We start from the raw sequence: 144,179 nt of genomic DNA, 5'->3' as shown, positions 1-144,179 counted from the left end.
ACACTTCTTTTTTCACCCCTCTAATTAGTTGCTTGGAAGCTCCAAAATGCATGCAATCAGCAACTCCTCCTCCGCTGTCTCAGCTGCCAGAGTTGTCCTAAACAGCCTGCCAATCTGGAGGCTGCTCAGTTGCAGGGAAGAGGTTTCTCAGTCAGCAGCACAGCATCTGGGTACTTGTGCTTCTCAAAGGTGTGGTGTAAGAGTTAAGTCTCTGGATTTGTTTGGAGGCTGAGGCAGACTGCAATGAGCATTGCCTGCTTATGTTATTAAGTGAGATGGTAATATCAGTGGCCCATAACTTCTAGTGCATTTGCACTGACTTTAATGAGCATGTAATATGTATGTGAGGCTGTCAGTGCATTTCTTGCCTGTTTGTTTGGTTGACGATTCCTCTGCAGACAGTGAAATCACTATCCACAACCCTCTTTGCCCCCCCCACCCCAGGCAGTGATACCACTATGGCCCTCTATCTGACACCCCAGACAGTGACTTCACTAATCCATCCCCTGTTTTTCATCCCCCAGGTGGTCTTTGCGGGACCTGTACCTGACCTCGGGAGCAGGCCAGCCTGTCCCGCATGGGGGAGCAAAAGCCCTGTTCAAGCTGGAGTGCACTCAAACCCACAGCTCAACGTCTTGCTTGCACATCCTCCAGAGCATGGTCAAGGTACCGCCACCAGGCAGTCCGTACGCCCATCCTGTCTGTCTGTCTGTCTGTCTATACGTACGCCCACCTGTTTATCTGGCATCACTGGTGCACTGCTGACGCAAACACAGCAGAACTGAGTCTAATATGTAGCTAATTGCTTTATACTTCACTGAGCTTGTCTGGTCTATCTCCTTGTTTTTATTTTGTATTCATTTTTATTTTTGTATACTGGTTGGTTGTTTGGAATGACATAATTCCCACAATCAGTGTCGTCCCACTCGAGGGAGGCACAGGGGACAGAACTGGATACTTTTAGTTTTTGCACCATTCTCTGCAAGCGCTAGAGACTGTTGTACATGAAAATCCCAGGAGATCAGCTGTTTCTGAGATACTCAAACCACCCTGCCTGCACCAACAATCATTGCAGGGTCAAAAATATTTCTTCCCCATTCAACAACAGCTGAACCTCTTGACCATGTCCGTATGTGTTAATGCCTGCAGTTGCTGCCACATGATTGGCTGATATTTGCATTAACAAGCTGGTGTACAGGTCTACCTAATAAATTGCTCACTGAGTGTTGTGGCACCCCAGTTCCTCTGGCAGAGTGGGATAGGCATCAGAGCCACCTTCAGCAGCACGGTCAGAGATGCTTCCCCAACGCAGGCTACTGGGGAAGCAAGTATTTCCATAATTACCTGCTCACAGCCTGAGCAAGCAGCAACAGGTGAACTGCATTCTGTTAATTGAGAATGCCCAAGGTTGAGTGCTCTTAAACAGAGGAAACTGGAGAAGAAAAAAGAGACACAGGAGGAAAAGCAGCTCTCCACTGCCTCTGGATGAAACCGTGTGCTAAAACTGAGGTTGTGAGTAATCCCCTGAAGATTGTGTGTGAAGTAATGATTGCAGTGAAGATTACGTGAATTCACCAGATATCCCCCCCCCCCCCCTCACTTGGACAAATAAATCTGACTTTCTTTGAACTTAACGCCTGACTGTGGCTCTCCTTATTTCAATTATTGGTCCAAACTCCCCTCCACCTAAGCCAGGGGCCCCACAGTGTATATTCCTAAAAGAAGGAGGCACAGGGGAAAGGCCCCAAAGTGTTTGTCTTATTTGTTGGTTGGTTGCTTGGAATTATATATTCCCACAATCAGTGTCATGCCTCTCGAGGGAGGCATAGGGGAAAGGCCTTTCACTGCACCACGCCCTGCTCTCGACACTCCACAGCGCACCATCACACCTTACGGACACACCAAGCTTACCTTGCAGTAACTTAGTGGCCTATAGTGAGTGAAAACTGGTCACCAATAGAAACCACAGCACACCAACTTCCAGCAACCACAGTCCACACGTCCAGCTCGTTTTAGCGACCGAACGAGCTGGACGACAACATGCAGCACACGGGAACACCCCAGCTTTGCACACCTCTCCAGGACAACACAGCACCCTGCCGCTTCTACAAGGACAGCAGCTCAGCATTCCTGGATCCAACATTCCGGGCATAGCCATTGTTTAACTTAGTTTTAACTGAAATTGTGAATCTGTGCTTTTATATTTGTCTTTGTCTTACCATTTGAATGCATTCTGTTAGCCGTATAAGTATGTGAATAGATTTGCAAGTAGTCTCTCATCACAGCTAACACTCCCACCCAGAACTCTAGCTAACTATCCAAGCTAGCTACTTTTACCTTTCCTTTGTTCATGCACACACACCTACCTTATCCTACTACCTTCCCATTAGTTCAACCCCATATCTGTTCTGTATTTGTACATTTGTTTAATAAATATATTTTTATTAAACCTGGTGTCTATTTTGATATCATTACATTACATTACATTACATTACATTATTGGCATTTGGCAGACGTTCTTATCCAGAGCGACGTACAACAAAGTGCATACCCATAACCAGGGATAAGTTCGCTGAAACACCCTAGAGGGAAGTACAATTTCAACATACACATGAGAGCCGAGTCAAATCAGTCTTTCAAAGAACTTCTAACCTTCAGGTTATCGGTATGTTTAATCATTTATATTATAATTATTCATTAAAATACAAAATGTGTGGTTAGATATAACAGTCATTTTATGAGACTGATTACTTTTTGCAGTTACACTGCTACATAACATTAATTGGCACCATACATGAGGATTATTATCACAAAATGTCGTAAGTATCAATTCTTGCAATCCTCACAAAGTGTAGGGGTGTGTAGGGACTACAACTTCCACATTCCCACAGGAAAATTCTGCGACGTCCACCACGAATGACGTCTAACTTGGTTCAGCCAATCCCGTAATGGCGGGAGCAATAAACGGTCCCGTATAAGAGCAAGACACGTTCTTGGGATATCTCTTCTGAATCTTCTTCTGCTTCTTCTCTTCCACGCACCCTTTTTGGCCATTCGCTTTAGCTCATCTGCTCCGAGACTCGGACAGAGGCTGAATGCTGCACAGCGCACTACCAGGCCTACGGACACACCCAGTTACCTCGCGGTAACTTCGTCGCCTATAGCGAGTGGAAACTGGTGTACGCGGAACGCTACATCAGTTTACTCCTGCAAAGCTCACCATCGAACAACAGCAACGAACTTTTCCACCCGGAAAAAGGACAAGCGAACATCCTTCCAGCAACCGAGTGGACCAGACGACAACGCGCGGCTAAGACGCCCCAGCCTGCGCACCTCTCCAGGACACGCATTCACAGCACCATCGCGGCTCCTATAAGGACAGCACGTCTTTTGGATCCAATGCGTATGAACTCAGTAAGAGAACAAACATTCAGGCATAGGCAGTGTTTAGTTTAGTCTTAACTGTTTTTGTGAATCTGTGTTTCAATATTTACCATCCTACCATTGTAATGTGTTTGGTTAGCTACATATATATGTACGTGAATTGATTCGCCGTCTTTTGCGCATATATAGAGTAAAACTACGCAAGTAGTCCCTTCTCACAGCTAACTCTAACTCATTACCACACCCAGAACTCTAGCTTACTCAAGCTAGCTACTCCCACTTTTCCTTTGTTCAAGAGACATGCGCGCTTGCGCCCGCCACACACACATACCCAACTAAATTTCCTTACTAACTTCCCGTTAGTTTATCTGTTCTTTGTTTTACGTTTGTTTAATAAATATATTTTATTAAACCCCGGTGTCCGTTTTGGAATCGCATAGACATGAGAGCCGAGTTAAAGCAGTCTTTCGAAGAACTTCAGGTTATCGGTATGTTTAATCATTAATATTGGTTATTTTAATTATTAATTAAAATACTAAATTTGTGGTTAGATATTCCTGATAATAGTAATTTTATGAGACTGATTACTTTTTGCAGTTATACTGCTACACAACGTTTAACTGGCGCCCTGGTTTCGTAGAGAGTAAAATCCCTGCGTTATTTGGCGGCCCGTGCGAGGACCCTACATAATTTGGAGTCCTGTGCGAGGACCCCTACAGGTGTATCCCTCACAATTTGTATGACCCATGTGAGGACCGAGCTGTATACATTTCAAATAGTCATCCTTATTATTATAGGCTCCAGCCCCCCTGCGACCCTGTTCAGGATAAGCGGGTTAAGATAATGGATGGGTGGATGGATGGATCCTTATTATTTCGTAGAGAGTAAAATTCCTAAGTTATTTGGCAGGCCGTGCGAGGACCTTATTGGTGGCTGAGCAATAAACCCCTCCAGAGTCTGAGGGAGATGCCTGAAATTAATTTATCCTGAATTCTTTCTGAAAGCCCGTTCCAAAACAAGTCTGTGATGCCGCGGCCGATGCGTTTTTTTTTTATAAATTATGGACGTGCGTTCATAAAGTGCATATTTTCCCTCCACTAGTATTCACTAGTACTGTGATATGTGATCATCATCATCATCATCATCATCACCCTCGACACCCTACTATTTAACAAAGTCACATAGCGCTTTGCAGTTTTGCGCTTTTTTTTGGGGGGTTTTTTTACGAAACATTTACAGGTCCTGGAGCATCTGTTAAGATAGACATCATCATGAACATCAGTGCATACCATCCATCCATTATCTTAACTCGCTTATGATTATGTGCTTATATAAGTACACATATCATATGATGAAATATGAACTGTTTATAGTTAATACAGTTTCATGCATTTTTCTTCATGAAAGAACTGGTTTAAGCAGGTGGTTTTAATCTTGTGGCTGATCGGTGTATGTCCCCAATACTGCTCCAAGGATTGATTGTGTTTCAATTATTTCTCTTCATCCACCACACTATTTATTTTTTCAGCTTTCCAGCTTTTAAAGAGATGTGGCTATATCTGCATTAATAAAGTTAAGCTCTTAAACACTCTGTACAACACTTTTTGTTACCAGGCAGGCAGCTATTATTGGATATTTGATATTTGAATGCTTCAGTACTACGATGTGGCATTTCTCCTGTAGAGGGCACTGGTTCAGCAGCAACATGGCTTGGAAGGCATGCAGAACCCCAATTCATGATATTTCTGTAAACATAACTTTTCTAGCCTACACAATTCTATTAGGATACATGTATAAAAACAAATTAGACCTGAACATTAAAAAAACGGATTTGTCTGGGTGGTGCAACACTTGCTTATTTCAGCACCTCAAACAAGTCCTCCTTCCATAGCTGAAGTTAATAAAGCTAGAAGGACTCTTTTCTGCTATTTTAATTTATTTTACAGAAGGTTATTTACTAGACATATTGCATTTTGTGTTTACTAGTTATGTACTGTAAGTGACAAAGCACATCTCCAGCACTGTGTTCTATTGATGTCAGAAGGCATGCACTCGTGTCAACTTGCAGACTACATGTACAACACAAATCACCAGGATGGTATACAGTTGGCTACAGAATTATTGGTGCCCTTGATAAACTTGCACAAAAAAAATGCTGTAAACTAAACGATAATTCAGTTATTGACATAAACTTCATTTTCCAATGTGTAAAGTAGTGCGCTTTATTAATGATTGAATGGAATCAACCAAAGTCTTACATTTTTCTCATAAAAAATGAATTTCCACAAAAACAGGTTCCAAAATGGATATTTATTGTGGATTTTGATGTATCCAACGTATTGGAGTCATTGCCCTGTTGGACAATCTACCAACGACCCAAGTCTCAGCTTCCTAGCAGAGACAACCAGATTTTCTGCCAAGATCTTTAGGTAGTTAGTTTAATTATGCCATTGACCTTAAATATTGCCCCTGGACCACTGGCATTGGGAGCCAGTGGCACAATTATTATAAATAAAAAGAAACAAAGTGAAATTTTCGATATAATTTTACTTAATTTAGTTCATCTCAGCCTAAAGGACCTATGTTGTGTCATGCCATCACTTCCTGTTTCACCAGAGTATAAAAATGAGGTAACAAGCATGCATAATCCCTTTGTCAACCATCAGCATGGGAAAAGCCAAAGAACTGTAAATTCAGAAGACACAGACGATAATTGACCATCTGGTAATGGATACAAAAATGGTTGAACATACAACTTAGCACTATATGGCCAATAATAAAAAGGTGTGAAACATATGGAATGGTTGCAAACTTGCCAGGAAGAGGGTGCAAATTGATTGGTTGCATCTTGGGGTCACCAAGTCTCAAAAATTATTTACAATAATTGTTAAGGGTGCCAATAATTTTGGCACCTGTGGTTTTCAGAAAAAAATACCTCCAGGGCTACTATTTGTTCCCAGAGCAATTACCTGGCAGATATCTGCAACCGCCTACAAGGAGAGATGAGCCTCTTCATTCTTTAGCTCATCTCCTTCCTGTAGTTCTCACTACAATAATTTAATTATATAAATTATATTTTATTATATTCCCAGGAGATACTTGATGTGCAGTTAATATTTCCTATTTGTGTACTCTGCATATACATATATATATATATATATATATATATATATATATATATATATATATATATATATATATACACACACACACAGTTGTGCTCATAAGTTTACAGACCCTGGCAGATTTTGTGATTTTTCAGAGAATATGAAGGATAATACAAAAACTTTTCTTTCACTCATGGTTAGTGGTTGGGTGAAGCCATTTATTATCAAACAATTGTGTTTGCTCTTTTTCAATCATAATGACAACAGAAACTATCCAAATGACCCTGATCAAAAGTTTACATACCCTAGTTCTTAATACCATGTATTGCCCCCTTTAACATCAATGACAGCTTCAAGTCTTTTGTGGTAGTTGTGGATGAGGCACTTTATTTTCTCAGATGGTAAAGCTGCCCATTCTGCTTGGCAGAAAGCCTCCAGTTCCTGTAAATTCTTGGGCTGTCTTGCATTAACTGCACAGTTGAGATCTCCCCAAAGTGGCTCAATGATATTGAGGTCTGGAGACTGAGATGGCCACTCCAGAACCTTCACTTTTTTCTGCTGTGACAGGTCAACTTGACCTTGTGTTTTGGATCATTGTCATGTTGGAACGTCCAAGTACAACCCATGCGCAGCTTCCGGGCTGATGAGTGCTAATTTTCCTCCAGTATTTTCTGATAACATGCTGCATTCATCTTACCATCAATTTTGACCAAGTTCCCTGTGCCTCCGTGTTTCACAGTAGGAATGGTGTACCTTTCATCATAGGCCTTGTTGACTCCTCTCCAAATGTAGCGTTTATGGTTGTGGCCAAAAAGTTCAATTTTGGTCTCATCACTCCAAATAACTTTGTTCCAGAAGTTTTGAGGCTTGTCTCTGTACTGTTTGGCGTATTGTAAGTGGACTGCTTTGTGGCATTGGCGTAGTAATGGCTTTCTTCTGGCGACTCGACCATGCAGCCCATTTTTCTTCAAGAGCCTCCTTATTGTGCATCTTGAAACAGCCGCACCACTTTTTTTCAGAGAGTCCTGTATGTCAGTTGAAGTTATTTGTGGGTTTTTCTTTGCATCCCGAACAATTTTCCTGCCAGTTGTGGCTGAAATTTTTGTTGGTCTACCTGACCGTGGCTTGGTTTCAACAGAATCCCTCATTTTCCACTTCTTAATTAGAGTTTTAACACTGCTGAATGGCATTCTGAATTCCTTGGATATCTTTTTATAACCTTTTCCTGTTTTATACAGTTCAACTGCCTTCTCCCGCAGATCCTCTGATAATTCTTTTGCTTTCCCCATGGCTCGGAATCAAGCAATGTCAGTGCAGCACTGGATGAAACATGCAGGGGTCTGTCAGGAGCCCAGAAACTCACTGACTTTTTATACACACACATTGATTACAAGCAAACAGATCACAGGTGAGGTTGGTTACCTTTAATAGCTATTTAAACTTGTGTGTATGTTATCAGGCCAAAACCTCCAGGGTTTGTAAACTTTTGATCAGGGTCATTTGGATAGTTTCTGTTGTCATTATGATTGAAAAAGAGCAAACACAATTGTTTGATAATAAATGGCTTCACCCAACCACTAACCATGAGTGGAAGAAAAGTTTTTGTATTATCCTTCATATTCTCTGAAAAATGGCCAAAAAAATCACAAAATCTGCCAGGGTGTGTAAACTTATGAGCACAACTGTATATATGCAGAGTACACTATATATATATAATTTTGTCTACTCTTTTGTGTAAGAACAGGAACTGGTTTGCTTTACTGCCACCACAATGCCTACACAATACATATATATTGCATAAGATATTCAAATATTCAAAACTGCTTATAACTTCTTTGACTAACTGCTTAAAACTTCTTTGACTAAATCAATTTCTTTCGTTGTTGATTTCCAGCACAGGGTCCTCTTTTCTGACCATTAGAAATGTCTTATTCAGGTGTCCGCTTTCTTGTTACCAGATGTAATTGAAATATGGAAAAGAACAGCTGTCATAACAATCTGTCTTTCATATTGTTGTGTACTTCATCCAAATGTTGTTACCTAGACAGTTCCAAAAGATATTCGGACAGCTTGCTTCCATGTGGCCACACTGCTGTCAGCATGGTACCTGAACACCCAGTTGCCTGGATTTAGCTACACAAGTTACAAAAAAATTCCACCAACAAAATTCCTTCAACATCTCAATTTGTGGGTCAATATTGCACATTATTATTATATTTTGTGTTTGTTTGTTTTGCATATCTTATTTAACATTCCAGATTAGTAATTAGCATTTTTGCTAATTTTCCCATTCATGGTCTCTGCTCTGTGGTGTAATTATCTGAATGGCTTTTTCAGTTGATGTGGTAGGTTTAGACATGCATTGTGTTTTCAGAAGCCGAACATTAATATGTATGTTAACCAAAACAATTGCAAATGGTGGCTTAACATCCAGAAACAAACATACAGTCTACATTTTACACAGTTCTGTACATTACCAGCAATGATGCATTGCACCTCAGTCCCATAACACCTTCCGTTGAATAAAGCCAGTTTCACAATATAATGCTTCAGAGAGTCCATGAGTTAACAAAATGAAGACAAATGGGACTTACTGTGGCTTTTAAACACACATTTCACCAGCATTCCATCAATGATAGAGCAGGACCCTGATGGCACGAAAAACAGACAGATTTCACTGAACATTCCATTGTTTACATTTATGGAGTTAACATTGGTTAACAACTGGCTCTGACTGGCTGATTTTACTCGCTCATATATGGCAGTTGGTGCCTCAGAATGATAGTCAGGTCAATATTTTCACTGGACACTCATTATATCCCGCCTTACAATATAAATGTCCCAGCTGATTGGTGAATAGTTTAAATGGATTTTGATAATAGACATGTCAGGCTCCAATCTTGTGTATTATTTTGAGTGATGCTGCCAAGTTTAGGTAGCAAATAACAATACTGAATCTGATGTAATTTACATAGCAACTGTACATTCAAATCGCACTGCTTCACTCACAGAGCCCAAGAGAAATGATTACATTTTTAAATATTTAAAACTATCCTATAGTGGGACTTTTTTCATTTCTGGATGGTGCAAAGGAAATTTTTGGTGCTGTTGACCATTGGTTGTAATCAATTGCTTTCATCTATATTGTTCGAATGACCAGGTGCCGTTAAAATGCAACATCATACAAACCTCATACGTGGACCAGTAAAGGCCAAGAACACACTAGCATTTAGGAGTGATCATTAGCAGCAGTTGGCCTGAGACAGACTCCAGGGAGGGAGGCTTGCTGAAAGAGCAGGGGCTCTTTTTTAGTTCACAAACAAGTGGACAAACTACGTTTTCTGTGTGAAATGTATTGTTGAGTTCATGTGCACACACTGCAGTCTATGTTCTAAAGCTCCACTTTGCCCTCCCTACTTGTATACTTTCAGTGAGACATATAGGTCTATGTGTGTTGTACTTTAGCATAGTGTTTGAAGTGCATCAGCCAGTTTTCTATTAATAATTTCATATGCAGACAAATTTTAGAAATTATGTAAACAAGTGTGATTAGCATAAGTAACTTTGCTTGTTTTACGTTGAACACAATTTAGTTACATTTTTAATAATATAATTAGAGACACACAGCATTAAACTGCTTCTGATTGCTGATGGCTTTCATGAAATGATGGGATCTTGAGGAATCTGCCACGGTGATGATATGCCCCTGCTCTTTCAGCAAGCCTCCCTCCCTGGAGTCTGTCTCAGGCCAACTGCTACTAATGATGACTCCTCCAACGACCCATTACCCATGTGAGTGGCAATTAGCATACCCTTGCTACTCCTTGGGGTCATAGTTCATGTTTTTTATGGATTACTCTTTAATCGTTATTCTAAGCAAACCACAGAACAAGGATTACTCTTTAGTGCCCACCATGTCAGATCTTTGCACACATGCTAGTGGCTGTGGATTAAAACTGCAGTCCTTGTTAATTCTATTTCAGTCTGTATCATTAACAGTTTTTAGTAACAGGTATCTGATACCATGAAAAATAAATCTGTTATTCAAATATATGACATGCAAATCAAATCATCGATATCTGTCTGGCTGTTTGTGAGTGTACAAACCTGAAAACTAGGTAGCAGCTATGGTGATATCGACGCGGTTTCCATTGGTAAACATTAATCCTGGGAAAAAAAATGTCCTTCTTTCAAGCTATCCTTTCTCTCTATTGAGGTATCGCTTTCCTCCCTTCACTCAATGACCCCAACACAATCCCATCATCGCTTGCATTGATCAGCTTTCACTGCCATGAGAAATATGCCCCCTCCCCATGCCAACACGTTACCGCCTATGGTTTTCTGACCCCCCTGTCAGCACACTGAGCTCTCTTCCAGTGATAGTGGACCCTTCCTTAGGCCCCTCTTGCCAAGATTCCACCCACAGAAGTTTTTGTTATCAGGGATAGGTCTCCACTTTGTTAGCAGCAGACCTTGCCATGGGAGCATGCTCACATGCATTTGTGTGTTGGTGTGAGGGGTGTGCCCTGGAGGCATATCTATGTCTCAGCGAGGTCAGGGATGTGCATCAGGGTGCACCGTGTCCCACTCAGAGGCTTGGGCAGCTTGCACACCTCCCTCCAGCTGTCGCTTTCAGTGTCATACACCAACATGTTGGCTGTGGCCACTTCCTGTGCGTCGCGCCATTTCCGGCCTCCAATCAGCAGCACCTGCGCCTCGTTTGGTGGAGGCATCAGTGCGAGGCCGTAGCAGAAGCGGTCATTCAGCAGGGGCCGGAGGCGGGTCCACTCGTCTTGTAGCGGGTTGTAGCACTCAATGTCGCAGAATGGCTCATACATCCCCAGGAAGGTGTAGATCCTGTCCCCGACTACTGCCATCTGGTGGCCATAGCGGGCGATGGACATGGGGGCCCGTTTCTCCCACTGGCTCCCACAGGGCTCCATGCTGTAGACCTCCCGGCTGCTCTCAGCCTGGTTTCCATGGATACCGCCAGAAATGTAGATGGTGCCCCCGTGTGTGGAGCAGGCCTGGCCATGCATAGACAGCGGGAGGTCCGGGGCCCTCCGCCAGCAATCCACGTCCATGTCATACACCTCCACTATGTCCAGCACCAAGTCCTCTGCTCCCCTAGCTCCGCGTCCCCCAATGACATGCATCACCCCGTCTACCAAGCAGCAGGAGAAGCTTGCCCGCTTCTCACCCATCTGTGCAAGCTCCTCCCAGTGTTGAAACCTGGGGTCATAGCGCCACACCTGGTCAGTAACCACCCTGCCAATCACCTTTTCGCTCTCGTCCACCTCCACCACCTCCCCACCCAGAACGAACAGGAAGTTGCCCAGTGTGCAGATACAGTGGTGCTGGACCCTGCATGGAAGCAGGGTGAGAGGACAGAATTTCTTTGAGTGGAGATCGAAGGTAAGGACCTCCCTCTCTGGCCGGTCGGCCTCTGGTCCTCCCCCCACCAACAGCACCTTGGCTCTTTGAGTCCGCAGGGTGCTGTGGGTGGTCTGCAGCAGCGGTTTGCGTGGCCCCTGTCGGTGGTACTCCAGCGCCTTTAGGACCAGGCTCTTTATGAAGGGTGTCTGCAGTGCAGGGCGGCTGGCGCACAGCTGGCTCAGCTCCTCCAGTGGTACCAGGGCAAAGCGGATGTTGCTAAGCAACAAGTTGCTCCTCAGGCTGCTCAGCTTGTGGTGGTCCAGCCAGTCCAGAAGCAGGGTGAGCAGGGCCTGTTCCTGCACACCGGGTATCTCCTCAGCTCTCAGCACCATTTGCAGGGAGTCCCCGTTCAACTGCAAGAGCCCATCCCAGTCCCCATCCCCGGGCTTCAGGAACTCCCTCATCCTTTGCGCAATGAAGCTGTTGGCAGCAGAGAGGGCATCGGCTATGCCATAGCGGGCTGCAACATTAGCAAAGAAGCAGCAGTTGTCGGGAGAGAGGTTGTCAGCGATGTAGCTGCTGCAGAGCTGGATGGCGCCAGTGACCTGCAAGTAGCAGGCAGCCTCCAGTACTTTCTCCAGGGTGGTGGGGGACAGGAAAAGCCAGGAGGAGTAGATAAAGTCCAAGATGTGGCTCAGGCCCACATCAGACAGCTGGGGCAGGTGAACAGTTGGGGCCTGGAACTCGTGAGTGTGCTCCTGGAAGAGGGACCAGAAGTAGTCACTGGAGGAGGCCAGCAGGCTGCGGTGGGCAGGGAAGCGCGAGCCACCTCCCGCCACCAGCACCACGTCACAGAGACGCCCCTCCAAGCGCAGCCGCTGATACCGTGACAGGACGCTTCCCCCGTGGGTCTTGCTCAGCACCAGGAAATAATTCATCTTGTAGCAGCAGTAAGATCCTGCCACAATGTATTGTGACAGGAAAGTGCCGCTGTTCCTGCGATGATGTCGACCCCACAGTCACCCAAAGGCATCTGGCACATTAGCGCAATGATTGTGGGGGGTTAATCAGAGAGAGAGAGAGAGAGCGCAAGAGAGAGAGAGATGGGTGGGGGTAGACTAGCAGCCTAGCTTGCCTAGCAGCTTCAAAACATCTCCCCTGTGGTATTATGAGCCTGGCAGAGGCAGGGATCCATCCCGTGACCCATGCCTCTGTTTGTTCCAGCAGAGTGAGGTATGTCTACTCTTTCATCGCACAGATCCCTCCCGAGAAGTGTCAGGGGGGGCAGCAAATAAATGCCCTTCCCTCTCCACTAGGCTCAGGAGTATCGGCAACGATTGGACCAGCGCCGGGGGGCTCAGCAGTATTGGTGAATCTGAACTCACCCAGCAAGAAATAGGATGCTTAGTCAGAGGAGAGGACTGCAGGACTCTGTGAGTGACCGGGTTAGTATGAGGAATGGTGTGTGTGTGTGTGTGTGTGTGTGGGGGGGGGGGGGTTGGGCAAGAGTACAGGAAGATTGAACAGGGGGGTCCATGAGTCTATGCATAAGCGAAGCTGCTAGGACAACAGTGTTTTAGGGGTGCAGAAAGGTTTGGGAGATGTGCGTGTGGTGTGTTTGAGTGGCTCCCTGATTTATGGCCTGTAGTTTTCAGACAGAGCTGCTGAACAGGAGACTTGTGAAATATATACAAATCATCCTCCGTGAATAGCAGCTGGCTTGGGGCCCTGCATTTCAGGGGGTTTACAGTCATGGGGGGGATTACAAGGAGACTGTGACACTTGTTGGGCACCAGCACATTGACCACCGACAGGCCCATCTGATCTAGCCCTTCTACAGGGATAAGAGCTGCAGTGTGGATTAACTTCACATGTTCAGTTTAGGTTTGTTTTAAGCCAGGACATTAAGAGCATATTGTATAAGTGGCAATATGAGGAGACAGAGAGAAACCATGCACTGTACTTTGTGGCATTTGTCCTGATCTTGTGCCAAATTCCTGAACTGTGCGTGTGGTGTGCAAGTGTGAGTGTGTGTGTGTGTGTGTGTGAGAAAGTGTGAGAAAGAAAGAAAGAGTGTTGTTTACCATTTGCTGTTTGAGAAAGTGGACAGCGATATATGACTCATATGACACATGCCAAATCTTGTTACTATGCCAGTGTTGGTGTCAGCTTACCACACATATTTACATGGTAGTTCACTCCCTGTTCATACCATCGACTCGCGACAGCAACAAAGCAAGAAGTTGCCGTTCAAAGTCTAAGTCTATGGAGAACAGTGACATGCAGCAACATAAATCAGGGGAAATGGAATCTGTATACACCGACAAATTGCCTGTGCTTGTCTCTCAGTATCTTTCACAGAAATTGCTGCAGCATTGACTAATAGTCAATATTTCAGCACATTTTTTACATTTTCCTAAATAACGTTTATGCAGAGAAGATAACTTTCAGAGATCATTTGCCCTAACCAGCTAACTAATAACATTGGCAACATTGTTTCACATCAGTTTGCATGCAGGCTTTACAACATGACAATGTTTTATTTTAATGTCATGCAGGAAAAAATACTTTGCGTTGCCTTTTAGTTGATATAGTTACTATTTACGATGTGTGCCTCCATGGGTGCTGCCATTGTTGTGAGACGTCAGACAACTGCTTCTTTTGAAGTCGGGGTAGATGTATTTGCCCAGCGTTAGCTATGAATTGTGATCTTGACACGCCGTGATGATCGAAGCTTCACTACACTGAAAAGGTATGTTTAAAAAACGTACATGATAAGACAGTTAATAAAAGTAAGTGTCAATTATGAGGGACTAAGTTAATTAACGTTAAGTTACAAAGACAAAATGAGGCTAACCTAGGGTATCCTGAGCGATACTCTAATTTTACAGCATTTTACTTAGCTAGCTATGTAACTAACGTTAGGTATGCATTGTATTGAACTATGTCAGGTTTAAAAAAATTTGGGACCCTTGTGGATTGTGCAATCACTAAATAGTAATATGAACGTTCCTACTACATTAAGTATATATGTATAAATTAGTTTGATGGGCAATATACAAGGGTGTGTGAGATTATACAGCCTACCTTTTATGGTTGTTAAAACATTTGGTGAAGAAAAATAGAATTAAATAGATTTATGTCCACCCACTAGGTGGATTTGTATGGACCCATTGCAGACAACCCAATTCATAAGATTGTTTTGTGAATATGAGAATTATTACATGTTATTATTTAATGTATGCATAGATTACATGAGTTATATAGATATATGATAGCATATATGATGGGAGTTGGTAACATCATTTGGAGAAAAGTGAGATGAACAAAAGACTACTGCTTAAATGGTGATACAAATAAGTCTTTCAATCCAATCTACTGTCATCAGGCTCCTTGTTTATTATATTTACACATACAGACTGATAAATATTACAGCAGTTTAACCTGTAAAGGTAACATGCATGGAACGCCCCTTCCCAGCTCAGCCCCAAATGAATTTGGCTCAGACCCAAAAGTAATCAAACCTTGGTGACGCCGCTGGAAATGAGCATGAATTTGAGTGTCCCACGACCTCAAATACATTTCTGTCTATCTGTTCTGAGCCATCCTGGAAGGGCAGCTACGTTTGGAGAAGAGACAAACATCAGAGCAAAGGTACCAACATATCTAGTTATTTCAGCTTTTAAAAACAAGATATAGGCTATTGTACTCTGCCAAATTTGTATAAATAAATGTATCAGTTCCAATCAGAACAGTTATATTTCGCTCACTAGTTTGGTAGCCAGCTGAATTTGTTTTTAAATACAAAATGTCCTTGGGCTAATGTTATTGCACCTTGCTTAGCATATAGCCAATATGGTATCTTGTGGTTTCTGGATCAGAATGATCCTATCTGAAAACTGGCACAAAGAGCCGCAGTGGTGCAACAGGCTAAGACGCAGCAGACTCGCGGTTGCAGTTTGCTGCAGTTGCACACCGGGGACCGGGATTCGATTCTCGGTCCTGCCAAAAGCCAAGTTTGGCCGGCTCACGTGGAGCAGCAATAATTGGCTCGCTGCCCTCCAGAGGGAGGGACTTGGCAGGGTTAGTAGATCGCTGCACGAAAACGAGCACCTCGAGCGCCTTGGAATCACGGTTACAACTTGGGAGGCGAGATGGCTTGAAGAAGGTGTGTCGCTCTCCCGTTGGCCGCAGAGGGACGGGGTGTAAGGGCGGTGTATCTAATACTAGCTCTAATTGAATCAGATGGGGTCCAATTGGCTACCAAATTGGAAGAATAAAAATGTATTAAAAAAAAGAAAAACGGGCTCAAAACCTACAATCAATTTTAACTGGGATAGCAAAAAAGGGATATAAAAATCTGAATAATGCTGATCTAGATTAAAAGAGTTGAAATACTTGGAGGTGGTGAAGCAGAATACCATAACTGATAGCTAGTTTTGGCAGTGAAACGTTTACATCAGGTAGCTACTACGAAGTGAGGATGACAGCAAGAAGTCCTAACTACAAAAAGTGAGTCAAATTGCCTTATAAACACAAATGTGGATTTTTCGAAACGACCAAACGTATGAATAATTGTCTTAAAAAAGCAGTTGGCATGGCTAAATGTTTCAAAAATGAAGATTTAAAAATGAATCAAGAATTAACGTCATTGGAGCCAGGGTTCGCTTCTTGGTCAGGCCAAAAGCTGAGTTTGGGCAGCTGACGTGGAGCGGCATAATTGGCTCGCCGCTCCGAGGGCTCAGCAGGGCGAGGCTCAACGCATACATCAACAGCGCCCCGATCGCCTCAGTAGCGGGCGGAGACGATGCGGCTTGGAGAAGACGTGTCGCTCTCTGGATATTTAGATCCATTTGAGTTGCCAAGGGACATGGTCATTTGTATGCGGTGTATCCTAGATAACATGGGCAATTTGTATAGATAGGGTACCATTTGGAAAAAAGGCAAAATCTGAAATAAATTATAAAAAAAGAATTAACATCATGTGAGAATCAGACTCAGGAGAGGCTGAATGGCAATACTAACAAGAGCGCCAGACCTCAGGAACTGAACTTCAGGGAGATTCCTCACAATTTTGTATAACACATGGCTTGTCAGATATCCTTCAAATGAGTAAGTAGATAAGGTTAAAGGTGTCTGTTGGGCCACCATTCATCTGCATTTTTGATATTGACTGCACATTGCCCTGTGTAGCCTTTGAGAGTTTGAAGGGTGTCAAGGCAGTGATGGATGGTTTTATTTTAGCTAATATCATTAGGCTGTTAGCTAACTAATATGGTGCAGTTCTGCAATTTTTGCAATACTTGTAGTATTTACAATACTTTAGCAATACGTATCTAGCTAGGTGGCTAGCAAATTACTATAGTCCAGTGAGTTGAGAAACCTGGGAATGAATAGTAGCAAAGCTGCAGGAACCCTATCGTTTTTGTTGTTTGTTGTGGCTAAACTGCCTTAAATTATGACGCAGATTGAAGACCTGGGCACGGGATAGTTTACAAAAAGTCTGACAAAGTATTGACATTCACAAGCCCAGCCCCTGTGCCCCATTTGCAAGTGTGCAAATTTAATGCACAGGTCTCTCCTCTCATGAAGAACAAAACCTGGTGAGAAACTTGTGTGTATTGATCAATCAACCTGCGCCTAAGGTTTTGCCCCATTGCAACCCAATTTAATGGTTAAAATTAAATTTGAATTAAAATTGAAATGTAATTTGTTTGCTATATGCTTGTGAATGTTCATGGTGTGTGCTTATGCTTGTGTGTGCATGTGTCTGTGAGAGGGAGTCCTCTGGGTCAGTTCAGATGGCACTGTTCACAGGTCATCCTTCTTAAATGGGAAAGTGAGATGCACTCTGCATATTTATACCCTGTCTCTCTATCATTCTGTCCTTCAGTAAAGGTCTGCCTGTCCTACACTGGGCTTAACTGATTTCTGACTGATACTTGCTTGATAACTGTGGTTATCTCACTCCATCCCACTTTCCACCAAGTTTCTCTCTTCTCATCTACCTCTCCCTCGCACCATCTTTCTTTCCATCTGTCTTCTTGTGAAGGGCAGGGGTTCGTACATTATATGGATGGACGACCGGGATTTCAAGCTGTTTTAGCCACCTGATCTCAGCAAGCAGTTGTTTGGGCAGTATGTGCCCAGGCTATTACCTAGACTATTGGAATTTGACCCCTGGAATATATTATGTCACACTGACTTTTCCTCCAAGCTTTGGGGGCAAAGAGAGGGGTGGGGTGGTGTCGGATGGGTCAGGAGCTCTCTGCAGTCTGAGCAAGGAATCTGCTTTCACCCTCTAATAGTTCACTGCAGACCACAGACACCATGAAAGCTGTTTTGCACCGGTGCGACACAACATTTTCCATATTGTCGAGGACCCGGCCCTAGGCCCCCCTGATGAGAGATTGACAGGGGGATGGGTTAGGCAGGAATGCATTGTTAACCCCTCGCACACGCCATTGAGGTGGTAGCAAGAATGCCCGTAAGAGGAAAAATATGGGGTTCAGAGATAATGAGCAGCCCTAATTGTCAGCGGAGGAGTCTGAAGTCGGGGGACTTAGATTTATAGTACTAAGGAGCAAGGTTAAAGTTCTGACTGAGGCCATGCATAGAATGAGTTCAAGCATGACCTTGCAGGAGATTCAACATGCTGAGCGAGCAGTCGGGGAATACCCCAACCCTACAGGGGAGGGGCACAATGCCTGGCTAAAGCAAAAAGATGAGGAAAACAATATAGATGATGGGGAAATGATAATCTGATAATTTATTGGATAGATTCAAAGGACTGACTGTAGAGGAGTTGGGGGATGATTTACACTCGGCTATTAATTGGATGTCCTTTGTAGATCCCTTAAGGCGCCACTAAAAAGGGCACCTGAAGAGTGTATTGAGATGGTGGCAGGCACTAACTTCAGGCTTGCATGAGGTCAAAGTGTGGAGAAAGCCAAGGAGAGACTATGAAATTGAGATAGACACCAGTGATGAATAGGTTCCTTAAAAAAATACAAAAGAGCTGGTGTTTTTCCACTCGTATATTGAGATGGTGGAAACTCCCAACCGGAGGGGCACATGAGATAAAGTATTGGGGAAATTTCCTTTGAGGTATGAGAAAATGACAGTGAGACAAACAAAAGTGATGAATATGGTCATTAAAAAAGTTGCATAAGAGATAAATGTCTTTCCACTCGGTATACTGGGGACATTTCTTATCAAAAAAGGTACACTTTTATACGAGTTAAGGATATATAAGGAATACGTTTTTAGACCTTAAAAAAGCATCTTAGAATTTTGCTTCAGAAGATATCTATGGGCTGTTGAAGAGAGAGCAACGCAGGACAGCTGTAGTCAAGCTGGAGTGGCGCGCTCCCTCTGCGCGCCACTCCAGGATCTGGATATGGAGAGAGGAGTGATGTACGCGGTGCGGACTCAGCCCAAGAGTTGTGGCAACAGGACTGATGTCGAAAGAGCAACGCAGAACAACTATAATCAAGCTTGAGTGGTAATTATAATCTATATTACTTGTAGAAGTAGGAAAAGTAATACATAGAAGTAATACATTATAAGTTTCCTTTTATTTTTATGTCATTAAGATACTATATAAGGTAGAAAAATGTAGAGAAGTTTTTAGAGTTTAGATAAACATAATATTCTAGGAATAGTTTCTTTTAAACGTCCAGAAGGGGGAGCTATAGGATAAGGCTAAGGCCAAAGAGGATGGGTATTTGAGGGGTGTACCTTCAATTTAACATCTAGGTGGAAAGGTAAATTAGAAAGAGTTAAAGGGGTATATGGAACTTGCATGTGATTAGCAAACTGAAAGATGATGTTTAACCTGTCAGCTGTATAACTCTATTCTTTTGATTGATTATAATAAAGTATATCTTACTATACTCATATGTGACAAAGGTTATTTTAGAGGAATACAGTGAATACAGGAAATCGTATACCAGATTTGCATCACACCCTTATAGGAGGGAGGCGAAGTGTGACTCTGACATTTGTGAGGAGCCTGTGAGCTGGGGGTTCTGGAGGAAGCCAAAGTGTGACTCTGCCATTTGTGAGGTGGGGGTTCTGGTGTGTGTCAAAAGGGACAAAGGACAATGCTGTTTGTAGTACCTTTTGACGAGTACCAGACCAGTGACGCCAAGAAGATAAGGGATAGATATATGGTGGGTGGATGAGCGGTTCCCGGGCAATTAGGCCATGAGGGCCATTAAAACTCCCGGGAAAAGAATGTGCCTAATATCTTATGACCCCACACCTGGTCACTTCCAGGGGGAAAGACTCCGGGCAGTACCACAGTGCCCTCCTTTGGGCACTGCTGTCATTACCCCAGGGACTACTCTCTTGGAGGAAAACCAAAAAACTGTTGTTGAGATGGTCAATCGACCCGGTAAAATATTGTAAACATTGCCCATGTGATACTGGTTGTATTGCATTATGCCCATTGTTGTAATAACAGGAATTACATGTAAAATGGATACACAGGAGGGAGGTTTCATGATAACTGCACCATAACAAAACATTAGGATAATCTGTTTGGTATGGATGTGATCCAGTAAAATCAAGGAATCAGATGAGATACATTTCATACCAAATGGATTTTAATAATAACAATAACTCAAGGGAAAACCTACACGTCCTCTCTTGGTAATCATCTAATTTTCCCTACGCAACGACCCCCAACAGTGGGGGTCTAAATTCCAGATTCGACAACCCCACCAGGCTAATTTATGGCACTGCCGCCTGGATCAAACACATGATTTGGCATAAAAGCCAGGGAGACAAGCCTATCGGGGAAGATCGCACTCGACTTCCCACACTGTGCATACTTTGTATATGTGTGTAGCGAAAGCAGGCTGGGTAAGACTATTTCACTCTATTCTTTTTATCTTCAATTTGTCTTTTCGTAATTGACTGTGTGATTCTACGCTAACTGCCTACCCATCTGCAAATAAATTATTTTGTTTGTAACTTGCGTGATCTCCATGACTCTAATTCATCTTGTACCGTTTCAGCCTAAATTACAACTGAATATTGAGGGGGACAATGGGGACCAAAGACTGACCGATCGGCAGTCCCTTGGTACAGGTGATAGTTCTAAGCTGTGAGGCCAGCAAGTTTCTGCCAACGTAAAGGGTCGGCTAGGCAGGGCTCTTGTGGTTTGACGCGAAGGGAACCCCTGGGCGTTATGGCGCTGGTTCCTGTCAAATTATCTCTAAGGAGCCCAGTTAATGCTACGCCGACCTGGGCTCGCAACTATCATGACTGTGTTGCATGTATTGTGTTGACTGGACCCTCAGCCTCTGAGGTCTACACCGAACTGAGAGCTTGGTACCCATGTGATAGTTCTAAGCTGTGAGGCCAGCAAGTTTCTGCCAACTTAAAGGGTCGGTTAGGCACGGCTCTTGTGATTTGACGCGAAGGGAACCCCTGGGCGTTACGGCGCTGGTTCCTGTCAAATTATCTCTAAGGAGCCCAGTTAATGCTACGCCGACCTGGGCTCGCAACTATCATGACAGTGTTGCATGTATTGTGTTGACTGGACCCTCAGCCTCTGAGTTCTACACCGAACTGAGATATTCAGCAATAATGTTAATCGCGAGAACATATATTGAGTAATGGTGGTGCAGGTACGAGTCGAGTGTAATCACTCCCGAGGTTCGCGTAAATTTAAAACCCAAATTTCTAAATTATATATCTTAAATGGAGTCAGATAAACGAGTGGAACGAGAGTAACCACTAAGCTTTCAATACGGCCCCGTTTACGAACGGAGAATATTAGGAATTTTACTGATCTGTTTCAGGCCAGTTGTAAGCGGGATATGGGGCAGGTCAATCCATATCCGACCCGTGGCAACAGACCCAGTATATTCCTAAACATAATTGTGCTCTGTTCGTGTGCGGAGGATGATAATTAAAATCTTTCATTCACTTCCAAACAGCCAGGAAAGAACACGTCGTCCCGTCACCTCCAGCTATTCCCTCATAGGTCTAGCTGTGCAGGTTCTACACCCTTCACTTCGAGACTGGGCTGGAAATTCAGTAGAACTTACCAGGGCTCCAGGACGTTCGGAGTACTTAAAGGAAAAGAGAGTTCATCCCCGAGACACCTCCTGGTGAGGCACTGCTCGTGGGTGAGGTCTGAGCTCGGCAAGGGGTCCGTGGCTCACGACAATTTGTAAACCAGACACATCTTTATTATAAATGATGATATTACTTATCATTACTTAGTGTAGACTATATAAAGCGTTGATCTAAGTGCTATGCTGGAGTGGCTGTTTTGGATTAAGGGTACAATTGGTAATCAAGAGAGGAATTGCAGCAACAAACACCCTCAAACCACGACACTGTTTTTCCTTCCCACAGTCCATGAATATAACGCGTAATCTAAAGCCTTATTATTCAGTTCAGTGTTCTCATGCACTGTTTTGGAAAGCTGACAGTGACAAACGTGACAGAGCCTGTCGTCTTTTGCGTAGTGTTCTAGTAAGAAAATGTTTGCCGAACAGGTGACTTTATGAAATGTTGGCTTTAGTGTGCTACAAACGCAATTTATATTTTCTGTCTTTTTGAAGTTTTCACTTTGGCTAACCAACTATATTATGAGCAAGCAACTTATTTAGCTATGTAACTAGCTGCCTATATAACTAAGATATGACAGTCTACCACAAATGATGCAACTGTAACTTACAGTTTGAGACAAATAAAGGTTTAGCGAAGCACTCATAATTGAACACGTAAAGAGATAAAATTAATGTGTAGCTTCTCAAATTGCACTCCAGCCAAGCGATCACTGAAACTCTGCTTATTACTACTATTGCTTATTATCCAAGTGAAGAATACATATCTAATGATAAAATGATAGCAGTTCGTTATTGGTAGAAACAAGCAAATTAGCTATTAGTTAGCTTGCCAAATTTACAAATATATAGGCACAACACTTGTGCAACTATGCTCTCAATGCTCGCTACTATGTTTGTATTGCCTCAGGTGGATATTTGTAAATTTGTTGAGTTAACTATGGCTAATTTGTTTGTTGCTTATTCTACAAAGATATTCTAAAATGGCCTGGACACATTTGTTGGCACCCCTTGGAAAAGATAATAAATAATTGGATTATAGTGATATTTCAAACGAATTACTTCATTTAATTCGTGTTATAGTTTCACAGTTATTTAGGGTTAATAGTGAACTATTTAGAGACCGTATTGGTCGAGTTAGTCATGTGACTCTTAGCTCATGAAGAAGCCCCAGTGTTGTTCCATTCTGTTGATTGCCAGTAAACTACACAAGAACGTTGCTCCACTCTCCGTCTCTTTTATTAATGGTATACGGTACTGTGTACTGTTCCAAATATTCATTCTCCAAAAGAAGAGACATTTTTGTATTTAATTAAAAAGTTACATATTACTGTAAGCAATTGACTACTTTTTACATAAAAACATCGATCCATTATCTTAACCCGCTTATCCTGAACTGGGTCGCAGGGGGGCTGGAGCCTATCCCAGCATACATTGGGCAGGAATACACCCCGGACTGGTCGCCAGTCCATCATAGGGCACACACACCATTCACTCACACACTCATACCCACGGGCAATTTAGACTCTCCAATCAGTCTTACCTGCATGTCTTTGGACTGTGGGAGGAAACCCACACAGAGAGGCCCAGGCCGACGGGGATTCAAACCCAGGACCTCCTTGCTGTGAGGCGGCAGTGCTACCCACTGCACCATCCGTGCTGCCTACATAAAAACGTGATCAAGGCTATCTGAGATCAGAAGCAAGGAGCCAACCAAAGTCTGCAGAAGAACTGTGGCAAGTTCTCCAACATGCTCGGAACAATCTCCCTGCTGATTGTCTTAGCCAACGCGGTCCTGCAGCTCTATATCTCAGAGAAGTGATGCAGTTTGGTGGTCACGAAAATGTTTGATTTGATGGCCACAAAAGGAAAATTGAGTCCACATTGAACAGAAGGATAGTGTCAATGGTAGAAAATGAACCAAGGATAACTGCCAAAGAGATACAAGCTGAACTCCAAGGTGAAGGTACCTCAGTTTCTGATCATCTGTCGCTTTTTTCAGCGAAAGTGGGTTCCATGGAAGAAGACCCCGGAGGACTTAAGAAAGCCAGAATGGAATTTGATGAAAAAAGAAATATTGACAAACCAAAATCCTTCTGGGAGAATGTCCTTTGGACAGGTGAGTGAAATCTGGAGCTTTTTGGCAAGTGACATCAGCTCTATGTTCAGACAACAAATTAAGCTTTCAAAGAAAAGAACACTATACCAAAAGTGAAACACAGTGTCAGAAAGCTCTCTCTTAGCTGCAGATCATGGGTCCTCCAACAGGATAATGACCTAAAACACACAGCTAAAAGCACCCAAGAATGGATAAGGAGAAAACACTGGACCATTCTGAAGTGGCTATCTATGAGTCCTGATCTGAATCCAACCGAACATCTATGGAAAAAGCGGAAACTTGCAGTCTGGAGAAGGCACCCATCAAACCTGAGACAGCTGGGGCAGTTTTATCAGGAAGAGTGGGCCAAAATACCTGTTAGCAGGAGCAGAAGTCTTATTGAGAGCTACTGAATTATTTTGATTGCAGTGATTGCCTCTGAAGGTTGTGCAACAAAATATAACGTTAAGGGTCCCATCATTTTTGTCCAAGCCATTTTCATTTGTTTTATATACAAACTTATTGAGAAGGATTCCCACATCAGTTGAGAAACGCTGGTCTGAAGAAATAAATTAAATACAGTTATTGGAAAAATACTGTAAAGACTTGACCTCTCTGTCCTCAATGGTACTTACGGCCCTGCTCACACTGTCCTGTTGGCACCAGCCTCCACTCCACATTTCTGTGACAAAGGACAAACATGTCAAATGGTATTACCAGCATGAGCATATCAAACCCAAATGAAGTAGAGGCTCAGGTAGAATAAATTAATTGTGTTCCCAGAAGAACTATTCAGAACACTACTTGAGCTCAGTGAACAAAATCACCCAGCATTACCTAATGTATTGAACTGCTGGATAAGGAGAGTACTCCCGAATTGGTACAGAGATAATTTTACTTCCAGGCAGTAGAGGAAACCCTACTCTTACAGGTACACTATGCATACCATGATGTATGCAACATTAGTCTAGAGTCTCGTGAACTAATTTATATTTTCTCAAGTAGCAGCCTTGCTTTTTGTAGGAGAAGGATAGTCCTGTCAAGCCCCAGGACCATGTCAATCGCCAAGAACCTCGGAAGTTGCACCATGTGGTGTCAATCACCAAGACCCTCAGAAGTTGCATCACGTGGAAACTGTATAAAGTTGTTTTTATTCTGAGCCAGTTCAAGAAACCAGATGCATGACTCCAGCAGCCGACATCTAATATCAAGGTCAGTGATGCAACCTTAATGTTATACGTTAAATTATTAACGTTACTTAAACTAACAACGTTAGCTAGGGTTAGATAGCTAACTTGTATGAGTTAGTTTACTAGTTAGACAGTAAAGAGTTGGCTAGGTAGCTAACTTAGCTAACTTAGCTCTTTTGCTGAGATATTCTCATTAACGTGTTAGCTAGCGTTATGTTGACATTCCATGATTACATTAAATTAAATTATATATTGGTAACATTAAATCTACATCCGCAAATTTGTTTTGTGCTGGTGTTTGTTGGTTTTTTATTGCCATTTATATTTGTAGCGCTAGCTAACATTTATGTTTGTGAGAAGTCATTCATTAATGGCTTCATAATGACTGTGTAGCTAACCATAACGATTATTTTTTGTCTAATGGCGGCAAAAGTAACAATATGGATAAAAGCACAAACAAGCCATTGTAAGCCAGTCAAGGGTAAGGTTAATGTTAGTTTTTTTATTTTTAATTAATTGAATGATGATGTCAGGTTTCATGTTTTTCACTGTTTGATTTTGTCTAAGTGCATCGCGTTTCAGTGTTTTAGTACCCTCTGTGCACACCGTAGTCACCCTGTCGGTTTGTTCATTCATTGTCATTCATTTAATCTGCATTTTCACTTGCTCGTTGTTTCCCCACACCTGATTGCCATTTCCTTTTGTTACCTGTATTATAAAAAACCCTTGTTTTGTATGTCTCTCCAGAGTTTATTCCTGATTGATTCCTGTTACGACCCGTTCTGTTTTCAACTTCCGTATTTAGCGTATCCCCTCTGTATAGTTCTGATCCGTAGTTTATCGACCTGTTTTTGTTTCTGATTACCCCGCTTGTTACCGAAACTTGGCCTGTGACTGTGACTTTGCTTTTGATTATCCCTGCTGTATCTGTTTGCTGGAGTATTAACCCATTGCTTGGACACTCAATCACAAACTGCCTTATCCCTGCTGTATCTGTTTGCTGACCTTTGCCTGTCTGACCTGCTTTATTTACAATAAACACTTTTATACTACAAGCTACGCCTTGGTCTCACATCTGGGTCTGGTGTTCTACAAGCCTGATAGATGAGAGAGCAGTACTAAACCCCATCACTTGAACCCAGATGTAGGAATTTGGTCCTTTGTGAAGTAAAACAAGTAGTCCGATATTCAGGTTAGCAATAATGTATTAAGATGGCAGTCTTTAATTACAGTATGAAGCATACCGGGTAAAAGCAAGGCAGTACAATTACTCATGTTACTAAGGAATGAGCTTTTATACCCCAAACCTCCTGATGTAAAATACAGGTAGTTGTCCCTGATTGGGTGACAGGCCGACGAACACACATTATTTTGTATGCACATGATGTGACCAAAGAAACCAAATGGTCAGTGTCAACAAAGCAGACAGTGAACCCCCTTTGATCATTCAGTATGGGCTTCCTAACCCCCCTTGACCATTCAGTAAGATTGAGGTGTTAGGTGACCATCCAAGAACAATGAAGCAGGCAATGTATTCTTCCCTACACCAGGGCTTTAATGGATGTTCCGAATGTTAATAAGGACCGAAATAAATAACTGCTACTACTACTACTAATGTGACTTGACGGTAATGTTAGTCACATAAATACTAGGTCTTTGATCTCAAGTCGGTCCTGTTGCAGCTAACTATCACAGTTTTCTGTGGGGGAGGGGTGGCCAGTCGATCTTTTTGGCCTGGTCACTGTAAATAGTAGCCCGAGTCAGTTTATGCTTTTATAGCCACAATCAGAAAGAATGAATGAAATTAAGAATAGGATTACAGAAAGACAACGTGCAATTTTATTATTTGGTTATTTCTATGTGGCACATTTTAAGTTAAAGAATTACAAATAGCAATTTTATTGTTCTTACACTGTTGTGATTTGTTTTTGTTACAGATGCATCATTCCATTGTCCATTGTACTTATTTTTCTTTCTGTTTTTGTTCATGTGTGTGAAATAAAAAAATATTTCAGAAAAAACAATCCCCTTGCTTACTTCACTCCTCACCTGTCCACTGTGTAACTGATGTGTTGTGAGTGTTCGTCATATAATGCTGTCAGCTAGCCTTTTCTGTGATGCTCACATTTATCAAAATAAATTTATCAAATAAATTGAGGTAATTGCAGGCTACCTATAGTTGGGTAATTCATGACTTCTCAATACAAAAAAGTGCATTATACAAATAAATTGTGATTCTACATTCCGAATGCGACTCTACCCAGTTTACCCACATGATACCCCATTAGAGGCTGTCTAAAAGTGGGCATAATGTAATCTTGTAATACGATAAACAATTTCAGTGACTCCTTCATCTGGACCGGGACCAATAACCATGTCAACTGGGAATACATTATACAGCATGATGAAGCCACACCTACATACTATCCCGCAGCAAAGCAGCAGAAGCCAAGGGGGAATTCTGCAAACACTACTGGCTGATAGCTTCAATATGCTCTAAGTAGTCTATCAATATAATTTTACCTGGAAAAACAAACACTCTTCAGCAAAAATTAAACCTTGCATAACCAGTCGTGGAATCTGTCCAAGGTTCTGCAATGCTTAAAACATGCCTTCTGACAGAAATAGTAGACTGCTGCACAAACCTTTGTATTAAGTGTTGCAAAGTTTTGTCTATTGGTCTGGACAAACGGGAGTTCAACATTAGGAAAAGTGCTGGCTTGGCTTTGGATGCCACCTCAAAATAACATTTATTAAACAAAAATCTGACTGTTCACACAGAGCCATAGATCACTACTGTTCCTGAGTCTGTTTAATTCCTTATTCTTTTAAATGTATTATTTTTTGTCTGGTTTTCTGTTTACATTCATATTTCATTGCACTCGTCTTCCCCTGTGATGTCTGTGTCTCTATGTAGCTCTAGCTTGAGTCACTACCCTGTCAACGATTTTTGAATATTCCCTGGTACAGAACAACTACTGAGTTTGTAAATGAAGTTTTGAAATTAAGTTTTGATGGATCACTGATGCATACATGGATGCATAAATGATCTAGATAACACAGACTACAGGGAGAGCATTGAGGAATTTTGTCACTTGGTCCAGGAGTAATTGATTGATTTTAGAAGAAATGTCACCTCCCATTCCCATCACCATCCAGGACACAGGTGTGGAGATTGTGCAGTCCTACAAATTTATCAGGCTTCACCTTGACCACAAGTTGGACTGGTCCATCTGAGTCCATCAACTCGGAGGGAGGAAGTTGTGCTATTTCAATGTGTGGGATGCTATCCCTTCTTTTTATTGGGGTGTGACATTGGCTTGGGAGGTAAGATCAGTTGTCTGGCAGTCGGAGTTTGTCAGTGCAATCCCGCCCTAACCCATATTGCTCCTGATGAGCTGGTTGGTGCCTTGCATGGCAGCCAAATGCCGTGTGTGAATGCTTATAAGTTGCATGCACTTTCAAGGGATTCCTGATTGGCCTTTTGATCCTCTTGGTCTCCCTGCAGTGCATATTCCCACCCAAACACACACTCACACACTTCCAAATGCCCGCCCTTGGGGATTACTTAATAGTGTAATCTCATCTCATGTTATAATATTATAATATCAAAATTGGATACACAACAAAAAGAAACTATGATACCAGGTTCACTGACTTTAATTTCACTCCTGACCACATTGAAGTTTGCATACAATTCGCAGTGCAGTATTTTGAGTTTCCGTTCCACCATAGCTGTTCCTTAGCTGAGAGCAGCTGACCATATTTCGACATGATTGTGTAAATACATGTAGCCTAAGTTAGATGGTGATGGTGTTTCAGAAACAATGTTCAATAAGCCCAATATGCCGATCGCAGGTTTTGACATTACAAGCATGACATTATGGCTCTTTGGATCACCACAAAAGTAAACGCATCACAATAATAATTCCATGGCTACAAAGTTATGATTTCCAGCTAATGAGTGCTTCAAGGAAGCAGCCAATTTCAACGTGAAATAGGCGATTTTTAATGTGACATTCCAGTCAAATTCCAGTCTTGCCACTTGGCAGGGTAATGGCGGGGGACTTCTGCAAACAGCTCTGAGAGTCTTGCCGATTGACACGGTCCAGGCGCTTGACAGGGTCTTGGCAGGTGATTTCCACAACCAGACCCAATAGTTTTCTGGTCCAGTGAGTTTTATAAATGTAGGCACTATTCACAGAGACACACTTCAATTCAATACACTGCTGGGTGGGCATGTTTTACAAGCTCTGGGGTAAGATTAAGCATGTATTTCTAGCCATGTAAAAGAGCGATTGCAGGAAGATCTCTGAATGCATGGCTGTCACATTGCAAACATGGAATTTGAGCAAGAATGGCGGAAGTGGGGGTGTGTCTCTAGCACCAGAGATTAGAGAGGGTCTCTGGTCTGCACCCACTGGATCAGAATGCTATGTTACACCGCTATTATTCCAGACTCGCTACGTCATTTTTCTGGTACAAGCACTGCTATCAGCACTAATACTTTCAACCAGTCAGTTCAACATAGAAAAACAATCTGTATAACTGTATCAATGGCAATGCAGAACCATTTAGACTCTACAGTCTATGTGCAGAACAAGGTAACTGACTGCTAGTTGTCCCAATTAGCCTACTTGATGGACAAATTGAAAAGATTAATAAATTCAAATTACCCTAGATGGCGAGAGGCTTTAGAGGGCAGATATAGAGGATAGTGTGATATACACAGATGGATTAATATATACAATACAAGGGAAGCAACAGAAAAGAAACACAGAAACAGAAAGGCTGCAACTCAAAAAGCGTACCCTCTCTTTAAACCGAAGGTATTTCCTTCACAGTGCAAAAAATGGTCTTAAATAAAAACATATCTACAATTTTAACCAACAAATTGAATACAGTAGGCTCCAGAATTATTGCCACCCTTAATAAAAATGGAGAAAAAGGGCTGCATATAACAAACAACATGGATGATGATCGATAGTTTACGCGATCGATTATTGTAGATAAAATAAAACAAAGTGATATTGGCTCAGTCAAAAGAAACTATATTGTACCATTCCATCATTTCCTGTTTGACTAGAATGTAAAAAAATGAGGTAACAAGCATGCAAAAGTGTTTGATGTATGTAGTGTTTCTCTGAAGGTTAGGGGGATAATGGGGATGTAGCTTAGTGGCTAAGATTCATAACTGGAACCCAGGAGGTTGCTGGTTCAAAAGCCCCAGTGTAGCCACTATAAGATCAGCACTGCTGAAACAGGCTTTTATAAATAATCTACCATTTAACAGTAAATCCTCAGATTAAATTGCATTCCATAGCTCTCACACTCCACAATTTGCAGCATGTGATGCATGTTTTCTATTTTAGCCTATATCAATCAAACAATTTGCTGAATAATCAAGACCAATATGTAAAATATAATTATTAAGAAATAATCATAACAAAGAGATAACTACACATTTTTTTAATTGGATCATTAGGCTACCTTTTGCTACCAAATTAAAGGTGTGGCATTGGGAAATGCTCATATAGACCTCTCTTAACTTTAGTTTGAATTAAAGAGATACTTTCATTACAAATGTGTTGGGAAAACCCACATTATTTTAATAGGCATTTCGGTTCACGTTAAGAGGCTCGTTAGAAGCATGCTGAAGCCTTAAGGCTGAGTGTCGGTTTTAGAAAATCTGATCTGCACATCACGACAACCTCACACTGGAGCTGTAAATCAAGGCGCACCCAAAGTAACTTTTTAAAATACATTTAATAACTCTCCAGCCAAATGCTAGAATGCTATATTGTGCATTCAACAAGCAGATCTATGCTCATTTCATTAAAGAACATAATGCAGGTTGACGTACATAAAAACTTTGTTTTCTTTCCATCATGAGACTGGCTACAATTAGACTTTGTTGCCCCATTAACAAGCCTAAATTATGAACTCACCTGTTACCACCTTGAATTTTGCCTTTCTCAAAACACTTACAAGCTAATGCACAGTCCCCAATCGAGTAGGCAAACTACAGTACACAGTATCTATGTCACATGACGAAAAATGCATAGCCAGCTGGTTCAGCAGCCCATTAGGATATGGAAAGCCAATTCCCTTGAAAAACTAACTCACATTTGAAAGGCATCAGCTGTAAAATGGTTGCAGAACAACGGCAGTTGCCAGGGGATACTGTATAGGTAAATCTATAGCTAAAGTTGTTAACAACAGTAGCCTGCTGTATTACACAGAACAGCTGGTATGTTTTCTCTAGAGATCCACATTTGTGGTTTAAGGCATTTAAGGCAAATTTGCTTCGCTGTAGTTACATTACACTACATTACATTACAGTCATGCAGACTTATCCAGCTCTTATTTTCCTACTTAATTATTTTCCTCCTATTTAACTACTAGCTGTCGCTGACATTCAAACTTCACTGCAAAAAATATCTTCATCATTCAGCCTCATCCGAATAAATAGACCGTTGACAACAATGGCATTTCCCAGCTTTGCATATTATCAGAATAGAAAACTATACCCAACTGCTTTCAATGAAAGGAGGCTACCACAGAAAATTTCATTAAAATTGTTTGCAATATCTGCATTCTCTGCACATGTTTGGAGACTATAGTACGTTTAAAAACAATGTGACCAACCCTGAAGCAGATATGTGTCTCAAATGTGTGCTATGTAATAGGCTTAGCCTGCAATTGCTAGTAATGGCTTGGCTACTAAATTCTTAGTTTCCTTTTTATTCTGAAAGTCAGGAAGTAAATGACGATCTATTGTGTGGTTATTTATTAACCCTGTTGGCTGACATGGCAATAGAAAAACATGTAACGCACATCTGGTTGCAGTGCACTTTCTTAAATAATTATCAGAGTACTGGTATGTCATCATATCTCAATAGCTTACAAATCATCTGGAGTGTTGTTTTTTATGGGATGTGAACATTGTAATGTGAAGTTCTTTTGAACCTTTTAAATCTTGGCAGCACACATCAGCCAGTGTCTTGTGTTTTTTAAACCAGTGTATTAAAGATATAACTATGTTAGCTATATAATAAACAGGCAAAGTGCCTGAACTAAATACATAAATATTTAAGCATGTAATAAATAAATTACTTACTGTTCTTGCAACATCTGCGATGGAGATAAATGGCTCCAGGCTGCTGTTAGAATTGCACTCAAACACCCACTGTAAACCAACAGCTGGCTTTCTCCATTTTAAGAAAGGTTCTATGGGCGTAGCATATCTATGGCCCAGGTGCGCAAAGAAGTGTGAGGAAGAGGTGAGAAAAAAGAAAAAAAAAGATTTTATTTTCTGCCCATTAAATTGATGATTTAGCAGACAGAAATGCCAATGTTAGATAATTACAAATATTTTTCTTATTTTTTCCTCCCTGACAGTTTCGCGTTTCCCATCGACAGATCGGGGATGGGGTGGCACCCGATGCGCCCCTATTGAGCATGTAGGAAAAATTCACAGACCTATGTTTTATGACAAATCAATCACAAGTCAAATAAAAAAAAAAGTCAAAATGTAATCAATATGTAATCCAATGAACCTATATCATTAATTATGGATGAGCTTATGGAAACACAAGAAACCACAGTGTCAATTGTAGAATATGTAATCCAATGAACCTATATCATTAATTACAGATGAGCTTATGGGAACGCAAGAAACCACAGTGTCAACTATGGAAGAAAAAGCCAAAGAATGCGTCAAGCTGAAAAACCACACTTACTCACTTAGAAGAAAACATTAATCAAATATTAAAGTATGATTAAGTATGCCTGTATATTTTCAAACTGATAAACAGCTAATTTGTGCTAGAAGTACACAGTGACCCATATGTAACCTGAGTTGAATACAATAATGTGTATGCTTAAAAGGAAAATTGGAAAGTACAGAATAGCACCATGTTTTGCATGAATTCATCTTTTATGATAGGACAGTTTATGGAACAAGATATGATAAGAACATTTATTTTTAAGAACAGCTTACAAAGCAAAAATGTGGGCCTGCGCATTGAGGCCCCACAGAGACCAGCTGGTGTTTTTAGGAATGTTTTGTTGCGTTGAAAGAAGTGTATGAAATGTGTCTGAAACCAACAATCGAGGTTCAGTTCTGCAGAATTGATCCGGCTTTGTGCACTTGTGCTAATAAAGTCAGATTTTCCTGAAGAGCTTGCTGCCGTGGTGTCTTTTCCCTCATGAAGTTGTTTTTCGACAAATTAGAATTCTGTCGTTTCCTAGACACGACAAGCATCCTCCACTGGTTCAGGACATGTTTGTCACGTTTCATGTTTGTCATGTCATGATTTATGTTTAGTTATTGTCTTGGTTACGTTATTGTCATGTCATGTATTATGTTAGTCTAGTCTCACCACGTTTTTATGTTTCATGTCATGTTATGTTTCATGTTTAGTTGTTGTTACGATTTAATTATTAGTCTTGCCATGTCATGTTATATAGTTTATTGTCATTGTTTTGCAAACTTGTTATGTCACAATTTATGTTTCATGTTAGGTTGTACTGTTCATTGATTAGCATACACTTTTTCATGTCTTTCTGCAAATCTTGCATTCCTGCTTTCTCTCTCTCCCTTTCTGACACTCACACCCTAATTGTTTCAATTTCCCTTGTCTACTTACTAATCTACTAATGCTAGATCAGGATTGGGTAATACTAACATTCTAATCATGTGTTCATGTTACCTTACGTTTCTTGTGCATGTCATTTACTAATTTACTAATGCTAGGGCAGGATAGGTTTATTACTAACGATTACTAATTACCTCATTAACTTGTCAATCCTCCACACCTGATTTCCATTCTCTTGCTGCTCTCAAGCTAATTGTCTACGCCTGTCTACACCAGCATATAAAGCTCAGTTTCATGTCTTGTCTTTGCGAAATTGTTTGCCTCCTGGTCGTCGGTGCGGTGCGGTGCGGTGCGGTGCGGTGCGGTGCGGTGCGGTGCGGTGCGGTGCGGTGCGGTGCGGTGCGGTGCGGTGCGGTGCGGTGCGGTGCGGTGCGGTGCGGTGCGGTCCATTGGCTACCTGGTACGATCCGAGCCGGTTAGATTATTGACTTCTGTTTTGTTGCCCATTGCCTGCCTGTACCACTCCTTTGCCTGCTGTCTTTGTGCTTTTGCCCTGCGGAGCAGACTTCGGTCTTGACTCTTGCGCCATCATCGACCCTGAGCCTGCCTACCGTCTGCCTGTACTTCTGCCCCGCTGACAGCTTTCCTGGCTACCGGACCTTTTGCATGGTGTACCGATTACGAGACTGCCTTCTCCCTCGGTACTGCGCTTTGTTTTTTTTTTTTCTTGGCTGGATTTTACATGTACGAACATTGCTTGTTTTTGACTACGCTCTCTGGATATTCCCCGAATAAAGCCCTGACAGGACTTCACTACACCATTGTTTCTGAGTTGTGCATTTTGGGTCCAAACCCCCCACACACCTGTCTCAATGTTAGCTGACTGAAGATTATTGCTGTAGCAATACTAGGTGGCTAGCGAGGTCCTAGTGATAGAGTAGAAGCTACTACTAGCAGATGTTACTATGTGAGCCGTGCCAAACAATGCCCCTTTTCTCTGCCACGACACAATCATTTACAAGCAATAGCTGTAGTTAAGTTCACTGCTAATGATAATTATCACATCAATTGCGCTGTCCTTTATTTTTGTATGCGAGTTTGTTCTTGTGTCAGTCAAGTTTGACTGTTGGACTTTATTTTAAAAAGAAATATATATATTTTGAGCCAAATGGGGCATGTCGGTAGTTTTTTTTTTTTTTTTTTTTTTTTGCCAATTGTTTGAAAACTTGAATGTAAATTAAAACTTTAAATTATTTATCATAAACAGACAGCAGATACATATTCTCACATATATAACAGGCAGTAATATAAATTATTAATATTATATTTGATCAATATGATTTTCTAACATCGTAGATGTTCACGTAAGCAGAAGCGGCTCACATCAACCATCGCTTTAGAAAAAGTAAACAGTTGGGGGATCTGTGTCTATTGGATTCCTTTTCTAACTATGTAGGGTTGGTATGTGTGTGTGCGTGCATGTGAGTGCACTGCCACCATTTTCATACTGCTGTCTGAATGTGAGAATATCCCACAATATGAATACCAGAATATGGTTTGCAGTGCACTTACATGGCACTGTCTGGATTCAATACCAGCACTAGAATGTACATTTATAACCAGAGTTTAATATTCCAAAGCAGTGAACACAATATCACAGTTACTATAGCAACAACAGGGGATCATTGACTAGGAAAACATAATGAAAATAGAAAGTGCAGAATGAAAAATGAACAGAAAATCTAAGACACGGCCTGTTCCAGCTGGGGGTGGGGTGGTCTTCAGAATTCTTGAGAAGGTGGTGCGTCTGTTCTTGTTTTTTTTTTTTCATTCAGTCTCTGACATGAGATGTGAAACCCACATCCATGACCATGTGATCTTCTGAAGAGGACTGTGTCATACTTAATCAGTGGTGATATTAGTGCTTTTGTAGTTCCAAAATGGGTTGGGTATGTGCTTGTATGTATTTGTCATGGTGTGGCAGGCTTGAATCTCTGGGGGGAAAAAAAGCACAAAACACAAGGTCAGCATGCTACTCAAGATACAAATGATGTGTTGTGAGTGTGTGATGTACATGTATGGATGTGGGAGTGTGTGTGTGTTGTGTCTGCATGTGTGGGACAGCAAAATATGGTCCAAGCTCAGTCTGGCTCCACAATAATTTGCACCCTTGACAAATATGCACAAAAAGTGCAGTAAAGGAAAAAAGAAAGAATTATCGACATGAGCTTTATATTCATGCATAAATAGTGTGCTTTATTAATGATTCAATGGAATCAACCAACATCTTATATGTTTCAAATACATTTCCCCAAAAGCAGGTTCCACAAATATTGGCACCCCTGTTTTAATACTTTGCAGAAACACTCTTAGCAAAGGTACCAGCCATGAGTATCTTCCAATAATTTGTAGAGATTACATTTGGAGGGATTTTTTTTTACCATTCCTCTATGCAGAACATTTCAGAATCATTGATGGCTTTGGGATTTAACCCTTTCTACTTTACCCCCCTAAATGCCCCTTCCACCTATTTTGTACTAGTCCTATAAAAGTGTCAATATCTGAAAAATATTTACCTCACACACGGTTGAAGACTTAAATGAAAGAAGAGGCTTGTACCATTCAGAAATTTGAGACTGAATAAATGTATGTCAGAGCATGTACATAAGTGTACACAAAATGTACATTAAAATACAAAAGATATTATGAAACACCTTTTAAAAAAAGTTTTATAGTTTAGCACTGAATTTCAGTCAACCCATTACTAGTTTATCTTTGTGCACAAACTTGATGTCAACTTGTGTACAGAATTTGATAAAGATATCAGCAAGCATTCAAATTCCACATGAGTTTTCATCTGCATATATGGCGTTGCATTTTAGGAGGCAAAGGAACATTACATTACATTACATTATTGGCATTTGGCAGACGCTCTTATCCAGAGCGACATACAACAAAGTGCATACCCATAACCAGGAATAAGTTCGCTGAAAGACCCTAGAGGGAAGTACGATTTCAACTGCTACCTGTACAACAAAGATAAGGACGAGGGCCATATATATATATATATATATATATTTTGAACAAAGAAACAAACAACAGAGCAAAGTGACCAAAGTTCACTATCCAAACACTGCTTACCTAGCTAACTAAAAATACAGATACACAAAGCAAGTCACAGAGACAACAATTAGGGTTCACAGGGAGGTAGGGAGGGATGGGGAGAGGTGCTGCTTGAAGAGGTGTGTCTTCAGCTTGCGCTTGAAGGTGGGGAGAAATTCTTCAGTTCTGACCTCAACGGGGAGTTCGTTCCACCACCGTGGAGCCAGAACAGACAGTAGTCGTGAGCGTGAGGTGGAGGTTCGGAGAGGGGGAGGTGCCAAGCGGCCTGTGGAGGCTGAACGAAGGGGTCTGGCAGGGGTGTAGGGTCTGATGATTGTTTGTAGATAAGCTGGGGAAGACCCCTTAACTGCTTGGAAGCAATTTGATGCGAGCCATGACAGGCAGCCAGTGGAGGGAAGTAAGCGGGGGGGTGACGTGTGAGTATTTGGGAAGGTTGAAGACCAGACGAGCTGCTGCATTCTGGATAAGTTGGAGGGGTCTGATGGCGGACGCTGGGAGGCCAGCCAAGAGGGAATTGCAGTAGTCCAGGCGAGATAGAACCATCGCTTGGACCAGGAGCTGGGTCGAGTAGGGGGTGAGAAAGGGGCGGATTCTCCGTATGTTGTATAGGAAGAACCTGCAAGACCGGGTCACCGCCGGAATGTTATCGGAAAGGGACAGTCTGCTGTCCATCACCACACCGAGGTTTCTTGCACTGGGTGACGGCGTGAGTGTGGTATCCCCAAGGGAAATGGAGAGATCCAGATGAGGAGAGGTATTAGCAGGGATGAGTATCATTTCAGTCTTGCCTGGGTTGAGCTTTAGATGGTGGTTGTCCATCCAGCTCTGGATGTCCCTCAGGCAAGCAGATACGGGCTGAAACCTGCGTATCAGACGGCGGGAACGAGACGAAGAGTTGGGTATCGTCCGCGTAGCAGTGGTAGGATAGCCCATGTGCAGTGATCACAGGGCCAAGGGAGCGAGTGTAAAGAGAAAAAAGAAGCGGGCCTAGGACTGAGCCCTGGCGAACTCCTGTGGCGAGGGGCCGAGGTGTCGATACCGAACCAGCCCAGGCAACCTGGAAGGAGCGACCAGAGAGGCAGGACTCAATCCAGTCCAGGGCTGTGCCACAGATGCCCGTTGCTGACAGGGCAGACAGGAGGATGGAGTGATCCACAGTGTCGAAGGCAGCAGAGAGATCTAGAAGAATGAGGACAGAGGAGAGGGAGGCTGCTCGTGCGGCATGGAGTGACTTACTGACGGAGAGGAGCGCAGTCTCTGTCGAGTGGCCCGATCTGAAGCCAGACTGATGGGGGTCTAGCAGGTTGTTGTTAGAAAAGAAAGAAGAAAGTTGAGTAGAAGCGGCTCATTCTATAGTTTTAGAAAGGAAAGGAAGAAGAGATACCGGGCGGTAGTTCTGGATGATGGAGGGATCCAGAGTAGGCTTTTTTAGTAGGGTAGTGATGTGGGCCCTCTTGGAGGATGCCGGAAAACAGCCGGAAGACAGGGAGGAGTTGACAAGGGACAAGGGAACAAGGGAACATAAAACTACTTACAAATGTACAATATCGGAATATATACAGACCGAACGCAAAATTATGTCTGCTGTACCACCAAACTTCAACCCACAGACGCGCTAGAATAAACTGTCCTCTGATATTGACGTATCCTACAGGCATGTATGCACAACAGGATAAACCCAGGATACACCCAGGATAAGCTAAACATAGTTTTATAGCAATATAGCCCATCCCTGTGGTGAAAGCTTCGTGTATTCTGTACAGAGGTTGCAACGCAAACGCTCATTGAATGTTCACACACGGCTGTATATTCATTCTGCTAATCGAACGCAGCAATATTCCTAAACTGTCCGTCAACTGAATATGACACATTATACCTTGTTGCAAAGGGCAGGAAACCCTGTACAAGAAGCTTACCATGTTTCACATTAGTTCTGAAATGACCTAGCAAATCATTTACCAAACCAGAAATATGTCGGCCTGACTTCAACTTCTGAATTTTATCTTTCTGTTTTCATATTGGAACATGATTTTTTGACATAGAGAAATGGTATCAAGGATTGCTAGAATATGCCTTTTATTGTCTGAGTTTATGGCGAGGTGAGGGTTGTAAACTGTGAGTGTGACGAGGGGGAGGCTGGCATTTTATTGCCCTGTTTTGCAAATAATGGGCTGACAAGCATCTACTGTTCTTGCTAGCGGAGAGTCTTTTTAACAATCTGGCATTGCCATTTTTCAGTTTTATTACGTTGCAGTTTATATTATTACAGAAATATGAACGCAACAATAATTTGGGATGTTGACGACTCAACCACAAGGGGGTTGTTGTTTTTACTTAACCATTCCTGTGCGGATTTTCATGTATGCCTGGAGTCATTGTGCTGCTGTACAATCTACCTATGGCCAAGAGTCAAGCTTCCTAGCAGAGGCAACCAGATTGTCTATCAATATTTCCAAATACTTTGTTGAATTCTCAGCTGCACCCCGCCCAGTAGAACTTTCCCCGTAGACGGAAGACTCCTGGCCCCCACTGTCCCATGGAAAAGGCGCAAGGCCAGGGACTGGAGCACCTGGGGCAACAGCAGCTGCAGCAAGTCGACCCCATATCCCGGGCCGGGAGCGGCAGTCACCTGTGGACTAGGTGTTTGGGCCCCCCACCGGGGCCCGAGCAGCTGCATGAACGCTTAGAGGTTGCCCACGACTTTGCCTGCCAAGCCCAGGCAAGCTCCGCCACCCGGCAGAACAGGGCCTACGGCACCCGCTGTCGGGGGTGGGGCTTCACCCCAGGGAATGTCGCAAAAATGGGGTGTCACCCAAGCTCACCAGCCACTGGGAGGAGTCCGTGCCAGGTCCTGGACGAAGTCTCTGACGTGGTCTACAGGGTGTGGACAAAGAGTTATGGTTGGGCAGTGGCACTACACCAGGACCGGCTGGCCCCCTACAGGCCCTGTGCCCACCTCTCCCGTACGCCCAAGATGGCAGTGGCAGTTGCCACGGTGCCTAGAGGACTGAACTCTAAGGCCATAGGGGATCACAGACCCCTTTGGTGGGGGCAATGTTGAGTCCGGGGGCTGTTCCAGCCAAACTGGGCAGAAGCTACCAGCATGCTTTGCGCACTGGACACTCTACCGGGTACGTGAGAAATTACAACTAATTAAACAAATAGTTAAGCAAGTAATTGTTTGTTAAATAGCCTATCTGCAGCCTGTACAAACGTAACTCAGCTACAAGAATCGTGTATTGTTGTATAAAAAATATTTGTGTTATGTGCCACAGTAGTTGAGATCAGGGGGCAGTTGAGCGGTTTCGGATCTGTTCACCATTGAAATGTGGGGCAACAGAGCCTGACTTCTATGTTGTGAATTCCTCTAATAAAGTTTGACTGAGCTATAGTCTGCGTCAGGCCTTCATCGTGGAACCTCGTCACGTTGACCTGGCTATCAGTCAGAATTTGGAGAGTTCTAACTGCCACCAACTGCCATATATGAGTGTGTAAAGTCAACCAGTACGAGCCATTCAGTCACCAGGCTCGAACTCCATAAGCATAAACAATGTTCAGTGAGATCTGTCTGTTTTTCAGTGCCGTTGGGGGTCCTGCTCTCATCATTGATGGATAGCTGGTAAAATTTGTGTTTAAAAGCCACAAAAAGTCAGTTTAACATATTGAAATTCCACATAAGGACAATTATTGTCCAGAACACGTTAATGTAAGGTTAAACTGATATTTTAATCACAATATTCATGTTTATTTCCAGGAAATAAATGTTTGGTTGTACTCCCAAGTAAAACAGCTGTTCTGGGTTCTTACTCTGTGAACTAATCCACCTAATTCTGTTTTGCGATATCCCCCCTGAGCATGTGGATGTCGGCATAAATGCTCACATTGGGGACATAAATACTGCATTTGTAAAGTGTTACTTGGTGCAGTGGAAAATAACTGTATTTAGACTTATAAAGAATGAGGTGTAATTGTTGTCATTCATAAACAGACATTCTAATCTTGTCTTCTAATCTCACCAGTGTGACCATTTTGGCACTGTAACACGCGTGAGACCCGTGCGTCAAAGGGTTAACGAAATTAAAGTAAAATTGTATTGTCAATATCACTTGGTGGTTTGAGTATCTCAGAAACTGCTGATCTCATAGATTTTCCACACACAGCAGTCTCTATGGTTTGCAGAGAAAGAACAAAAAACATCCTGTGAACAGCAGTTCTGTGGGTAGAAACTCTACCTACTACTCTAATGAGAGAGGTCAGAGGAGAAGGGCCAGACTGGTTGAAGCTGACAGGAAGGTGACAGTAACACACATTACAACAGTGGTATGCAGAAGAGCAAACCTCTAAGTGGATAGGCTACAGTCTAATAAAGTACTCACTGATATATTTTTATATATAGATCTTTATCCATGTTGTTTATTATATGCAGCCTTTTTTCTCCATTATTACTAAGGGTGCCAATAATTCCAGAGCCCACTGTAAACAGGTCAGAGACCTTTATTTGGCCTGCTGTCCTGTGTTCTCTTTGCCACTGTGGGTCATAATATAACATGTCACAGAGTGCCAGTGGCCCCAAATTCAAGCCCAGCAGCAGATGGGTATAAATAGACTCTCCCAGATGCCTACATGGAGCAGGGAGTGTGGGTGGAGGTTTTTCTTGGGCAGTTGGGGAGACCAATACTGCCATCATGTGGCTGGGCAGTGTCATGGCAGCTGACAAGGTGGCAGCCTGGAGCCAAGTGGTTAATGTACATTACATTACATTACATTATTGGCATTTGGCAGACGCTCTTATCCAGAGCGACGTACAGTTGATTAGACTAAGCAGGAGACAATCCTCCCCTGGAGCAATGCAGGGTTAAGGGCCTAGCTCAAGGGCCCAACGGCTGTGCGGATCTTATCGTGGCTACACTCGGATTAGAGCCACTGACCTCGTGTGTCCCAGTCATTTACCTTAACCACTACAGGCCGCCGTACATGACTGGGAAGGTTGATGATTCAAGCCCCGGTGTAGACACGATAAGATCCGCACAGTTGTTGGACCCTTGAACAAGGCCCTTAACCCCACAATCCTGCTTAGTCTAATCAACTGTAAGTTGCTTTGGATAAAAATGGCAGCTAAATAACATGTAATGTAACATGTAACAAGGTTTTACTGATGTGATGCACTTTGAAGCATGACAATCCACACTGACCATCATTGCGTAGCCTTATGCACTTGATGCAGCATAATCACAGCGTAGTTTGTGATTGCAGAATCTGTTCACACTGCGTAAGGCAAGGTTTATCTCTTCATAATGAAAGAGTATCTCCTCTGTGCATACACTCAGTGACCACATTAGACTTACTTATTTTACATATTGGTCTTCTGCTGCTACTACCTAGTTTGAAATGTTGTGTGTTCAGAGATGCTCTTCTGTATACCACTGCTGTATATTTGTGTTACTGCCTTCCTGTCAGCTTGAACCTGTCTGGCCATTCTCCTCTGACAGGGCACAGAACTGCCACTTACTGGAAGTATTTTCTTTTTTGCACCATTCTCTGTCAGCTTTAGAGACTGTTGTGCCTTAAGATCCCTGGAGATCAGCTGTTTCTGACATACTCAAACGAACCCGTCTGGCAACAACAATCAGTCCACGGTCAAAGTCACTTAAAGGTACAAGAGGTAATTTCGGACTTCTAATGGTCAAGAGAGGAATTGCAGCAACAAACACACCAATGTTTAACCTACCCCTTTCTCTGTGAATGCGCTGACGTTGAAACGCCATTGGCTGTGGCAATTTTCAACCAATAAGCTTGAATTGAATAGCTATACAATGTTTTGGTACAGAGTGCTGGCCAGTCAACTGCACATTTTGAAACCCGAATAAACACCATAAACACAGGCAGAGGGCGAGTCATCATGTCAGTGAACCTTTTTCAATGATAGGAAGGGATTTACAATGTTTTAACACAAAAATCTTACCTATTGTACCTTTAAATCCCATTTCTTCCCTGTTCTGATGTTTGATCTGAAGAACAACTGAACCTCTTGACAGCATGCTTTTATGCTTTGAGTTGCTTTTTATTTTTGGCTGATTAGATATTTGCATTAACAAGCTGGTGTACAGGTTTACCTAATAAAGTGGTCACTGAGCAAACATCAAGAGTGTGTGAGAGAAAAATCATTGCAACTTGATATCAGCCAACTTGATGCTTCTAGTCATTCAATCTGTGTGACCCAGGCTATGTGGCCATGTGAGCGTTTAAGTACACATGTTGGGTGTTCATTGTGCATATGATGATGTGTACATGTCTATGTCTGTACCTGTGAGGTTATTCCTTTGTGACCCATTTGAGTTCACTCCTCACATTCTGGATTTCGGACAGGTTGACAGCTGGACCTGGCAGCTTTATGGCACCGGGTAGCTGCTTCTTTTCCTCAGAAGACACAGGCAGGGACTGGGGCAGGGCCTGGAAGATGTGTAGGGGGGGTGAGGGGCAGCAGATTCCTGTACATGCCATCACTCCATGTGTGCTAATTCGGTCATGATCCAGGAGAAACTGAGATTCTGAACCGTCCTTGTCAAGAGGAAATACCCTTGCATGGCATGTTGAGTGAGAAGCCTGCTGTGTGACTGCATAAATTCTGGTGTTAATCACCTGTACTCCTCCTCCTACCTCTGCTCATGTGCCCCAGTCCCCGCTAGCACATAGACACAGAGTGTACGTGTTGATGTCACTGAAGGCTAAAATTATGCATGTATGCCACTCGTGTGCTCTTTGGTTTCCTTCACCATTGTGTCACTAAAGCTGACATGTTTGCACACTGGGGGATATTTTAGGGTACTACAGCTACAATATTTCTATAGGAATTGAAGCAAAGCTCTGTCAATTATGTGCTTGTGTCTGTGTCATTGTGTGAGTGTGTGTGGGAGGTGTTACCTCCTCATGATCCGCTGTTTCCTCTTTCCTTTTGACAGGATGCCCAGCTCCAGGGCGGAGTGCCCCCATTGGGATATTTAGGTTAGCCTAAAGGGAACAATCCAAAGGGACATCCACTGAGGAGACAGACAGCATGCCTCCCCCACCCACCTGCCCCCCAGAGAGGGGCACACCCGTATGAGACTGACCCCACCCATCCAACCACAGAGAGACACATGCTCATTAAACTGACCCCACCCATCCAACCCAGGAGAGACACACCCTAATTAGACTGACCCCACCCATCCACCTAGAGAGAGACACACCTTAATTAGATCTACACAACCAACCTACCTGGGCAGACACACCCTTATTAGACCTACCCCACCGATTGCCCCAGACGGACAAAATCTCGCCAACTCAGGTCTTGATTAGACCAACTATGTCTACCTTCTCATGAGGACAGGCCCTGAGGAGCCCATCTCCAAGGCTAACAAGGCTATTCTGTTTGCCAAACTGCAATTTCCATCATCTCAAAATCACATATCTCCCCTCCTGGCGGCAGCCCACACCACCACTGCTATGTCCTAAGCTAATGACATAGGTCAGAGGCAAATTATTCTGCTTTTAATATTATATATGAATTAATATTATATATTAGTATGTATTATTCTCTCATTGATTCTTTTTGATTGTTTGGAGGAAAGAAGACAAATCGTAGAACAGAACTCGCATTGCTTTTATTTCCCAATAACATTACACATTTTTTTGCAGCAGCAATACTTTTTTTTTAAACAAATTTTTAAACCAATGGATATTTCCAAACATAAATAATTTATAATAAAAAACATAATTTGTTTTACAAAAAAGGTTAAAGGAAATTCAAGAAATAATCTTTACACAGAGCAGAAATACCAGGTAATTGGCAGAGTTGACCCGGCATCCAAGCCAGAAAAAAGGTGGGTTAAAGTAAATCCTAGATCTACATAGGCCGGTAACTGACCACTTTGTACATTTCCTATGGAAACTCTCCCCCTCAGGTTGAGGTTGAGTCTGAAGATAATGGAAATGAATATATTGATGTTAAATAATAAACTCAAAGTCACTTAGATCACATTTTCCCCCATTCTGATGGTTGATGTGAACATTAATTGAAACTCCTGACCTGTATCTACATAATTATATGCATTGCACTGCTACCGCACAATTGGCTGATTAGATAATCGCATGAATAAGTAGGTGTTATTTTTTTCATCAAAATCTTCAGCGTTCCAAACAGATTTTCACAAAGCTTTTGTAGACAGCTACAACTTACACTGTTTTTATTATGAGTATTTGTTTGAGAACACATTCTTCTCCCTTTTTCACACTCTGCTAACTCTCTCGCACATTCTGCAGGTCAGCCAATCCGTGTTGTGCCTGTGGAACCCTGTGATGTCACAATAGCCACTGCCCTCTAGCAGAGTTGAACTAGAGGTCATAACTGACTGCATACATGAAGTGCTTTATATGCCGCCATGAAACCAATTGCCTTGCATTATGCAGTATCATCTCAGCTGATTGACTGGTATAAATGCCAAGCAACCACCTAGCAACTGATTATTAATACCAGAGCAACATATATAGACTCATATAGATGTATATAGGCTGCATAGATTTTCATAAAACATATATGCTCATATGCTTCATATACTTTAAATAAACCAATTCCCTTACATTATGTAAAAACCTATCATGACAGTGATCGGCTGTTATCAATGCCTAGCAATACCCTAGCAACACCTTAGCAACATCCTAGCAACCACCTAACACACCTTAGCAACCACCTAGCAACACCTGAGAGGTAACAGCTGTATGAAGTAATAATATTTACAGTAGCAGCAGTAAATGCATGGATCAGTGATGCAGAGCAATCACTCTCCATACAGCTCTAGTTAGTGTGACTGCGAAACAACACACTATTGTTATCTGAAAGTTGTATTTATTATTATTATTATTCAGACAGTTTTTTGTCTGCTTGCTCCTCCCAGTTTTTGAGTTATCAACACCAAACCAAATTGAAAACATCCGGCATGATCCGAAGTGTGCTTGTTCACAGCTTTTTGATATTCCCATTAATTTCAGATATATTTAAGGTTTTCCAGGGAAAAAAAGTCCCATAGGAATGAATGGAGCAATTTTCAGTTTCTTGTTTTTCACAAGTTTTTACCATGCATGTATTATACATCAAAATGTTCAGCGGTTCATCCTGATTCTCACAATGTTAACAGCTTTTGGGTTTTTGAATTATGAGCATTTGTTTGAGAACAGCTTTCTGTACACTCTAGCCTCACTCAATCCGCTACTGATATGCAAATGAGCTGTGTCTCCAGGAAACCTGTGATGTCACAATAGCGTCTGCCCTCTGGCAGAGTTCATATAAATTCAGTGACCACATTTTTAGGTACACCTGTACACAGGTTTTTAAATGTAAATATTTAATAGTTCATCCAAACTCAGTGACTACTTTATTAGGTACACCTGTACACCAGCTTGTAAATGGAAATATTTAAACACCATAGTATTAGCAGTAGTAGCAATAGTCCACTGATTTGCCCATGTCTAGTTATTAGTGTGATTGTGAAGCAACACATTATTGTTATCCAAAAGTTTTATTTACTATTCCGTTGTTTTTTTTGTCTGCCTACTCCTCCCACAGTTTGGGTTATCAACACCAAACAAACTGGAAAATGTCCACCTAGAAACACCTTAACAACACATTAACAACTATCCCGCAACACCCTAGTTACCACTGATCAACACCTTTGCAAGCAACTAGCAACACCCTAGCAACCACCGAGCAACGCCCTAGCAACACCCAAGCAACCACCTAACACACCTTAGCTACCACCCTAGTAGCGACAAATAGCACCCACCTAGCAACCAACTAACACACCTTAGCAACCACCTAGCAACGCCCTCACAACCACCTAGCAACACCTTACCAACTATAGACGTGCTCATTTTGGAATGGTATAGGGGGGTCAGCTCTCTCCCCTTCAGAACGCGCTTCCAGCGACGTGGCCCTCCATGGCGACGGAACCCCACCAACCTCTGCTACCCCTCGCTGACCCCTTGTGACAACATTACTGGTTATGCCTCCCTCCTGTCCCTACATTTCCTTGCCCTCACTGAGACCTGGATTACACCAGAGAACACTGCCACCCCCGCTGCCCTCTCATCCTCCTTCTCCTTCTCACACACCCCCCGGCCCTCTGGCCGTGGAGGTGGCACTGGCTTGCTGATCTCCCCTTCCTGGAAATTCTCTGCCAAATTCTCTCAACCACTCCATCCTCTTAGCCTCCCTGGCATCTACAGGGATCTGTGGCACAGCCTTAGAGTGGATCAAATCTTATATCTCTGGCCAGTCCTCCCAGGTGCCCTGGGCTGGAGGAGTGTCAACCCCTCGTCCCCTTGTTACAGGAGTCCCCCAGGGCTCAGTCCTCGGACCCCTCCTCTTCTCCATCTACACAAGATCCCTTGGCCCCTTTATCTCTGCTCATGGCATCTCCTATCATTGTTATGCCGATGACACCCAACTCTTTCTCTCCTTCCCCCCATCAGACACACAGGTCTCTACCCGTATCTCCACCTGCCTGAGAGACATCCAGAGCTGGATGGGCAACCACCATCTAAAGCTCAACCCAGGTAAGACGGAGGTCATCTTCATCCCTGCTTTAACCTTTCCCTTCTCTGATTTCTCCATCTCACTAGGGGATACCACAGTGACCTCATCCCCTAGTACAAGAAACCTTGGAGTGGTGATGGACAACAGGCTATCCTTCTCTGAGAACATCGCTACGGTGACCCGGGCGTGCAGGTTCTTCCTGTACAACATCCGGAGAATCCGACCCTTTCTCACCACCTACTCCACTCAAGCAATGGTCCTGTCCCGTCTGGACTATTGCAATTCTCTGCTGGCTGGCCTTCCAGCATCTGCCATCAGACCCCTACAACTGATCCAGAATGCTACAGCCCGTCTGGTATTCAATGTTCCCAGACATTCACATGTCACCCCCCTGCTCCGCAACCTCCACTGGCTGCCTGTTATGGCTCGCATCAAATTTAAAACTTTGGTGCTCGCATACCAGGCAGTTAAACGATCAGCCCCTGTATATATTCAATCCCTTATCAAGACTTATACACCAACAAGACCCCTCCGTTCTGCCACTTCGTGCCGTCTGGCGCCTCCTCCTCGCCACACCTGCACCTCACGCTCATGACTGCTGTCTGTCCTGGTCCCACGGTGGTGGAATGACCTCCCGGTGGATGTCAGAATGGCAGAGTCTCTGACCTCCTTCAAGCACAGACTGAAGACTCATCTCTTCAGGCTACACCTTTCCCTCCCCAACTCACCACCAAGATTAGCCTTAGACTGTAATGGCACTTATGTATAGATTGTATAGATATTGTTACTTGTATAGGTATTGTTATTTTTTATTGGCTGTTGTATTGTTGTATTCTAGCTGCATTTGTGGTATGCTAGTTTGAAAGTTGATTGTACTCTTAAAGGGTTCTGATTTTTCTGTATGTTCACACTAGGACTCGGAACTGTACTGTCCTCTCAGGTCCTCTTTGCACTTGTTCTTGTGTTTGATTTGCACTTTGTTGTACGTCGCTCTGGATAAATGCCATGTAATGTAATGTAATGTAATACCTAAACCACCAAGCAACACCATGACAACCATGTGGCAACACCATAGCAACCACCTATCAATACCCTAGCAACCAGGTAGCAACATCCAAGCAATCCCCAAGCAACCACCTAGCAACACCTTAGCAACCACCCTAGCAACCACATAGCAAGCACCTAGCAACACCCTAGCAACCAAATAACACACCTTAGCAACCACCTAGCAACACCTTAGCACCCGCCTAGCAACACCATAGCACCCGCCGAGCAACACCCTACTAACACCTTAGGTACCACCTCGCAACCACCTATAAACACTGAGCAACACCCTAGTAACCAGATAGCAACATCCAAGCAATCCCCCAGCAACACCCTGGCAACCAACGAGCAACACCTTAGCAACCGCCCTAGTAGCCACATAGCAACCACCTAGCAACACCCTAGCAACCAACAAACACAGCTTAGCAACCACCCAGCAACCACCTTGCAACACCGTAGTTACCACTTATCAACATGCTAGCAACCACCTAGCGACATCCAAGCAACCACCAAGCAACACCCTAGCAACCACCTAGCAATGCCCCTCAACCACCTATCAACACCCTAGCAACCAAATAGCAACATCCAAGCAATGCCCTATCAACACCCTAGACACCACGCAAGCAACACCATAGCAACCACTTAGTCACACCTTAGCAACCACCCTAGCAACCACATCGCAACACCCTAGTAACCAACAAACACATCTTAGCAACTACCGAGCAACCAACTAGCAACATCTTAGCAACCACCCTAGAAACCACATAGCAACCGCCTAGCAACACTCTTGCAACCACCTAGCAACAGCTTAGCAACCACCCTAGAAACCACATAGCCACCACCTAGCAACACCTTAGCAACCACCTAGCAATGCCCTCGCAACCTCCTCACAACACCTTAGCAACAACCTCGCAACAGCCTCGAGACCACGAAGAAACACCCAAGCAACCACCTAGCAACACCCTAGCAACACCCTCGCAACCACCTAGCAACACTAGTTTCATTAATCCATCCATCCATCCATTATCTGAACCCGCTTATCCTGATCAGGGTCGCAGGGGGGCTGGAGCCTATCCCAGCATACATTGGGCGAAAGGCAGGAATACACCCTAGACAGGTCGCCAGTCTATCGCAGGGCACACACACCACACTCATACATACGGGCAATTTAGACTCTCCAATCAGCCTAACGTGCATGTCTTTGGACTGTGGGAGGAAACCGAAGTACCCGGAGGAAACCCACGCAGACACGGGGAGAACATGCAAACTCCTTGCTGTGAGGCGGCAGTGCTACCCACTGCACCATCCGTGCCGCCTAGTTTCATTAATGTTTTCATTTATTTATTATTTATGCACTTATTTATTTACTTGGTCCGTTTTAGAGTGTTTAATATGATTTAACAAGGAGACTTTCCTTTTTAATGCCTTTGAGAAGAAGATTGATTGAAGGATTTCCAAGTAGACTGAGCTGAAGGGGCCAGACAATTAATATGAAACCAAATTCCTGAGAACAGTGCTTAGATGAAGACTGTAATCTCTGTAAAACAGTGGACTATAAAAGCACATACTATGTTGGGATCTACTGGGAAAGTAGCAACTGAAAAGGCTTGACAGAAAAACGAAAAGTATAACAAAGTTTTTAATGTAGCCTTTGCCAAACCTGCTCTCATGTAGTGAGAGGCTGTATGCAGATAGCATTGCAGATTATCATCTAATCTAAACTAGCACTGTTAGGCTGAGGTGGCTGGGGTGTAGGATAGATCCATTGGGGCAGCATGTGGGCTTTTTAAAATTGTTTATCCTGAAATTTAAATTAAGACGAACAAACAGCAATTTGTGTTATCTAGGCCAGGAGTATGCGGTACCTGGATTGAGAAATTTGCCTATACACCTTATCAATCTGTTCATGAAAGGGATTGAAGAGCGAGCTTTATTGATTATGTTAACAAATCACCATGATTTCTATCTGGACCATTGCTTTCCCCAAAGACTGGAAGCTACCACTGTAGGTCATAATTCAAGCAAAGCTGAGGATTTAATATTACCTGGTAAAACTTCTAATTCTCTTGGCCAGACATCAGTAAACCATTCGTTTTTAAAGATACCGCCGATGCCATGGCATAGTTCAGCCCACGAGTAGAGGTGCTGCCTCAACCTCGAAATGGAGACAGCAAAACATTTATTTAAACATAAATGGAGGCACATTGAACATCCTGTTGGGAGAAAACATACTGTTCAACACTAAAACTGTATCAAAACCGCTAGTAATAGTTATTTAGTAGAATCCAGCACAGTGCTTCAGAAAGGGACCAACCAAAAGTAAGCCTTATAGGGAAATAGCATTGGTGGAAAAGCACCTTTTCCTGCTGATATAATACATTGTCTTGGTCTACAGTAGCATAGAAGAGTGAAAAATGTTCTGATTTGTGAATGAGGTTATTAATGCTTTGAACATCATCAATTGAGTGGGGAGCAGACGGATCTATGATGAGGCATTTCTTGCCAGAAAATAACCTTGTGGTGAAGACTATGGGATTTATGCGAAACACATAGAAAGGTAATGTAGTGAAAGGACCAATCATGTAACCTTTATCTACTTCCTTAATTAGCAGCACGTCCACTACCTTGGGTTCTTTGATTGCCAACTTGAAGAAATGTTAAACTTGCTAAGAACCCTGGAACTAAGCCGGACATCACATAAAGCACAACACAGTGGTTAGAATACTATTTCAGGGCTTTGCTGAGCTCCTGAACATTGATGGGCGTAGAAGGCTTATTTATTTCACATATCATGGCCGTCAGGGGCAACCGACAATATGGCGAGTGTCAGGCTTTTTACACCTATCAGGGTACACTTCAGATAGCTAATATCCCTGTATGACCAACAAGCCACATTGAATGGTTAGATTTTTTGTAAGTCTGGGTACTGGGTTTGTAAGTCTGGGTACGAACCGCAATCTATAATGCGTCTGTCATATGTCATGACTGTATGAGAATGTATCAGAATTCTGACCAAATGAATGCCGTTACCTGCCAGAATCTGCACTCTGGATTGAGGAGTGATGGCAGCTGCAGGTGGAAGAAAGTGAGTGATCTCCTGGGCAGGAAGGCCTCATTGACAGGTGGTTGGGGGCTAGAATACCGGAGAATCCTGCAGACAGCTCTGCTTCGTCAGGTAGCCTGGAGAGGGTTGCCGAAGGAAGACGCTGAGACACCGGAGCTTGGATCTTAGCTTGGATCTTAGCATTCATAGCTGAAGTAATCCTTGGACCAAAGTGGATAGGACCAGGTCGCTGGCCATTTGCTGTTGCTGGTAGTCAGAGGCGAGTTTGACCCTAGGCTGTTTGGAGGCTGGTGCTGTAGTACTGGAATCCCAGGCACAGTTTTTTCTTTTGGTGGTCGCTGGGGGAGCTTGAGTGCTGTGGCTGTATACGGTGGAGAGATTTTTTTCTTGGCAGGCCAGTTGCCGATTCAGTTGTCTAGCTGCCAACCAGGAGCTATGTCGAGAGGGAAGAGGACCTACAGCCGTGGCCCTTGAGGAGATAGCTGGATGTCTTCCAGGAAATTGTGTTTAGCAGCAGGCTTTGCTAAGGATCGACGCTTGACATGATGATGACAAGGCAGAGCGTGAGAAACTTTTTAAATATACGATTCTTTGGTAATAGCATACCATATCAGGAGAGACAGCTCAGCAGCAAAAAATAATGGCAGCAGGGGAACTGCTTAAAACAACCTCCTTCATTCAGAGAGCAATGTGATTGGTGTTGGTGAATCAGCTGGGTATCAGCTGATGGCTGAGAAGTGGGCAGCAGAGATGCGGACTCGAGTTGCATTTTAGTCGCATATACAGAGACTCCAGACTCGTCCAAAAATGACTTGAGACTCCACTCGGACTCGTCAATAAGAGTTTGCCAAATGGCATCGTGAAAATGATGAAGTAAATAATCTCACAGCCAATTATTATTTTTCAGTTATTCATATGAAAGATATTCCTTAATTAAAACACACCGAACGCCATTTTACGTGCCACACATTGCACCTTTTAGTAGCAGCCATAGCAACACCCTAAGCTGTATTTCAGAGCTTGCTAAGATTACAGTTAAAGTATAAGTATATTAATAAATCAATACTGCATCATGATTCAAATATCAAGACTTTGTAACTTTGTTTACAAATAAAGTTATAATTAGTCGGAGATGCATATTAAGCCTAGTCCTAGACTAAATTTAATTGGAGATTATCCATACAAAGATGCATTTAGTCCAGGATTAACCGGCCCTTATTTTGTTATTGACCATCATCTTATATTACAGTCCATGGTAATACTTACATTACAGGGTCACATGAGTCACACAGAGTTCTTAAAAAATAGAATGGTTATTTATTTTATATTATTTATTGATATATCGATTACCTACTACACCTGACCTGAGGTTTTGGCAAGCCTTTCTCCAGCTGTTTTGAGAAAGGCTTTGCCAAAACGTTGGCGCAGGCATGGTAGTTCATTGATATATGAATGAATAAATTAAATGAGCACTATATTTTTGTGTGCCCCTGATAATACTGCTTCTTCAGTTGTCACACACTTGTCATATACAAAATATGTTCTACACTTCTGGTTTCTATATCTTCAATTAGCATAGGAATTGTGATGAATTTCTATAGCCAAACTGGTGTTTAGGCTGCACCATTCTGGAGACTTGAGACTTGACTTGGACTCTAGCTCAGAGTCTTGTGAACATCTCTGGTGGGCAGACAACCGTGGCGTGCTTGAACAAACGCTACGCTTAATTTCTGGGAAAACTTGTGTGGAATTTGAATGCCTGTCAAGATCTTTACCATATTTTGTCGACATCAAGTTGACATTAATTTTGTGCAAAAATATAATCACTGGTCACTGGCCTAGATTCAGGCCCTTTGATTTGCCTCTTGCTGAATGTGCTTCATTGTAGTGGACTGCCCTCTTACACAGGTATGAAAAGCTGATGGCTGTGGGTTTTATTAGTTTTTTTAAGTGGATTATGGAATGTTAATTTTATGACTTTGGTTTTACCAGGGTGATAGCCATATGTGAATATTTCATCCTTTGCGGAGGGAACACAGCAGATGGATAATGATTATTGGATTCTAAGCTTTATTGTACAGCACCAAATACCTCTAGAAAACTTTTTATCTGTGTGTTTCACTTTCATGACCTATGTCTCTACGTGGCCATAGAGAAGCTGAGAAACTGGTAAATGATATCTGTGCATGTCTCTAGTAGGCTATATTTAAATTCGTTTTAGCCTTGTAAGTGTGATGCTCATAGTGTCTCTTTGTATCTGTAGTGTTAGTGTTTTCCCTCCTTTTGCGTTACTGCTCTACGGGAGTTGACCCGGCCAGCCACAGTTTTCTATTGATTCTAAGTTTCCTTTTCTGTTTTGTTTGTTGTCAACATTCTTGCTCCTGCCCGACCTACTTTGCATGCTTGTTAGGTTTTATCATTTGCCTTTTTTTATATACAGGAATTTTGGATGTACATTTACTAGAGCCTTGTATGTTGCTTGCTGTTCCTTTATTGGATGCATGTTGCTTTCTTCTGTTTTGTACTCCTATAGCACAGGCTACTCTTTTAACTCTGTACAAGGTCGGGCCTGCACCAAAACACAGCCTCCTTTCCATGGTGGGATTGCACTGCATGACACTGTTTGCAGTGGAGTGTATGCATAATTCCAGCACTGTGATATTTTGTAGTGGGTTTTACATATTCTCAATGTCTTGTGCTTGTGTTTGTGTATTGCATGCTTTTGCTGTTGGGCCTGCTTCCCCCTTCTGTCTCCCACAGGTGGCCTGGTGAGGTGGTGTGCACGCGCAGATCCAACCTTCTTAGCTGAGCAGAGTTGATTTATTCTTTTATCTATATTGTTCCTTTTATCTTTTGTACATATTGCTATTTCTGTCCACATCTCAATTTATGGCGGCACAGATGGTGCAGTGGGTAGCACTGCCGCCTCACAGCAAGGAGGTCCCGGGTTCGAATCCCCGTCAGCTGGGGCCTCTCTGTGCGGAGTTTGCATGTTCTCCCCGTGTCTGCGTGGGTTTCCTCCGGGTACTCCGGTTTCCTCCCACAGTCCAAAGACATGCACGTTAGGCTGATTGGAAAGTCTAAATTGCCCATAGGTATGAGTGTGTGAGTGAATGGTGTGTGTGCCCTGCGATGGACTTGTCCAGGGTGTATTCCTGCCTTTCGCCCAATGTATGCTGGGATAGGCTCCAGCCCCCCTGCGACCCTGTTCAGGATAAGCGGGTTCAGATAATGGATGGATGGATGGATGGATCTCAATTTATGTGAATTATAGATAACTTTTTGTAATAAATTTGATGTCATTTTCATACTCAACCCTGCTGTCCCATTTCGGGGAAAGCATTGGTTGCACTGCACTATAGGTGAAGGCATACTCAGGGTTCCTCCTGCCCCTTATCAGAAGGTGGCATAGTCGGGTATTGGAATTCTGTGTGCACCGGGTACCACAATCTTACATAAATGACCTTGACAGAGACATTGAAAGTACTTTAGTTAAATTTACAGATGATACAAAACTAAGAGGTTTAGCTAATACTTAAATTACTAAAGTAATCCAGGAAGATTTAAACAGAATTCAGAAGAACCTGGCAAATGAAATTCAATATAGCTAAATAAAAGTTCTACTTGTGGGAAATAAAAACATAAGGCAGGTTTACATTATGGGTGGTACAAAATTGGAAGGTGCTCAAGTTGAAAGACTTATTGAAGACTCTCAGGTTCTAGTCAATGGGCCTCATTTATCAATATTTTCAGAAATCCGTGTGAAAGTGTATGTTTGATTGGAAACAAACAAAAACTTGGCGCCAGATTCATGAAAGAGGAGTAGACTCAGCTTTTTTTGTATCCACGTGTGTTTGTTGATAAATACCAATCATGGAAATCATGGAAACCATGGAAATCAATTTCAGGCAATTTAAAGAGATGGCAGAGAAAAAAATTCTGTGTAGCCTACACATGATCTTATTTATTATTATTTTTATTATATGACTGGGTGCTACAGCTACTTAGTAACTTCTGTTTGCAAACATTAAAAAAAAAAATATATATATATATACACAAGCCCAATTCCAAAAAAGTTGGGATGCTTTGTCAAATGTAAATAAAAACAGAATGCAATGATTTGTAAATCTCATGAACCCATATTTCATTCAGAATAGATCATAGAAAACATATCAAATATTTAAATTGAGAAAATGTACCATTTTAAGGAAAAAACAAAGTAATTTTGAATTTGATGGCAGCAACACGTCTCAAAAAAGTTGGGACGGGGGCAATAAAAGTCTGGAAAAATAAGTAGTACTAAAAAGAAAGGAACATTTTGCAATTAGGTTAATTGGCAACAGGCCAGTAACATGATTGGGTATAAAAAGAGCATCTTAGAGAGGCAGAGTCTCTCAGAAGTAAAGATGGGCAGAGGATCACCAATCTGTGATCGTCTGCGTCTACTAATTGTAGAAAATTTTCAAAATAATGTTCCTCAATGTAAAATTGCGAAGACTTTGAAAATCTCATCATCTACAGTACACAATATAATCAAAAGATTAAGAATCTGGAGAAATCTCTGTGCGCAAGGGACAAGGCCGAAAACCAATACTGGATGCCCATGATCTTCGGGCCCTCAGATGGCACTGCATTAAAAACAGGCATGATTCTGTAACAGAAATCACTGCATGGGCTCAGGATCACTTCCAGAAATCATTGTCTGTGAACACAGTTTGTCGTGCCATCCACAAATGTAAGTTAAAGCTCTATCATATGAAGATGAAGCCGTATGTGAACACGATCCAGAAACGCTACACAGTGGTAAACACGGCCCTGTCCAAACTTTTTTGAGACGTGTTGCGACCATCAAATTCAAAATTACCTTATTTTTTCCTTAAAATGGTACAATTTCTCAGTTTAAATATTTGATATGTTTTCTATGTTCTATTCTGAATAAAATATGGGTTTATAAGATTTGCAAATCATTGCATTCTGTTTTTATTTACATTTTACAAAGCGTCCCAACTGTTTTGGAATTGGGCTTGTATATATATATATATATATATAAAACTTATTTAGGACTTTACATCTTGAACTCACTTATTATTTGTTGTTTATTCTGTTCCAAAATGGATGAGGAAATTAAACTGATTGTCCTCGTGGAGAAACATAAAGCAATGTGCCAAACCTGATGAAGATCCCCTGGGATCGTAACGTCTACAATAAAGGTGTGTAAGGAGCATATCAGTGTGCAGGCTTCCTTCTTTTCATCCAAGCTAACATCTAAACATTGGTAATTAGCCCATTTTTGTTTATATAGGCCATATAAACTACGTATGCGCCACATAGGACTGGAATGCTGCATTGGCATATGCATCAGAGATATTGCTGTTTTTGTCATCTCTGTCTTGACCCATTTTTATGTTGAATCCTGTTGCGTTTTTATATGATATGATTAATTATAATATTTAATTGGCTTATTACAATACTTTTGCCACTCAAAATAAAATATAATTTAATGGAATAATAAACGCACAAACACGACCTTTCATTTCCGCACACAATACGAGCAGCTGAGACTACTTGTGATATATATTTGTGCACATCCGAAAACTGTGATGAAGCCCACATTACTTGTGCAAATGCATTTCCAAAGAATTTAGAGGGAATTTTGTTCAGCTCACATTTGATAAATGAGGCCCAATGTGTGGTAGGCCAACAGGATGCTAGGATACAGTATTGATAGGGTATTGACTATAAATCTTAATTTATACTCCCCTTATACAATACCCTTGTTAGACCACACCAAGTACTGTGTGGAGTTCTGGGGACCACACTATAAGAAAGATATAGAGGTGCTGTAAAAGGTTCAGAGAAGGGCAACCAGATTGATTAAAAGTTGTGAGGATAGACTTAAAGGTACAATAGGTAATTTATGACTCCTAACGGTCAAGAGAGGAATTTCAGCAACAAACACCCTCAAACCACAACATGCACTATTTTAGAAAGTAGACAGTGACAAGTGCAACAGAGCCTGCCGTCTTTTCGTAGCGTTCTGGTAAGAAAATGTTTGCCAAACAGGTGACTTTATGAAATGTTGACTTTAGTGTGCTGCACAACACTATTTATATATTTTGCCTTTTTGAAGTTTTCACATTAGCTAGCCAACTATATTATAAGCAAGCAACTTATTTGGCTATGGAACTAGCTGGCTATATAACTAAGATATGATAGAGTACCTCTACTATTTCTTATTATCAAAGCGAAGAATACATATCTGTGAGGGAGCAGGGGCGGGATACCAAGAGTCTGTCTGTCTGTCTGTCTGTGTCTGTCTGTCTGTCTGTCTGTCTGTCTGTCTGTCTGTCTGTCTGTATACCTCAATACCGGCTCTGTGCATGTGTCAAATGAAACACCAAAGCTCAGCGCAGTGCCAGGAAGAGACTTAAATAGCTCTCCAACCAGCTGATGGCAATCGGCCATGATTACACCCGCATTCCACATGTGGGAAACAATTTCCCCTGCTGAGCAAAGCCGGCAAGCCCTCTTGAGGTCTAGAGCGGTAAATACAGGAATTTCCAGAAGTCTAGTGAAAACCATGACAATATCTAGTTATAAAACTATACCAGTTAATTATCAGTAGCAACAAGCAACTGGTTAGCATGCTAAATTTACATATCCAATATCCAACCGAACTGGTATTGTTTTATAACTAGATATGTAGTCTTCGCTTGGATAATATGCAATAGTATACAGAGTTTCAGTGATAGCTTGTCTGGAGTGCAATTTGGGCAGCTACATGCAAACAATCAGAATAAGCCCCCACGCCATTGGCTGTGGCGATTAAACCCATTTTTCAACCAATGAGCTTGAATTATTGTACAGCTGTGCAATGTTTTGGTACAGAGTGATGGCCTGTCTACTGTACATTTTGAAACTTTATTTTTAAACTATATTTTGATTCAAGGATTATAAACACAGGCAGGGAGTGAGTCAACATGTCAGTGAGCCTTTTACAAATAATTTACAATGGTCTTGTAACAATATTTTAACACAGAAATCTTACCTCTTGTCCCTTTAAGATGCTTAATCTCTTTAAACTCAGTAAAAGGAGACTTGAGGGGATTTGATTGTTAATCCCTTTAATTAATTTAAAAACCTCAAAATGAAATACAGGTGATTCTTCAGGGTGAGTTTGGTTAGCAGAACAAGAGGGCATAAATAGAAATTGGTAAATTCTGGTCACTGTGTGGTCACTGAGTGGAACAGCTTGCCAGAACATTTAGAGGAAGCAGAAACAAGGGGGGGGTGGGTTTCAAGACCGAGCTTGATACGGTGCTAGGTAAACTAAGCAGAAGGTACACTTTAGTGGTAGGAAAAGGTGAGCATTGCTGGGCTGAATGGCCTGTTCTCACCATAATGTAATATTATTATCTTTTTATTAAACACCACCAGTCTCCACCTCTCTATCTCTTCCTGCATATGCCTGTCCCTGTATCACACATCAGAAGCAAGGGGATTCATTTCTATTGTCATGGGCTATTTGTGCTTTGGTATTTGTTTTGTAGTGTACATGTGCTCTGTGTATGAAACATATGCAAATAAAGTGTGTGCACATGTTCCCTTTCATAAATGCACCCTCAGAGTTCATCTGAAGAGAGAAAGCCTATCATTTGCAATGTCTGACTGAAGCACGTCTTATTTAACTTTACAGTGTTGCTTTTGTGAAATGTACACTTTCCATACTGGCTTGCACGTCGGAAACTAAAGTACTTTCCTTATGTTGGCAGAAATGAAACTAAAAGGTATCAGAAACAATTAGGCTTAATATTGAACTTGCTCTATTTTTTTATGCATAATATGTATTAGAATATTTGTAAAATGTGTTACAAATTAGATGTGCGAGTTTAAACCACAGGCTGCTGCTATAGAGGGCCTAATACAACACTATTTACTGAATATGTTATGTACATTAACAGACTTTGTATAACATATTTTAACAAGTTTAAACTTGTTAAAAATTATTTTGAGTGTTTTTACATTTGTGGCACAATGTAATAAAAACAGCAATGTACTTTTCTGAATAAACTGTTGATGTTGAAGTCCTTTGAACAAGATGCAAAAGGGTACTTATTTTAGATTTTGTAGTCTAAAAACAAATGATCTCATAACTGCATGCAAAGCAAAAAAAATAATAGAATGACAATTAAGATTAGTTAGAATATCACTGTTATGACAGTTATTACACACACTTACATACTGTACACACATATGCACACATGCATAAACACAAGCACACAGTCCACATACTGTGAACACACTCATTCCTACACATGCACACACAAACATACTCCTGTATGCCGTGCACACACAGAAGCATACAGTCCTACCTGTAGGGCTTTAACATTGGATGAAGGCTGTTTGGACATTTTTGTTCAAGGAAGTCCTACAGAAGGAACACAAGAGGAGAGAGAATAACAACTTTTCAAGTGGTTGAAAAAATGTGTGTGCGTGTGTGTATGTGTTTGTGAGATAGATAGAGAGAGAGAGAGATGGAGAGAGGGAAGAAAAGTTAGGCCATTGTCCTTCTGTGGCTTTCCAGTACACAGGATAGTCTTTCAGTTGCTTAGCGACTTCTACAACGAGATGCAGGTGGGGGTCATTTCAATTAAATCATTCATGAGAGAGAGAGTTTTGGGCTGCATTCAGGTAAGAGGTGTACAGGTGTAGGGAGGGAGCAAATACAGAAATGCTCAAATACTTTTTCATTTAACTGTAGGTGGCAGAAGCGGGGGCCACCTACAGTGTGTGTGTGTAAGCATGTGTGTAAGTTTGCACATGTGTGCGCTTGCATGTGTGTGAGTGTTTGTATGTGAGCGATAATTATACTGCACTACCTAATTTCCTTGCATGTATAATCTGAGTCCAAGTTACAAGCCAGTAACAATAACTGTCCTGTGTGAAGTTATATTGCTGTTGGCCATGCTGTTGAGATCACATCATTTATTTATCTGAAGCAGTAATGTCGCCATGACCTTACATCACAAATAACGCAGCATTTGCTGGGATTAATTTCTGCAGTAGCAAAGTCTAATACTTTTCTCACTCAAATTTACCATCTACAGTTTACATGTCAGTATATCAATGTCCCTCTTGTATTTTGCACCCTTTATTCTAGTAATGTAACAAAGCACCTGATAATAACCTGATAATTAAACTCTGCATCCTAGACCGCTGAGTTGTGGACATCCTATAACACGGATGGGCATATCTGTTTCTGGATTTCAGACCGACTTCTGCTCTTAATTATTTAATTAGCCCAATCATTTACAAGATCTGTAATTTATAGCCACATTCCATGATATAAACAGCAGCTGACAAATGTATTTACACCTTGTTGCCAGATTATAACGTGCCTGCCTATTTCATTCCAGTGGTTTTTTGACTGCACGATCTGTGTTTTGACCCGTTTTCTGTACCCATACTTTCACTTCTTGGATTCTGATTTCATCTGTTTTGATCTGCTGTTACCGAATTCTGACTGGACTATTGCAATTTTTGGATTACCCTTTGTCCCTTATCGGACTGCCTTTCTGTGTTTGAACTCTTGCCTGCGACATCAACTTCATCTCGGATTATCCGAGGTGTTTGTCAGTGACTGTTTGTCAGCAATTGATTGCCTGTTAACCTGAATAAAGACGTCTATTCAATGCATTTCCTGGTTGCGTTTGGTTCGTCTGTTCTGTCTGATACCTGACATGGAGTTGCCCATCAATATCCTATAATATTAATTACATCTAAATTACCAGACACATGACTCCATTTTCCCCTGTTAGACCCCCATGTGTACCCCCAAATGAGCAGACAACACAGCTTCTCTTCGATATTTTGAAGGTTTCTGTAATAATCAATGAAAAAAATCTCTGGAGAGTAATTAGCTCAGTGTGTCCAAAATAGCATCAATTTGGCAGGGTAAAGAATGAACTTCAATGAGGAAATTTGCTTTTTGGAACCAGCTTAATAAATATCAATATCTCTGGTGACCACTAGAGTTTGCAAGCTTTTAGGAGAATGTAAATTCCTGATCCCCTGATCCCATACATACATTTATCGATTTGTTTGATTTTGCTTTGCTTTGTTTTATTTACCCTTAATTTCAATGTATTTGATTTTATTCCTCTGATATGATATCATGATATGATAAATATGACAATATCAGAATTTTAAAAATAGACTTTTGGAGATACAGGCCATCTATCAAATGAATAATGATGATTATGTGTTAAACAAGCTGGGCTTTGTCAGAACAGATGTGACCCAAATAACAGAAACAGTTTTTTGGGTCACATATCTGTTCAGACAAAGCCCAGCTTGATTATGTGAAATGTGTAACACAACAGTGAAGCAACTGAAACTGATGTTATTTGTGTCATATTAAGAGAAATTCATCACCCTGGTGATCAGTAGGGTTATGAGAGAGAGACCAGTACAGCCATGATGGAAGCATCTCATGATTTCTGTCAAATCCCAAAACTGGTAGTCTCTCTCTCTCTCAATTAAATATGCTTTATTGGAATGAAATACACACAGTAAATATTGCATTATATATAACCAGAAGGAAAACAAAAATAAATAAAATAAACTATTTAACCACTTAGAGTATTAAGTGGAATTGGTAACATGTTGTATGGTTTATCCGTACTGTGGTTATATTCTTGTTGGGTAGTTACTCACTGTCCCTCAGGTTTGACAGAATTTTTTCTTTTTCTTATGACAGAATATTTCGTAATATTTTTTTCAGTCTAGGAGGAAGTGCATCCCTGTCTCCACCTCTCCATATTCTTTGAATAGGAATTGGATATCTGGCTAATACAGTCCTGCATGCATTTGAGTATTCCTTCAAAGTTCTTCATGCAGAATGTTTTTTCCATCTAGCTTAGAGAACCAAATATTTCACTTCCATATCGTAGAATTAGCACAACCTTTTTTTCTTTTGGTATTGGGAATTATAGAATTCTTTTTTTTCATTTGACTTTTCTCTTAATTAATTGACCACTAGATCAAAGCTCGCTGATACACAGATTTGTTTTGTCCAAGATAGCTTAGTGTGTTATGGGTAGTGTTTCCTAGAGAAAATCAGTATATTTAGCCTTTTACTAGATGACCACAATTTTAGTCTTTTTAAAATTTACTGTCAAGACCCAGCATTGACCCAGATTGCTCCAGCAACACCCATAACTCTGTTATACAAATATTGAACAGGGTAGGACTCAAACTGCAGCCCTGCCTCACCACACACCCTTGAGTGAAGTATTCTGTTCTTTTTTTTTGTGTCTATTTTTATTGCACATTTATATTCACTCAGGGAGCACTTAATTAGGTATATATTAGACTTATTTTTTTTACTTCTAGTGCGGTAGCCTATCCACTTAGAGTTATGAGGTGTGTGTTCAGAGATGCTCTTCTACATACCACTGTTGTAATGTGTGGTGAATTGTGTTACTGTCACCTTCCTGTCAGCTTTGACCAGTCTGGCCATTCTCCCCTGACCTCTCTCATTAAAAAGGTGTTTCTGTCTGCAGAACTGCTGCTCACTGGATTTTCTTTTGTTTTTTGCACCACTCTAGAGACTAGTATGTGTGAGAGCAGCAGTTCTGAGATACTGAAACCTCTCCGTCTGCCACCAACAATCATTCCACGATCAAAGTCACTTTGATCAAATTTTTTCCCCATTCTGATGGTTGATGTGAACATTAACTGAAGCTCTTTGCCCATATCTACAGTCAGGTCCATAAATATTGGGACATTGACACAATTCTCCTCTTTTTGGCTCTATACACTGCCACAATGGATTTGAAATGAAACAAACAAGATATGCTTTAACTGCAGACTTTCAGCTTTAATTTGAGGGTATTTACATCCAAATCAGGTGAACGGTGTAGGAACAGTTTCTATATGTGCCTCCCACTTTTTAAGGGACCAAAAGTAATGGGACAAACTAACAATCATAAATCAAACTTTCGCTTTTTAATACTTGGTTGCAAATCCTTTGCAGTCAATTACAGCCTGAAGGGGTTTCATCCCTGGTGATGCTCTGCCAGGCCTCTTCTGCAACTGTCTTCAGTTCCTGCTTGTTCTTGGGGCATTTTCCCTTCAGTTTTGTCTTCAGCAAGTGAAATGCATGTTCAATCGGATTCAGGTCAGGTGATTGACTTGGCCATTGCATAACATTCCACTTCTTCCAATATTATCTGCTCATATTCAGCCAAATGCTTCAGAACTCATTGGACGGCGCTACACAGTGCAGATGGACAATGACCTGAAGCATACTGCGAAAGCAACCAAATAGTTTTTTAAGGCAAAGAAGTGGGATGTTATGCAATGGCCAAGTCAATCACCTGACCTGAATCCGATTGAACATGCATTAAATCGGATCAATCTCTCAGTTAGAGGCTTGTATTGTAGATATAAAATCTCACTTTCTACTTCTGAACTCAGAAAATACCAAATTATTGGTCTTAGGCCTGAAAAAACTAAGGGAGAAAATGTGTACCTTTACACTACATTTTGATGGTTGTTTTTGGTTGTTTGTTCAAATATTGTAGTAAAACACCTTGGTGTTACTATTGACCCAGACACATAAAAAACATCCAGAGTAGCTTTCTTTCAGTTAAGATACTTAGCTAAAATGAGACACTTTTTATCAACGGGGGTAGCAGAGACACTGATCCATGCTTTTGTTACATCTAGGTTGGATTGCTGTAATGTCTTGCTATCTGGCTGCTAAATAATCTCCAGGTTGAGCAAAATGCAGCCAGATGCAGCTTGACAGGATAAAAAAGTATGAACATATTACTCCAGTGTAGTAGGCCTTAACGGTGCCATTTGGGTTAGCTACAACCTTAGTCACTGTGAAAAGCGCTGTACAAAAATAAATGGAATTGAATTAAGTTGATTTAGCACCAGCTAAATGGCTGAAATGTAAAATGTAGGATTGTGTCAAATGTTCTCTGGTGACTCATTTAATGAGTTATTGTGTACTGTAAATACTATGGAAACACAAATGAGAACAAATGATACTGTAGGAAAGAAATACCAGACAATTCAGAGAGCGAGAGAGAGACTTTACTTTATAAAATCACTTTGGAATTGTGCATTGTCTATTTTGAGAAAGACTGTGAATGAGTGAATGACAGATCAGATATGAAGGTGATGTAGACTCCCAAGGATGAACTGAGCTCTAGCCCACCTTAGTAACTGTAACCATGGTACTGTTTATACGTCAACACAGGGGGCTAAGAGACACAGGGCCAGCCCTGAGCTGCATTATTTTTACCCCAGCCAGGCAAAGGTCAACACTACCAGCCCTTACTACCACTCATCTGTTCTCTACTTCCTACCACACTCTACCTTAATTGTCATTCTCCTGCACCCCCCAAACACACAACACCCTGTCCCCAACATAAACGTATATGCCATTAATAACATAGTTATTAATGACACACACCGGCGCGCACACACACACAAACGTGCAGCTATATCAATGTGTCTACAATAGTCAGGAGTGTGTAATGCTACAGTATGTAACATGTAATGATCTTGAATGTCTGGACTTTGAAAACTTTTTGAAAACCAAACTTTTAATTCATGAAAACTGAATACACCTATGCTTTGCACAAAAGGCAATTTGCATCTGCATGTATATTTTGTGTGTGCTAATTCTCAGAAAAAGAATCTGTCATGATATTGAAATATCAGTTCGCCGTTGAAAGAATATTTTCTATATCATCGGAGGCAAATAAACACAATTTCAGCAATTCACTGTGGCTGATAACAAATGCCAATAGTATAAAATGCATCCATTGCCTTTTCTCTGCAGTTCAGAATAATGCATGTGCCAGTGTGTGTTTTTTTTCTTCATTAATTCCTTATTTCACAGTGCAATTTTCAATCACTATGGTAACAGGATATACCATGTGAAAGTGTTAAAACTCACATTTCTGAATAACTTATTTTAAGATGCCATTGCTTAACGACAAGTTACATTGTAACATGTGGGTGGCAAAACAAGCGCAGGGGGACCTTGCCTTCTCTGCTTTTTGGAAATCAATATACCACACAAACTAAGGCCATTTCAGTGTCTATTTCATGGCAAGGTCCCAGCAAACCAACTGCTAATAATGCAATTCTAAAAACTCAGATGTTGTTAGAATGCACATTGTTTACTTAGAATGACTCTGGAGGACTTACGGTTGTGTTAAAAGAAATTGCAGTACAACATCAGTAACCTGAACCACTGTTATTAGTAGTTGTGATATTTCTGCATGACATTAATTGTCCTTTATTAAGGAAGAAGGGAAGCAATTGTTTCACACATTGTTATGAAATATATTTCCTTCTGAATTGCTAAGTAAAATGGACCATTCCAAACATTGTTTGGAGGACAATGGCATTTCATTAAAAAGTTGATTGTAGAGGGGAAAACATATAAAGAAGCGCAGCAAATTATAGGATGATCTCAAATGCGTTAAAATGGCAACAAAAATCTGAAACACGTGGAAGTAAGTGTTGTTACAGTCAGAAGACGATTGACGCTAAGCTATCAGCAAGAAGCCCCCGTAAAGCACCATTGTTGAAAAAAAAATCTAAAATCATGGTATGGCAATGTTTTTCATACTACGGTGTTGGGTTCGTATACCAGGGATCATGGATCAGTTTGAATACATCAAAATACTTGAAGAGATTATATTGCCCCTGAAATGGGTGTTTCAACAAGACAACAACCCCAAACACATGAGTAAGCGAGCAACATCTTGGTTCCAAACAAAAAGGATTGGAGTGGCCAGCTCAATCCACCAACCTCAACCCCATTGAAAACTTGTGGGATGACATTAAAAATGCCGTTTCTGAAGCAAAACCCAAAAATTCACAGGAACTGTGGAATGTAGTTTGTTCATCCTGGGCTGAAATACCTGTTTATAGGTGCCAGAAGTTGGTTGACTCGATGCAATGCAGATGCACAGCAGTTACAAAAAAAACAATGGTTATGCAACTAAATATTAGTTAATTAATTTAAAGTTAAGTTAAATCTTGAAAAGTTTCTTCAGTTTATACAGTAAATTTGAAGAGAAAAATATAGACACTGCCAATTTTTGATCAGATCAGATTTGATCAAATATGGAACAGAAAGCTATTAAAAAATATTTGCACTTTATTCACTTTTTTAATGCACTGCTATTTAGTTGAACACAACTGTAGAAGGCATTTTCAGTGACTTGACTCCATTTTATATTAATGAGCGTCTAAACACTCTGGATAAGAGCGTCTGCCAAATGCCAATAATGTAATGTAATGTAAATAAATTCTCAAAATATTGTATTATTATTACATTTTATTACAAATAAGCAACAGGCCTGCTTTTGAATAATAAATAGAATGTGAAATTGTGGAATGTATTTGACTTGTTGCTGGAGGTTGCGTATTTGACAAAAAGTTCAATCAATGGACTTCAATCGATATATTAGTATACAATATGTGATTATTGTGCTTATCTCTTTAACAATCTTCTCACCCTGCTGCGGTCTGAGGAAAGTACAAGGAAAGGGGGAGGTAGGGGGAGGGGGACTACTCTGCAGGATCTATTGTCACTTTCACCTGTCTATCTTTACCCCCTTGTATTTGTTATTTCTCTCGGTTCCTCAAGTTGTAGTTGTTCTGGTATGGTAGTTTGGCTTATCTTACCTTGTGCACTGGACATATGTCCATGTCCATACAGGCAATCCTATATGAATTGTACCTTATCTGGTGTGTTCCGTTGTTTGATATATAACCTTGATATCAAACAATCTGCAAAATAAAGTCTGCTGATTAAAATGTAATATAATGTAATGTAATGGGAGGCTGACAGGTGGGGCAAAGTGTAAACCCTGATAAACAGTGATGTATACTTTAGTTTAAAGTATATTCCACGTTATAAGACCCATAATATCATTTAGTTTCCTTGTGTCCTTTTGCAGTGCTTTTTGGAAAACTGCCTAGACATAGCTGAGAAAAAACAATGCAGAATGCTTGCAGATATTGTCATCACATTCGAAAGGGGATTTGTCCAGTGTTTTGGCTGTGGCTCCATTGTATTTCTAAGCATTCCAGGCACCGCCACAATCATCTGTATCTAGTAAAAAACTGAAAAATCTTTTCAGTGAGAAAGAAATCTTCCACTTTCACTGTGCTTGAGCTTCTGTAACTTTGTTTTATGAATACTTATATTAATTCTGACTCTTGGAAAAGCCTATTTATAACAGGCAAAAAATAACAGTAGGACTATGATGGCCAACTTATTTTGGGCTATGCCCTTTCATTTGCAGTGATACTTCATAGCATGAAAGTTGGCAGGTGCTGACTTCAAATCAAATATAGTAGTCAAATATAAATAGTTTTAGAGAATGTTATGAGTTGCAATAGCCATGTTTCTTTTCTTTTTGGTTGTGATCCATACACAATTTTAAGAGCCATTATTTAGGCTCAAGGCTATTGATATTTATTTCTTTGTTTTATTATTTATACAATTCATGCTTGCTGGAATGGAAGGATTTTAATTTCTGTAAATTATTTTTACTGGGCAATAACCGTCTGGTTGCTGACTCTCTCTCTCTCTCTCTCTCTCTCTCTCTCTCTCTCTCTCTCTCTCTCTCACACACACACACACACACACAAATACACACACACACACACACTTCCCAAAGCCACACATACAAACCGCCAACACCTTACACATACCTCAACACTCCCACCATAACGCACAAATGTGCACATGCACCATACACACACGCAAGCACACCCACACACATACACACTCAGGTATTCTCATGCCAGCTTTTTGTTATTCAAAACCCATGTAAAATAATTCCGGTTAAATAGAGAGCAGGGGACTTCTAACAATGGCTTCCTGTGTGAATTAATGGACTGTGTTATCAGGAACCACAGACAGGCAGGACGGCCATCTGAACCTTTGGTATGCTGAACAGAGTGTTCCATTCCCATATAGCATGGCAAAGACTACACCAAAATATGATGACACATGGGACTGCTACACAGCTTTCAAAATCAGTTTTCCTGTGAGGACTAAACAAACATCGTCCTATTGTCCAATTATTATACCACAACAGCTGAGAAAAATAATGATTCATGTGAGCACATTCATTAAATTACATTATTTAGCTGACGCTTTTATCCAGGGACTTACATTTGATCAGATTTAAAACTGTGCTAGCACTGTGAACAGGAAGAAAAAAAGGAAAGGAAAGTGTATTTGACTATTGTCAGTGCAGTTCTCTGAGTGGGACTGTGTGTCAGACCTAGATATATAATTATTCTTTTAACAGATGCCTCTAATGGCAACACAATATTTAACCCTGTCCATTGTGCCATAACACTACTGATCACTGCTCCACACTGCTGCTCTGACTATAGCTTCACACTGCTGTTCTGACCACTTCTCGATACTGCTGCCCTGACCACTGCTCCACACTGCTGTTCTGACCACTTCTCAATACTGCTGCCCTGACCACTGCTCCACACTACTGTTCTGACCACTTCTCAATACTGCTGCCCTGACCACTGCTCCACACTACTGTTCTGACCACTTCTCAATACTGCTGCCCTGACCACTGCTCCACACTACTGTTCTGACCACTGTCCCTCACTGCTGCAGTGCAGACTGATCACTGCTGGCACAGTCACACAACTTTGCACACAAAAACACACAGACGCAGAAACACAAACACACGTGCACATGGAAGTCCAGGACACTGCTCTGTATCCAGTATCTACCCCCAACGCCCTTAGGCTTCAGGCACAGAAGAACAATACATCTTGTTTTAATATTCAAATGTGACTTGAGTGTCATTTGTATGAGTAAAGTTTTAACAAGTAAGAGCGCAGAAGAACTATTCAGACATTACAACCCAAACACCCAGAAACCCAGACACACCCAAACACATACAAATTAACATTTCCAACATTTCCAATACCTGTAAGCAGAACACTGTTTGTCACCTGGACGTTGGCGGTTGCCGTGACGATCGACCCTGATCTCTGAACCCCTCCCTGCTTGGTTCAGCTCAGCACCGTACCGAGACTGGGACCCTGTACTGTCACAGTCCTACTCTGGGTCAGACACTCAGTGGAACTATGTGCTGAGGGATTCCTCCCATATCTGGTGTAACAGGGTTAGCTCGGCTAGTTCACCCGTAGGCACTGGCAGGTTACCACGACAAAACTCTCCAATGACGTAACTCTCAAATTCAAAAGAACATTGTTGCCCTTGGCTATGGGTGAGTTTGCCTTTAGCTGACTGGTAACACTTTTTTCTGGCAATTCATTGGACGACTGAGAGGCCGGGGTTCGGACTCAGGCCAATCTCTAACTCATTACACTGGCATTTGTTCTCCCTAAAAATAGCAGAGCGCAATACACAGAGGGGCCTGCTCTCTCTCTCCATGTCTCAGAATGAGCTGTGAGACACATACACACACAGATGCATGAGCATGCATTTTTACACACACAAACATATGCTCCCACTCAGTGTGCACAGACACACACGCCCAGACACTCTGACACACAAACTCATAAACAGACTCACAGTCCATTCAGAGATATTAAACAATGATTCACTTATGTCACTCTCTATAATTGACATCAACCCTCATGCATCCCTATGTAGCACTTGCCAGATTTCTGTGTTGTTGTGATTCACTTATGATTATGATTGGCATCATAAACATGATACCATAAACATGGACATTAAGCAATTACCTAAATACTCTGTCAACAATATATAGTATGTGCCAGTCCCAAACTCAGCAATGCAAATTAAAACCAACTGAAACTGGAACACAGTGATGAATAGCCTGACCACATTTATCTAACAAACGCCACGCCACCTCTTTTCCTAACACTGCCAAGGATGTAGTCTGACTCCACATCCTGTTGCTGTCTCTTTACCTGGCACTTTTCCTGGCCTCAGTGCATTTTTTGAACCTACAATAACCTTGCCACAGTTACTGGCCTCCGACCTGCCCTCCAACATGCTATTCCAGAGGAGGTCTGTTCCCTGGGATCCCAGTCTAACACCTTCTGATATAATTTATTGCATCCTATCTCTCTCCTAGAGTTGACACCTGAGGAACTGTGGAACAGTGAAAAACAGTGAAAATATATACCATATGTATTGTTAGAAAATTCATTATTTCAAAAAGCTATCAGACATTCCAAACCTTTCCGCAAACCAAGAGCATACATTTCTTTAGACGTCACTTAAAAGGAGAACAGAAAATCTTTTGTTCACATTGAAAATCAAGGATTTATAAATCCAGCACCTCGTCCTCTAACCCGCCTCTAACCTAACCTACTTCCACAACCCTGTTTTTGGTTTGTTTGGTCATGACTTTTCTACTTACCTTCTGACTGCTGACTAGGCCGCCCCCCGGGCGTGCCACGCCCAGCTTTCTCTGCTCTCTGATTCTGTGTTCTGAGGTGCACGGCGTGCGGCTCGTCTCGTTATTAAAGACCTGACCTAATTGCAGCTCTGGCAGAGAGAGCTGAAGGAGCGTGCCTAAGTCTCTCTGCCTGATTGGATCTCCACTTCGCTTGCCGACCTGTCCCAGTGGAACCGGATCCATCTAACTGGGTGGGTCACCCCCCGAACTGGGGTAAGACATCCACTGATGTGGTTCTCTGAGGTGCTGCACAAAATAACCTGGACATTTTATACTGGGATCTTGAGACATATTTAGAGCAATGGAAGCATCACATTAGGAAGTGACATGATTTCTTAAAAAATGTGTTGGGAAAAAAAACCCCTAGTGCCATTGATTGATGAAGTGATAGTGTAGGGTTTTTACGCTCTACGAAATAGTGAGGAGGACTATTTGAAACCTATCCATCTCAGCCCTCTCAATTATGTATGTAAATTACCATTATCTGAAATATCTAACCACAAATGTAGTATTTTAATTAATAATTAAAATAACCAATATTCGTGATTAAACATAGAGATAACTGGAAGGTTGGAGTTCCTCGGAAAACGAATTTGACTCTTCTCTCAGGTCATGCAACACCAAAACAGACACCGGGGTTTTATAAGATAATTTTTTAAACAAAACTACAAGTGGACAAGGACTAATCTAATCACAGCGAATTAATGCTAACAAAGACTGCTACATGGAATGCTAACAAAGGAATGTGTGCGCGTGCGGGTATGCGCATACATACACTTCATCTTGGACAAGGGGAGGTGTGTGTCAGTGTGGGTGTGCGTGTAATTGCACCAGTAACTCTTTTGATCTCCAGAAAAAGAGAGGGGAGGACCCATGGTGTGTTTTTATAGTGTGCGTTAGTAGTTACTAGTGGAGTTTGGAAGAGTTAGCTGTGGTTAGGAGTAGAACACGTGTGTGATGAACTCTACAGGTTACACACACGATAACGGCAAACCGATTCACATAAGCTACACAGCTAACAGAGCATAATCACATAATAAAGTGGACTAACGTTACAAACAGAAACACATCCATTCACAGAAGGCAAACTACAATTAAGACTAAACTAAACAGTAGCTAATGCCTGGGATGTTTGGTCAGTCTTACTCGGTCAGTATACGCATTTCGGTCATGGGTGTCCTGGACAGACGTGATGGTGAATGATGAAGCCATAAATTATTAATTTCAGTGGGGAGCTGCGTGCCAGTTGGTGTCCTCGGCTTTCGCCTAGGCAACGCGATGCGTGGTTCGCAGGCCGCAAAAGTTTGTTTAGCTATTTGTGATACACAGGGTGTGTACGAAGTTCCAGATTGGAAGTTTTCCCGGTGGCTATATAGTGCAGCGTATACACTAGTTGTGTCCTAGACTTAGTTACTGTAAAGTACGCTAAGTTGGGTGGTAGGATCTCAGCCTCTGTCCGAGTGGGCAGGAAGGTGAGAGCGAGAGAGAGACTACTACATTACCATTTTAATGATTATTTCATATTTTGCCATATAACATGAACAATAATAGCATTGTGAAAGTTGGCATCTAACTGAAACACAAGATTGTCAGGTTCTGTGCTTTTCGTTGTCTAGTTTTGTCAAAGTGGTTAGTATTTTTGTGCATTGTTACCCTCTGTGCGCACTGTAGTCTGTCTGTCAGTTCATTCATTCCCTGTCATTCGTTTCACCTGTCTCCCACTTCTTGATAGTTTCCCCACACCTGATTGTCATTTCCCTCTCTTATTCCATTACCCATACAGGTGGGGTGAACCCATCTCTCACTACAGAGAAATTGAGGCGGGTGCTGGAGCATCTTTGCCTGTACTGTGGTGGACCTGACCACCGCGTCAACAACTATCCATTAAAAGACCACGCCCATCAGTGAAGGAGGGGGTCTTGATAGGCGCCACCATCGATCAATCCCCCTCGACCTAAAGATCCACTATAATTGCTTTCATTTCTTGGGAGGGGGCCACCAAGCGCAAGTTCTGATGTGCCTTACTCTGGTCCGTCGGCTGGGAGTTCCCACCTCCACACTCTCCCAAGCTCTCCACACCAACGCGCTCACTGGCGCCCCCTTGGCAGCAGTCGACACCATCCCCTCTCCTGTTCGGCTGCAGATATCCGGCAACCACTAGGAGGAGATAGCCTTCTACGTAATGAAGTGTCGTCTCATTCCTGTGGTTTTGGGCAGACCCTGCTTTTTCCAGCACGATCCCCAAGTGGACCAAGTAGTCCGGGGAACCATCACGTGCTGGAGCCCCAACTATCACTAGTCCTGTTTCCAGGACTGAGTCCTGTCCTGTGGTTCCCGAAACTCCTCCTGACCTGTCCCCCGTCCCACCTGTCTACCACGACGTTGGACAGGTCTTCAGCAAGTCCCAAGCCTGCTCCTTGTCTCCTCATCGCTCTGTCATCGAGCTACATCCTGGCACCACTCCCCCTAGAAGTTGTCTCTTCTCCCTGTCTGCCCTTGAGACCCTCTCCATGGAGAAGTACATCGGTGACTCCCTGGCTGCCGGCCTAATCCGTCCCCCCTTTCTCCAGCTGGAGCCAGGTTCTGCTTTGTGGAGAAGAAGGACAAGTCCCTACGCCCCCGCATCGACTACCAGGGGCTCAACGACATTACAGTCAAAAACCGCTACCCCATCCCACTCATCTCCTCTGCTTTCTCATCCCTGTAGAAGTGCCAATAACTCACCAAGCTTGATCTGCGCAATGCCTGCCACCTGGTCTGCATCCGTGAGGGAGATGAGTGGAAGACGGCCTTTGATACCCCTAGTGGCCACTTTGAGTAACTCGCCATGCCTTTCGGACTCACTAACACCCCCATTGTCTTCCAGAACCTGATCAACGAAGTCCTTTTGGGACATCTCCAGGTTTGGGTTTGTTCTCTGCCACCCAGGAGGAACACATCACTCACACATCACTCGCCACCTCCTGGAGAACTGTCAAAGCTGCAAAATGTGAGTTCCACCAGTCCTTCATCCCGTTCCTCGGCTTTGTGATCTCCAGGGGGCAGATTGAGACCTCCGTCGTAACAAATTGGCCTCCTCCCACCAACCGTAAGGAGCTTCAACGGTTCTTAGGCTTCGCCCCTTCAACATCACCCGTGACACCATCTGCTGTCAGAATGCCCACCTCCCTAACGCCGCATCCATCCAGTCTCACATGTTTCACAGGTGAAGCCCTATGTCACTCCACAATTATTCCATCTATCCATTATCTTAACCCGCTTATCCTGAACAGGGTCGCAGGGGGGCTGGAGCCTATCCCAGCATACATTGGGCGAAAGGTAGGAATACATCCTGGACAGGTCGCCAGTCCATCGCAGGGCACACACACGCTCATACCCAAGGGCAATTTTAGACTCTCCAATCAGCCTAAACTGCATGTCTTTGGACTGTGTCCAGAGTACCAGGAGGAAACCCACACGAACATGGGGAGAACATGCAAACTCCACACAGAGAGGCCCCGCCAGACCAGGATTCGAACCCAGGACCTCCTTGCTGTGAAACGGCAGTGCTACCCATTGCATCCATGCCGCCAAATTTCACAATTATTGCCATTCTTAAAAAAGATGGAGAAAAAAGGCTGCATATAATAAACAACATGGAGAATTATCTATATTTTATGTTCAAACATATTGAGAAACTATTTACTTTTATTTCAATACATTAACAGTTTCAATGTTTTTTATTTAGTAATCTCATTTTCTCTGAAATCCACAGGTACCAAAATTATTGACACACCTAGGAATTATGGTAGATAAAATCAAACAATGGCAATACAGTTTTAGTTAAATTTTGTTAATCTCACTCGAAAGGAAATATTTTGTGTTATTTCACTATGTCCTGTCTCACTAGAGAATAAAAAATGAGATAACAAGCATGCAAAATCCCTTTGTCAACCATCAGCATGGGAAAAGCCAAAGAACTGTCAATTCAGAAGACACAGTAACAAATAATTGTGTTTCTACATGGGAGTACACGGTATGGTACATCGTGTCTAGCTGTACAGAGTGCTGGTGAGCTCACGGCATTCTGTACACTGCTGTCGATCGGGGTGGGTCTTCTAGTAGGCATGCTGCTAGCCTTATTCTATATGTATAAATATCCTACCTGTGAAACAAAACACTATTGTACAAACTCCGGCCTGTGAAATATGCTACTGGACAAACTGCTACCTGTGAAGTAGGCTACTGTACAAACCCCTACCTGTGAAATAAATCCCGGTATAAATCCCCTGTCTGTGAAACATTCTATTGTACTCCTACCAGTGAAACACACTACTGTACAAACTCCTACCTGTCAAACACACTACTGTACAAACAGTTTTGCAGTGTGATGTTTATGGGGGCAGAATCAGAAAAATAGGAGGAAAAAGAAAGAGAAAAGAAAGAAAGCAAACCACATGGATTGCTTCAGAGTACAATAGCACACAATGAGCCTAATTGTATAAATAAGCATCTGTTTCTTTCCTGGCCATAGATCATGTTTAAACATCAATGAGCCCAGCATCTGTATTACTCACCCTTAAAGATAACCCAGTCCCCTCACTGTCCCGCTCTGGATCTATGGAGCACTGTGTGTGTGTGTGCGTGTGTGTGTATGTGTGTGTGTGTGCGTGTGCGTACAACTTCCAAATGTGTACAGGGAACAAGCCTTGCTGGAGCCAATTGGAGTATGTAAATCCAGCTCTGGGACTTCCTTCTTCAAACAGGAACTCACTTCTTTGAGTGAAATATAAAAAACCCAGACTGAACTGTCAAGCAATCAATAAATGAATCAATAAAGTAATCCTGGTGTGGTTAACAGGGGGTGCAGGGTCTTCTGGATTTTCTTAAAATCAACCAATTATGATCCAAGAAATTAGGTGTTTCTAATTCAAAGGCTAAATGCTGGGTCACAATAAAAGCCAGCATACCCTGTGCACCCTAGGAGCATGTTAATACTGTATATATTACTAATTATATATTAGTAATATAAATCCACTGCATGCAAATGGCCTGATAATCATGAAGCACTTTTTTGTTTTTGTTAGCAATCAATGCATATTATCTTGAGTTTATGATGAAAGAAGCTGGGTGTTTTAGTTTTTATTCCAAGGTGGGAAACTGCAGTTTTACCTGTATAAACATGAATTTAACATGAAGACTGCTGTGTCTGTGACACAAATGAGTAATGGTATTTCACACGAGAAAGGCATAAACTAAGTAGTAGTATTGACATTGTTCTTGTATTCGTTCCAGAGTGTTCCCCAAGCACCGGCTGCCAGCCAAATGGTCGACTACTCACGTGAAGCTACTCTATAAAACATCATTATATCTTTAAAAATATATATTCAATGGTATGTGTAATTATAAAATCAGTAGTGAAATAATAATGTCCGCTGCCAACTGCACACACAGCTTCATTCCTCCTCTTGGCCGAGGGATAGAGTGCTTCAGTCGAGTCCTTGGCCTTCACACATGGCTACAGTCTGAATGCTGCAATCGTGGCATGACGTACATTGACGATTTTAATATCTTTCAGGAATCTCTTTTCTATTTTAGTGAAGACAGCATCCACCCCAGAGCACTGGGTGCCCGCAAACTCTCAGCAAACATTTTTTACTCAGTTCACACGGTCCCACGCACATGACTAATTACAACGGACGCACCCTTGGCCACTAATTGCCGACTGCCACCTGTCAGTCGCAACCTTTACCTGTATTTCAGATTCTGCCCACTATATCTTATAGTCATATTCCCAACAATAGCAACAGAAGGGAACACAAGAGTCGGAATACAAATAATCAAAGGAATTTAGTGAAGATTTTAGTAAAACCCGTCACCCATAGAAAGTCAGTCATGAATATTAATATGGCACTTCTTAACGTGAGATCTCTCACAAACAAGAGCTTCTTAATTAATGATCTTATTTTAGAAAAGAAGTTGCATTTTTTATTTCTCATTGAAACCTGGCTCAAGAACAATGGTACTCCAACCCTTGTTGAAATGTGTCCAATTTTAAGTTCTTTCAATCAATAAGACAGGATAAAAGGGGTGGTTGTATTGTCACTATCTTTTCTGATCAGTTTTGTTGCTCTGAGATCTGGGTAAATTCATCTTTTGAATACCTCGCTATTGTGTTGAAAGCCAATTCAAATGTGCTTATTTTAACAATATACAGACCACCCAAGCAATCCTCAATATTTCATCCTGAATTCTCCAAGCTTTTGTCCACTATTCTCACTAATTATGGCCGAATAATCCTTCGTGGATATATGAATATTCATATCAATAACAGCAATGACTCATGGGCTATGGAGTTTGTCTCCTTGACAACCTAGGACTATCGCAACATGTCACCGAAGCTACCCATCAATTGGGCAATACTCTCGATTTGGTAATATCACATGGGATAAAGATTGAGAAATGTATCTTACGTTACTGTCTCCGATCATTACTGTGTATTCTTTGATACTATGTTAAGTACACCTTGCAACAAAAGAAAATGTATTACTCAAAAAAGGTATCAAGATACCACAGCGGAAACAAAATTCTATGATATTTCAAACTCATTTGACCCATGTATTGAACACCACTCAATAAACGAAATGGTTGACGCTTTCAATAGTAATTTGAGAAGAGCACTAGACACTGTTGCGCCAGTTAAAACTAGAAAGTATATTGCCGTGGTTAAATAGCACTATACGAGATCTCAAGAGAGTATGTAGAGAAGCAGAATGGAAATGGAAAAAAACTGAACTGGAGATTCATTGTAGTATTTTTAAGGAGCACACTATAACGTATAATAAGGCCATTCGTTCTGAGAGAAGAGCACACTTCTCAAGGATTATTGCAGAGAATGGCAGCAATGTCACGTTTCAGGTCTGTCTTGCCATGTTTTATGTGTATTTTTGTCTTAGTCACGTATTGTCTTATCATGTATTATGTTAGTCTAGGTTCGTCATGTTGTTTAGTTTATTTCTTGTTACGATTTATTTTCTTGTCATGTCGAGTTATGTTTTCGTTACGATTATTTTACCTTGTTATGTTGAGTGGTTATCGTCTTAGTTCGTTTAGTGTTATGTTTTGATTTATGTTTATTGTTACGCTAACTGGTCGTTGTTTAAACATACACTTTTGCATGTCTTTCCGCAAACCTTGCATTCTGGCTTTCTCTCTCTCTTTCTGTCACTCACCCCCTAATTGTTTCGTTTGTCTATTTACTAAAACTACTAATGCTAGATCAGGATTGGGTAATACTAACAGACTAATCATGTGTTCATGTTACCTTACGTTTCTCGTGCATGTCATTTACTAATTTACTAATGCTAGGGCAGGATAGGTTTATTACTAACGATTACTAATTACCTTGTTAAACTTGTCATCCATCGCACCTGTTTTCCATTCCCTTGCTGCTCTCTAACTAATTGTCTACACCTGTCTACACCCGCATTTATAGCCCAGTCGCACTTCTGTTCCTTGCGAAATTGTCTGCCTCTTGTCCGCCAAAGCAACGCTTGAGCATGATTACCATTGAGTTCACATTAAGATCCAAGCCTGTTTATCGACCACCGTTTATTGATTTCTGTTTCGTTGACCATCGCTTGTTTTTGACCACATCCTCGCCTACTGTTTTTGTACCTTTGCCTCGCTGTTTGTTTTATGGTTTCGACTTCTGCATCGCCTGCCGCTCGCCTGTACTTCTGCCCCGCTGACAGCTCTCTTGCTACCGGGCCTACCTGCACATCTACCGGCTACGAGTTTGCCTCTTCCCTCGGCACCGTGTTTTCTGATTATTTATTGTTTTACTGGCTGGATCTACGTGTATGGACTTTGCTTGTTTTGACTGCGCTCCTGGGATTCGTCCCGAATAAAGCCCTGACGGGACTTAAATTTTCTATTGTTTCTGAGTCATGCATTTTGGGTCCAACCCCCACGTAGCCGTCTCAAGCAATCCCAGGGTCTTATTCTCAACAATTGATAGACTACAAAATCTTGCAATTTTACCAACAAAATAAGTATTCAAGCAGGTATTCAGAAATACTAGGGACGCATGCGATTTGCCTTGTAACAGGCCAGAAATTGAGGAATTTCAGTGGCATCTGAGGCAGAACTCTGTCCCTGCAACCTTTTAAAAAAAAAAAAGTTAATAGCCTTTCCACATCACTTAAAAGAACTAATACATCTCTTGAGACTGGAATTTTTTCTAATGCATTTAAAACCGCTGCTGTGAAACCATTACTGAAGAAATCAAATTTGGACTATAACGTCCTGAGTAATTATAGGCCTATCTCCAACTTATCTTTCATGAGCAAGTTTTTAAATGAAAATGGCATAATGGAGAAATTCCAATCTGGTTTTAGATATAACCATAGTACAGAAACAGCTTTAAAGTAACCAACAATCTCAGATTTAGTGCTGCTGCTGGCAAGATCTCGGCCACTTTGCTTTTTAGGCGAACAGGAGAAACCACTGTATCCCTCGATGACATAAAGCAAACAAATGTGTTCCATACTGTATCAGCATAATTTACTGCCAAACCACTCCAAAATTCCCATTGAGATCCATTTAAATTCAAAGAGTTTTAGTATCGCCTCTAGGACAACCTGAAAATAAGATATCCATACTCTGATGATATTGATTGGTCACAGACAACAGGGAGTCATGGCATGCAAAGGATATGCAACCATTTATAAAACATGACTCTTTTGACATCATGATAATTTCTCCCAAATATTGAAATGAGGGGCTACATATAGACAGTCCTGTAAGTACTACATGGTGAAAACAAAATGTATAAAAATACCCATTAATAAAAGCTCTGAGTCTGCGCTTTGACCACTTATTAATTGTTTGATTACAAAGAGAGAAAATAAAATATTAAATGAGAAAAAGAAGATAAAGACAAGGTGACCCCAAACGAGTGTATATACAGCGGGTAAAATAAGTATTGAACACGTCATCATTTTTCTCAGTAAATATATTTCTAAAGGTGCTACTGACATGGAATTTTCACCAGATGTCGGTAACAACCCATGCAACCCACACATGCAAAGAAATCAAACCTTAGATGTCCATAAATTAAGTTATGTGTAATAAAATGTAATGACACAGGGAAAAAGTATTGAACACATGAAGAAATGGAGGTGCCAAAAGGCACCAAAAGCCAGGACAACAGCTGAAATCTATCAGTAATCAGAAAGCAATCCTGCCCCTTGTCAATGCAAATTAATATCAGCTGGTTATGTCCCAACTGATGGCTTATAAAAAGGTGTCTCATTGCCAAGGTGTCACACAAGAAACATCTCATGATGGGTAAAAGCAAAGAACTCTCTCAAGACCTTCGCAACCTTATTGTTGCAAAATATACTAATGGCATTGGTTACAGAAGGATATCTAAACTTCTGAATGTTCCAGTGAGCACTGTTGGGGCCATAATCCAGAAGTGGAAAAAACATCATTTCACCATAAACCGGCCACGTCCAGGTGCTCCTCGCAAGAGGAGTCAAAAGAATTGTTGTTCAAGAGCCAAGGACCACTTGTGGAGAGCTTCAGAAAGACCTGGAATTAGCAGGTACAATTGTTTCAAAGAAAACAATAAGTAACGCACTCATCAGCCATGGCCTGTATGCACACTCACCACGCAAGACTCCATTGCTGAAGAAAAAACATGTTGAAGCTCATTTAAAGTTTGCTGCACAACATTTAGACAAGCCTGTGAAATACTGGGAGAATATAGTCTGGTCAGATGAGACCAAAATTGAACACACATCACCCTAAAAACACCATACCAACAGTGAAGTCATGGTGTGGGGCTGTTTTTCAGCATACGGCACTGGCAAACTTCATGTAATTGAAGGAAGGATGAATGGAAAAATGTACCGAGACATTCTTGATAAAAATCTGCTAGGATGATGAAGATGAAACGAGGGTGGACATTTCAGCAAGACAATGATCCCAAACACACAGCCAAGGAAACTCTCACTTGGTTTCAGAGAAAGAAAATAAAGCTGCTAGAATGGCCCAGCCAATCACCTGACTTGAATCCAATAGAAAATCTATGGAAAGAACTAAAGATTAGAGTTCATAGAAGAGGCCCACGGAACCTTCAAGATTTGAAGACTGTTTGTGTGGAAGAATGGGCCAAAATCACACCTGAGCAATGCATGTAACTAGTTTCTTCATACAGGAGGCGTCTTGAAGCTGTTATTACCAACAAAGGCTTTTGTACGAAGTATTAAATAAATTTAACTAAGTGTGTTCAATATTTTTTCCCTGTGTCATTCCATTTTATTACACATAACTTAATTTATGGACATCTAAGGTTTGATTTCTTTGCATGTGTGGGAAAATTCCATGTCAGTAGCACCTTTAGAAATATATTTACTGAGAAAAATGGTGACGTGTTCAATACTTATTTTACCCGCTGTATAAAATACATTGTGATAACTAAAACATTCTGTAGGTGGCGGTAATGCACAGATCTTAGTTAAAAACCGCCGGTAAACAATATTAGAGAAGAAGAATCGTCGCGTCCTAGTGATGTTTTGTGTTTTGGTGTCGCCGAGCATGCGCCAGAACAAAAACGTCAGCTAGCTAGCTAGTTTTTTTAAACAAAATATGCACATTGCTGTTTTAATTTATTGTTAACCAGTTGAACGCTTGACGCTGTCATAACCACGATGATCCCCATTCCTGTTGTCGTGTGTGTTGTGGGCGGATGGTGCGCAGTGTATCTGACCGACACATTGCTCAAGGTATGTTAATGTCAAGCAAATACTAAACGGCTAAATATGTTGTCTAACTACCTATGTGCAGCCATTGCTTATAAAAAATTATATTTTCGAACATCAAGTCATTTAACAATCTCGTAATATTCAACCCATCTAGAATGTCTGGTTTTATTATAAGTAACGTTAGCTGAATAGTGTTTAATTCTGAACAGCAAGGGAATCATGCACTTTATCAAGTGCATATTAATTCGCTGTGGCTAACTTCAATAATGAGCAATAAAAGAAAACCAGCTAGCATGCTTTTTGCACACGCCGAAAACCTAAATTTCGATGTCCACGACTGTTTTCGGGAGGTCGAACGTTCTACCTGCAATGTAATCTCAATGGCCGTCCCTCACAGACGTAAAACAAAATTGACGTCTTGGCTCATTTGAACAGGTAATTTAACAATTAAATGTATTATTACATTACAAACTATTACATAATTTCAATAGTACACTGGTAGCTCAACAATGTTACAATTTTACTTTAGAAGCCAGAAATCATTATGTTAATTTCAGGACCGATACTGATAATGAGAACTTCCTTTTTTCTTTTTAACGCGTGTGGAACACCTCATCCATAAACTTGATGTTAAATCGGTTTTCTGTATAGAAACAAGGCTTGATTTTCATTGCTCATTAAAACATGCGTCTCAACAGAAATTCTCCCTGTGCTGGACAATGGAGATACTGTTTATTGCAATGCCTTTCAGAAGTTTTTTTCCGGTTTTATTTTTCATTGAAAAAAAAAAAAAAAGGTGAAATTTGGATAGAAAATGTGACATTGGTGGTAATCGGATTATAATGAGGAAAATATCCTGGATAAATCTTTTATTTTTATTTTCATTTATTTATTGTCCTTTCTTTTAACCATACGCTTTGTGGATGGAACAATGGTTGTGCGCATGTCAGGACATTAGATACGTTCTGGCTGCTATTTCAACTGCACATTTAATGACGTTTGCAAGCATGACAAAACCAGCATGGGTGGACATGAACTTATATGCATTTTAGAAATTCACAGCAGACCCGTCACCAGGGCTCAATCTTAAAGCGGGCATATGAACTGCACAGGGTGGCACACATATATTATTATTAAATATTTTTGATAATCCCATATACTATTGTATTTGTGCAGCACTGACGCATAACTATACTGAGGTTGCATACTAACCAAATTGGTCTCAGATGTCCCGATGTTTGGCCAAACATTTTTAGAGTTTCAAGTTACGATCGCGGAGAGTGCCAACAAAACTGCCGCATTCACAATACAGACATTCACTGATAATCGGCACCAATCAGGCACACTTGCAAGGTTTTTGACTTTAGAAAATGAATAGATGCTGGGATACAATGACTAAACGGGGGAGGTTGGCACCGCAATCTGAGCATTTGCCAATTAGATATACAGTATGACCTATGCGATAATCCCATGATTGCATCAACAGTAAATATGACCAGCCTTAAAATATGACATAATCCTCAGAATTAAGCAGTCAATTACACAGAGTTAATGCACAAAGCACTAGACAACACATTAAATCTAACACCATGTGCAAAGCAGCCCACATCTATATAAGCACCGCGGTGGAACAAATATTTGTTCAAGACAACTTGTTACGGCTTGTCCATGCCAAGGTCATCCACTGACGATAATCCAAAAGTTTCAGGTAGTTGTGGTCCAAATACCGTTCCAGTTCTAGCAGCAGCATGGCTAGTAGTAGTAGTATTCGAGCTTGCTGATGCTGATCCATGGCCGCCGCTGCTGGTGCTAGGCTCAGGCTCTCCCCCATCAACATCATCACGGGGCTTGTTGGTGGAATCTGATTCCTCCAATATAATATTGGAGGAGGAGATGGAATTGGAAGATACTGGTGATTTAAGCCACTTGCGAAAGTCTATTTTTAATGTAGCAAAACAAAAGCAATAGCCAGCCTAGGCCTAGAGAAAAACTGCTTGTATGACAAAACAAGCATGGGTAGACTGCTCATTTACTTTAACCACTACGCTACTGGGGCGGCCTGTAGTGTAGTGGTTAAGATAAATGACTTGGACACGCAAGATCCGCACAGCCATTGGGCGCTTGAACAAGGCCCTTAACCCTACATTGCTCCAGGGGAGGATTGTCTCCTGCTTAGTCTAATCAACTGTAAGAGCATCTGCCAAATGCCAATAATGTAATAATGCTCGTCTTCATTCATAGGAAATATAAAGTTAGTATTATACATTTTTTTTTACAGAAAAATACTAGAATTAAAAAATATTTATATTTTCAAACTACATCTGGGCACCATTGGGCTGGGCGCCAATGAGGGGGGCACTAGCAGTTATGGGGGTGGGCCCGGCCCTCTAAGGTCCGCCCTTAGCGATAGGCCTGCTTCACAGACAATATGAATCAGGCTAAAATTGGTATTCTTTTCATGGTGTTAATTTTTCCTGCTTCTCTCTCCAAAACGTAGTTGGGAGACACGGGGGAACTGAACACTAGCCTATTCCTTTTGATTCCAGGGCCAAAGCTACTAATTATAGCTAGTTACCTGTGGCTGCACTGTTCGCTCATCAGCCAGTATGCACGTCATCTAGGCGAGCCATCGCAAGGTGCACTTTTCTCCTTAATGAATATGCATTTAAGGTTGGAGATTTTATAAGTGTGGCAGATTATGTATTCTGTTGACATTTACATTTACATTTACATTTTTGTCATTTGGCAGACGCTTTTAATCCAAAGCGATTTACAAGGGCATAGGTTCTACCATAAGTTAAAGCATCACATCCAGAACTAGCAAAATACACATGAAATGCTGTTCTAAACATAGTCATCATCATAAGTGCAATTTTTTTTTTTTTTTTTTTTTTTTTTTTTTGGGTGGGTTAGACAAGGATAGGGATATCTGAAAGGAGGGGCAGGGGAAATCAGGAGGGAGGACTAAGGTAGAGTTTGAAAAGGTGGGTTTTGAGTCTGCGTCGAAATAGGGGGAGGGATTCTGCTGTTCTGACAGTGGTAGGCAAGTCATTCCACCACTGAGGAACCAGAACGGAAAACAGGCGTGAATGTGCAGCTCGACCGCCAGGTGCACGTAGAGAGGGAACCATAAGGCGACCAGAGCTGGCAGACCGGAGTGGTCTAGCTGGGGAGTAGGGAGTGATCAAGGATTGTATGTAAGGTGGGGCAGTCCCCTTAGCAGCCTGAAATGCCAACACTAGGGCCTTGAAACGGATGCGTGCGGCAATAGGAAGCCAGTGGAGGCCAATGAGAAGCGGGGTGACATGAGCCGACCTGGGCTGACTGGTGATCAGGCGGGCTGCAGCATTCTGGACCAGCTGGAGGGGCTTGATGGCACACGCTGGGAGACCGGCTAGGAGGGAGTAGCAGTAATCCAGGCGGGAAATGACAAGCGCCTGGACTAGGAGCTGGGTGGCTTTCTCAGTCAGGAGATGACGGATACGGCGTATATTATACAGAAAGAACCTGCAGGTTCTGGCAGTGGAGGATACTTGTGGAGCCAGGGTGAGGCAGTTATCAAGAGTCACCCCAAGATTCTTTGCCGTACGGGAGGAGGAAACTACAAAGTCCTCAACAGTCAGTGAGAGGTCGATTGACGGAGAGGACTTAGCAGGGATGTAGAGAAGCTCAGTTTTGGCAAGGTTGAGCTTCAGGTGGTGGGAAGTCATCCACGCAGAGATATCAGCCAAGCAGGCAGAGATCTGTGTGGTGACTTGGGTGTCGGGGGGGAAGGAAATGAAGAGTTGGGTGTCATCAGCATAAGAATGATAAGAAAAGCCATGGGAAGAGATAACAGAACCAAGAGACATGGTGTATAGCGAGAAGAGGAGAGGCCCAAGAACTGAGCCCTGCGGGACTCCAGTTTGTAGGGGGTGAGGGTCGGAGACTGAGCCCCTCCAAGTCACCTGGTAGGAGCGACCAGAGAGGTAGGAGGAAAACCAAGCGAGCGCAGACCCTGTGACACCCATCCCAGACAGCGATGAGAGCAGAATCTCATGGTTGACTGTATCGAAGGCGGCCGACAGGTCGAGGAAGATGAGGACAGAGGAGAGGGATTTGGCTTTGGCAGAGTGGAGTGCCTCAGTGACCGTGAGCAGGGCGGTCTCAGTGGAATGGCCACTCTTGAAGCCAGACTGGTTGGGGTCATGGAGATTGTTCTGGAGAAGATAACTGGACAGTTGGGAGCAGACTGCCCGTTCCAGAGTTTTAGCGAGAAAGGGAAGAAGAGAGACAGGCCGGTAGTTATTCAGGGCAGAGGGGGGGTTTTTTGAGGAGGGGAGTGACTCTGGTCCTCTTCAGGGAAGAGGGCATGGTGCCGGAAGAGAGGGAGGTGTTGATTAGAGAGGAGAGAACAGGGAGAATGTCATCGGATATAGATTGTAGGAGGGGAGAGGGGATGGGGTCAAGAGGACAGGTGGTCGGGCGGTGGGATGCAAGGAGTTTCAATGTGTCGGCGTCAGAGAGGGGAGAAAAGGAGGTTAGGGAGTTGGGGAGGGAAGGAGGGTCAGCAGGGGGGGAGGGTTGGGAGAAGGAATTGCGAATAGCATCAACCTTCTTTTCGAAGAAGGAGACAAAGTCATCAGGTGTGAGTGATGAGGGGGCCAGAAGAGAGTAGAAAGTTGAAAACAGTTTCCGGGGATTAGAGGCGGCCCCGTTAATTTTTGAGAGAAAGAAGGAAGATTTAGCTAGAGAGACGGAGGAATGGAAAGATGATAAGAGGAAGGAAGGAAGCCATATCACTGGGGAGACAGGACCTTTTCCATTTTCTCTCCGCTGCCCGCAGTTCGGTTCGGACAGCTCGTAGAGCATCAGAAAGCCAAGGACTGGGGGGGGAGGCCCGAGCTAGTTTGGTGGTGAGGGGACACAGAGAGTCAAAGGAAGATGAGAGGGAGGACATGAGAGTTGTAGCAGCATCATCGGGAGACAGTCGAGAGAAAGACTCCGCGGATGGTAGGGAGGAGAGGATTGTAGATGAGAGGGTGGAGGAAGACAGGTGGCGTAGGTTCCGCCAACAGGTGACAGTGGATGGTGGGAGAGATGGATGGGTGTTAGAGGAGCGTGGAAGAGAAAAAGAGATGAAGGAGTGGTCAGATATATGGAGTGGTGTTACAGAGACGTTGGTTGTTGTGTAGCTCCTTGTGAAGATGAGGTCAAGAAGGTTGCCTGCTTTGTGGGTGGGAGGGGAAAGAGTGAGGGTAAGGTCAAAAGAAGAAAGGAGGGAGAGAAAGGTAGACTGGGTGGACTCTGAGTTGAGGTTGAAGTCACCCAGGAGGATCAGGGGGGTGTCATTGACTGGTGAGGAGCTGAGGAGGATGTCCATCTCATCCAAGAAGTTGCCCAGAGGACCCGGGGGGCGATAAACAACAATAGTAAACAGTTTGCACGGCAAAGTAACAGAAACCGCATGAAATTCAAAAGAGGAGAAGGAGAGGGATGAGGAGAAGACACTAGATCTCCATGAGGATGAGATTAGGAGACCTGTGCCACCTCCTGTGCCAGAAGTTCTGGGTGTGTGGGAAAAGGAGAAGGCAGAGGAAAGGGCAGCCGGGGTGGCCGTGTTCTCTGGTGAGAGCCACGTTTCAGTTAAAGCAAGAAAGTCAAGGTTGAGGTGGGAGGCATAGGCAGATATGAAGCTTTCTGGACGGCGGACTGGCAGTTTCAGAGGCCACCAGCCACACAGAGATCAATAGCAGCCGATCTGGGAGGGAAGATGAGGTTAGAGATATTCTGCCCATGTTGGCGGGAAGCGAACCTCCTACCTGACTGGGACCTGGGGAGAGGAGAGGGGACAAGGATGGGAAGGAAACACATGGAGGGAACTAGGGAGGACAAGAGGAATATTACGCAGTGGAATGAGGGCAGGCAGCAAAAACAAAATCAAACATCAGGCTCTCAGACAGCCTAGATGGACACCCGTAGATAGACACCCCCGTCTTTGTACACCTGTGAATTCGTACGCCGAGGCAAGTAGCCGAGGCTGCCGCACACAGCTGCCGCTGGTGCGCTACACAACTGCTTAAATAACACTGACGCTGAATACAGAAAATGCAACCAACCCACTGCAGAACACAAATGCACACTGAAGTGAGTTCAGGTGTGCCAGTAATTATACCCTAAGCAGGGTGCAAACTATTGGCTCCTCCTACAACAAAAGCTGTGGCCTGCCAGCCAGTAAAAACAATAGCCTAGCTTAATAGCCTCGCTCACCTGAGAGAAACAAACACCTAACCCAGTTTCACTGTAATCTAAATAAACACCACTTGTAATAGCTAACAAACAAACAAATACACAGCAGAACACTATAATGACAACTAAACTGAATTTAGAAACAGCAATCAAACAAATAATACTTAACTAATCCAGGAGAAAATGCAACCAACCCACTGCAGAACACTAATGCACACTGAAGTGAGTTCAGGTGTGCCAGTAATTATACCCTAAGCAGGGTGCAAAAACTATTGGCTCCTCCTACAACAAAAGCTGTGGCCTGCCAGCCAGTAAAAGCAATAGCCTAGCTTAATAGCCTAGCTCACCTGAGAGAAACAAACACCTAACCCAGTTTCACTGTAATCATTTGGCAGACGCTCACTGTAATCTAAATAAACACCACTTGTAATAGCTAACAAACAAACAAATACACAGCAGAACACTATAATGACAACTAAACTGAATTTAGAAACAGCAAGCAAACAAATAATACTTAACTAATCCAGGAGAAAATGCAGCCAACCCACTGCAGAACACTAATGCACACTGTTGAGTTCACTTAAGTTAACACAATTAACGAGGGACAATTTGTGCGTGAAATTTCTCTGCCTCTAAAGAGCAGGCGTAAAGCGAGGCAGAAGTGAGACAGACACAGGTACAATATAGTTTTGAAGATGCACTGAAATGATCTTTGCGACAAAAATCACACTACTAACTCCCAGAGAAAGAAAGAAAGCATATTTTTTTTATTCACATTTAATATTAAATATGAATTAATGGTATTAATCATGATTTTAATAATATTAGTAATTAAACAGCCAAGCTATAATTAACCCCTTTTGTCTGACCAAGGTTCAGAGTGCAATTTTCAATCACTGTGTATACACTATGTAAAAACTCACAGTTCTATCTGTATAACCTATTTTAAGATGCCATTGCTTTAGTGACAACTGTTCAGTTGGAAATCCACCAATACTACAAGAAATAAGGTAGTCAGTGTGCTTTTCATGTGCTTTTCCTGCGGACCAAATTCATAATAGTTTCTCATTATAAAAATGTGCTCAGAGAACTGTTGATAGAATGTCCATTGTTTACTTAGAATGTTATCTGGAGCAATTATCATTGTTGTCGTTGTATACTTCTACAAAAGTACTTGTACATAGAAATGCTATTATCTATGTCTTGTATCTTGAACACAATGAGCCAAAGTACAACCATCTCTGACCAGTAGTTGGAAAGTATATGCTTTACCCCCAACCGTGTGTAAGAAAATTCAGTATTTTCACATTTCAGCTCATCAACGAACCGGCTACGGGAAAGTTATGACGACCAAAAAGCATTTTATGACATTATGTTTCCAATGGGGTATAATTTGTTAGGCTTGCCTTTGTCAACACACAATTTTTTTTACCTGTGTACCGAAACTATAGCATTTTCAATATCAATGTCTGTTGCGCATCGGCAAAAATAATTAGAGATTTTTGCCTTAAAAAGGCTGACGTTTTACAACAAAACATTTATTTTGCGATGCCTACTTCTAAATAGAGGACTTCCTTTGGTGGAGTTCCAAGGAATTGCTTGTACATCGGTGAGCAGCTAAATACGTTCTCTAAATATTTTATCATTATTCAGTATGCTTATAAATAATGAGCCAGCCTGCTTTTTAATAGTAAATTGCATGTGAATTTATGGAATGTGTTTATGGGGGTTGGGTATTTGACCAAAAATGTAATCAATGGACCTCAATGAATATATTGGTATGATATTATTGCGATTATTGTACTTATTTTTTACGATCTTCTTGAGCTGTTGCTGAGGATAGCTGGCAGGAGAGGGTGTTTGGGACTGAAAGGTAGGAGAGAGTGACGGGCGGGGGGGAAGTGCAAGCACTTATTTTCAGGATAAAAGGTGTTGTATAGTTTAGTCAGCAAAATGGGGTGATATTGGCTCAGGAGGTGCCGGTTTGATCCCGCCCTGGGTGTGTCAAAGTGCCCCCAATTGCTCCTGATGAGCTGGTTGGTGCTTGCATGGCAACCAATTGCCGTTGGTGTGTGAGTGTGTGTATGAATGAGAAGCATCAATTTTACAGGGCTTTGGATAAAGGTGCTATATGAAGGCCAACCATTTACCATTTACCAAAACCTGTGTATCTTACACCTCATAAGACCCATAATATCACTTAGTCCTCATGTGTCCTTTTTGCATCTCCAAATGTTTTTCTTTTTGGAAAACTGGCTAGACATAGATTAGAAAAACAATGCAGAATGCTCATTTTCATATTGTCCTCAAATTTGAAAGGGGATTTGTCCAGTGTTGTGACTTGGCTCCTTTGTGTTTCTAAGCGTACCAGCCACAGCTACAATAATCTGTATCTTTGAGAAAAAAGAGCTTTTGTACCTTTGTTTTAGTACTTGGAGTAATTCTGACTCCTGTAAAACAAACCCCAAAGGGTTACCTTTCAGAAGAGACCAGGATTATGCATGTAATCAAAAGGGTTCAAGAATAGTAACCATTTTATTTTGGGTATGTCATTTTTTTAAGCTTGTGTCAAGAAAATGGGCGATGCTTGAGGGGTTAAGGCTTGGGTTATTGTCACTGAAAATATTAACAAAATACAAAATAATTTATAAAATTAACCAATATCTTATGTGAAGCTGTGGGAAAAGAGTGAGATAACGTGCTCAACTATAGTGACAGTAAGTGGAAATTTCAAATAATCATTGCTGCTAGTAAAATGTATAATAGGTGTACCTATGTACAAAGTATGAGTTGGCTAAATGCATTGATATGCTGCTTTTAATCGCTTTTGTCCATCCCGGAAAGACATGCTTTTTGCCTTTAACAGAACATTGTTAGATACAGTGCATGCTCAACTGGCATTGCTAAAAATAATAAGAACAGGGTTGTGTGTTTTGATTCGTTTTCCTCCAAAACAATAGAGGAAAGGGGAAAGACTAATGTGACCCAGTCATACAAATAATTCCCTAATTCCAAAAGACTACTGGACATGCAGAAGGTGTTTGAGATGATAGATAGAAATAGAAATACAAGCGACAATGAATTGCTGTGTTTGTGAGTGCACAAACAAGCTGGAACAGGCAGAAATACATTGGTGTTGGCTAGTGTTGTTTAGCTATAGGCTAGCAACTAACAATAACTAAATTCAAGCATGAGTAATGTCCGTTAAATAGCTAGCTAAATAGCTTGTATTGAAAGCAACTACTAACGCAGATGTTTTACAAATCATATTAGACCGCGGCTTTTTTAGCTCATCACAGCGCATGGTAGTCTGCAATGGAGCTTGCTGCAAAGTTACCAAGAGCTAACCAGAACATGAGCCCAAATGATCTTGGTGGTGTAGGTGGGTTGAAAATGGGAGTCTTTGGGAGTTGTACCACAACTCGATACGCTAGTGTTGGGCACTTTTGTTTGTTGTTGTTATAGTAATAACTATAACATGACTACTTTCTGTTCAACGGTGGTGGAACGAACTCCCCGTTGAGGTCAGAACAGCAGAATCTCTTGGCATCTTCAAGCGCAGACCGAAGACACACCACTTCAAGCTGCACCTTTCCCTGTGCCTCCCTACCTCCCTGTAAACCTTAATTGTTGTCTTTACCTGTTGTATTATTTACTTGTGTATTAGGATATTTTTATTTGACTAGTTAAGCATTGTTTGGCTAGGTAAGCGGTTCATACATTGTTCATGCATTTGTTTGTTGTGGTACTACGATTTAAAAATGATGATGATCAAATAGGCCCTGGCCCTTATCTTCGTTGTGCAGGTAGCAGTTGAAATTGTACTTTGTCTGCCAAATGCCATTAATGCAATGTAATGTAATAATATTTATAATAAATATAACCACAAGTGGTAATTAACAGCATGTGGCAAGTCTCTGTCCCAAAACTTCAATTTGTGGACAAATAAAATAAAGAAACGAAGCTTTTGTGATTTGCAAGTTGCGATCTCTTAAATTACGTTTTCGGTGTGAAATCATCGTTCAGCCCTAATGCAAATGCCGTCATATTAAGGATTGCACTTTAACTTCATATTCATTGTTTCATCTCAATCCAATGTGCTGGACTGCTGTGCCAATGCAATACAAATTGTGTCACTGTCCAAATACGGTGTGTCTATGTATTTTGACTTTTATGTTGGATTTCACATTCCTTAATCAGATAAGTGTCCTTGATAAAGAAATGGCATGCCACAAAGCTAAAATGGACCTCAGTTTAAAATAGGGTAATTCTGTGAAAAATGTGGTGGGTGACCATTCTAATTCAGAAATTTTCTGTAAATGTTGTTTATATATTCAATAGCGAACGTGCAAAATATTAGCGTCATTGGATTTGTCGTTCTCGAGACATTCACTCTTAAAAAAAGAGAGAGGGGTGAAGCATCATATATTTGCCATTAAAGCAGGGGTGAAAATGTGTACCTGAAAATTGACAATTTCTGGTCTACTTTCAAATTATTTTCATACTGCTCAGAAAAAAAGTTATGGTCATTCAAAATGCTAAATAGGGCTTCTTTTTTCAGTATTTGATGGCTTACTACGTCAGCACCACTTGGTGTATGACTTTCAAACTTCCAATGACTAGTAGAACAGCCACAAGCAAAATGCAAATTGGGACCAGCCAGAAAATGACCTAAAAGTATTGCATGTTTAACCAAGTAGTTGGTTAGGTGGAAAGGTTCCAATCAACTTATCTAAGTTAAACTTAAACACAAACAGACTACTGTCTGTTCTGACTCCACAGTGGTGGAACAAACTCCCTGTGGAGGTCAGAACAGCAGAATCTCTTGCCACCTTCAAGCGCAGATTGAAGACGCACCTCTTCAGGCTGCACCTGAAGGCTCCCCGTCCCTCCCTACCTCTCAGTAAACCTTAACTGTTGTCTTTACCTGTGTTATTTACTTGTGTTATAAGGATGATACCTTTACTAGTTTAGTTTGGCTTGGTAAGCAGTTTATTCATACATTTGAGTGTTGCGGAATTACTTTAAAAAATAAAATAAAAATCCAAATAATAATAATAATAATTATGATGATCAAATATCTTTGTTGTACAGGTAGCAGTTGAAATTGTACTTCCCTCTAGGGTCTTTCAGCGGACTTATCCATTAATGTAATGTAACATATTTCAAAAGGTATAATCAGCCTACCTATACATACTGTAATGCCTTTGCCTGTTTTGATTGGTTTAAACATGACCTGAATTTATAGGAACATGTACGTACACATAAGTCACATCATAAATCCATTAAAATGTTTGTAGAAACGTGCATTCAATTACAAATGTTTCTTCAGTAGAGAAGTTGTAGAGGAAATGGTTTGTGAAATATCTGGTTTTAAATGTTTTATATTTTGTATTTATTATTTTTATATTAAATACATAAATGGAAAATATGTTTTTGTTTAACAATGTGTCATTGTTTAATTATACTGGACTATAATTTAGAAAAAGATTTATGTTACTAGTAAATTGTAAATATTCCCGTAAATCAAGGTCCTGTTTGAACTGCTAGGAAGTTGCAGTATAAAATCTTTTGTACGTAAGTATGCCTATTATACATTTTGAAAAACATAGTTTAATTTTGATTGGAAACTTTCACCTTAACAGCTACTTGGTTGAATATGCAACACTTTTTGGTCATTTTCTGGCCAGGCCCATATTTGACTTAATTTTGCTTATGGCTGTTCTTAACCAAAATACTTACTATTCTTAGTAAGTTTGGAAGTCATAAGCCTAGTGCTGATGTAATATCCACTTATGTAGTAGAGTTACTGTAGTCATAAACTGAGCAATGTCCAAAAAATCCAAGTTTGTGAATCTTGAGTCTTGTCTTGGCTTGAATTAATGTTCTTAACTTGTGCCCTATCCCATAGTCCTCCAGCCGTGTGAAGATTGGTTATGAGAGCTGGCTGTCCTCCAATGGTCTGGCCCTGTCCCCTTTCCACATCAGATGGCAGACAGGACTCTTCAACTGGCTGTTTGCCCGGTGTGCGCGTCTCAACCCTCATTTCCTGTTCCTGTGGTAAGTCTGTGCGGTAGACCCTCAAATTGACCCATACATTGATTTCTAGGTCGTTTACCCTGCAATTGGAACAACCCTTGGAGGTGCTGTTTGACCTCAGGACAAAGAGTTGCAAAATGCCCCTGTGGAAATGCCCTCTTTTACCCAGACATAAACCCTTTCTGCTGTAGCACATTAGCACTGGCACACTAGATGTAATGAAAATGCAAACATTAGCAAATGGCTGCTTTCATGTTCCAAAACAGCCTCTGTTTATTAATAATGTATTGTGAGAGAGATGTGCACTTGTGTGAATGTTCAGGTCTACTGGCGTGCACACACACCACACACACACCGAAACACACACAGGCATGTCCGACTCACTCCCCAGTTCCTTATCTCTAGAGCTGGCCTGGCCCAGTTCCCTATGGCCCAATGGTGAATTAGGAATTAGTTCCCTGACAGGATGTATTTGAACAGATTTTCTCTTTGATATGTACTGTTCTTCAACAATTGAAATAAAGTATTTTTAAATGCAATTCATATGTTTTATTTGAGTAATTTATTCCTGCATTCAGAGAGGTCGGTTATGTTCTTTATCTCCGCTTGCCGAAAGCGAAGTATGAGTCAGTCTCATTCTACAAATTTAAGGGTTGTCTTGTGTTCATCTTTTTACCTCTACCCCAAATGTATTTGGTGTATTACAAGAACAAAGGAATTGGTCTTCCAATAATTTTGGAGGGGACTGTATGTCCAATCAATTCAATTGGCCACAGGTGGACTCCAATCAAGTTCTAGACACTCAAGGATAGCAAGCAAACTGCTTTAATTGTACCTGAAAACAATTTGAAGTACCAAATTGAAGAGGTCAAATTACATTTTTAGATTTTTTATTAATTTGCTAAAATTTCTTAAAACATGTTTTCACTGCATTATGGGCTATTGAGTGTAGACTGATGGGCAAAAATGCCCCATCAAAATATCCATTTAAAAGTAAATCTACAACACAAAAAGTGAAGGGGTCTGAATATTTTCTGAAGCCATTGTAGGATAACGTGTAATAAAATTAAAAATTAAAAATTAAAATCTAAAAGGGTGAGCGCAGAAAGTGATTGATTTCAGACCTGGTTTCTGTGCTGTTCCTGTCTGTTTTCCTGTAAAGCATCTTTGTGACCATTCCTTGTAGAAAGCGCAATTTAATTTAATTTAATTTAATTGAAAATCTGTGAAAGTAAAAAATGGTAAATACTCTTCTTCATGGTTTGTGTGTAAGCTTATGGCGTTAAAGTGTGTGTACTTCACAGGTTCAGTGCGGGGATGGTTTTTGGAGTGGTGGCCATGTTTGGGTCAGTGGTGTTACTGACCCGCACGCTGCTGCAGACTCTTGCCCAGATGATGTCCGAGAGCCCAGAGGGCTCCAATGAACAGGTGCTCCAAGTCGTGGTAAGTTCTAAAACACCTTCTATACTTATGGTTTTGAGGTCTAGACAGCAGGTGAGAAGGGCCAGCCCACTATTTATTGAAATCACTTTCTGATGCTGTGACTGAAATTACTAGAACTAGAACTGCCATTGACTGATTGCGATAGGTTCCAGTAACCGTCCCAAGGTTACCCTTATTGATTTGTGTTTGGTCCTTTCCCTCTGTTGCTGTGGTGACATCAACAGGTACCTGGTGTGAATCTTCCAGTCAGTCAGCTGGCCTATTTCTTCATTGCCATCCTGATCAGCGGGGTCATTCATGAGTTTGGCCATGGGGTAGCAGCACTTAGGTGAGGAGACTTAATGGTGAATGATGACAGTGATGGTGGTGAAGATGAGGTTGATGCTGACGATAATCTGGAAATGGTGTTTGCAGGGAGCAGGTGAGACTCAACGGTTTCGGGATGTTCGTGTTTGTGATCTATCCTGGGGCCTTTGTGGATCTGTTCACCACACACCTCCAGCTCATCTCACCTATCCAGCAGCTGCGCATATTCTGTGCAGGTATGTCACACAGTTGTGCATATTCTCTGGCAGTACGACACATGGCTGCACATATTTTCTACAGGCATGTCACTCATCTGTGTATATTCTGAGCAGGTGCGTCACTGTGTATATTTGGGGCGGCCTGTAGCGTAGTGGTTAAGGTAAATGACTAGGACACGCATAGTCGGTGGTTCTAATCCCGGTGTAGCCACAATAAGATCCGCACAGCCATTGGGCCCTTGAGCTAGGCCCTTAACCCTGCATTGCTCCAGGGGAGGATTGTCTCCTGCTTAGTCTAATCAACTGTACGTCGCTCTGGATAAGAGCGTCTGCCAAATGCCAATAATGTGATGTAATGTAATATTCTGAGCAGGTGCATCACTCAGCTGTGTATATTCTGAGCAGGTGCGTCACTCTGCTGTGTTTTTTTAATATTTTTGACTTTATCCCCCCAAATGAATGATAACATAGACTTATCGATGCATTGAAAAAAGGACTTTGGGAGACATATGGGGAGACATTGAAAAAGGTCAAGAAATCGGGGTAAAACAATCATCTTAATGCCGTTGATCTTCCCTGCCAGGGATAACTTAATGGATCTACATTTTTGACAGAGGGGAGTAATGCACGGTCTATAAAAAAATAATCTATTCTGCTATACGAATTATGGACATATGGGGAAAAAAATGAAAATTCTTTAATATTAGGAAAACGAAAGTGCCATGCATCAATGCATCCAATTTGGTCCATGAACGCTGATAACCTTATAGCCATCTTGGAAAAGCTTTTTGACTTTGGGCAGGAATGGTCTAAGGAAGGGTAAATTGTGCAATTTAGATCTCCCCCGAAAATTGGACAGCGTGAGTTTAGGTCAGGTATAAGTGAAATTCCATGAAATTCCTCTGACCCCTCCGGTTATTGTCTTCCCCGCGCATCCACCCATAACCTCTTCTCTTCCCATGGTGCTAAATGCTGAAGCTGCTCTTAAGTTTATTTTTATTTTTTTATATATATTTTTGTTTTGGTTTTGTTTGCTTGCTCTCCCTGTACTACTTCCAAGGGCACCATTATCTCTCCCTCCTATTCCCTTCTGAGTGAGTGTTCCTTTGGTGTGTGCCCTTACTTGTATTACTGATATTAGTTTTGGTTTCTTGTATGTTATGGCTTTATGAACTTTCCCCACTACTCCCCCAGTTTGAATTTGGGACCCTGCACTAGTCAGGAACCCCCTATTTGCCCACAAACCCATATAATCTTGTACTACCCCAAATGTGTAGCGTGAGTCAGTGTTAATTTTCACATCACAGCCTGCCTTTGCCTCACATGCTTCTGCAATTCTGATACCTGTGCAGACTGCCCTGGTAGCTGACCAGGCCTTACCAGTGCCCTGTCATGGGTGCACACTGCCCATCCTGTCTGCCATTTCTGATCAACATAAAAAGATGAGCTGTCCACACACAGATCAATTGCCCATGCTATTGGTGTTTCCATTACATTTGAGCTGTTACCTGCAATAAGTTCCACAACAGCCGGCTGCCAGCTATATAGCCGACTGCTGCGCTGGTAAAGGCCGGCTACTTTTGTGGGAGCTGAATTTGCGGCAACTAGCTGCCCATCACAACGTGATGTTGATTTTTTTTATTTTCTCAATATTTTCTTTATTGTCTCAGCCACCTATTTGAGTTCCAATCCTGTCGGTCAGATATTTCTACTCTATCCCTCTTGGTCAATTAAAACTAATACAAACTGCAGCATACTCAAAGAAGTTTTGTTCATTTATTAGCTCTCAGGGTGCTCTGAATTTCCCGACCACCATAGCTTTGATTAGATTTTAATAAGGATCCCAATTAACTGGTGCCATAGCAACCAGCTAGTCTTCCTGGGGTCCGCAAGCAGAGAGCACTCGGGAGTGCTCTCGCACCCATGACTGAGATGCACTTGCTTCTTGAGTCTGCCTTGGGAGGTAGGTTAAGCACCCTGTTCTTTCTACAGTTTGCCTGTGTAACCTACCTATTTACAATGCTAGATAATTTTGCTTGTTTTTTGTTAACTCACCGTTGTCTGAACTGCAACAAGTCAAATGAAAGCATAGCCTCAAGCTTGGTTCATGCATAAGCCATTCCCTGCTGTCACGCCGTTGTCTAGATCAAACTTGCTGCTGATGTCAGAACGGAATCCCATGCAAAATTTTATGAAATAGAGAAAAGTCCCTACTTTCCTCTGTTCGGTCTTAATGTTTTCCTAATGCAGCCTCCACTGCGGCTCAAAGAAAATGAATGCCGCTCGGTGCTGATAGTGAAAAATTGCATGATACCACTGAGTAGCTAGCACTTTAGTTTGCTATCATTCGAGAACGTTTGTGCGGATGAAACGGTCGATACTATTGTGAATCAACGATTGTTTAAGTCTATCGTCGATCCATATCTAGTTAGCCATATCCATATCCATTGCTGGCAAAAAAGGCACTGAATTTGGATACATGAATAGTATTGATCTTTGACTACAAATCCTGTGTTTTTTTTTACGTTACTGTATTACTATTCATAAGTCGTTTTTTTAAGACCTCAAAACTACCATTAGGCACAGACAGTAGCCTCCTATGGTAACAAGCTATTAAGAGAAGCTTCTGTTTATTTGGCAACAATAATTATAATAAATACAATTTAGCCTATTTAGCCCAGTTGGTTCAAACCCTGGTGTACCCCCTTCTCTTTAAAATTACATATCCCAAGCACAGAGGGAACCCATGGTTTTTAACACCAGACAGGACAGCCACTGCAGTTGGATACTTTAGAAGCCATGGAGTTACTTCAGAATAAAAAGTTACTAATTATACTAACCTGACTCATTGAAGCCCTTACGAGTAAATCACCTGTGTCTGGTCCTTAGCAATCATCTTTTTTTTTTTTTTTTTTTAAGTAACTGAGGGTTTCCAAACTGTTGCACCAGGGCCTTTTTCCTTTTTTTATCATTTATAAACAGTAAAATATACAGTAAAAACCTGAATTCAATTGAAGACAATTGAGTTTGCGGTGAAAAGATGTACATGAGATTACAGATCCAAATTTCAGCTTTTCCATCCATCCATTATCTGAACCTGCTTATCCTGCTCAGGGTCGCAGGGGGGCTGGAGCCTATCCCAGCATACATTGGGCGAAAGGCAGGAATACACCCTGGACAGGTCGCCAGTCTATCGCAGGGCACACACACCATTCACTCACACACTCATACCTATGGGCAATTTAGACTCTCCAATCAGCCTAACGTGCATGTCTTTGGACTGTGGGAGGAAACCGGAGTACCCGGAGGAAACCCACGCAGACACGGGGAGAACATGCAAACTCCGCACAGAGAGGCCCCGGCCGACGGGGATTGGAACCCAGGACCTCCTTGCTGTGAGGCAGCAGTGCTACCCACTGCACCATCCGTGCTGCCCCAAATTTCAGCTTTTATTTTTTGGTATTTTTATCTACAGTGCATCCGGAAAGTATTCACAGCGCTTCACTTTTCCCACATTTTGTTATGTTACAGCCTTATTCCAAAATGGAATAAATTCATTTTTTTCCTCAAAATTCTACACTTATTTAAAATAAAATACGAAGAAATCACATGTACATAAGTATTCACAGCCTTTGCTCAATACTTTGTTGATGCACCTTTGGCAGCAATTACAGCCTCAAGTCTTTTTGAATATGATGCCACAAGCTTGGCACACCTATCTTTGGGCAGTTTCGCCCATTCCTCTTTGCAGCACCTCTCAAGCTCCATCAGGTTGGATGGGGAGCGTCGGTGCACAGCCATTTTCAGATCTCTCCAGAGATGTTCAATCGGATTCAAGTCTGGGCTCTGGCTGGGCCACTCAAGGACATTCACAGAGTTGTCCTGAAGCCACTCCTTTGATATCTTGGCTGTGTGCTTAGGGTCGTTGTCCTGGTGAAAGATGAACTGTCGCCCCAGTCTGAGGTCAAGAGCGCTCTGGAGCAGGTTTTCATCCAGGATGTCTCTGTACATTGCTGCATTCATCTTTCAATCAATCCTGACTAGTCTCCCAGTCCCTGCCGCTGAAAAACATCAGCATGATGCTGCCACCACCATGCTTCACTGTAGGGATGGTATTGGCCAGGTGATGAGCAGTGCCTGGTTTCCTCCAAACATGACGCCTGGCATTCACGCCAAAGAGTTCAATCTTTGTCTCATCAGACCAGAGAATTTTGTTTCTCATGGTCTGAGAGTCCTTCAGGTGCCTTTTGGCAAACTCCAGGCGGGCTGCCATGTGCCTTTTACTAAGGAGTGGCTTCCGTCTGGCCACTCTACCATACAGGCCTGATTGGTGGATTGCTGCAGAGATGGTTGTCCTTCTGGAAGGTTCTCCTCTCTCCACAGATGAATGCTGGAGCTCTGACAGAGTGACCATCGGGTTCTTGGTCACCTCCCTGACTAAGGCCCTTCTCCCCCGATTGCTCAGTTTAGATGGGCAGCCAGCTCTAGGAAGAGTCCTGGTGGCTCCGAACTTCTTCCATTTACGGATGATGGAGGCCACTGTGCTCATTGGGACCTTCAAAGCAGCAGAAATTTTTCTGTACCCTTCCCCAGATTTGTGCCTCGAGACAATCCTGTCTCGGAGGTCTACAGACAATTCCTTTTACTTCATGCTTGGTTTGTGCTCCGACATGCACTGTCAACTGTGGGACCTTATATAGACAGGTGTGTGCCTTTCCAAATCATGTTCAATCAACTGAATTTACCACAGGTGGACTCCAATTAAGCTGTAGAAACATCTCACGGTTGATTAGTGGAAACAGGATGCACTTGAGCTCAATTTTGAGCTTCATGGCAAAGGCTGTGAAAAACTTCTTTCATGTTGTCATTATGGGGTGTTGTGTGTAGAATTTTGAGGAAAAAAAATCTATTTATTCCATTTTGGAATAAGGCTGTAACATAACAAAATGTGGGAAAAGTGAAGCTCTGTGAATACTTTCCGGATGCAGTGTAGATGTGTTACAAAAGGTGATATATTAGAAGTTTTATATCAGACTACCCAATTTTTAGGTGAGCAAAAGTATTGGAACATGTGACTGACGGGTGTTTCTTGTTGTTCAGATGTGTCTAGTTAGATTGAATGGTTAAGCAATAAATTGTTCTGAATATCTAATCTTGGTTTGCAAAGATTGCATTTGTGTTAGAAAGGATAAACCAACATGATGCTCAGACAGCTGTCTTTTGGAGAAAAGCAAGGCAGTTGGAAGCTTAGAAAAGAGAGGAGATTGATCAGAGCCTTGTCCAACAACTTGAAATGTCTTGGAAAAAGAAAGAAACCGTTGGCGTACTGAGCAACAGACGTCAAACAGGTCGACCAAGGAAAACAACAACAGCAGTTGATGACAGAAACATTGTGAGAGCTGTGAAGAAAAACCCCAAAACAGTCAGTGACATTACAAACAATCCCCGCAGGGTAGGGGTGAAGTTACAGTACTGTGCAAAAATCTTAGGCACCTGTATAACATTCTGTACAGATAAGATTCTTTCAAAAATAATTCAATGAAAGGTCCTAAATAAACATACTATTCATTTTACATTGCATTTTCGTAATTTGGCAGAATCGTTAAAAGCTGAATCAAATCAATATTTTTGTGACCACCCTTCGGCATTAAAACTGCATCATTTCTCTGAGATAGCCAACGCTGTTCTGCAGTTCTATAAGACAATCAGCAGGGAGGTTGTTCCAAGCATGTTGGAGAACTTGCCACACAGTTCTTCTGCAGACATTGGTTGTCACCTTGCTTCTGATCTCAGACAGCCTTGATCACGTTTTTATGTAAAAATTAGTCAATTGCTTACAGTAATATGTAACTTTTTAAAAATTAAATACAAAAATGTCTCTGTAATATTTCATCTTTTGGAAAAAGAATATTTGGAAATCTCAAATGTGTTCTTTTATACTAACACACGCACAAAAATAAACATATATATATAATAAAGTGCCTATGACTTCTGCACAGTACTGTATATCTGTCAATCGTTTGAATAAGACTTAGAGAACAGCAATCTAGAGGCTGTACCACAAGATGCAAACCACTCATCCGTAGTAAGAATCAGAAGTCAACATTACAATTTGCTAAGAAGTACAGAGATGAGCCACAAACACCACAAGTTTTATGGACTGATGAGACCTGATCATGATCCAAAACATACAAGCTCATCTGTGAAGCATGGTGAAGGAAGTGTCATGGTTTGGGGTTCCATGGCTGCTTCTGGAGTGGGCTCAGTAATCTTAATTGATGATGTAACTCATGATGATGGCAGCAGGATGAATTCCAAAGTCTGCAAAAACCTTCTGTCTGTCAACTTACGGAGAAATGCATCCAAACTAATTCGGGGGAACTTCATCATACAGCAAGACAATCACCCAAAACACACTGCCAACACAACAAAGGACTTCATTAGGGAGAAAAAGTGGAAGGTTTTAGATTGGCCAGGTCAATCACCAGACCTTAACCCGATTGAGCATTTCACCTCTTACACTTTTACACTTCACCCTTGTGTCAGGCGAGTGCTGCAAAGGTATCTCAAGGTCACTTCATCAGGAGATGAGATAAGAGAATCATCAACATATTGAAGACTCAACGCTAGTGCTACTCAACTCCATGTCCTGCGGGCTGCAATGTCTGCAGGTACTTGCTCCTACAATGTGCTACACCACCTGATTTCACTTATTTTTCTATCGCCTTGGTTCAGATAATAAGATAATGACATCAGGTGGTTCAAGCAAATGCCTGCAAACACTGCAGCCTGCAGGACGTGGAGTTGAGTAGTGCTGCTCTAGACTTTGGTATTGAGTCAACACATCAGCCAGTGCTCAGTGAAACGATGCAAGCAAATTATTGAATACCCGACTGAGTCTGGAGGAATATTGCCTCTCACCTATAGTGATAGCAAACCACAGCTGGCTATCCAGGTACACCGCAACAGATAAGAAAAACCTGATCATCACAGCCTCTAAACCAAACATATATGCACAGGATGGGCCCTGCCCCCTCCATTGCCCCCTCAGCTTTCACCCAGGTTGGCAAGGAAAAACTTTGCTCAGAATAGTTCAGGCCTACGCAGACTTCAATCTTTGTCCAGCTTTATTTCATGATCATGGAGAGAAGTACACGCTTTTGTAGTTCTCTGAAATGGTTTTCACCCATCTTCATACCTAGGCAGACACTTAGAAATAGATCAGACACACTCAGGACTCCTGCCATATATTATTCAGTCGGGGAAGGAAGCTTAGGGAGTGACACTCTTCCAAACAGAAAAGGGGTCTGTGAGCGCAATAAACCATTATTGTTTAGACAAGGAGGCAGGAGCCCACCAGTTTTGCTAATTCCTCTACACAGGTCAAATGCTGAAGTTTCTTCAACTCCTCTATTTAGCTAGAAGAATGTTCCATTAAAGCTAATTAATCAATTTTGCATCAATTTCTATTATGATTATAGTTCACTACTATATCACACACATTGCTTTCTTGGCACAGCATGTCTGCTGTGTTCAGAAGCTCAGTTTACTGACAACCTGAAGTGTTGGCAGGATTTAGTTTTCTTCGCTTTCACACCCTCCAACAAGTCTCCCTACCCTCCCCCCATTCACGACCCTAATTGTCTGTGAATCTGGGCAAGATTGTGTTTGTGCACATGTGGTTTTTCACATGTGACAGCCGCAGCAATTTGGGAATGACACCTGTGTGTCGCACTAGCACTGGAGTAAGATTGACCACATGTCTCTAGAAATTGGTTCAACACCCTCTTATTGTCTTTGATCCAATTCAGAAGATATTTCCAAATCCCATCCTTGTTGACAAACTGTTAGGACCCAGCTTCTCTCATTGAAATCAAAGCTGGGATAATGCATGACGTCAACAGATCCTTACTAAAGAAAAGTAAATGTTTCTTCAATGTCACGCTGGCCCAGTAGGAAGATTGCACTACAGCAACCTTCAACATACTGGTCGTATGGCCAAAAACCCTTGGCCTTGATGTCCATCTTATCTGTGAGGTCCTATCTCATTCTTACTGGATGACATAGGGTTTGTTTATTAGCAGTACGTTCATGCTTAACTATGCATACAGAACAATCCTGAACCCATCAAGGGGTTTTGTATAACTACATGATGTGTTACTGTGTGTTTTTCTGCAGGGGTATGGCATAACTTCATGCTGTGTGTGGTAGCTCTGTGTTTCCTGTTGTTACTCCCTCTCTTCCTGCTCCCACTGTACTCAACTGGAGCAGGGGCACTTGTCACGGAAGTGGTGGAGGTGAGTGCGGGGAGGGATGCTGTATTCCACATAATGCACACTGCATCATACTTCATCACACGCACTACACTGTATCACTTCAACTGCATCACAGTCTTCACAGCTTACAGCATAGGACATGTCAATAATTTATTAAAAGATGTTCTTGTCATTTTAGTTAGTTAATTTAATTGAATTAATAGTAAGTGTTCATGTTAAAAACATTTTTGTCCCAAGAATTTATCTAAGGTGCTTTTAAAACCACAAAAACCACTCCTCACGTGTAGAATGTATTAAATGTCAACAAGTAGCTGCCCGCATAGTAACCTTGCGTAGTGATTTGTTCTATGTTTTCTTTCACTGGCCCAAACCTTTTTTTCTATTTTATTTTGCCAGCATACCGTTAACAAATAAGAAATACTTTTTAATTATAAACATAAGCTAGCACAGTTAACAAAAAAAAAACACAGTTTTGTTTGAGGCATTTCACCATACTCCTGGTACTCGAGGGTAAAATGGCAAAATTAAAAAGCTTTACTGTATTCTATTTGCATTTTGAAGTGGACAGGAAATCACCAACAGTCACGATATATCAGTGGTTCTGCAGCCATATCATTATAAAAGAAAATATTGTATTCTAAAGATCCCCTACATAGCATAGGTTGGGCAATTTTCTAAAAATCTACAGGTCTACAGTGGGGTGCAAAAATTTAAATGGTTTAAAATTTAAAAGGTTTAAATGTCTGTTACAATGAATCTGTATGTGATCGAAAGCAAACCTGAACTAAAATGGTAGAGTTAAACAACCTTTCTGCACATTAAAGCAAGATTTATTTTTATTTTTATTTTTATTTTTTTACTGTTTGATAAAAAAGGAAAATGGCCCTGTGCTTTTTAACAAGATGATTACTAAGGCCCACACCCATTTGATTTACGTGTGAGGGCTTCAATGAGTCAGGTGAGTATCACTCCAGGGCTGAACTTTCTATTCTGAAGTACAGTAGTGTGCAATAATTTGGGCACCCCTGGTAAAAATTATATTATATAAAAATGAATATTGAAGTGAACAGCAACGAACCTGACCACTTTTTTTTTTACAGTTAATTTTAAAAAAGTGCAAAAGTTTGGGAGCCCTGTCAGTTAGTACTTGCAGTAAATGCTTCCTGTAGCCAGCTAAGAGTCTTTCAATTCTCACCTTTGTTATTTTTCCTCATTCTTCCTGGCAGAACACCTCTAGCTCAGAAATTTTCTTTGGCCTTCTTGCATGTATGGCATGTTTGAGATCTCTATTTTAAACAATATTCAAGTCTGGGGACTGTGGTGGCCATTCTAAAACCGTCATCTGTCTGTCCTGGAGGTACTTCATGGTTGAATTTGAGGTATTCTTTGGATCATTGTTTTGCTAGAATACCCACACTCTTCAACTTCAGTGTCTGGACTGATCTTTGAACATTAGCCTCTAGAACAGGGGAACCCCTGAGACTGTCTTAATGAACCCCTGGGGTTCGATCAAACCCAGGTTAAGAACCACTGCTCTAGAACTTGATATTTGGTGGAATCCATTCTTTCTTCCACTCGCACAATATTTCCTGTGTCCCCAGCTGCCACACAACCCAAAGCATAATGGATCCACCTTGCTACAGGTACATTTTTGGTTTTGTCAGTCAAAAGCACATTGTTCCAAAATGCTTCAGGCTTCTTTTCTTTCCTTTATTCCACCTTTAAGTTTCCATTCAGCCTTTATTCCACTGAATATCAAGAAATTCTAGAGGCTAATTTTCAAAAGTCAGTCCAGACATTGAGGAGAGGTTGGGTATTCCAGCAGGACAATGATCCAAAGCATACCTAAAAATCAACAATGAAGTACCTCCAGGAAAGACAGATGAAGGTTTTGGAATGGCCACCACAGTCCTCAGACTTAAATATAGAATAATAGTTCCATGGTCAAAGTCACTTTGAGCACATTTTTTCCCCATTCTGATGGTTGACGTGAACATTAACTGAAGCTCCTGACCCGTATCTACATGACTGTATGCATTGCACTGCAACCACACAATTCGCTGATTAGATAATCTCATGAATAAGTAGGTGTAATAATAAAGTAAAAATGTTCATAATAAAGTGCTCGGTGAGTGTATATTATTATCAAATGCATTCTTCTTACATTCAATTTAGGGGTTGTGAGAATTTGTCCTGGGAGTGCCTTTCAGGCTGGACGGATGTGGGGAGAAAAACTTTTGCAGACCTGTATCCATTTTTCCCCAGGGTTCAGCTGCCAGTGGGCTGCGAGGCCTGTTTGTTGGTGATCTAGTGACCCAGCTGGAGGACTGCCCTGTGCAGGGGGTGGATGACTGGCACTCCTGCATCAGAAAGCTATCCCAGTCTGCGCAAATGGGCTACTGTGTCCACAGCAGCAGCCTGCAGCTCAGCTCAGCCACCGGAAGAGGTACGAGAGCCACAATCCTCCCAACAGTCTCCATGGCAATGTGCTACCCAATAATGTCCCTTGTACATACAGCAGTCACTTTTATCCAGAGCGACTTGCTAATGACACAATGTTTTGGTTGAACAAGCAGATGCAATTACATGTCCGCAGTGTCTTAGAATCGATGGAACCCTTTCCGTCTCTTTCCAGTGTACAGGCGTCTGGATGGTACGATGGAGTGCTGCAGTAATGGTAGTCTGACGGATCTCTGTTTTTCCTACAGTCATGACATGGAGAGCAAGCTGGTAAGTCACAGCACCCCCAGTGGCCGCAGGCTGCTACTGCTCTGCCACTATCGGCATCCAAGAGTTTCTGCTCTTTCCTGTATAATCTTATGGGCCTGAAGATATTGTGAGCAGGAATGCACTCTTGCACACTTTATTAAATATTTGTCTAGAAATGCTGTGGACTCGCTGTATTCCGGAGATCACAGTATTGATCACCAGACACTTCCCTGCAATTTATTCAATAAATACAACCAGGCCATGATTAAAATATCTGCCCTTCATCCTCATTTCTTCCTTTTTCCACTTAGACAACTCATAAGTCACTTACGGTTTTTGTCCAAGAACAATTAGTGAGTTTTCAATGTGGACCAATGCTGACACAAATATGGCGGTTGTTGGGGCTCGTGCAGGCAAAGTATTAGCCATACGGGTGTTTAATAAACAATCCATTGTCTGAAGACATGTGTGATGCGCCACGGCGAAGGGGGTAACATCGCGCAGTTCTCAGTTTTACAGTATTTTTTTTCCTGAGGAATATAGTTTATGATTATGGTTGCTTAGTAACTATCCCAGACACTAAAACACTGATGTGAATTGGACGAATATTTAAAGATAATACGACAAATAGCTATGGAACATCGTACCTGTGTTTGGAAGACTGTTAGTTCACAATGATCCGAACACCTATTCAAAGCCATATAAGCCTGCCAGGTTCGTAGTCTCTGGTTACGAAAATGTCAAAGTAGATCACCATTACCATGTCACCGTATGCTGAAATGGATCGCATATGTGAAACGGAAGGAATTACACTTGACAGACACATAAAAACCAAAGCTAATCTGGAAGTAATTTTTTATTTATTTGTCATGAAAGTTGCGCTCTTAGGAATTTTACGTTACCATTAAGCCAGCTACCACAAGAGATAATCATTTGTCGCTGGAGATCAGATACCATTTCTTCAAGCCAACAGCAAGCCTTAAATTATGCTGTTGAAATTATGCTGTTGGCATCCATTCAACAAAGTTCTTTGTTAATGATAACATACATTTCAATTGTGAATAAAAATAATGACTTGGAAGAAATAAAAAGTAAACTGAAATTCCGTCTTGGTTTTCAGGTGAAAATCCAGCTACATTTGGTTGAAAAGTAAAGCTTTATTAGATGACTTAGTTGTAGCTTAGTTGTGGGAGCAATAATGATTTGATCCCTTGCTGATTTTGTAGGTTTGCCCACTTACAAAGAATGGAACTGTGTAGAATTTTAATGATAGGTACATTTTAACATTGAGAGACAGAAAATCACAAAATAATCCACAATAACATCATCATATCAATTTAATATCATATTTTCATATGAAATAAGTATTTGATCCATAGAACAATAGGACTTAATACTTGGTGGAGAAACCTTTGTTGGCAAGCACAGAGGTCAGACGTTTGTTGTAGTTTTTCACCAAGTTTTCACAGATCTTGGGAGGGATTTTGGTCCACTCCTCTTCGCAGATCCTCTCCAAATCCTTAAGGTTCCGAGGCTGTCGCTTGTCAACTCGAAGCTTCAGATTTAGGTCTGGAGACTGGTTAGGCCACTCCAGGACCTTAATATGCTTCTTTTTGAACCACTCCTTTGTTGCCTTGGCTGTATGTTTTGGGTCATTGTCATGTTGGAAGACCCATCCACGACCCATTTTCAGTGCTCTCACTGAGGGAAGGAGGTTGTCGCCCAAAATTTCCTGGTACATGGCCCCATTCATCCTCCCCTCGATACGGTGAAGTCGTTCTGTCCCCTTAGCTGAGAAACACCCCCAAAGCATAAGGCTTCCACCTCCATGCTTCACAGTGGGGATTGTGTTCTTGGGGTTGTACTCAGCATTTCTCTTCCGAGTTGATGCCAGATAGCTCTATTTTGGTCTCATCTGACCACATCACCTTCTCCCAAGCCTCCTCTGGATCATCCAGGTGTCCTTTGGCAAACTTCAGACGGGCCTGTACATGTGCCTTCTTCAGCAGAGGAACCTTGAGCGCACAGCAGGATTTTAATCCTTCACGGTGTAGTGTGTTACTGATGGTTCTCTTCGTGACTGTGGTCCCAACTGCCTTCAGGTCATTAGCAAGCACTGTAGTACTGTGTAGTACTGGGCTGATCCCTGACCTTTCTCATGATCATTGATGTCCCACGAGGCGAGATCTTGCGTGGAGCCCCAGACCGAGGGAGATTGGTGGTGACTTTGTGTTTCTTCCATTTTCTAATAATTGCTCCAACAGTCGTTCTCACCAAGCTGCTTGCTTATTTTCTTGTAGCCCATCCCAGCCTTGTGCAGGTCTACAATTTTGTCCCTGATGTCCTTAGACAGCTCCTTTGTCTTGCCCATGGTGGAAACGTTGGAATCTGATTGATTGTGTGGACAGGTGTCTTTTATACAGCTACATAACGATGTAAAGAGTTGACACAGGTGTTTTGGGTAATGAGTTGAGATTAGGATTGCTTCTTAATGGAAAACTAACTGGTCTGTGGGAGCCATAATTATTGCTGATTGGTAGGGGATCAAATACTTATTTTATGCAAAAATACGATAATAAATTTATAAAATTTATATGATGTTGTTATTGTGGATTATTCTGTGATATTCTGTCTCTCAATGTTAAAATGTACCTATGATTAAAATTCTACACAGTTCCATTCTTTGTAAGTGGGCAAACCTACAAAAACAGCAAGGGATCAAATAATTATTGCTCCCACTGTATATCCTGGCAAACCCTGAGCTATATTGGGGTTATTGCTATTGTGATAACATAGTCTGTGTAAACGGCTCTTATGTGATTGTAGCCTTAATAAAATAAAATTCAGGCAGTATACTTTTCTTTCGGTTGTCAGTTGCATTTTAGGTGGCACGTCAAGGTAAAACATAGCTAACAGATCTTCTAGCTATGTTAGTTAACTTTGAAGATAATTTAGTTAACTTAGCTAGACTAACGTAGACTCACTGTGTTCCATACAGAACATGGGGAAGTGGCCGCTTCCACCAGAAGTTAATGTCTGGCTAGTTTTTCTCCCGAGGAATGTGGATTATCATTATGGTTGTTTATTGCCAATCCCAGACACAAAAACACTTGGATTCATGTGAATTGTTTGGAATACCCTGTCACAATGTTCCAAACAGCACCTGAAGCGCAACTACTACAGTTTTGCACTCTTATGTATGAAATCTCTATTAAATCTTCATCTGGTTAATCTTACCAATAATTGAAAACTGATACCGTCTATATAAAACAATTTGCGTACGTGTGTGAACGCTTTTGGCTGTGCCTTATAAGCCTGCACAGTTGGTAGTCTCTCGTTAGCAACCGCTTCCCCATCACATAGTCACAGTAACATTTACTATAAGCTAATACGACGATCCAATGCATTGGACAACGCTCACTTCAGATACCAACACTTTACGTTTTAAGTTTAGATCTAATGTTAGCTACTATTATCTCACTGTTCAAAGTGTTGCCAGCTAAGTTTTGTAGTGTTCTGCTAACCAGAAAATGCAGAAATGTGACACTACCTTTCCAATGGTCAGAAATATCTTGTTATCCTTTCACTTTATATGTCATATATAAAGTTCATGTTACCCTGCCTGCACAAAAACAAAAGATTTTAAAGCCTGCTTTAAAACGCTTTTAAGGCTCAATTTACTGTAAAAGAAATCTGTCAGCATTTCCCTAATCTACGGTGATTTACAGTCCTCGCCACAAGTACTGGAACAGCAAGGCCAATTTTTTTTGCAATACACTGAATACTTTTGAGGCTAAGATAAAAAGATGAACATAAGACAAGAGTTCAGAATTTTTTGCTTTTATTTCCTGGTATGTACACCTAGACGTGTTCAACTACTTTGAACATAGCACCTTTGGTATCAGACCACCCATTTTTTAGGCAAGCAAACGTATTGGAGATCTGGTGATTCACTTCTAAAGTCAAGTCTAAAACCTTCCACCTCTTCTCCCTAATGATGTATTTTGTTGTGTTGGCTGTGTGTTTTGATTCATTGTCTTGCTGCATAATGAAGTTCCTCCCAATTAGTTTGGACACAGACTTCTGAATTCATCCTGCTGCTACTATCATGATTACATCATCAATAAAAGTTAGTGAGGCCAATTCCAGAAGCAGCCATGCAAGCCTAAGCCATGGCACTAACTCCACCGATAAGCTTGTATGTTTTGGATCATGACAAGATCCCTTTTTTCTCCATACTTTGGGGTTTCCATCACTTTGGTAGAGGTAATCTTGGTCTCATCAGTCCATAAAACTTGTTCCAGAATGTTTGTGGCTCAACTGCAAATTGTAATCTCGCCTTCCAATTCGTACTACTGATGAGTGGTTTGCATCTTGTGGTATAGCCTCTATATTGCTGCTCCAAAGTCTTCTTCAAACGGTTGATTTAGAGCCCTGTGGAGATTGTTTGTGATGTCATTGACTGATGTTTGGGGTTTTTCTACACAGCTCACACAATGGTTCTGTCATCAACTGCTGTTGTTTTCCTTGGTTGACCTGTTCAATGTCTGTTGTTCAGTTATGCCAGTGGTTTCTTTCTTTTTCAGGACATTCCAAGTTGTTGTACACGCTATCCCCAATGCTTGTGCAATGGCTCTGGTCGATTTCCCCTCTTTTCTAAGCTTCAAAATGAAATCTCTCTATGTTGGTTCATCTTTTCAACACAAGAGTAGATACTCAGAACTCTTTATTGTTTAACAAATCAATCTAACAGGACACATCTGAGCAACAAGAAATGCCTGTCAGTTCCAATACTTTTGCTCATCTCATGTACATCTTTTGACCTCAAACTCAATTGTATGGCAAAAACAAAAGAATTGACCTTTGCTGTTCCAATTCTTTTGGAAGGGACTGTGTGTGGGTAACCACGATAAAATAATAAGTTGGACAATAATGGTATTTATTTAGAAAATGTGCGTTTTGAGACACAACGTAATTACAGCTATTGCATTGGTGAGTGTGCATCGCCAAGAAGAGAGGATCCCAGGGATGCCAGGTCTTGCCAAATTTCCATCCCAAAATCTGCTCAAAATATAATGTTCCATTTAGGTGTTTTAAACCGATAAGAGACAGTACATTTTTCAACGACTTTCAAAATAGCCCACTTTGGCCTGAAAACCATGGCCCTGGCAACACTGGAGGCCTCGATTTCATAATCTTTGTGATAGGTCCTTATGGGTGCAGAAACCAAAGAGCTGTGATCTTAGTTCTGAATTTAAAGCACTTTGAGCTATATTGTATGTATGAAATGTGCTATATAAAGGTGCTATATAAATAAAGCTTATAATTATTATTTAAAAATGCTGCCTTTTAAGTGTTACACCTCCCATCTGAAGCTCATCATGCCCCAAATCGCTCTGAACCCTCCAAAGCAGTGGCTGATGAGCTAGTTTATATACCTAGGCCACTTCTCGGTGAGAAACTGTAAAAACCACTCAAAAAAATGCTGATTTTACAAAACCACTTCCGTTAGACACACAGATTGGCCAATCCCAACAAGTGATGTCTCATTTTGCAGCTCTAATGTAGTTTCACATAAATTAAGAAAATAAAAATGAATAGTTCTGCAATATGATACACCATTTACTATGTTGCGTCACATATTAGATATCTCAGTGTAAATGGTCCAGGTGACAGAATGTCACCTGATGATAAGAATAATCTTATTAAGCTATTGGTAGGCATTATTGAATAAAACCTGATAATGAACCAACAAAATGTTTTTTTCTTTTCTCGAACATTTATTAAACAAAATTACATACAGATAAAAAGTACAATTGACATAGGATGTGTAGAAATAAAAATATGCATTCCCTTTTGCCAGGGAATGGCAGGAAAGGGAGAGAAGATGCAGCGAGGAAGATTTAGGTTTGGCAGATATTAGGGAGGCAGCCCAAAAATACAGGTGCATCTCAAAAAATGTTAATACACATAATATTTTATTCAAAAAGTGAAATTTTCATATATTCTAGATAAACACATGAAGTGAAATATTTCAAGCCTTTTTTTGTTTTAATCTTGATTACGGCTTACAGCAAAAATCCAGTATCTCAAAATATTAGAATACCAATGAAAAAAATGGTTTATGTTGACTGTCTGAATAATATGTAAATTTATGCATCATGGGGAAGACTGTTGACTTGACAGTTGTTCAGAAGACACTCATTGACACCCTCCACAAGGAAGGTAAGCCACAGAAGGTCATTGCTGAAAGGGCTGGCTGTTCGCAGAGTGCTGTATCAAAGCATATTCATGGAAAGTTGACTGGAAGGGAGTTGGACCTCTCTGCCTGTTTTCTTCTTATTTAGCCTCATGTTTACTGACAAACAGCAATAACAGACTCCAAAGGCAATCAAAAGCCTAGGATCAAGACGAGATACTGAAAGCATTGTTCAGGGGGAAAGCCTGGATTGTCAGACACAATGTTTTAGAGATGAAATCAGGCATGCTTGTACAGTGTTGCTAGATGTAGGCTACGACAATTATCATATTTGTACCATAATCTAGTCCACTGTTCAATGTACTATCAATAATGGCAAAAAGTGTAAGCCTAGGATAACATCTTTTCACAAATAATGATGTAGGGGAGAAACGGCACAATTGTAACTAACACATTTTCTCATTCAAGAATATAAGTATTGGATTTGCTAGCTTGTGGTTGGTTTTAAAACAGATGGACAACATATGGACATTTCAATCATAATTATGTTTTGTGTCTTTTTATACAGAAATCCGGGAAATTATTTTAACCGTGGATTTATTTGTGCAATTTTTGTCTCTCGTTCACAGAATACAGGCAAGAGACAAAAACGAGAAACCATAACTCACCCAATCTCACAAATAAAGTTAAATAAATGGTATTCCTAATTGGTTTCTGGTTTAAACATCCATACAGGATATGTTTTTTTGAGCCAAGTGTTTTTTTTGTCCTGGAAAATAATGCATTTATTTTTTGTTGTTACAATTCTGCCGCACCTCTTACAAATGTCACACACATACTTAGCTATTATAACATCAGACAATGTTGACCTTAATTGAAATTGTACATGAACCATTCGTTATCACCTCAAACATGTCTTATTCAAGCAGACAGGACAAGTGTATGCCCTTTGTCATCCCTTTTGCGTACACCACAATTCAGCTGATGTTGAGACAGGGGATTACTGAACCAGTAAATGGAGATGCTGTGATTGATGATGCTTTCTGGGATTTTTTACAAGGCACTCGTACAGCTGTGAGTCAACAGAGCATATCATGTGACCACCCAGAGTTCAGCCCAGTGACTTACACTAAGGGTACATTCACACTAATGCTAAATGGGGAGGTAAAGCGGATGTCACTCTGAATTTCTGTAATATTGTAGTTACGTGCGCACAGTAAGATTTGTGAACCAAATGCAACAACAAAGAGGACGTTATCTGTCCTCAGCTGGCCAGTCCAATCGGTTGTACCAAAAATTTTTCATCAATTGTAGGTTTCCCATCGATAGGCAACTGATTACATAAATGTATCCTAATATATTTGTAATCAAGTTTACAAGTTAAAGTCTTGCCGGTTAAGTTGGATTTTTAGATTGCATGAGTCAGGACTAATATAACGTTATGGGAGACTTTGGACTGAAATCCAAAAACGCGAAACGGGACTTTACAGCTATGTACTTAAACCAGCAGAAAGTTTGGGAGTTATTATGGTGCGAATGTATCCTGTGAGGTGAATGAGTGTGAACAGTGCCTGACTCCTGCCCCCCACATTCAGTATGCCTGTCTGCCAGCCCGTAAGACCATGGAGTTGAGCCGAACATGCCAGTTGAATGCAGACTGCCAAACAGACTTGACAGCCAGCCTGTGTGTGGTGCCGTCCCTGGAGAATCTGACCCGTTTGATCCGTGTGCACCACCCACCCCAGCCCCACATGCTGTTCCTGGGCTACCCCCCGCACCTGCAGATGGCAGGTGAGACCCTGCCAAAAGCCACCCGCACACCAACATAACCGCCAACATTTTTGTGTCACCCTCTCTGATATATTACATATTATCCATATAATGGAGCACACTTGATATTTTGCCACTGATTTGTAACTACATTATACCCTTGTATGGCAGTGCATTGCCACAGTGATAACATTTTGTTAGGTCAGTATCTTGTGATAGTACAATGATAGACAATGATAGTAACAAGAAAAACAACAGCGCAGTCCACTGAATTTGAATATCACAGTGCCGCACAATACCAATTGCTTATATTGCCTTGAGTAGCCTAGATATGTATTTTTAATAAGCTACAGAGCAAAAATATTTTCCTATAATTGATGCTTTCCTTTTGAATAGCTTTTTATGGGGATATTTGCGGTTATTTTTATTAGGAGAGTAATGCTATGCTCCACCACCACATCTTCTATCTTCTATTTGAATGTAGTAAGACACTGATCTAGTTTCTCATATTTTATTATATATTATCAGATTTTTTGCAAAGTTATGTGTAGAAAATGTAAAATTGTATAAAATGTAAATTTTCCTGATCAGCTTTGAAGACCCCCGTTTGTGATTCCTCAACATTCTGACTACCACAAATTTCGTGTAAATATTTCAAACGATTTAATTGTTTTATTTATTCCTTATTTGGTTACCTAGACCAAGGAATAAAAGGAATACATATCACTGAGCCCTATTGTAGGTAGGTTAGACTGGCGTGCTAACAGCCTGATATTCCTTGCTTCGGTCAGAAAGCGGCGAACATCACAATAAAGGATTGACTTCCACAACTTGATTCACAGTTTCGATGAGATGTTTACTTGTAATTTGTCTATGGTACATTACAGCATGAATAAACATGGGTGTTTGTGTGGTCTCTGAAATATAACAGAAAGGAATAAAGAATCACTGATCGCAGTAATAACATTGGAATAACGTTGGCTGCATAAACCTACACGACAGCATAAATTCAACTTAACCAAGTTAACAGTATAACACTACTCTCTAGTCCCTCTAGATGGCAGCATAGACTATACAATTGCGCTACACACGTAATACTGGAATAAACGGCACGCAGTTTCATACAACAATTCGCCAGGCTACATATTAGTTAGCTAGCTAACGTTCCTAGTCGAACATATTCGTATAGTATACTGTAGGGAAAACATCACTTACATGCTCTTGCACGCACACATGTTGCCATTTCTGACGAAGCTGGAGGTTGGGCAAGTATCGACGAATGAACTGGGACCAGAACTGATCTGCAATGACTTGACTATGGCGCCAACTGCTTCTCCCTAGAAGTTCACGGGTACCGTAAACGGCTTGGGGGAGAGAAGCGTCCCACCGCCCCATGAGTAACAGATTTGATCGGATCGGCGTCCGCTACATCGGATGACACGTAGCCGAGGGGTTTGGAATTAAGTATCCCCTCCACTTCAGGGAGGACTGTGGAGAGAACCTCCTCGGAAACAATTTGGTCCCCTAGGACCACCTGGAGCGAAGCTTTGACGGAGCGTATCTCCCGCTCCCAGGTGCCCCCAAAGTGTGGTGCATGCGGAGGGTTAAAGCGAAAGGAGATGCTTTGCTCACTCAGTTTCTCCCGGAGAGCTGGTTCCAGAGCGGCGAAGGTCTCTTTTAGCTCTCTGCTTCCCGCTCTAAAGTTTGTGCCTTGGTCCGATACCAGCTCGTAGGGCTTCCCGCGCCTTGAGATGAAGCGCCGTAGAGCCTTGAGAAATGAGTCGGTGTCCATGCTGGGCAGTAGGTCTAGGTGCACGCATCTCGTAGTGAGGCATTTAAAGATAATTCCCCAGCGCTTTTCCTGTCTCCTGCCGATCTTGATTTTAAACGGCCCGAAACAGTCAACTCCGGTTGACCAGAAGGGAGGCTGTTGTAGACGGAGTCGAGAGGCAGGGAGGTCGGCCATCTTGGGAGTAATTGGGTTGCTGCGCCACTTTCTACAATCTAGACACTGGCGTTGATGTTTTCGGACGGCCTGTCTACCGCTGAGCACCCAGTATGTTCGGCGTAGCTCAGCAAAGACGTGCTCGGGGCCAGGATGCAGCAGTCGGTCGTCGTAGTCCTTTATGATCAGTTTGGTGTAGTGATGATCAGGTGACAGCACTATAGGGTGCAATGTATCCACGTCCATATTCTCTGCCTTGCGCAGGCGGCCACTGACGCAATTGAGTCCCAGGTTGTGGTCGTACTCGGGCGACAGGGCGCTTATTCGGCTACTAGGGCGCACTTCCCTTCCATTTTGGAAAGAATGGACTTCCTCTGGGAAGCTGTCCTGTTGTGCCTGTTTCAGGAGCAGAACTTCAGTGTCTATACGCTGTGAGGCTGACATAGGATGGGCAGCCGCCCCGTGAATGGACCGGTGCGCGTCCTGGATCAAGTCAGCCCAGGTAGTGTGTTGTGTAGGATCAGACACAGGGGGACTGACGACTGCGACATGGGCACAGAAGGTTGATTTTCGTAGCTCACTTTCGTCTCCTATGCTCAGCGTGGGCTCTGCTGGCCAGCCCTCTGGTGCCTCTTGGAGGAAAGGTGGAGGGCGTAAATAGTGCAGCACGGGCTACATGTGGTCCCCAATGGCAGGACACGCCACTCGTAGATGTTGGGGCTCTGTTCTCTCTCCATGTCTCTCCATAAGAAGCGTAGCAGTGGCCGGTTCTCTGGTGTGAGATGCACCTGGTGAAACATGGCACGTATGTCACCACTCACGGCCATAGGGTGCTCTCGGAAACGGAGGATGACACCGAGGAGAGATGGGCCGAGAGTGGGCCCGGTCAGCAGTTGGTCATTCAGGGAAGCTTGCTGGCTCTGGTAGGAACAGTTAAAGACTACTCTGGGTTTATTGTTGTGGTGAACAATATGATGAGGCATGAACCAGGATTCATCTGTGCTGCTGGCTTCTTCCAGAGTGATTTTGACAACGTAGCCTGCTCGTTCCAGTTTGTGTATTTCCTCGTTGTACACCGCAGCGAGCTTGGGGTCCTTTACTAGGCGCCGCTCTGTGGATCTCAGCATAGCCATGACTGATTCGGGGCCTACGCATAGACGTGCTGAGTTGCTCTTACGGAGTAGGGGGGTTGAGTAGCGGTGCACGCCATCCACTTCCACACGTACTGTCCTCGTTTCCAGCAGCTCGAGAGCCTGTCTGTCCTGTTTGGTCCGGGTAACCTTCCTTTCCGGCCGAAAGGGGAGTGTGTCCAACTGCCATAGCCTTTCAACTGTGCTGCGTAGCTCCTGGAGAGCATTGAGGTGTGCATGCAGGCCGTTTTGGCTGGCTGATCGAGGAAGGTGGCTGGACCTTGTATAGCCCAGCCCAAGTTGGTGTTAATGGCGAGAGGGCTGCCCAGTGGCCCCACGCGCGCAGGAGAAATTGGGACAATGAGCTGAGGGTAATCTGAGCCAATAAGAAGCATAGGCTGCACCTCTTTGAAAGTCTTCACTGGGATGTCCTTTAGATGGGTGTACTTATGCTTCAGCGTCTCCATTGGGCATGATTGCTTGGCTAGATGTAGCTCCTTTGCTGTGAATGCATTGCTGATTTTGTGTCGGACCTGTGGACCCTCCAGCGCTGACACTTCGAACGACACGTTGGCTCCTTTGACCGCTATCACCTCCTGTCGGATTGTCCTGAGGGTGAGTGACTCCTCCGTTCTCTTTAGTCCCAGGTAGTGAGCTGCTGCCAGGAGGATTATGGTTCTTTCAGACCCATCATCTAGTATTGCATGCGTATCTAGGGTTCTCCCTTGATTATGGAGTTTGACAGGCACTACCTTGAGCATGATCCTTCCGGAGTGAGTAGATTGGTCTAGGTAGACAACGCTGGGTGATGTACTCACTGTGAGGACGTTCTTTGCGGTAGCTGCTTCGTGAAGGTTGAGGAGGTGTTGCTCGCCGCAAGTGCTGCAGACCTTCTTCAAGGTACAGCTATCGGGCTGGTGCCCTCTCCTGCACCTCCAACATCTCTTGTTCTCCTTTATCCATGTAATGATTTGTACAGTACTCAGTTTGCCAATCTCTGTACAGGAGTTGAGGTAGTGGTCTGAGCCTTTACAGAATGGGCAGTAGGGCTTGAATTTCTCCCGTTTCTGACCTTTGGTGGTCTCCTTCTTCTCCTGGGAAGTGGAGATGGAGGCAGTGGAGGAGTCCCCGGCAGCCTGGTCGGTGCCATAATATATGGTACATTGTGGCTTCTGTGACTTTGAGCTCCTCTTCTCACTGCGCTCTGCGCGGGGCTTATCAGAGTACTGTCGACGGTCTGATTGGGATCCCTCTGGTTGGTAATGCTCAATGGCTCTCCTTGATACCTGGATCACCTGAGATTTCCTCTCCAGCCACTGTGCAAAATCAGGGAGCGTGTACGTTCTATCTGTGCCACTCTGGAGAATGCCCCGATTCAGGCAATACTCTGCAAAGCCATCTCTGTAAGAGGGGGGCAGCTTGGTGAGTAGCTTATCAACATGAGAACCGCACAGAAGCTCAATTCTTGATGCTCCATCCAAAGTGCTGAGCAGACCGACGAGAAAGCTGACAGATAGGGCGAAGTCCTCAAAGCTCTGGGGGCCTCCTAGTTTCACAGCCGGTGCATTCAGGATGCTGATTTCGCCTTGTACTAGTTGCCTGGGTTGGCCGAAGCGCTGTTGCAGTACCTGCATGGCTCTGGTGTATGGCATAGGATCATGGAGGTACCTCTTGGCTAGTTGTAAGGCATTGGGGAATCTGAGGTGGTCTAGAAGGACTTATAGTCCTCTGTCAAGTGATAATGAGGACCTAGCATGGCGTCTAGGCCTTTCTTTAACAGTGCAAAGTCACTTTCCTTCCCGGAGGTAAACACAGGCAGCTTTGGCTTTGGGATGCCGTAAGAGGCCGCTATAGCCATCTCCATCATGCTGGGCATTTGACCTGTTAGCTGTGACTGGGGATACTGTGGCACAGAGCTGGTCGTGGGCGGAGGAACAATGTCTGGCTGCCCCTTAGGCTGATAGCCGTGCATGTAGTTGTCTGAGTACCTGTCAGGCAGCGGTCCTTGCTGTGGTGCTGAGTGCTGGAACGTAGGCGGAGGCTGCCAAAGTGCAGGAGGAGGCTGCGATCTGGGTTCCAGGACATAGTGGCTCTGTAAAGCAGGAGGAGAAGGGTGCTGGTACACAGGCAGGAGTTGTGCAGCTGCTGCGACCGGCTGTTGTGGAGCAGCAGGCTGCTGCTGTTGATAGCCGGGTGGCATCTGGAACTGTGGCTGGTATAGCTGGTGTGTCGTACCTGCTGGCGCTGACCCAGGGCGTGGCATATCATGTTGGCGGTCTGAAGTATGGAGCTGAAGCTGGACGAGAGGGGGCCTCGTTAGCTGGAGGCGGAGGGTGGTGAGGTTGTCTGACTGGGGTCTGCAGATGTAGTGCAGGGTCTGAGTGCTGCAGTTGGGGCAGGACAGCTCGGGGCCTGCTTGAGGTAAAGACAGGCATGCTGGCACTACGGTCCTGCATCGGTTGTAGGTGCTGTACAGCCATCCTCGCCGCTGGAGCGTGGTACCGCGAGCTACCCCGGGGAAAACATCACTTACATGCTCTTGCATGCACACATGTATCCACAACAAATAAGGAACAATGGGAACCGAAGTATCTAGTAACTGACTTGGTTTAGGATGATTAGTTTAACCCCAGCAGAACGAAATTGTTACTGACACGATGTCTCAATTGAACTGACTAAACTTGTCTCGTCTCGTGCTGATGACATCAGTGTCTCTAGTCACCGTAGCGACAGGGGGTTTTATACACCTATACCTGTTAGTGCAAAATTCATTCATAGCACAATGCTTTTATAGCTTGGACTTTTGTAACAGTAACATGTGACTAGACTGTCAACACGATGACTGGCCTCCCTCATTCAATGGCCCCCCTCAAGAGCTGGTCATGACTTATTTTTCAAACACATTAAAAGCCTGGATATAACTAAACAAAAATGCCCTGCCTTCATATGAGAGACTATAAAGTAAAACACTGAACTGCAATTTTTGCCCAATTAATAATGCTAGGCTACCAGAGTGAATATGAATGGTAAACCTATCCTCCTTTGGACATGTCTTATGTGACAACGTGTTGTCCCGGAGGAGCCCCCAATTATGTTATGACCCAGTCTAGGGTCAGGCCTTGACAGGGTAAAGGCCGGAGTGTGTACTGGGAGTGGGAACACATACTGCAGGCCAACAAGTCCTGTCTATCTAACAAAACAACCCCCGTCAGATCTCCTCCCAGGATTGCCTTGAAAAGTAATAAAGCAAAATAACAAAATAATTACTTGCGACTAGTACTGAAAGTTTTGATTTGTATTTTCTTAAAGCCTGACAGCAGGCTGCAAGAAATATACTATAGTAATGTCAGTCTCAAACGTCATTAACAAAATTATAACTTGATATGTTGGTCTTAACAACCACTTTCTCGGAAAGAATTGAAAATTGAAAAAATTATTCTAAATAAACTTTTATTACACATTATTACACATGACGTTTATTAAGTTTAATAAGTTTATTAGTTTATTACACATTATTACACATGAAGTTAAAAATATGTACGCCAAAGCATTATGACCACTCACAGAAGTCAATAACGTTGATCTCATATCTCATAACAACGGCGTATGTCAAGGTCTGGGATATATTCGACGGTAAGCGAACAGTTGGCTCTCATAGTCTACATTTTGAATACAGGAGAAATGGGCAGGCATAAAGACCTGAGAAACTTTGACATGGGCCAGATGACTGGGTCAGAGCATCTCTGAAATGGAAAGGCTTGTGGGGTGCTCCCGGTCAGCAGTGGTGAGTACCTACTAACAGTGCTCCGAGGAGGGACAAACAATGAACCGGTTGATGGTGTTGGACGCCCAAGACTCGTGCGTCCAACGTGAGGGCAGTGAAGGCAATCCATTCTTGTCCAAACCAACAGAAGAAAATGTTCATGATGGTTATGGGAGCAATGTGTCACGACACACCGTTCTGCGTATAGTGCTGTGTAGCCACAGACCGGTCAGAGTGATAACCCCTGTCCACCGTCAACAATGGGCATGCGAGCATCGAAACTGGACCTTGGAGCAATGGAAGAAGGGTGCCTGGTCCAATGAGTCCAGTTTTACATCATGTGGATGGCCGGGTACGTCTTCAACGTTTACCTGGGTATATGACACCAGGTTGCACTGTGGGAAGAAGACAATCCAGTGGAGGAAGTGTAATGCTCTGGGCAACGCTCTGCTGGGAAACCCTGGGTCAGGGCATTCATGTGGACGTCAATTTGAAATACATGGGCAATTACTGCTTTCGGTTTACTTGTCTGTATCTCTCTGCTCATCTCTCTGCCCATCTCTCTGCCCCTCCCCTTTGTCTCTCTGTTCTCAGTAAGTCTCACAAACTTCATCCCACGGCTTGGCTTCCTGAACCTTGACCTGCCTGTGACCATTGAAACATTTTGCAAGTATCCTTTACACAAGCAACGTGCATGCATGCATGTGTATGTGTATGTGTATGTGTACGTGCATGTAGAGTATGTGTATGCAAAAACCTAAAATGTGATTACAAGTTATTTGTCATATTATTTACGTAAATTAAAGTGATAGTTTAGCATTTTCATTCGTGCCCCTCAAGAAAAAAAAAAAAAGAAGCAAATTTTGTGATTTTTTTGTTTCATCAGATGTCACTCCTCCAAAATGTCATTCAGCAACATTTTCTTTTTCAAATTCTATTTCGTAATAATGTCATATTATAACACAGTGACACTATCTTTGTCACACTCCTTAAAAAGTAATACCTATTGATATGAAATATTTAGCATTTTACTGTTATGTCTCCAATATGGTAGTCATTTTCCAATGCAATTCTTATAAAAAGTAAAAAATGAGAGAATGTCTTTCTTATAACTTTGTTATAGTTAAGTTTCATAATGAGTGTTGTGGTAAAGCAATTACATTTTTTTTTTTTTTTTAACAAATGATGACTATGTTACAGTATGACAGATTTTGTGTTTTTGAAATCGCATGTTCTGATACAGACCCGTTACAAAAACCAGTTAGAAGAGAGACATGGGAGCTGCACAATCTTTCATTTTAGATAATATTCTAGCCTTTTCTGATCGCACAGGTTGCAATTCGAATGTGCTAATTCAGTGCCTTTGCATACTGATTATTTACATTCTGATGTAGTTTCAGGACATATGAAAGTTGCCATTTGTTCTGAGCTACCGACTAAAGGTGTAACGATTTACTTGGAGGAAATGTGTTTTCTCTTCCCGAAGTGAAGCCAGAATGAAATGCCAGCACTGATAGGCTTGTTGAAAAGTTTCCCTCTGTTTTCCCCACATGTGTGGTGACTCGTGCTCAAGCTTGCAAATTTAAAGATCTCTCTCAGGCCTTCTTCAGTGATTATCCTGTGTCTGAAAACTGTCAAGTTTGATACTGTTGCTAATGATGATACTGCTACCTCTGATTTTGAGGTAGTTCCTGAGATTAAAATGAGTCATGGCAATTGTGATCTTCGCATGCCATTTGAAAGGGCACAGCTTGAGTGCAGATTAATCTTTGTACTCATGTTTTTCTGTTGCCATAAATACATCTGAGTTGCCTGATGAATTGGTGGCATATTTTGTTGATGTGCGTATACGCGTGTGGACTTCCCCCAACTCTGAACATGAGTGGAGTTTTGTGGTTCAAGTGGTTGTTCCCAAACCATATAGACAGTAGGTAAGTGCAGCTCATCATCAATCTGAGTTGCCTGTGACTGGGGGGATGGAATTCTCTGCCTCATGTTTGCTGTACATACCACAGTGTAGTCCTGTGGTTTTAGTCCCAAGTTAGTGTTTGGACATGCTGTCAGTGGCCTACTGAAAATACTTCAAGAGAATTGGTTGGCCACTGATCACTCTCCGTCTCCTACCAAGAGTGTGCGTGATTATGTCACTTCGTTCCATGAACACTTGTATGTTGTCTGTGATCTCGTCAAATCATCATTGGCTTCTGTTCAAGATAATATGACTTCTTAGTATGATCAGAAATGTGTACAGTGCTCTTTTAATGCAGATGGTAAGGTCATGGATGCCAAGTTCTAGATTGATCAGTCAAGTTAGCAATGTATACTATAGTTACATTCTAGAGTAACTATACCATGGACAACATTTACCACAAAATTGCAATGATTAGCTGCTGAGTTCAAATGGCACTGAATCCCGAAGTGAGACAACTAAAAGTTGTTTTGCTACCTCAACCCGTTTTATCATGTCAGGCTGATTTGTTTTGTTCCTGAAGAGTTTGCCTCTACTTCTTGTATCTACTTTGTTCTTACTGCATTTACACATTGGATGTCCTTTTGTACTTTTTTGTCTTTGTATTCAGTTGTCTGCTTTTCATTCAACATGCCTCCTGACCCATCAGGGTTGGACATTGTAATTCACGTCTAGGAAGCACACAACCCACCTGTTATCTGTAGAAACTCCCTATCTGTATTTCAGCTTGTAACGTGTGTCTCAATTTGACCCCTGTGCCTGCATATTTTGTTGTCCTTGACAAGGGTGTTTTCAGGTACCTGGTATCCCTGTCGGGAGCCCTGGCTGTGGTGAATGCAGTACCATGCTTTGCCCTGGATGGGCAGTGGATACTCTCGTCTTTCCTTGAGGCCACGCTGAGCTCAATGGTGACAGAAAAGAACAACCTTGAATTGCTGGGCTTTTTCATCCTGCTGGGCGGCAGCACACTGCTGGCTGCTAACGTGGCCCTGGGACTGTGGATGATCACTGCACGGTAACGGGGCAGGCACAGCCAGGCCTTTTTAGACTTTGGGAGGAGCCGGGGAACACACCAAGCAACATCTCTTCTCAGTAGCTTCAGAGCACAGCAGGAGCTCTGTATCCCAGCATCCTCTGTCACCCATTGTGAAGAGGTGGGGGCTGCGTTCATGGTCCCATTTGGCTTTGCAACTGATTGTATGGCCTGCTTCCATGTTGTTTTTGGTCTGTTGCAGAGCTCCCAACAGGCTCTGGTGAGTAACCAATGGAGGGGCCTAAAACTATAACTCTCAGCAGTCACAGAGGGTCCTATGACAACATCTCCCAAAAGGCCCAGTAAGCACTCCAGCAGGGGCCACTGATCTGGTGTTCGCCTGCACAGTGTTTCCTCTCAGAACCCCCAGTCTGAATTGGGGAGGACCAAAGCAATAATGAGACTGACTTTGAGATGTTTTATTTTACTTGTTTTGTAGTGTGGATTGTTCATCAGACAGACACAAGCACACAATTTTTCCACTCATACACAACAAAAGCACAAGGTGAATGCTCTTGTCCACACCAGTTGCACATACAGTATGCCCTTTCACTTGCTGGATTTTTTCTTTTACATTTGCATTGTGAAGAGAATTTTATGTGACTAGATTCTTTTTTTTCCCCCCACACATAGACCAATGTCCCTTAAGTAGTAATCAGTCTTCTTTTCCTGTGTTTTAGATTTCACTGTTCACTGTTTCTGAAAGTGCATTTTTCTCTTGCACAAAGCAATCTTTCCCTGGTGTTGCAAGGGACTCTCCTGAACTAGATTTTTCCCCTCTAACCTTGTTCTTAAACATCTGCTATAATGTGGATCGAGTTAAAAACTTTCATGAAATTAGATGTATTGTCTCCAAGGGTGTCATTTTTACTTTCACAGCATTGGGGGGAACACAGCTAGGCAGAATGCCGCAGTTTTTACAAGCAGCACTGCAGTGATCTTTCAGAGGTAAATGAGGCAATAAATTAATTTTATAAGAAACAGGAGATATGCCTATTATTTTTTTCCCATCTCCTGTTCGCTAGCTGGACAGCTAAGCAGCAAGTATTGTTACAGCCGAAATGTACTAGCTGGCTAAATTAATAATCATTTCACAATTAAATCCACCTGTTATCGGCTTGCTTTTCACTGTTCCCAATCTCAAACACTCAAAAACTTCAGCTTTTAAAAAAAGTGAATCTGGATTATTATAAGTAATTTTTAATGTAAATGTTTTGTTCGTATGTAAAGCACAATTGTTCATACCCACAGCGGTAGATCCTGCAAAAAAATCCCTTTCGAAATTTGCAGTCTATTCACTTGAATGGCATCATTGCGCAATGCGAAATATCAATGACTTCAAATTCAGATCCACTTTGGTGTTTCACAGAAATGTTTTGCTGTTTGGCCTCTGCCTCAGTCGTTAGTAACCATATACTGTAGATGTTCACATTTCACTGCCAAAGTTAACTAAGTTAGCTGCATCATCTACATTATCATATTATGAAAAAGAACACATTGGACAACCAAATACACAAGTTTCCCAACAGTCTGCATATCAGAAAATAAGAAAATAGGCTACTGCTTTCAAAGACAGTTAATTTAATTAATAGTGTCTGGATTACATTCTCTGCACATATTTGTCATGTTTGGATGCTGCTGTTGTCTTTTTTTTTTTTTTAAGTGAGTACCAATGAAGCTGCTTTGTTTGTTGACTGTATATAATATAAAACCAGACTCTAACCTTCTGGTTGGTAACAGCTTTGATACTGCTACAAATTTTCTTGCACCATATTAACATTTCGTAATATAATGTAAAAGGGACTGAACATTGCAGGGGATAGGTAAAGCTTTCTCAGGGATGATGCAGTATCATGTCATAAGGGGGCAACAAAGCTTCAGTTCCCTACTCATAGCAGTCAGAAACTCTTTTACTAAGTCTCACTGACAGATCTATCATGTAATGGTAAGTAATTTATTTCATGTTTAAGTATTGGTAAATGATAAATGGTCTGCATTTATATCGCACTTTTATCCAAAGTGTTGCATTCACACATGCACACTCACACACCAACAGCGATTGTCTGCCATGCAAGGGACACTGAGTCTGATTAGGATTTGGTAATCTTCAAACCTCCGACTGGTGGGATTGAACCGCCTGAGCCAATGTCGCCCCATAAATATTAACTTATTTACTCTATTATTTTGGTTTCAGATCTATAGACAAAAAATAGAAAAAGGGAACCTAAGAAACCTATTTAAAGAAATTTATATGACCGTTTTAACTGCAATCGAACACTTCCTATAATTTGATATTAGTCTTTCACATTGCTATGAAGGTATTGTCGCCCACTGTTCTTTGCAGAACTCCTTTCATTCTGGCAAATTTTGTTTGGTATGGAGTTAATCAAAGGAAGAGATGAGAAAAAAAGTTGTTGAAATAAATCGATCTGCAAAGGGTTACAGAGCTATTTCTTAGTAAATCATGTAACATTTGCCAGATTTAGCCATAGGAGCAAATTTTTCTGTAGTCCCTACACCCCTGACAAAGATGACAGCCATGGGTTTTTCCTATAATTTGCCTTGGTGGCCTGCTAACCCAATAGCTGGTCAAGCCTTCAGTAAGGTTACTGAAGGTAACAACTTATGGCTGGAGTATTAGTTGGTGCAGTGGGTAGAACTGCTTCCTGGCAGCAAGAAGGTCCTGGGTTTGAGCCCCACCTGGGCCTTTGTGGCGTTTGCATGTTCTTGTGTCTATTTCCTCTGTGTACTCCGGTTTCCTCCCACAGTCCAATGACATGCAAGTTTTGGTTAATTGGAGAGTCTAAATCGCCTCTCGATGTGCTCCTGCCTTTGCCCTTGAACGAACGCCAAACAATATATGATCCCAATAAACTTCTTTCTGCTCATAGGAGCTAACTAGCTAGGTAATCACTACTATTTATAGTAACTATAAATATACTATCCTGTATAATTCATTCATTTTTTCCCAAATACGACTGCAGTTTCACTTCTACAGGATGAGGGTGCTTGCTTTTGTTGCCGCATGGGTTGGCCACTTACCACAGCCGGGAGTTTGCCTAGGCTACTACCCCGATCTACTGAAGGGGAATGGTGAACACGGATATACAGTGCTAGAGACATTTTAAGCTCTAATAGAGACAGAGACAGACTATGTAAAGCTGCAAAAAAAACTAAAAGGGTCACATTTCAAAAGAAGGTTCATGAATTGGCATTAACTTTAGCTGTATTTTTTTATGCTTTCTTCTCATATGACCCAGCTATCATTAGCTAGCTAGGTAGCTACTATTTGCCATAACTACTGTACTGTAGTATCCACTGGAGAAGAGCAAAGAAAGAAATCCTGCATAGTATGCCTTTAAATAGTGCTTGTGGACCACAGGCAGCAAAACATCAAAGACCCACGGCTATTTGACAGTAGGTATGAGGTGCTTCTCCTTGTATGCTTTCCTCTTTTCCCACCAAACATCAATGGTGTGTATGACCAAAAAGTCAAATTTGGTCTCCTTTCACCATATCACTCTCTTCCAGTCATAATTGTAATGCTGTTTGGCAAACTGCAGATGCTTGGTTTTGTTTATTGTGCTCAGTAAAGTCTTTGTGCCACCCTTCCAAAATAATTTGTTGGCATGGAGGTGCCATTTTATGGATATTTTTTAGACTTGGTGACTCCAAGATGCAACCAATAGCTGGAATTCTGAAACTGAGTTCTCAATGGCCTCCCTAGACATTTTCCTCACCATCCATGGGGACAGTGCAATGTTTTATTTGCCCATTACCAGACCAGTCAATTAGTTAGATGAGCTGATCCCTATTAGGACACCCAAAAAAGTGTTTAGAGGTGGAATCGATCGGAATTAGTAATTACTTCCTTCTTCCTTATTCTGTTTCCTCCTGTTTGTCTTTTAGGCATGTGATTGTGAGCTTCAACTGTGTATTTTACTGTATGTTTTTAATGTTGCGTTTATGTTGTTTGCAACACTGTATTGCTGCTATCTTGGCCAGGGCTCCCTTGAAAAGGAGATCTTGTAATCTCAATGGCACTCGCCTGGTTAAATAAAGGTTAAATAAAATTTAAAAAATCTAGTCTTGGTTCTAGGCTTTTAATTGCCTTTGGAGTCTGTTATTAGCATTTGTGACCAAGCACATGTTTGAGGGGCACATTCACAAATTTAGCTTTTTTGAAACTAAAGTACAGATTCAGAGCTACAAAATGAGGTGTCACTTACCAAGATGCTTAGCAAATACTTTGGCCATAACGTTAAATAAATCATTATACAAATGTTCTGCAAAATGCGGTTCTGAAACGTTAAAACGTTAAAACGATAGTTTATACATTTTTACGTTAACCTTTTTAAGTTTTGATTTGTTGCATCATTTAGTGTTTTAACACTGAGCTAGCTAACTTTAGCTGTCTTAATAACGTCAGCTTTTAACAATATTGCAATGCAATTTACTATAGCTAACTGAGCTAGCTAGCTAATGTTAATTCAACACAGCTGACTCTAGGTAGCCTAGCTATTTAACCAATATTCATATTCGTGATCTTAATTACAAATGTCTTCCTGTGTGCTGTAAAGAACTTGCTAGCTAGCTGGTAGGATCACTAAAACAGCTAGTGTGCATATAACTTGTCTTATTTGTTCCCTGCTGTAAAATCCAGATATGATTAAATGGTTGGCATTTATATAGCGCCTTTATGTGCCTTTAGCGCTGTACAATTAATGCTTCTCATTCACCCATTCATACACACACTCACACACCAACGGCGATTGGCTGCCATGTAAGGCGCCGACCAGCTCGTCGGGAGCATTTAGGGGTTAGGTGTCTTGCTCAGGGACACTTCGACACAGCCCGGGCGGGGGATCGAACCGGCAACCCTCCGACTGCCAGACGACTGCTCTTACTGCCTGAGCCATGTCGCCATTACAAACTTGTACTCTAGTCAACATGTCAGTGAGCCTTTTTCAATGATAGAAAGGGATTTACAACGGTCTTGTAACAATCTCTTAACGCACAAATCTTACCTATTGTATGTTCTGCTCAAAATAGAGAAGCTAGCCAGATGGCTAAGTCCCGTTTTGATTATTTTTTACATGGATTAAATTGAAGGTTTTAAATCAGAGTTAAATTGATTTCTTATTTGCAACTTCTTATTCGTAAATTCCCGGTCCACCATAATTTTTTTTGTACTTGCAACTGACTGCCTATTTGCAATTTCACAGAAAAGTTTTTAAAGGGCAAAATCGCATTTGGCCACAAATGTATGACAATTTAGCCAACATAGCCATTTTCTGTTTTGTGGTGGTGATGGCTAGCCAGTAAAGGACAAGATTATAGGTAGTTGTCTATTTACAAACAACCATTTCAGGATGTCTAGCAAAATATAAAATAGCCATAAACTCTAATATCTTGATGTAACATTTCTGTACTTCACAAAATCATTCAAAGTTATATCAGATGCTATTTCACAATTTTTAAATGCAAGTTGCTTTATTGGCATGAAATAGTTGTGGTCAATAAAAAAAACATTTAAACTCTCTCCTTGCAGCAAACCGCAGGCAGCGTATGAAGTTAGAACGGTGATTACACTTGACCTGGACTACCTGCCAATCATTGAAGGATTGTATGAATGTAATCCTTCATTCCTAGCATCCAATCAGAATCAAGTATTCAACCAGACCATGGTATCAATTTGTTTGGTTACCATACCAAAAAAAAAGAGATTAAAAACGAATTAATAGCCTTTATTACTAATGGGAGGATTAATTGTATTATAAGATTATAATACAAAAAAAAATTAAGGGATCTGGTTTCCCCACAATATAAACAAGTAATTATATGACCTTACTTGATGAACTCATAATTATGCCAGCTCCCCTGAATACCTTCATTTGTGATCAAATACTTAACTGGCAATGATCGAGCCAGACCGTGAACCACTTTTTCATGTTCCTCCCGAATTTACGTTTAAACATCATTTATTTAAAATGCTAGGGCCATATGCGCTCCCCAGGTAGACTACTTTCTTGTAGCCCTATATTGTAAGTGAGCAGCTAGTGATCAGGTGTTATAAGGGCTTAATCTCTGTCAAACTAGCATGGTTGAGGATCACAGTAGTCAGTGCTTGGCTTGACAAGCTGATTGGTGCCCTACCAGAATTTCTACGCCAAAAACGCCTCTGATTGTAACCAGGCTGGCCTGCATAGGTTGATGCTGTTACTGAGGTCTGACACTAAGTGGCAGCCTTTCCCATAAAACAATGAGCCAATCCTGGATCTGTCAGTCAGAATTCTGCAGCTGATGGGGAAGTAATTCACAACTTCAGAAATATTTGGCAAAAAGAGGATGTCTGGTCAATCTCATCTGATTTGGATCACATACGTGTAAAGAAAAACAAAAAAAACAACTCGATGTTGAAAATGATGTTTATTTACGGGAATGTGAGCATCAATACGTATTCTGGATTTAGCAGTCAGACTGAACCCAGAACCTCTGCTGTGATAACTTTTTATCCCATTCCAAGCCTTGATCAAGAACATTATAGGAGGACGCAGACAAATTTGTGACATCTATCATTCAGGCTGTCTTCACTAGCCATCCTGCTGTGACTGAATTAGCATGCCAGTTGACTCAAGTAGCTCCTGATCTATCCCTCCCAGCCATTATTCTACCATTGTACCAAGTAACTGATGATAATAAATATAATAAAGATCCAGGGAATGTGTGGCCAGACATATTGGCATCAGAGACCGATTACTTGCATACATTTCACTGCCATTTTGTTGGATTTAAGAAGAGAGAATATGTAATTTTAAAAAAAGTTGCACTTCATATGTGACTTCCTTCATTATTTTGAGTCACTGACACAGGAATGTGTTTTGGGGTCAAAAACAAAAGCATATATGTAAAGAGGAAAGTTAAAGCTTTATGGCGATACCAACATTATCTTTCTACTCCAAATATTCTATGAGATACGCTTGTCCAAATGTGAACTGTCATCAAACCTTGTTTTTGAGAAAAAGGGCACTAAAGATAACAATCAATATTCAGCCATTTTTCAAATGAATTGAAAGAGACATTTATTAAGTCAAAATGAACAGAATTCTTGATCACATGCCCAAATATAAGCCCTTGTCCAGACACGAATAAAAACTTGCGCAATACAATTCACAAAATATTAACAAATATGATGTACATATATAATATGATATATTTAAAAAGAAATGAAGAATAAATAAAATAATTAAATATCCACGTGCACATACACAAACATACAAGCATGCACACATGCAGACGTTTGTATTGGCAATATCTAATCAAACAGAACAAAGATTGGAATATAATGAACAAACTATTATATATTATATAATATCATTGAATATAATTTAATCATATAATTACAAATGAGCTATTAATTAACACAATGCAGCAATGTGGCATGCTGGCAAATCAACTACGTACTAATTGACCTGATCACTGACACTTTAAGGATGAGCTATAGCTGTTTTTTTGGGGGTTTTTTTAAAACAAACCAGGTCTTTTGTGTCCGCTGTGCAGAACTCTCTGATGTGTTTATATAGCACTGATGCATGGCATTAAGGCCAGGTGGTTTCTGTGCAGTGGGCAATGCTTCTGGTTTAAGGAGCATCCTTCCATCAGTGTGAAGGAGCAGAAAAGTCTCCTCCTCCATGTTGGCATACTCCTTGGCAAAGACCACTCCAGGGGCTGTACTGGTGAACCGGAAGTGGTGATACTTCTTCACACATAGCGGAGGCTTGAAGCTGGAAGTGAGGAAGCTGTGCCAGTTGAGCATTTGCACAAACACTTGCCCAGCCTCATCACCGACCAACTGAGGGATGTTGACCTTGCTCTCCAATTTGCTGGAGCTCACAGCCTGGCAGATGTTTTGTAGGCTGGGCACTAGTGTGCGACAGAACCTTTTCTTGAATAGCCCAAAGCACTAGTCTGGGGCAATGAAACAATTCAGGGACACACTGTCATGAAGTACCACAGCATGAATTTGTTTTTGTTTTGTCCAGAGCAGTCACAGTGCAGCTGGACAGAGAAGAAATGGTGCAGATATGACTGCATTAGAGCCCTTGGTGATGCAGTGACCCTCATCAATTAAATAGTTCACCTGCTGAGGCACACCCTCACAACACACTCCAAACACACCACACTTGCAGGGAACCAAAAAATACACTGGCCCTGGCTGGAGAGGGTCACTGGGGTAATGGACCTGTAAAAATAAAAAAAACAAAATGGCATATTTGGTTTTTATTCATATTTATTCATGTATTTAATTATGCATCTCTTTCAATAGCTTTTGCCACATGCACACACATACAGAATTATGGATTAATGCATTATTCTATTACTGTTGTATTATTTATTTTGTGTTAAATTTTGCACTTTTGCACTCTTGCATCAGAAGAGGTGGGACTAAAAACTATTCACTTCACATGTACATTGAAACATTATAGTTAGATAGACATACGTGCTGCGCATAGTCGAAACTGTAGTGCATGGTGAGATCTTGGCTACAGGGTTGATTTGGCCCAAGCTTGATACCCAGCATGCCAACTGTGGTTCTGCTGCTGGTAACCATATCCTGGTACTCCTGACGCTCAGTGCCGACAATGCTGAGGTGTTGCAGTAGATGGCATTGTTATTTTTCTGACAGACCCAGAACAGGTCTGTCATTGGTTTCCCAATTACAATGTTGTACGATACGTACCATAATCATGCATCTGACCCTTCTATCACCGCCACACTGACGTCAAGGTCTCTGTTGTGGGAAGCACTTGGATGTCAGACCTTTTGAAACCCAGGATGCGCCTAGAGAGTGGCATGGCATGGACATCGGTGAAGTTTGAGATGAACTGCTTCACTCGCTGAATGTCCTGAACAGTCAGCAGCCTCTTACTCAAAACACGCCCACCACACCTTTTCAATCTTGGTGCCAATCCATGTTGCTTGTAAAATGTAATCATGTTGGTGAGCTTGTTTTGAGATATTCTGAAATAAATAATAATTTTGTCAATTAGATGAACTACATATGTCATACCATTTACAGTTTTTAAAAGTGCTTCTCACGCATGCAGAAACTTGAAAGTCTCTCGGAAGATTTGCTGACCATCAAGAAAGTAAGCAGTCCTCTGGTGTATACGCTCCTTCTGCTGACTTCTCTTGGAGCACACTGTATCCTTGGACAGGGTCATATAGGAGCTTAGCTTCCCAAGGAGAACCAGATGTTTTTCATCTACAGAATGTCATCGCAAAGATTTTAGGCTGGCTAATCATGTTGAATCATTTTGAATTAGTTCATTTTAATAGGCTACTGCCCCCATCAGAAACATAGCCTAGACACAACCTCAAACAACCTATACCCTACTTATAACCTAAGACCTAAGTTATCCATTTTCCATAGGCTATTTATTTTGCTATAAAAAGGATTTTCCCCACATTCTCTGTATTTCTCTGTCTCTCTCTCTCTCTCACACACACACACACACACACACACACACACATAAGACAACGTTAGCCCACCACGCACAAAAGCATTATTAGCTAGATAGCCACGATAGCTAACGTTAGACTGCTTAACCTGCTCCGGTGATTTTCTGCTGCCCTATCTCAACAACACATTCATAGTATACAAACAGAAAAAATTTGCGTACCATTTGTCATAGCTTTCATCTGGTCTCTTCTCACCATCTCCTCCGCCGTGAAAAGCTTATAGCAAGGACTGCCGCTCCAGAGTTTGCAGGTCACTTGTACCCCCGGGCTATCTCAATCTCTTTAACACTATCCTCATTGCTATATTGATAACTATAATTTGAGACATTGAATTCTGTCATCGGGTGTGCCATGCGTGGGATACCTTCCTCCTTGCCCTCTTCGAACTCAATTTCGCCATTGTCATTGCTACCCTCAGACAGATGGTCCGAGTCAGACTCTGAGGTCGAGCCGGTGTCACTCCCATCTCTTGCATCGTCAGCTAACGGTAAAATATTCTGAAATAAGCTCGGTCCTGTGGTCATCCGATGTAGTTTCTCTTACGGGAATTGAATTTAAAAGGCGAGCAATTCTTCATTGCATTGAATTCATTTTGTCTAGGCTATCTCGCTAGCTAATGTTGTCACAAGACAGTTTGATATCCAATTAGACATTATGTTTCATGACAACACTGTTTTTGGGAAGGGGAAGGGTGAAGACATTGTTACTTCTGTGGGTTACGCTGTGGCTACTTTCAGTCTTTATGCTAGTGAATGTTAGTTAAGTTCCTCTCAGAATAAGTTTACCGACCTGTTTAAGAGCTTCAAAACTATAATTATAGTTTGAATTTACATTAATCAGGAACACAGAAAAACTTAAAACAGCCCAAAATCGAGTTTTTCATCTAAAAACTTGTTTCTACACAAATGGGCTATTGTGACTTCTGACTCATTTTGATCAAGTTTCCATGCTGTTCCATGGTCCTCCAGCAATTGGTTTACCTATGGCCTGCCATTTATTTGTTGGTGGCTAGCATTTTAGTGGTGACCATGCCCTTCTGTCATACCAAATGGCATTGCTTCTCTTAATCAGAATTGTTTGGTGCGCAACATGGTGGTGCAGTGGATTGCGGTGTTGCCACACAGTAGGTTTGAATCCCTGCCAGAACCGTTCTGTGTTTTTTGTTTCATCCAGGTACTCTGGTATCCTTCCACCATCTAAAGACATGCTTAGGCATTTAGACTCTAAAAGAGAGTCTAAATTGCCCATAAAATAGGTGTGAACATGTGATAAATTGGTGACCTGTCCAGGGCTCAATACATGTTGGCATAGACTCTGACCCCCTCTGATCCTGACTAGGTTTACAAAGGGAGGGAATTTTACAGGTAATGTTTGGTAATTATTGGTAATTTTGGGAATTTTCAATCTCATGACACCACACAAATTCCATCCATCTGAACCCACTTATCCTGAACAGGGTCGCAGGGGGGCTGGAGCCTATCCCAGCATACATTGGGTGAAAGGCAGGAATACACCCTGGACAGGTCGCCAGTCCATCGCAGGGCACACACACCATTCACTCACACACACACTCATACCTACGGGCAATTTAGACTCTCCAATCAGCCTAACCTGCATGTCTTTGGACTGTGGGAGGAAACCGGAGTACCCAGAGGAAACCCACGCAGCCACGGGGAGAACATGCAAACTCCACACAGAGAGGCCCCGGCCAACGGGGATTCGAACCCAGGACCTCCTTGCTGTGAGTGCTACCCACTGCACCGTCCGTGCCGCCCACCACACAAATTGAATCATAAATTGAAGAGGATCGTCCTGCTTCTCCAAAGAAGTTAGTTAGAAGTTAGTAACTAATTATCCTAGATCAAGTTGTTTCATGTTATTTTAAACAAAAAATGCAGTTATTCCTAATTCATTGACCAAATCTAATTTGCTGTCTTGGATTGAAGGAAATGACAAAAATATACACTTTTGAGCACTTTTTTAGGAACATTTTATTACACCTACTTATTCACACGATTATCTAATCAGCCAATTGTGTGGCAGCAGTGCAATGCATACAATCATGTAGATATGGGTCAGGAGCTTCAGTTAATGTTCACATCAACCATCAGAATGGGGAAAACGTGAATGACCGTGGAATGATTGTGGGTAGCAGACAGGGTGGTTTGAGTATCTCAGACAGGTAAAAGCTGACAGGAAGGTTATAGTAACGCAAATAACCACACATTAAAACAGTGGTATGCAGAAGAGCACCTCTGAACACACAACGCATCATAACTCTAAGTGGATAGGCTACAGCAGTAGAAGTCTATGTAATAAAATACCTCATTAGATTCATTAAGATTCTCCCCAGAATCTTTCAACAGAGTGGTGCTCAGGCACTCGTGTGTTCGAAGCAGACACGCATGCAAGGAGGAGGGTTGGTTATGGAGGACAAGGTTTTGCACCTTAAGCCATTTCCTGCTTTCTGAGGCATTAAACCACCTAAAAAAGCCTCCAAACAATAAGGGTTAGGAACCTGAAATCATTTAGTGCCAGTGGGATCATACACATTGACTGAGAGAGTGCGATTAAAAAATAAATAAATACACAAAACGCAAAAAAACTCATGACATCCATCAGTTCATGGACAATGTCTGTCTGTCTATGGAAAACATCCGTCAGCTAAGGGAAAAGTCCCTGAGTTATAAAAACGTCCATGGGTGTATGAAAATGGCTCTCGTTTTATGGAAAAAGTGTTGGATTTATGGAAAAACTCCCTCTGTCAATGGAAAAAGTCTCTCAGTCGAAGGAATTACATTTTTGTGAGTGAAAAAAAAAGGATAATCATTGGCTGAGTGGACTGGAATGCATTCAAAACCACACAAGTTTACGATTATGATTATAACACACAGAGCAGTCTGAAACAAAATATTGAACTGGATTGTGCATTCCTCCATCAAATTTAGTCATGACCAGCAAAATGACAGCACTGCATATAATTACTATCTATCTAGGTGAAATGATAGCTATTTCTAATAATGTTATCCAACAAAAGCTAGTTCAGGTCTACATCAACTGGTAGCCTACTATCTATGGACTTTTGTGAAAAACTGACAGATGGCCAACTTATAAAAAAAATTGTGCATTCTTGAATAAGTGTGTAGCTGTTTATAATGTAAGAACAGCAGTAACGACATTAGTGGTAGCCTATACATGACAGATTCATTCAATTAATAGATTGTTTTAGTTAGAATATTGAGCTGTAGGAACACAACTTGAATGGAATAAACTGTGACAACGAATAGAGTGCTTCCCATCGCAAGCGTTTCTGGAATGTGGTAAAGAGTCTGAACAACTCTCGGATAAGACATGTTGCTGCAGTATTATATGCATTATTCCACTATAAGTAGGCCTAATGGAAACAACCAGGCCTGAAAATTGAGTGGCCTGAAAACACAGAACTGACAGGAAAACGCTAGTTCCTTTGTTTATCTTCCCACAATCCTAGCTAGTTCTTCCAGTTTTTGCAAATACAGACCTGCTAGTGTAGCATGGTTAGCTCAGCTAGTTCGCTAGTAAGCATGGTGAAGTGCAGTGAAAGCGAAGGCTGGTAGCAGGTTATCGCGACAACACTCCCCGATGACGTAACCCTCAAATTCAAAAGAACGTTGTTGCCCTTGACTAGAGGTGAGTTCGTCTTTGGCTGACTGGTAACGCGTTCGTTCAACAAATATTTGGACAAGTGAGAGGCCGGGGTTCAAATCCCACCTCGGACTCAGGCAATATCTCACCTGTTACACTAGCATGGAGAGTAATTATTTTAATTAATTAAGCCAGTGAAAAATCCCAAGGACCAGTTTTACCAAGTGTAAAGTCCAAACTAGCAAGCACATACTTTATAACCAAACCAGCAAATGAATGTTGTGACACCAATATTACTTATAGCATTTTCATTCCAAATCTGTAAAAGGACTGTTATTGGCCGGTTTCTTGAGGTTGGTCGCTTTAAAGTATTCCCAAGTCAGCACACAATTCCAAGAGAATTGCTCTTGGGAATCGAACTCAGCTCATAAGCCAGTCATCACCATGGGCCAGAAAATCCTTGTTGTCCCTGAACACCCTCTACATCTGAAGCCTGCCATTGGCAAACTCCTCCAACAGTGGTGAAGCAGCCCTTGTGCATCATTACACACAGTCAACACCTAGCCCTTTTATAACCCTTTCACAATTAGTGGAATTGCTTAACACTTTGATAAGTCCATGATGAAAATTAATTGAAAAGAGAGATACATTTTTTATTTTTGGTTATGTGCTTTATTGGTAACAAAACAGTTACTCAGGCATGGATTTTCTGCTGACAAGTGATATTATTAGCAAGCTTCCGAATTGTATATGGAGTCCAAATAATTTAGTGAAATTGTCTTTATAACATATTTTCTTTATTTCATTACTATGTCTGCAGAGTCGCTATTTCCCTCTGCCTTCATAATGTGCGTACACGTGGGTCAAATTTTCCATAAATGTATGCCCATTTCCTCTCCAATTTATGCTTAGAATGTGGTGTACGCACATTTCAAGCCCTTTTTTGTGTGTACGTAGCGGTTATAAATGAGGCCCCTGGTCAATGCAAAAGAAACGTAAAGATATGTCTCCAGCAGCTTGTAAGTGCTAGACAACTGAAAGAAGGAAACTGATGAAATCCTTAAGTAGTTCTTCCCTCTACATACTGTAGGATCCACATTTCCCACAATTCCACGACGTCCACCCCGCTTGATGTCTAGCTCGGTTCAGCCAATCCCGTAATGGCGGGAGCAATAAACTTTCCCGTATAAGAGCAAGACATGTTCTTGGGAAAATCTCTTCTTCTTCTTCCCATTTTCACCCCCTTGGGCCATTTTCTTCACCCCATCTGCTCTGAAACTTGGACAGAGGCTGAATTTTACACGGCGCACTACCAGGCCTACGGACACACCTAGTTACCTCATGGTAACTTAGTGGCCTATAGCAAGTGGAAACAGTTTACCCCTGCAAAGCTACAGCAAAAACTTTTCCACCCGGAAAAAGGACCAGCGAACATTTTCTCCAGAACCGAACAGACCAGACAACAATGCGCAGCCAACGGGAACATCCCAGCTCTGCGCATCTCTCCAGGACATCATTTACATTACCATCGCCACTTCTACAAGGACAGCATGTCTTTTGGATCCAGCAATGCGTATGGACTCAGTAGGACAACAAACATTCAGGCATAGCCAGTGTTTAGTTTAGTCTCAACTGATATTGTGAATCTGTGTTCTATATTTGCCGCCTTATCATTGGAATGTATTTTGTAGCTATATATACATGTACGTGAATTGATTCGCCGTCTTTCGTGCATAAATAGAGTAAACTATGCAAGCAGTCTCTTCTCACAGCTAACCCTAACACTGTAACACGCCCAATTTACCTTTCCTTTGTCCAAGGGACACACGCACGCACGCACGCACACACACACACACACACCCGACTAACTTACCTTACTAACTTCCCGTTAGTTTATCTATTCTGTGTTTGTACGTTTGTTTAATAAATATATTTTATTAAACCCGGTGTCTGTTTTGGCGTCACATAGACATGAGAGCCGAGCTAAAGCAGTCTTTCAAAGAACTTCCAACCTTCTGGTTATCGGTATGTTTAATCATTGATAATGGTTATTTTAATTATTAATTAAAATACTAAATTTGTGGTTAGATATTTCTGATAACCTGTCGAGGCTGGATTGCTTGCTGTACAAACATCTAGCAAAGAAACGAGCATGGGAAAAGGCTGTGGGATTTGGTTGAAATTCTCCTCCTTCTCTCTCATGGACAGGCTTCAGCTGAGCGTGGTTCTCAGTGAACAGAGAGATTGAAGTTGACAGCACAAAGGAACATAACAGACCATAGTTGACTATGGTTCATTTCTGCATCATCTTCAAGGCAGAGATACAAGGCATTCTTGGATGAAGAAAAAAGAAAAAAAAGAAGTGTTGCAGAGAGGAGAGAAGAGAAAGGCCCTCTTGGAGGTTGTCAAATTAAAGAAATCAAAGAGACGAATACAGGTGAACATTAATGTACTCTTATCATCTGCAGGTGAACTGGCTAAAAAGCAGAGAATGTGGGCCAGATCACCTTGATATCAGTCAAATGCCATGAGGAAGGCTGGCAAAAAGAAGCAAGTTGTCACGTTTCATGTCTGTCACGTCATGTTTCATGTTTAATTATTGTCTTAGTTACGTTATTGTCATGTCACATATTATGTTAGTCCATGCTTATGCTTTATTTCTTGTTACATTTCATTTTCATGTCATGTTATGTTTCATGTTTAGTTGTTACGATTTTATTGTTAGTCTTGTCATGTCACATTATGTAGTTTATTCATGTCACAGTTGCAAACTTATGTCATGATTTATGTTTGTTTCATGTTATGTGGTTCTGTTCAATGTTTAGCATACACTTTTTTGTGTCTTTCTGCAAACCTTGCATTCCTGCTCACTCACACTTCCCTAATTGTTTCAATTTCCCTTGTCTTCTTACTAATCTAACTTTAGATCAGGATTGGGTAATACTAACATTCTAACCTTGTGTTCATGTTTACCTTACGTTTCTTGTGCATTTAATTTACTAATTTACTAACACTAGGGCAGGATAGGTTTATTACTAATGATTACTAATTATCTTAACTTGTCAATCCTCCACACCTGATTTCCATTCTCATGCTGCTCTCAAGCTGATTGTCTACACCTGTCTACACCTGCATATAAGCTCAGTTCCATGTCTTGTCTTTGCAAAATTGTTGCCCCCTGTTCGTCAGTGCACTTTTAAGCATTTTTGTCAAGCCATTGTCTACCGGTTACGATCCAAGCCTGTTTATTGACCAAAGATTATTGACTTCTGTTTTGTTGACCATTGCCTGCCTGTACCACGACTTTGCCTGCTGTCTTTGTGCTTTTGCCCCGCGGAGCAGACTTCGGTCTTGACTCTTGTGCCGTCATCGAACCTGAGCCTGCCTACCGTCCGCCTGTACTTCTGCCCCGCTGACAGCTTTCCTGGCTACCGGATCTTTTGCATGGTGTACCGATTATGAGACTGCCTTCTCCCTCTGTACTGTACTTTGGTTTTGGCTGGATTTTATGTGTATGAACATTGCTTGTTTTTTGACTACGCTCACTGGACACTCCCTGAATAAAGCCCTGACGGGACTTTATTACACCCCTGTTTCTGAGTCATGCATTTTGGGTCCAACCCCCCACGCACCCGTCTCACGAGTGAAGCTGAACAAAGTCCAGAAGAAACTGAATTTGACATGAAATTAAATGTTAGGTGACCATTACCAAGATAAGCCATTCCCAACAAGCTGTGTGCTCTTGGGCTTTGGAATTCATATTATTGGTCTGAGAAATGTGGTTATTGATTATTGTTTCTTATTGGCGATCCCAGACATAAAAACACTTGGATTCATGTGAATTGTTCGGAAGACCGTGTCAGCTCACAATGTTCAAACACCTATTCACAATGTGCACCTGAAGCATAAGTATTACATTTTTGCACTCTGCTATTTAGGCAAATCTCTATTAAATCTTAACATTAAATCAAATGAATTAATGAAAAACTGATACAATCTATATAAAACAATGTGTGTATGTGTGTGAACAATTTTACAAGGAACACTTTTGGCTGAGCTATATCGTAGTCTTGGTTCATAGTCTCTCATTAGCAATAACAAAATCTAAGTAATGGTGGCTTGGGACAGCAGGAAGTGAGGGAACAAGAAAGGATGTGTAGAAGCAATAAACTGAAATGTCTTTGTTTAAATGCTACAGTCAGCCTACAAGAGGGCAATTGATTTTAGATCTGGTAATGTGTAATAGTTCAGACAGATTTTGCAAGATAGAGGTAATGGAACCACTTGGGACAAGTGACCATTCCACAATAAGTTTTGATGTATTTTGGACGGGGTTCCTCCAGGTCCAGAATTTTTCATTTTCGGTGGGCCAACTTTAAAGATGCGATCAAATTTAAGTAATGTAGACTGGGAGCAAGGTCTTGATTGCAGGACTGTGAATGAAAAGTTGAGCAGGTTCAAAAAGGTTATACTTGACGCACAGTGTAAATTAATTCATAAGGTACAGAAATGTAAGTTGAGAAAATAATCTCCACAGTTGATGAATACAGCTATACGTAAGAGTTTGCGAAAAAATAATAAACTATCAGATATATAAAAAGGACAGCACTGAGAGTAATAAAGCTGAATATTGTAATATGCGTGCTAAGGTTAAAAAGGATGATGCTAAATGCATTCCCAAATGCTTCTTTCAATACTACAGTAGGATAAGGAAAATTAAAGAGGTGGTCAAGTGCATTAAGAATAACAAAGGAGAACTGGTGAGAATAAAGATATTGCTGAGGCCTTAAATGGCTACTTTGTTGAGAGTTTTACCAGGGAGGAGGTTACTAGTAGGCCAGAAGGCATACTCAATACTAACAATGTCTTAGCCAATATTGAAATAGGGGATAAAGAAATATTGGATAAATTACATAAACTAAAGACAAATAATGCAGCAGGCACAGATGGCATATTCCCAAGGGTACTCAAAGAGTTAAGTGAGATCATTTTTAAACCACTGGCAAATATTTTTAGACAGTCCTTAGAAACTGGAGAAATACCGGATGTGTTAGGTTTCATGTTTTCAATGTATTGTATTCGGTCTGTATTCTGTAAGTTGTTAGTGTTTCCGTGTATTGTTACCCTCTGTGCCTTCCGTAGTCTGTCTGTCTCCCACGCGAAAAAGAATGCCAGAACATTCTAAATGTATTGTTGTTGATTTACTGTTACTGTTATTCAATTCACATATGTATTTGAAAGGGTCAATTAGTGAATTAGGTGAAATAGACTAGAACTACTACATCAAGTGCTGTACGTTATATTAGTGTATATTTGCTCCACTACAAGGCTTTTGAAAAGCCCAGTGCTATTCCTTTAAATTGTGGTAAGCTGCAATTAGACAATTGTGCATTAAGCACATTTTCTTTGTAACTACATTATCAATCCTGGTCAAAGGTGGTAAAACTTGGGCTCATCGTGTTCTAGAGAGCCTATACAAAATGTAGATAATAGCATTTCTGTGTACAAGTACTTTTGTAGAATTATATAACGGCAAAAAAAGTGTTTGTCTTCACTGAATGGCGGCAGACGGAATTTCCGGCTGCTGCAGGCTGTGTGTTCGCCAAGGATTTAAAATGTACGTAATCGTAAACAAGTCTTTTACTGACTAAGACATTGTACTGGTTTGATATAGCATGCTAGGTTGCTGCAGTTGCTAAAGTTCAGAGATACCCCAGGCGGAATTTATTAGGCTTAAACTGTACAAGGTAAATAAATAGCAGTAGGAACAATTACTGACCGTGAGCCTGCATTTTGATATCCAAAGTGTTGTACAATTGATGCTCGTTAGAAGCATGCTGAAGCCTTAAGGCTGGGTTGCAGCAACAGTAACAAGTAGGGGAGACCTGAGGCACAAACTAACACGGGCATATTGAAACATCACGATTTTACGTTGTTGCATTTGTGCAAGAATGATGGGTTTATTTTCAGTTATGTATCATAGCAATGTGTTTCTCATTTGAGTGGCAGGACTATTGAAAACTTCATCAAGAGTTATTAAAGAGTAATTGCACTCACTGTTTCAGCCTGGCTCTGCCTTCTACAGAATTTTGAAGTGGGTAGGTAGAGTAGCTGTGTTCATCCCATTTTCATGAA

At 41.7% G+C, this 144,179-nt stretch overlaps 3 protein-coding genes across 3 annotated transcripts; 1 reads left to right on the top strand and 2 right to left on the bottom strand.

Annotated features, from left to right (window-relative positions):
- Positions 1–6,779: 6,779 nt before the first annotated feature.
- Positions 6,780–12,874, bottom strand: LOC133127208 (kelch-like protein 34). Its single transcript, XM_061239912.1, has one exon. The coding sequence runs from the start codon at positions 12,803–12,805 to the stop codon at positions 11,030–11,032; it is 1,776 nt and encodes a 591-aa protein (XP_061095896.1). The 5' UTR covers positions 12,806–12,874; the 3' UTR covers positions 6,780–11,029.
- A 22,577-nt stretch (positions 12,875–35,451) lies between these two features.
- smpx (small muscle protein X-linked) lies at positions 35,452–69,906 on the bottom strand. The gene is made up of 5 exons (XM_061240345.1): positions 69,653–69,906; positions 60,014–60,069; positions 43,888–43,974; positions 43,271–43,416; positions 35,452–35,837 (listed from the first exon to the last, which is right to left on the bottom strand). Exons 2-4 carry the CDS (start codon positions 60,050–60,052, stop codon positions 43,279–43,281), a joined length of 264 nt encoding a protein of 87 aa, XP_061096329.1. The 5' UTR covers positions 60,053–60,069; positions 69,653–69,906; the 3' UTR covers positions 35,452–35,837; positions 43,271–43,278.
- An 11,762-nt stretch (positions 69,907–81,668) lies between these two features.
- On the top strand, positions 81,669–128,984 carry mbtps2 (membrane-bound transcription factor peptidase, site 2). Its single transcript, XM_061240418.1, has 11 exons — positions 81,669–81,891; positions 94,010–94,158; positions 95,442–95,580; positions 95,805–95,908; positions 95,995–96,122; positions 104,283–104,401; positions 106,646–106,826; positions 107,016–107,110; positions 114,884–115,079; positions 122,491–122,566; positions 124,662–128,984. Exons 1-11 carry the CDS (start codon positions 81,817–81,819, stop codon positions 124,882–124,884), a joined length of 1,485 nt encoding a protein of 494 aa, XP_061096402.1. The 5' UTR covers positions 81,669–81,816; the 3' UTR covers positions 124,885–128,984.
- Positions 128,985–144,179: the final 15,195 nt, after the last annotated feature.

The sequence above is a fragment of the Conger conger genome, chromosome 4 (assembly GCF_963514075.1).
Source record: "Conger conger chromosome 4, fConCon1.1, whole genome shotgun sequence".
NCBI classification, from domain to species: Eukaryota; Metazoa; Chordata; class Actinopteri; order Anguilliformes; family Congridae; genus Conger; species Conger conger.
This window is presented reverse-complemented; position numbering and strand designations above follow the sequence as displayed.

What these genes read in the sequence shown, in the direction of transcription:
- LOC133127208 (XM_061239912.1), bottom strand. Translation starts at nt 12,805, where the DNA reads ATGAATTATTTCCTGGTGCTGAGCAAGACCCACGGGGGAAGCGTCCTG.
- smpx (XM_061240345.1), bottom strand. Translation starts at nt 60,052, where the DNA reads ATGTCCAAACAGCCTTCATCCAATGTTAAAGCCCTACAG. An exon ending in CCAATGTTAAAGCCCTACAG is followed by an intron (nt 43,975 to 60,013) that starts GTAGGACTGTAT and finishes TGTTCCCTTTAG; the next exon opens with GCTAACCTAAATATCCCAAT. An exon ending in AAACAGCGGATCATGAGGAG is followed by an intron (nt 43,417 to 43,887) that starts GTAACACCTCCC and finishes CACATCTTCCAG; the next exon opens with GCCCTGCCCCAGTCCCTGCC.
- mbtps2 (XM_061240418.1), top strand. Translation starts at nt 81,817, where the DNA reads ATGATCCCCATTCCTGTTGTCGTGTGTGTTGTGGGCGGATGGTGCGCA. An exon ending in TGACCGACACATTGCTCAAG is followed by an intron (nt 81,892 to 94,009) that starts GTATGTTAATGT and finishes CCTATCCCATAG; the next exon opens with TCCTCCAGCCGTGTGAAGAT. An exon ending in CATGGGGTAGCAGCACTTAG is followed by an intron (nt 95,909 to 95,994) that starts GTGAGGAGACTT and finishes TGGTGTTTGCAG; the next exon opens with GGAGCAGGTGAGACTCAACG.